Genomic DNA, 144,179 nt, shown 5'->3' with positions numbered 1-144,179 from the left:
CAACCTAAAGGAGGATGCCATCTCCCCAAGGAAAACAGCTATCGTATAAACCGTAACTATGCAAAGCAAGGATGAGATAAATAAGTTACTAAGAGTGGGATTCATTTATCCCATAGACAAGCTGAATGGATATCACCCATTGTAATTGCTCCAAAGAAGAATGGAAAATTGAGGTTCTACATAGATTACAAAAAATTGAGTGCAACTAATCCATTTCTCTTACCCTTCACAAATTTATTCCTAGATGTTGTAGCAAAACATGAGACATACACTTTCCTGCATGGGTTCAATGTGTGCAAACAAGTCCATTTGGCTCCAAAAGACTAGGAAATTATTACATTCATGAGACGGACTGGGAAGGAAGGAGGAAAGACAAGCGGAGCCTGGCAAGAAGAGCAAGGAGGGGCCAAGTGTATAAAACCCATAGACCACAGGACCCAACAAGTGCAAACCCTCTTTTGAAAAAGACAACCTTGAATGATTAGGAGAGCATGAGCCTTTTTTTTAACTATCCTTGCCTTATCCGAACATAACTGCAGCCACCAAAACAATAGCCACTTCCAGAAAGGCAAGCATATTTTTAGAGGAAGTGAGTGCAAAAGGAGCACTAGAAGCATAAGTGTTTAATTGAAGGCCAAAGGAAATTCAGAGACTCAGGAAGGAGGTGCAAGAAAAGAAGCAAAAAGCATCACTATTGAACTTCTGAAAGCCAAAATCTAACTAAAAAATAAACTCCATGGAAACCAAACAACAACCTATCTAAGAAGGTTGTAGCATTTAAGGAACAAGCCAATAACAAGCAGGAGCAGGATGCAAGGATAATGGGGGCTAAGCTAGAAGAAACCATAACCATATCTCAGAAAGCCCAAAGAAAAGCTAACAGATTGCTAGAACAGCACCTGTAGATCATCAAAGACGTGAGGGAGAATGCAGATAAAGATAAAGTCAAGCTTGTCAAGGCAGAGGCAAGGTTAGAAATATATGAATCAGGAACTACTCCAGAGGTGTATGAGTTAGACACAAAGATAATGGATGAATGGGAGGAGTGTGCCATGGCCAAGGTACAAACTGTCTGGAAGAATCACTTGGAGAAGCTAACAAATGTCATGAATGCCCCATCGCCTTCTTTCAAAGACATAGTCGTATTCCAAAAAGATGACACAAGGCTCAACGGGCAGAAAAGAGAAATTTAATCAATTGGCTCCGGGAAGGATAGGTGCACTCATGGTATCATAGCAAACCCATGGTCATTATGTTAGTTCTTGAAAAAAGAATGGTGAGGCGAAGAATATTAGTTACTTATTTATCTTTAAGGAAACATGGCTAGAAGACCAAGTTGCATCCGCACTGTTGTACAAATCTTAGAACATCAAGCTAAGTTATTTGGGGATAATGGGTGGGTTGGGTGGACCAGCATATGGGAAGACCAATACCATCTCTATGTTGTTAAGATTTCCATAGGGATTTAGATATGCTTGTAGAGAAATCTTCGAGCTTAGAACCCATTATTCCTGAGAAGATTAGGAAATTGCAAGATTTCAAGGATTTTTGAAGAAACTCGGGAAGGGAATTCTTATATATAAATAAGTTTTCTAAACTTTTTTGAGTAACTCCCAACGTAGTAAGGTGACCAAACACATTCTACCAATCTGCAAATGCATCAAGCTTGTAAGCAAGAAGTAAAGACTAGTAACCACACGGTTACAAGAATGTGTTAGACATGCTCAGAGGATGATAGACAAGACAAGAAAACACAATACAATACATTACAATATATGGGTAGTAAGAGCATTCCATCCTTTCATTCCATAAGTGTTATACATAGTACCATACATTACAAGACTCACACACTATCTTTCTTCACTACTCTCCCACTGTCCATCATGGGTATTATCTGTTAGCATCAAGACACTTCCAAGAGCCGATGACTCATCCAATTGAGATTCCTCCCCATGATGAGCTACTGGCTTGACACTTTTTAGTGTGGTGAACCTCAAGGGTGGTTCACCCACCAACATGACTACAATTACATATCAAGCTTGGCTTTGCCAAACTGTCCCCCACATGCTAATGGGCCCAATAAAATCTATCCCCCATTTTCCAAATAGTTTTTTCATAATTATGAGGGTTATAGGCATTCTATCTCTCTCTTAAGGCACATTAAAGCATTAGAATTCATCACACCTCTTTACAAATTCCATAGAGTCTCCAAACATAGTCAGCCCACCACCACCATTAACTAGCTTGTGAAATCTTGCAAGGAGTCACATCTCCAACAAAGTGTCCTCCTACAATTTCACAATGTGGTTTCTCTAGAATAGAGAGAAAAGCATCCTCTCTTACACAATGGCATAGCATATTATCCTTCCCCACTTTATACAATTATTATGCTATATTGATTGATGGGGTGCTGCCAACTTAATAAGTCATCTTGTCATATCCTTGTCGGGACTTATTTTTTGAAAATCTATAAGTGAGATTCTTTGAAATTCCTTCTTCCATTTGGGAACTAAATCTAGCTTAAATAAAGCTGCATCCGGTAATTCATCATTAACACTTATGGCAAGTTCTCCACTGGGAATCCTTGACATATGATTTGTTAATACATGTTGTTTTTCCTTCCTGATGTGAGACCCCTACCCCCTATCCTATCAAAATAACTATAGCGAAAGACTAAGCTAAGAGTAGAGAGACTCACTTGGGGCCTCTATACATCAATATCCTATTTCTTGACAAATTCTCACAAATAAGAGGCGACCGGTGGCTTCACTGGCTCCACCAACATCTTATAACTCGAATTAGAAGACAGATAGTTCTACCTTATTTCACTAAGATTTCTGTAATCTAATTCTAAATTCCCTATTTTTTCTTAATTTCTCTAAGTTTACAAACAAGTCCGGTCTCTAGTTTAAGAAAGCACCCATAACTCAGGTCTACGCTACCTCTCGCTTTCTAGTGGTTTAATCCATTTTAACTTTGATCAGCTCCAAAGGCTCAACATATTATCCATTGTGAGAGAAATTCAAGAACTTAAGTATTATTATCACTTTAAGGCTAGCATATGGAGAGAAGAGAAAAACTTCTAGAGAGGAAATCATTCAAGAGTTGATTTCTACAAATAATCTCTTAAACATACTTAAAGACCTTTCACGAGACCTCCTTTATATTTACAAGACTAGACCCCCATAGACTTTTAGTATTTCAAAATTTATTACCAACCCTTTCATTTAAAGGCTGTTTTGAAAATTTCAATGCTCAACAAAGTTACAGACCATTCTAGGAAAATCTCAAAAGAAGACAGTAGACATTTCATACATGTGATAAAAACTCATGGAAAATCATTTACGAGACATTTTAATCACCATTTTGATAATATTTTAGCACTATTTTTCCTTGTAAATCTGACAAAAGTTATATGCAGACATTCTTCACAATAAGACATGCATGACCAATAAGTTAATATTTTTTAATGAGACATTAGGGAAAAAGGGAGCTCATTTTGGGGCCTTTTACGGTTTGGAAAAATAAGCTCTCAACCAATGAACAGAGGGCCAACGTAACATTGGAAATTCATAAAAATAAGAGAAAATAGATAAAAGAAACAATATTTTATGTAGGTACAAGCGTGCTACATTAATGTGGAGATTGGTTTTTTATTCTCACAAGATCTTTGGACATGAAGATAGAATCTAGTCTGACATTTTCTCTGACAAGGGCCTTCCTGCTTCCACCTTCCTTTGAACTTTGAAATGTTGTGCTGCCTTTCCTTCGAAAGGTCTACCATTCTACACCACTGCCTCATTGTGCAACAGCCTCTTCTTTTCCAAAACTGCTCCTCTCTTGATCCTGTTTGGCTTAGAGTAAGATGTTTCTTGTCAACTATCTGTCTGCCCACTTTCTCTTTCTTGAAACTTCACTTTGTTATCTTATTTATATTACTTTGCTGTGGTTACAGATTCACAACGTATCCATGGTGAATAAAACTATGGCCGTTCTTGTGGAAGACGCTCTGTGGATGATAATGCTATGAAGGCATAATTATACCACACATCCTTACCCCGTCGACCTGCTTCTTCTATTTCTTCGGTAGAGAATTCAAGTACAGTCAAAACGGAAGGAACTTGGGAAAGGTTTACTATTTCGAAAGGAGCATGGGTGCTCATGCAACCTAGTAAAAGAAAGAGACCCCAGACAAAAAACATTTTCTTGGCATCATGGAAGGGAAGAGTACGAGATTTTAAAATCACCAGAGGGAAGATATCGGTGAAAGAAGTTTTGATTCAGCATGTGTACATGCATAAAGAACTTGTCTTGCGAGACTATCCAAATGATCTTCCGCAACACAGGCCTAATTGTATATTTTTCTATTGTGGTTTTGTTCTTTATGAGGTGTATGGATTTTTAAGACAAAGCTTTCTTTCTTTGCTTATTGACATTCTTGTGTTATTTTATTTCAGATTTATACACTTCATCGTATGAGACATGGCAAAACATCGATTATATTCTGGGATTTATAGATGTTTTCCATGGATCGATAGGAGAACAACAATACCAAGGTCGATGTGCAACAGAGCTAGCTCAATCCGGTATATTTTTTACTGATCATTTTTATCAGTTGTTGCTGGACAATGCAAACACACATGGTGTGTTAAGAAAACAAGACCTTCCGGCATTGAATTCAGTGGATTGGCCTCTCCCACATTTTAGTGTTACAGAGGCATATAGGGCCAAGCTTTTCAAAGAAGTACAGAAAGCTCTGAGGCCCAATATTGCCATAAGGATAATAAAAATTTCTTTATGCATGCCTCTTACAGTTTTTGTAGACTTGTTTAATACCTTTCCAGTGAAGGTTTCAAAAACAATGTTCACAGTTAAAGCAACAAGTCTGGCATGCATGCCACAATTTTTGGATAAAGTTTGGGATAAGAAGACATGTAGTTCAATGTTTTGTGAGGTTGTCCAACCTTCTATGCAACTGAAGTACATGGTTGCATCACAAAATTTCATTTTTTTCTTTTATTATAAGCGCAGTCGAATGCTAGGTACAAAACTAGTCCCAATGGATCAAGATGAAGATTCTTTTGATGCGCAGAAAATAAACTTCTTGATATTGATGTTGTTAAGAATGGTGATGTGCTAGTCAATATCTCATTAAGACAATGTTGCTCCCTAGCTCAATTGCGCAATGACATTCTATTTGAGACAGAAGGTTCTATTTCAAAGGACTTTTTATTTATCTACAACAATAAGAAGGTATACCATGTGACTTATCCTAGTCTCATTAAGCACTGCTATTAGTTTACTTTACCCTATTGTTTCATATTGCTTTTTTGCAGGTGCTCAAAAGAAGAGAGAGTTCAATAAAATGCAAAGACATTGAAAATTTAAAAATTGAGATAACACAGACTCCATAAACAAAGGTATTATATTCAATAATGTAAAATTCTGTACAGAAGTGTTTAATTATATATGTAGAACATATTCTTGACAATAATTTTCTATTTATCTACAGGCTGATCTAGAGGCTGCTCTACATGGTCCAAGCTCACCGTATCATCTTTATTTGGAGAATCTATTTTCTATTGCTCCATCCTGTCGTGTACAGTCTCTTGGTGCTACTCCATTGTCTCCTCTACTGCCCCTGGAGCATCTATTTGCTATTGCTCCATCATCTCCTCAATAACATCAGCAGCAGCACGTCCTTGTTCTTGTGGCTTCTCCTCATCAGCACTAGGTCCTTGTTCCTGTGGCACCACATCTGCATCATCTGTGTCATCAAGGGGAGCTCTCACCCAACTCGACAGTAGCTGGTACAATAGGTTTGGGGGAGGCATACTTCAAAAACTTCCAAATTATATCAGCTCTGAAACTATACACAGTTCGAGTTGAAGCTATCTTCTCTCATCTGCAATGAGATATGATGATTTAGAACACTTTGTACCAATATCAAATTTTTTGAAGCTAAATGAAAATTATTTTTTCTTACAAGCTCTGGCTGTCTTATCTCAAAATAGCTTGAAAGTATATATTTGGCACTAATCAGCACTCTCCAGCCACCACAGCTACTTGAATCATCTTGTTGTGGTGTCTGGATAGTTGGAAAGATATGTTAGAAACTGTTGATATCTGAAAAAAATAAAATTATTCAATAAGTTCAAAGGCATAGCATGAAATAGACATCAGTAGAGGGAACAACTTTCTACCTCTAAATCTATTGGCTCTATTGAATCCAAAAGATTGACATTAGGAGGACAGTGATCCAATGCATCTAGAAGTCTTCTAATACAACTGCAATACATATAATTCAGTTAGTGTGCATTAAATCCAAATAATGAAGTTTAAAGTTAAAAATAGCACACAAACCACTTACAATTTCACCTCTCTGTGTGTGTTTCTAAGAGAGTTGAATAAAAAGCATTGCTTCTGCTGGATGTCAATAGAAGCAAAGCTCCAGTGGTCACTGCATAAGGAAAAAAGCATTAAGAAATCAAAGGCTACAAGAGTACTCAATCTTGAAGAAAAATCCCAAAAGAAGTAGCCACCCACATACTCGTTATGGTATGGAAGTAGCAAAATATCAACATGATCAAAATCACAGTGTCTGAATCAATTGGAAATATCCATGGGAGTTTCCTTTGGATCTCTTAACTTGAAGGAAATTGCAGGATCAATAATATGAACTGTATGCTGTACAGCATGGTTCAGCCAGCTTCTCATCATGCTACATTGGACAAAACAATAATTAGGGTAAGGTGTAAGGGAGGAGGTACAATAAGGATTGTTTTGCAAACAAATGTAAAATAAAAGACACTTACTAGAGTATTGCAAGAATGATAGTATCTGAGCAATACCCATTCTTATGAGCCAATGCTGCCAAGCATGCTTTTGTCAAGTCAAAATTATTCTCTGAAAAATCATCTTCAATATGGACAACTATGTTAGGGCCCAGCTCCTGCAACCTTCTCTGTATCTGCAGCTCCATCTGTATAGTCTCCACATCTATAGCAAATTTGGATTCTTCTATTTGCTGCTTCAGTGACTCCTCATAAGCAGCTTTCCCTCTTGGTGCTCTTTGAGTGGGTCACTTTAACAACCTTCACCTTGTCTGCCTTCAATTTCCTTGTAGGTGGAATTAATAATATGTCTCTCATTTTTATGTCCTGCCATTCCACAGGATGGACCAGCTTGTCATACCTCCATCTCACTCTGGACAATGTGTTGAAGTCCTTGGCCCCATCAGAGTTACCCTGTGAGCATGGGCTGCTACAAGCATTGCATCTTCAAAGTACTTCTCCAAGTAATCCTCTGCCATTTCCTGTAAGGAAAGAATGGCAATCCTGTTCCACCTGAAACCAAGGTGCCAGCTATCACAAATTTCTCTCACTAGCCTCTGAAAAGGTGCCTTGGGGATTGCAAAGCCTATAGCTTTTTGTTGTTTCCTGATCTCCTTTAGCACACCTGCAGAATGTTTTAACCTCTTGGACTTTTGCTGCAGCATGCTCATTGGCTTCCCCTTCCTGCCATGTGCAACTCTTCCCTTTGGAGGCACACTAGATTCCTTGATATCAGCCCCACAGCTGCTACTACTGCAAGCCCTAGCCCCTTGCCTGACCTCCTTGCAGTTGCCTTGGTTCTTGCCATCACTCTGAAAAGCTACATACAAAGTAATGGAAAAAGATTACAACCATGGAGAACATGGAATGATAAAAGAAGATAATAACAAATTGGATAAAGCAAAATTGAACAATTTATAACAAAACGCGATTATGATAATTTGAAATTTCTAACAACTCATCATCGCGTTTTTCTGCAAATACTTGAAACAACATGCTATTGCATTCCTACAGTGAATTCTCTGTCTTTTCAACTATAAACAATATGTATTGAGTTTATGCAAGGAGTATGCAGCCTTGAATAGCCTAGAAGGTTACAAAATCACAATGAAAGAGGTGGATGAAGAAGCATTTTCAAATTTGCAACAAAATGCGATTTGGGCTGTTTGAGATTTCTAAAGCCCTCTCCTCGCGTTTTACTGCAAATTCTTGAGGCAGCATACTTGAGCAAGCCTTTAGTCATTTCAGTGTGTATACAGCTTGGTGCAACATGGATTGAGCCTATAGAAAGCAAGAAGTGATCAAGCTCTCACTCAACAAGCCCAAATAAAAAGTCTTCCTGCTTCTACATGCAGTGGAAAAAATCTAAGAAATGCATATAATATTTATCATAATATCTAACCTACATCACATCAATCAGTACCTTACCCTAATATACTATTAAACAAGAAGAGAAGGAAATAGATTGTCTTACTGACCTGGAAGCTATCTGCAGGTGTGCTGTGCTGATGATGAGTATCCTGTGCTCTGGGGATGAACCTCTGCTGCTGCTGGTCTGGATGCTGAGTGATGGTGTAGAGTAGGGAGGTAGAGATGCAAGAGAACTGAGTTAGGAGAGTAGATTATTGCAAAATACAAATAAAGGAGCTATTAAATACCACACGTGTGAAATATAGTCGTTTTTTAACACGTGTGGGTCCCACCCAGATCTTTTGGAATTTGAAAGTTGACACGTGTGAAAGTCACTTTTTGCCTTGGAAATTGTGCCAATCATGATTTCATAATTAGATCCATTAACACTCTTCCCTCCCCATCTTCCATCCCTGCCAGCACCCTCCCATCATCCTTTTCCTTCCCACTCTGATCACTTCCTACCCAACACACTCCATCAACTCTGCAACCTGTCTGAAGACTACTACCACTGCCAGATCTCCAGGTCACCTGTGCTGCAGCTCAAGTTTGGAAGAGAGCAAGAGAATCACCAGGGCAACTCCAACAATATGGAAGAGGAAAAGAAAGGTCAGAGATCTATACCCTTTCCAATGTTTTCTCATATATATTTCTTCCATCTATAGAATTCTTGAATCTCAGTGCCTAGGAATCTGGTAGATCACCCTAGGATTTAATTAGAGATGGATATGAATAGGACTTAGAATTTTGCAACAAAATGCGAGGAGAGTGCTTTACATTTTCCAAATGCTCCAAATCGCGTTTTTCTACAAATTCTGATATTAGTTTCAATTTTTATTTCTTCCTCTTTGTTTTGCTCTCTTTTGCCCTGGGGAATTCCTCCTAGTGCCATTTACTGTCCTGAACATTGTGAGATGTCCCTAGCATTTGATTGGAGATGGATGTCAATAGAAATGTAGAATTTGCAATAAAATGCGAGGAGAGTACTTGACATTTTTCAAATGGTTCTGCATCGCGTTTTGTTGCAAATTCTTGTGTCCCTTTTGGTTTTCACTGTTTCCTCATTGTTTTGCTTTCTATGTCCCTGGGGATTTCTTTCTTGATGATGAGAAAAGTTTTTGCTTTGGAACAGTTGATTCTCAGGCCCCTCCTTTCAAGAGGAAGCTGGACTTTTCTGCTGCTATACTCAGACCACAGCAATCACCAGGTGATTCATGTGTGCTCATGAAGAGAGTTGTTTGGTGATATCCTATACATTATCTGATTGCATATGTCAACATATAGAATTCATGTTATATAAATTTTTGTTTAGGCAAAAGCAAGAGACTAGAGCAGAAAGGTGAGTCTTCCCTTTCAAAACAAAGGGAACCAGAAGAGGACAAATCTCCAGATTTGCTCCTATTTGACTTTCTTCACAAGTGCAAGGCTCAGAGGAACTTCCACATATACCACAGTATTTTCAACAGGGAGTTCACTATGAGCTCTGTTTTGGAGCATCACAGAGATTTTCTTTCAGACCATTGGGATACCTTCAAACAACTGAGACAGAGGCAGGAAGGATTGTGGAAGGTGAAAAGGTTTTTGTGCATTTAAATCATATTGTCTCCATTGACAGGCTGAGGTACCATGTGAATAGAAGGTTTGACAGCTTGCCTGAGGAATATAAATTCAGCTGTAACTTGCACACCAGAAAGTGTAGAGTGCTTGAGGAAAACATGGCATTCCTTATGTACATTGTCTTCCAACAGCAATCTCTAGAAGAGCAAGGGCAGGAGGCTGAAGAAGAAGATATATCTGTAGCGGAGGTAAAAGAGGATATTCCTGTGGCAACAGATATGGCAGAGTAGGAAGAAGATATCAACCTCGAGGATGAGGGGCTGCAAGTGGCTGCTCTTGACCTTGTTCAACTGAGGACTGAAACTCTTAGGGCAGCACAGCCAGTTGAAGATTTTGATGTTCAGAGCAGCAACTATGCAGTGCCCATGCTTCCAGGTGTCTTGATTGGTGGTAAAGATTATGTTTTCCTCCATGATATAGAGTGTATGTTCAATTTGAGGGAGGACTATGCCATTTCCCTTATTGCCCAGGCTTCAAGGCTTGACAAGGAGGTTGGCATAGAGGATGACCATTCACTCTAGCTTTGGAAACAACTTTTGATCCTGCAGAGGCCCTTACTATTTGTTTCAAAGAGGCTAAAAATTTCCAAGAGCCAGATAAAGCTGCCTTCCAGCTCACCCGGGAAGCTATGAATCTCTCAGCACTTCATAAGGAAAAGCTTAAAGAAGAGGCTGGACTGGAGGGGAGAGGAATAAATCTTTGGAAAGATGAACTTCTTGTTGCTGATGAAAATAAGGAGGTATGATATTATTACTTCACATCAAATACTTTATCTTGTGTTTAAATGTTTTGTAGTTATGTATTATTGTCTCACTCCAATCTTTTGATACATGGCAGCTACAAATTGAGGATGACACATTCCTCCAGAGAACAAGTGGAAGCAGGCCAGCTGGGTTTGGCAAAATGTCAAGCCTAGCTCATTATATTCATGATCTAGGTAGTGTTAAGATCTTGATTTACCATAGGCAGTTGAGCAACAATGGCGAAGCCATTGTTTACTTCTTTAAATGTTTGTCTAGGGTTTTAGGTGGACAAGATCTTCCATGGCAAAAGGAAAAGATCATTTTAATAGAGAGGTTGTCCGCCATAGATATATTTGGGGATTATGTGAATAAGCAGGCCTCTAGGGCCTCTTACTTTTTGTCTTACACTTCTTATGCATTAGCATGTGGTGTTAAGGAGCCCAAATGTCTAGAGGGCTATGGAAAACACAAGCTCATAAGGTTTCGAGAGCCACCCATGATTGCATCAGGCCACACAATCCAAGAAGAAGAACACGTGGAGATAGCTGAAGATAAGGATACCCCTCTCAGACAAGTAACAGAGGCAAGCATTGATAAACAAAAAGTCGACATCAAGCCAACAACAAGGAAGAAAAAGAACCATCAACATGACTTGTGAAACATGAGGAAAATGAATTTCAAAATGTGGAATTGTAACTATCAATAACTAGGTAGTAAAGCATCTATATATATATATATCTATATATATATATATATCACTGTCTATCTATGTCATTATCTCTCTCTCTGTCTATCTCAAGTATTATATTATTGTTTGAAGTTAAGAAAAATAGTATTCATTATTTTGTGTTTCGAAGGAGATTGAAGATGGTGGTTAGGAGCTATACATACTTGAGTTCGAACCAAGTTCGTCGGTTTTGAATTTTGGATGCAACACGCATGACTTGCCGTAAAATTAGTCACACAGACAAGGGCTTGCATTTGAAAACAAAATGTTACTAATCTTACAGATTACTTTAACATAGGTGGAATTGAAACATTTGGAAGGGTTGAAAATGAGGAGCATAGAGAACTCCATGGCGGAATCCACTTGGATTCCGCCATGCTACAGTTCTTCAAGAACTAATCAATGAACATCAAAATGCTCATACACATAGAGATATGGCGCAAGGCCCTTTTTCATTTAATTTAAATGAGCTACGTATGGATGATAATTCTCATTCTATAACGTGTGTTGTTGGTGATGTGAAAGATATTAAATTTGAATGCCACTCTATAAGGTGGGCGTTTTCTTTGCCTCGAAATGTTAAGCACCCAGCAAATATGGTGGTATATTCTGGAGATTGTACTCTTCACTCATTAGGAGCCCTTTCGTTAGATATCCATAACACCGCTACGGGCGTTACCACAGGAGGGGACGGCCTCTGGCTCACCACCCAGCCACAGAGGAAGAATGAGGATTGCCCCTCATCCCCCAGGCTATATAGTGTGTGGCCTGTCGTCCACACTAGCCTAGCTGCCCATGACTCCGCATGGCATCCTCTCCCACTAAACCCCGGACATGGCCATCCGGTCTGCCGTCGGTCATCACAGGCATTACAGCCTACGTGACATTACCCCCCCTTAAGAAGAGTTTTCGTCCTCGAAAACAAACTAGGGAAACCTTTTGGAAATTGCACTACGGCATTCCTAGGTAGCTACCTCCTCATCCCTATCTGTCCATTTAACAAGTACCTCCTGGTACACTTTATGTCGAGTTTGTCTGTCTCACGATACTCTAGAATCTTTTCAGGTTCATGTGGTATCTTTGGTAGCTCTATCAAGTCCACCAAAATCTCTGGAGAAACTGCGTTCTCTAACCCGTGAACTGATTTCTTCAGTTTACTGACATGGAAGACAGGATGGACTTGAGAACTCTCCGGTAACTCAAGTTTATATGCTACGTCCCCAATCTTCTTAAGGATTTTAAAAGGACCACAATATCTCGGAGAAAGTTTATCACACTCTCCCGTTTTCATGGATTCTGACTGCGCAGGAACCTTGAGGAATACAGTCACCTTCTGCAAAGGTCACCTTTCTACGTCCTTTATCCGCATAAGTTTTAGCGCGATCCTGAGCGCTACGAATGCTCTCACGTGCGGCTCTGAGCATATCATTCATATCTTCAAGGAAATCCTTGACAGATTGAATCTTCTCCTTTTCTAGGCCTACAGCCATTGGAGATCTCACCTGGAATCCATACATTAACATGAATGGTGTAAATCCAGTCACTGAATGTTTGGAGCTGTTATAGGCAAACTCCAATAAGGGCAAGTACTCTTCCCAATTAGATTGCTTCTTACTAACATAAGAATGCAACATATCCTCTAGAATTTAGTTCTCTTTCAGTTTGACCATCAGACACTCCGGATGATCTGCCGTGCTCATACTCAGAGTAGTATCCAACTTTTTGAAGACTTCCCTCCAAAAATGACTGTTGAACTTTCTATCTCTATCCGACACTATATCTGCGGGCAGGCCATATAGCTTGTAGAGATGTTCAATAAAGAGTTTTGCCAACTCTGGCGTTTTAACAGTTTTCTTCGTGGCAATAAACTTTGCCATTTTAGTTAACCTATCTACCACCCACACCGAGTCATTCCCTCAACTCGTCTTGGGTAAACCGGTAATGAAATCCATGAAAATGCTTTCCCATTTCCCTTGAGGAATCTCTAGCGGATGGAGTAGTCCTCCAACCTTAAGACGCTCATGTTTATTGACCTGGCACTTATTGCATTTCAGCACATAAGTCTGGACGTCCTTAAACAAACTAGGCCAATAAAACTGTCTTTTTACTAGTGCATAGGTCTTCTGAATCTCAGGATGACCCGCACTTGGACTATCATGACTTCCTTTAAGAATTTGGGCCCGAAAGTCACCAATAGTTGGTACACATATTCTACCCTTGTAGAGTAAGTACCCATCGTCAATGGAGTAATTAGCATATTTCTCCCCCCCGACGAAGTTTATCACTCCCCTTTGAAGCCGTGACAGTCAAAGGTGATGAAGGGCCTACGTCAGAGCTCTCCGGCTCCAAACTATACCTAGAAGACACGGCTAGTCTCTCCGGACTAACTCTCACTTCCCTTCCCATTGCACCTTCGGCTAGTCTCTCTGTACTAGCAATCCGTGCCAACGAGGGAGGTGGTCACGTCTGTGAAGAAGTGCGTACGCGTACTGCGTACGCGTACAACGCGCTAGACCTCTGTAAAAGATGGATCGTGCTCACATAAACCACATAGGGACTCCAAGAAATCATTCTTGAAGACTGTGAAACTAAGTTCATTAATCTGTGGCATGCGACTAAGTGCATCTGCCACCACGTTATACTTACCTTTCTGGTAACGTATCTAAAGGTCAAACTCCTGTAGAATCTCCACCCACCGAGCTTTTCTACCCTTCAGTTCATTTTGACTTGAAAGCCATTTCAGACTTTCATGGTCCGTTCGGACCTCAAAAGTAGAACCATATAAATAGTGTCTCCACTTTTTCAGTGCATGAACTATCGCTTGTAACTCTCGCTCGTAAGCCGAGTAGTTACGCTGCGCATGATCTAACTTTTTACTCTCAAATGCAATTGGGCATCCCCTTTGCATAAGTACGGCCCCAATGGCCTCATTAGTAGCGTCTGTTTCCAAAACAAACGGCTCATTTGGATCGACAATAGTCAAAACAGGTGCAGCTGCTACGGTCACCTTGAGCTTATCAAAGCTTTTCTGTTGGGCGTCCCCCCAACTAATGTTTTTAGTTTTTGACCATAACTGGTCAGTCAACGGGATTGCGATCTTCGCGTAGTCCTTTACATACTGTCGGTAGAACCCCAACATGCCAAGAAAAATCTGCAGTCCCTCGAGATTCTTCGGCGCTGGCCATTTAAGAATAGCCTCTACTTTTTCTGGCTCCATCCGCGTACCATCGGCAGATATAATATGGCCAAGGTAGTGAATTTTTGTTTCAAAAAATTCACATTTGCTCTTCTTTGCAAGTAGTTTGTGCTCTCGCAACAACTCGAACACTAGACGCAAATGCTCTATGTGTTCTTTTTGTGTCTTACTGTACACATGAAGAATATCATCTAGGAAAACTACTACGAATTTTCCCAGATATGGACGTAAAATACTATCCATCAGTGTCATAAATGTCGCTGGAGCATTGGTTAGCCCAAATGGCTCTGATACCAGTGTTAGATATTCGTAACGCCGCTACGGGCGTTACCACAGGAGGGGACAACCTCTGGCTCACCACCCAGCCATAGAGGAAGAATGAGGATTGCCCCTCATCCCCCAGGCTATATAGTGTGTGGCCTGTCGTCCACACTAGCCTGGCCGCCCATGACTCCACATGGGCATCCTCTCCCACTGAACCCCGGACATGGCCATCCGGTCTGCTGCGGTCACAGGCACTACAGTCTACGTGACACCTTTGTTATAAGTGCCATTTTTGTGGTGCAATAATTTGGAAGTGTGAGGCATCAAGAAAGCTTGGAGAATATGTGGGCAAACACTGTTGTGTAAGTGGGAAGGTCTCTTTACTACCATTGGAAAATCCACCTCCTGCATTGGTGGAGTTGTTATGTGGTAATGATAATGCAAGGAAGGAATACAAAAAAAATATACGCTCTTATAATAATTCCTTGGCATTCGTTTCACTAGGTGCTCACTTGGATAGTCAGTTCACTAGAGGGAGAGGAGTATTCAATTTTCAAATCCATGGTACCACCTATCATCGTGTTGGTTCTGTCATACCTGATGAAACACAAGATGCAGCTCCTCGATTTGCTCAACTTTATGTGTATGATACAAAGAATGAATTAGAGAATAGATTTCATGGGATGCCCTCTTTAAATCATAACATTCTTGAAAGGTTGCAAAAAATGATTTGTGGACATAATCCGTACCGCCCGTGCACTTCGTTCAATGAGAGAAATGTTGCTGTCAAGTCCACATGAAGATTTGAGAATGGTCATCACTGAAGCGCGATCAACCTCAAGGCAATACTTGGTCCCTACATAAAGTGAGGTAGAAGCTATCATGCCGGGTCAAGGAGATGATTTTCATGTGGGGTATAGAGACATTCAAATAATGTCATGCACAGGTGCTATAAAAAAAATACTTGCATCGCTCATATATGCCTCTGTTATATGTTCTTCTATTTCCTTGAGGAGAGGATGCTTAGCATTGTTGAAATTCCACTCAATGGTAGGAATAGAGAAAGCTCAAATGAGGAGACAAAGACCGTAACTCAACGACAATATTATGCATATAGACTATAGATTAGGGAAGATACAAATGCATGCCTTCTACACGGTGGTGGTCGTCTTTTACAGTACATTGTTAATGCATATAGTAGCATGGAAGAATCTAGATTAGTATGGATACGCAATAACCAGAAAGCATTGCATGCTAAAGTATACCAGGGTCTTGCAGATATGGTAAATTTAAGCGATGGAGTCAATAGAGTCTCTGTGCAGGTATTGCTAGTGTAAGGTAGTACTGCCATCACAAAGGACTCGATAGAGGTACTATAGAGTTGCAAGACAGAAATGGGGTTATTGATGAGGTTAGTCAATATCTGGATGCATGGTATGTTTTTGCTTCAGAGGCATGCTAGCGCATATATCAATATGATTTGTACAATAAAAATCTTGATATACAAAGGTTACATGTTCATCTCCCGATGCACAATAATGTGCTTTTCAATGACCAGGATGACTTGCATGATGTGATTAGTTGTGATAGAAACCAAAGAACATCTCTCACCAAATGGTTCAAAGCTATATAATCAATTGTATGCAGATGCAAATAGCTTACTATATGTTGATTTCCCTTGCAAGTGGGTGTGGAATTTGGCTCTTCACTCATGGACTAAAATAAAAAGGGAAAATATGATCAGACGTATGTATAATGTTAGTCTAAGTGCAGGTGAGCAATATTACTTACGCATGCTACTCACAGTGTGCAAAGGGTGTAAATCTTTTGAGGATTTGTGAACAGTGAATGGACATTTATATCCATGTTTTAAGGCTGCATGTGAAGCCAGAGGGATGCTGGAGAGTGAAGAGGAGTGGCATATATGTCTCCAAGAAGCTGCAATTTAGAATACAGGATTCCAGCTGTGTCAATTGTTTGTCATTATAATGGTTTTTGTGAGCCTATATACCTTGACAGCTTTGGGACAATTTCTCCGCTGAACTTAGAAGATTTTTTCCATTCCTTGTAGGAGAGAGGGTGTTTCAATTTGGTGTTTGTCATTCTATAGCAAAGAATCAGGCTTTGTTGCGCATGCAAGATCTCTTACAACAGTATGGAAAGAGGTTAGCTGATTTTGAAGGGTTGCCTATTCTAGATAGATCAAGTGTTGCCACTGTCACAACAATGGTCTGTTGATGGAAGAGATGATGTTTGATTTTATTCAGCAGGCTGATTTGTCTATTTCCATGGAAAGAAATCGTAATAGTTATTAAGCAAGAGCATTTGATACTATCCTTAGAGCTATTTCTTTGAACCAGGGTGGTGTTTTTTTCCTTGATAGACCACGTGAATCAGGCAAAACCTATCTTTACAATGCCTTGCTATCTCGATTGTGTGGAGAGAAACAAGTTGCCTTAGCATATACATCGTCTGGAATAGCTGCATTGTTACTCTTAAATGGTCGTACAACTCACTCACATTTCAAAATCCCATTGGTGCTCAATTCTTCTAGCACATGTGGAATCAAAGCTAATAGCCCATTGGCTGAGGTGTTGAAGCTTGCAAGTTTAATCATTTGGGACAAGGCACCAATGATGCATCGGTACGCATATGAAGCACTGGACAGGACATTGAAAGACATTATGCAAAGTGATACAGTGTTTGGTGGAAAAGTTATGCTCTTTGGTGGTGTGACTTTAGGCAAATCTTACTAGTTGTGCCCAAGGGATCGCGCAAGGATATTGTTGATGCAACATTATGCCGGTCACATAATTGGAGATATGTGAATGTTTTAAAGCCACCCAAAACATGTGGGTTAGACATAGTGCTTATAATGGTATAGAAAATGAATTTGACAAATGGACATCACAAATTGGAGATGGCATTATAGGTCAGCCAAACAATGAAGGCAGAGTGGTAATTCCACCACAAATGTTGATCCATGGCAACTCTGTTTTGAGTTTGGTGGAATGGGTATACAAAGATCTTCAAAGAGTGGAGGATTATGCATGCTTCTTCAAAGACCGTGCTATTCTTGAACCACGAAATCTAGAGGTTGATGAGATTAATGAACTAGCCTTGAGTTCATTGCTCGGTCTTAAAAGAGAATACCTCAGTGCAGATTCTATTGTTTCTTGCAAGAATGATGCAATATTGTATCCAATTGAGTACTTGAATAGTTTGAACTTAGGTGGTGGTTACCCTCCTCACCGCTTACTTCTAAAGATTAATGCCCCTATCATGCTGCTCTGCAATTTGGACCCTCAACGAGGACTTTGTAATAGTACCAAATTGATATGCAAGTAATTTAACTTAAAGGTGATAGAAGCAGAAATCATTATAGGTACAAACATTGGAGACAAAGTCTTTATTCCCAAGATAACATTTATGCCTACTATGCTTCAATTGCCTTTTGACATGAGAAGGAGACAATTTCCTGTCAGGTTAGCTTTTGGTATGTCAATAAATAAGTCTCAAGGACAAACATTGAGTGTATTGGGACTTTATTTGGCCACACAAGTATTCACACATGGACAACCGTACATTGCTATGTCACGTGTTAGATCATCCGATGCAGTGAAAGTGTGTGTAAAGCATATTGTGGAATATGAAAGCGGCATAGAAAGTTCAAATGAAGTCTTCACAACCAATGTTGTTGTCTACAAGGAGGTTTTGCAAATGGCATGCCGAAGAATGTAAATATAAATGGTAGCTTACAAATGTTAGAGACTACATTTATACATATCTTTGTACAATGAAGTAAGCATTTGAATGGAGAATGTTTGCAAAGATGTGACATGTGCAATCTTTGTTTACTTCTGGATTGCTTTTATATACAGTGCCATTATATTATTCCTTGCTTGGCTCAAGCTACTGAAAACACACACACACACACACACATATAGAGAGAGAGAGAGAGTGTGTGTGTGTGTGTATGTGTTATATTTAATATCAGGGGTATATTGCTTAGGATGGATGTGGCAAGGAGATCATTTTCGTTCGTTTATGGTGATGAACAAGATATTGAAGGTAATGTTTTTAGACAGTTACTGTATTATAGGTATTATTGTTTTCCAAGATCTATTTAATATTCATGGGTGAATTATAGACCCTTCATTTTGGGAAGGACAAGCAACAGCATCTCTAGTTATCGAACTATTTAAAGAGCACTGGTGTTTTACGGTATATATAGAAACTTCTTTTTTATATAGCTTTTGTGTTTTATTTGATTAATTTATATTTTTATTGAAACATTCTTTTTGCAACAGGGAATATCTTTATTTTTTAGAACCCAAATTATTGTTAGGTTTGTATGGTCGAGACACTTATAACAAGAGCTGTGGACTCCTTGGAATTATAATCTAAGATTGTGGAAGATTGCAGATCAACTTACATGTAATGTTTGTGGACTATGAAAAGCCTGATAAGTTAGATTTTCAGTGCATAGACACTAGACAATATAGAATTTTTCGATTTGTTGTTTACAAGCCTATTTAAACGCCATTCGCCTCAAATATTGATCTACCAAATGAGTTTTGTAAGGTTTTATCCTTATCCTTCTTTTTTTCGACGAGAATTATATCTTCAATGCTAATGTTTTTATCTTGCATATATTTTTCCAGATGGAGGCGAGGAGTATAGGCTACCAAGGAGAGATAATCCAGTTGTCCGAAGATTGTTTTAAAGCCATGTTCATATGTGTTAAGATTGTCATTATTTTATTGGATTGTAATGCTAGATGTATATTTATATACCAAGTTTGGTGCTTTAGGAGCTTCTATATGGATATATATGACAAGCATGATATGTTTATATATAAGGTTGGCAAGTTGAGGACCATGAAGTCAACTCATAAATATGTGTGTGTGTGTGTGTGTGTGTGTGTGTGTGTGTGTGTGTGTGTGTGTGAACAATATCTATGGATATTATGGGTGCACGTGCATACACACACATATTTACATGTGTGTATGTGACATGCACACATGCATTCATAGGCGCACACACACATACACATATCGTCCAATTGTAGCATGTATAGTTTCAACAGATTACACGTACACATACACATACGTACATGTACATACATAAATCTTTATGTGTGTTTGTGTGTAATTCGATGTGCCTAGCTTCTATTTTCGTTAGGCCCTATTCGAAAAAGGAAAGGAAGGGTGACTTTACACATATTTCTTTTGGCTGTAACTACATGCAAAATGTTTCCTTGAAAAAGTTATCTTTTTTAATGGTGTGTCTAGCTCCTGCCCATCAGAGACGGGTCACGACACTAGTGTATCGTAATCGAAGACAAGTGTGTCTTACGATGGGAGGTGCTTGGTACCTACACTTCACCACCAAAGAGGGAGATTCTATAAGGGCGCCTAAAGCTGGAGCATTGATTTTTTGAAGGATAGTGTGGTGCATGGACATTCTGGAGCTGCAAGGCGGCGGCGCCTTCACCGTCTCGGATTTGCTGGCGGACTTCCCTCATCATTGGCTTTTCCCGCTGGAGGCCGGGCGGCCTGTCCGGCCCCTCTCGCCCACCTGCACTCTGCGGGCTGGCAAGCTGGCGCCCCTCCGCCCACCTCAAGCGCTTAGAAGGGCTCTGGGGTCGCCCACTTCCTCTTCTTCGTATACCGTCCGCCCGTACACCGTGAGTCTCTTGGCCGCACACGCGCCTTCTATTGTCCGCCCGACCTCCTCCGTCGTGAGAATTCAAAACATTGAAACCTTACTACCCTTTGAAATACTCGTATGTCAATGACTAAGGCCTTTATTCAAATCCTACCAACTCACCATTTAATTGCAGTTGAAACCATATGATAGATTGCCATTCAATTTTCGCTTTATAGATAATTTTGTATAGCCGAATTTGGATTAATTGAAAAGGTTTAAAGATTCAACCACCACATTAACCAACTCATTATCCAAATGCATTAATTGAAAATATTTAAAATCCAACCAACTCATTAAACTAAGGAATGAGAAAAAACTTTGTAGTGAGAATTTTTCAAGGGTGACCATATTAATATTATTTGAAGCTGATTTTTTTTTTAGCACAAGTATTTGTCTCCTCAGTTTTCATGGTGTGTTACACAATTTATGGAAGTTGGGCATTATAGAGAATAACCTCAGTAGGAAGAATATTTAGTTGCTAAGGTTTGAGTCCTTTGGTCTTTTCAACAATATTTCATGAAAATATATGATGTGCATGTTGGTATGTTGATATAATAGGTATGAGAATGCTTGGTTTACTTATCTTGATTTGTTTGATAGTGTGGATATTACGCATGACTACCTCCAGTTTATGCGCTTCATGAAGGCCATGGAGCCAATGTGGCAAATGAGAGTTGTTAGGGATGGGTGTGATAGTTATGCCAGGGCTATACATTATGCGCTTCGGTGAGAAGCCAAGTCCATAAAGAGAAAGAAGCAGTGCGGGAAGCATAGGGCAAGAGCAGAGGTGATGCATGACAAGAGAGAGGTCTTTTGGTGTCCTAGCTGACCAAGACACAGATGAGGAGTTAGACATACTTTTGGATGATGCAGTGTCAGAAGAGTCTCCGGAGGTTATGACCATCAGTCTTCATAGGTTGATGTTATTTATATGCATTTGGGCAGGATTATGTGTGACGAAAGTATGGTAGAACATATGCAAAGTGTTGGTGATGATGTGAGTGATGTTGAGCTTGATGCAATTTTGGATGATGCTCTGATGGATTTTGCATGTGTTGATATGGATGCCAAGCAGGTCTATTCTTCTTGTGTATGCTAGGAAGGTGATCTTAATGATGCTCATGAGGTGTTAGGTCTTGATGAGATAGAGAAAGATATGTATGTGGGGTCTCATATGCATGGAAATGAGCTAGAGGTTTACGAAGAATTGATGGATATTCTGGATGATGCATTGGAGGGGTTTGTGAGCCCTAGTCTTTACACTATGTGCTTACAAAGTGCTGAGTATGCAGTGGTGAAGGGTGCACTTAAAGAGCTTGTGGAGAATGATGTACAAGATAACATTATTTTTGGCTTCTTAGATGATGCACCATCGATGATTATGGTTGGTATCTCGGACATGCAGGGTAGTCAAGAAGGTGATGAAAGCTATATTGATGTAGACATGATGCATGAAATAGCCATGAACATGCCATTTGATCCAGGAGGGGTGGAGTATGTGGATGTGATGCATGGCTTGCACCCTCGTTTTTCGTTTGATCCAGGTGGAGGATCACACTGATGTGGTGGCTGTACGAATAAGCTAGTAGGAGCTTGAGCTAGGTGCAGTGTTTGGATAAGGTTTTACCAGAATAAATGGTTGAGCATGAATGCTCTAACCAAGAGGGGGTTGGGCAAACTATGATAGGTTTTTTTCGGTATGGGTAGATGACATCAGTAGATGGACACATGTTCGACTCAGACGGACACCAAGGGGTGGCATGCACGTGTTGTGTGCTTGTGTGATGCAAAGGACATGTGGAAATGTCGACGAGACTCCAGCGAAGATGTCCGAGTGCTTTTGTATGTGAATAACACCATGAGAGCCCAAGCCTAAGGGGCTATTTTCATCAAAGCATGCAATAACATGGTTTTTGTTTTTGGAAAAGATACACGCCTCAAAAATCCATGCAAAGGTGGAGATGAAGAGAGACCAAGGGCTTGTTCTCCTCGTAATAAGCACATGGCAAACAGGACTAGCAAGAAAAAGGGAGCAGTACTAAACTATTTTCAAGGGGATGGTGAAACCTTGTGAAGATTGCAGCACAGCCGACATTAAAGCCGGGAGCCGGAGAAAGAGAGGTGACGATACTATAGTCCTCTAGTCGTCTAGAGGGTGACAGAGGCGGTAGTTAGGTGAGGCTCCCAATGTTGTGCAAGAGACAGAAGCAGAAGGGAAAGTCAACCCAGCATGGGAAAATTCTTATTGAAGGGAATGGCATAAAGCCGTAAATCAGTGAAGGGCACAAGGATTTGGAGGCCTGCAAGAGTGTGTGAGTGATTAGTCATCCATTTTGATCCTGGAATATGTATCTATCCTTGGTCTTAGAGCTTTGGATCCGTATCATCTACACAGAAGGTTTCCCTTTGGAAATCAAAGCCTCCTTCTGCACTTCTTATGAGTGGTTTCTCCTAATCAAGCTACCAACTTCTTTCACTCGAGTCACAATACCATGGGAGTTACCCAAAGGAATCATTGATGCTGAGCTAGTGCAGGATGAAGACCTAGACCTTAACTAACTTGCTCATGTGTCCTGAATAACCCAGGGTTTGATAATGTGCTCATATGTGTTTTGATAATACTGGTGTGGTCTTATTGTGAGTGATGGTGCCTTGTACTTGTGGTTTGATCAGGGTTTATGAGGTGTGTTTTGCTAGTGTTGTGTGCTAGCATATATTGTCCTCCCTAGGATGTGTGTGTTTGGTATTTTTCTTAGCTTTGCATGTGAAGATGATGTGAGATGGACTGGATTATGTGTTTATGGGATTCAGGTTGGGTGCATATGACATGGGTTTGGACACAGTGACTCAATTATATGTGTTTTGCTAGTCTCGTGGGTTTAGGGTGTAGCCTGCTCCTCACACGATGGTGTGTTGGGACGGGCTATAAAGGCAGACTCCCCCGACCCATCAACGTAAATGAGCTATAAACAACTTTTAGCCATTCCAAGCTTCTATTTAGTACATAAGTGGCACATAATTGCCTCCAACCAAAAAACATGACGCAAATCGTGGCCTTTAATCATGCAACGTGCTATCCCTATGAGAGATCTATTCTTCCTCTTAACCACAACATTTTGTTGAGGTGTGTAAGGCATCATGCATTGAAGTTTTATGGCTCTTTCAGCCATATATCCATTAAACTCCTTTGACATATACTACCAAAGGAGTGTATAAGTTGGCACCCTTCGTACAAATCAATAGATGGATTTTAGAGGAATAATTATTCTTTTCACAGAAAGTTCCACTAATGCATATGCCTGTGTATGCCTGCCATCCCACATGGCTTGTTCTATTGTGGGAGTTCCAAAGAGATGGATGCCACATTTATATATGAACTAGTATCACCATCCAAAGTACCTATACTATCCTACACTAACAAAATATGGCATGCCTCAATGCAAATAATAACATTTCAAAGCCCTTTGGCTACTAATACATGACACATCATATAGGACCACAATGGATATTTCGTCCCGTCAACCTTATCTTAGCAAAAAGCCTCCCAAATACATCACTGCCTACCTTCAACCTACAAATAATGAATCTTTGATACAAAATGAAAATATCCCAACCTGTAGGTACTGTCATGCCCACTGAATGCAATTGATATGGCCTACTAGTAGACCACTTATGATGAAGAAACTTCAAAAGTATATGAATCATAGTTAATATAGTAAACAACACACTATAGGGTATACCTTCTCCACCCAAGAGGATAGCTCAAACTGAGACAATTAGAAAAGTAGCTCGAGGAGGTTATGAGATGAGCACTTGAGGGCTAAGAAAACCTGCTCTGATACTGATTGTTGGAGTGGAGACAAATATAGTAACAGACACATAGATGCAACAAGCAAGCAGAGATAGAGAGAAGCACAACACTCAAAGTAAATTGATGCCATCAAAAGTATATGAATCATAGTTAATATAGTAAACAACACACTATAGGGTATACCTTCTCCACCCAAGAGGATAGCTCAAACTGAGACAATTAGAAGAGTAGCTTGAGGAGGTTATGAGATGAGCACTTGAGGGCTAAGAGAACCTGCTCTGATACCGATTGTTGGAGTGGAGACAAATATAATAACAGACACATAGATGCAACAAGCAAGCAGAGATAGAGAGAAGCACAACACTCAAAAGTAAATTGATGCCAAGTACAAGTGAAGTGACATAATAAGGTCACCTACACAGACTCATAAGAGTGTGTACATACGCTAAGGGGAAAAAACTTCCTAAGGAGAGGAAAAGTACCTCAACACATTATTAACCTGTGTCCACGTATCACTACCATATAAATGGCTAAAACTTTTTTTTTCTTGAATGCATTTATGTAGGCTAGAAGTCAGCAATCATCTCTCCATCACATTGCTTGATACTCGTGAGGTTTATCCAAGCCTCTCTCTAATCCCCACATGTTTGCACTCCCTCCTAACATGGTGAACGAATGCATGAACATCCTCAAACCCATGCCTACAAAAAACTCGTGGGTCCTCCATTAGTACAAGCCTACCTGGTGTGAAAAACTCAAACTAAACAATGCTTCAAAGACCTCCTCGTGTGGGGGCACCAAAACAATGATGTGTCGAGAGAGTTTGCCTCTATAGTTAACCCATTCCTAGGGTTAACAAGAACTACCATCATTATCTTACATCAAGGAGTAAAGGTAGATACACCAAAGGGTCATACATTCAAGATATGAAGGAATGTTGCCCAAAGCTACAACTTGGAGGACAGGCACCTTTAATGGTGTGACAGAGTATTTATGGCGATTCTCGTTTCAAGAGCATGTGGTAGCAAGTTATGTTGAAGTCCTAAGTGATGTAATTCATGGATATATTATGAGAGTAGTCATTGTAATAGCATTAGGTCTCTTATGAGCCTAAAGTGTCCAGATGTCCACAGTTTAAGTGAGTGTGAACACTTATGGCCATGTATATAAGTGAATTTCTCTCATAATACAATATACTCTCCCATTGTGCATTTGAGTCTTGCTCTTGCTAATCCTCTTGCTAATCTCTCTCCCTAATTCATGCTAGTGAGTGTGTATGAGTGATGTGAGGTGAGAGGAGGGACGAGTACCCGTAGTGCAACGTGGTGATGTGACAACGCTCGGCAGGAGGCGCGGTGGAATTGCTTCTCAAGGAGTTGTAGAGCTTGGAGACCTTAAGGGTTATGAGCTTGGATTGCCATTGGAAAGATCATCACGATAGTTGTAGTTCACCAGGTAATCTCTTGTTAGATGTGTTTCAAGGAGGGTTAGGGTGAGTGATGTGATGTGAGGTGAGAGGAGGGACGAGTACCCGTAGTGCAACGTGGCGGTGTGACAACGCTCACACAGGAGGCACGATGGAATTGCTTCTCAAGGAGTTATAGAGATTGGAGACCTTAAGGGTTACGAGCTCGGCCATTGGAAAGATCCTCACTCACGACAGTTGTGGTTCACTAGGTAATCTCTTGTTAGATGTGTTTCAAGGAGGGTTAGGATGAGCCATAACATTTTTGGCGCCACTCTGCTGGGGAGCCATCCCTTGGCTTTTTCCATATCATTTTTCCTCTAATCTATGCATTATCCATTTTCCATTGTCTTTATTAATGGTTTCTCATTAAAAAAAGATGTGGATTTGATGGTGATTTGTGTGTGATTTGGTGTAGAATAGCCCTCTTTTTTGTTTTCGTAAAGAATGCTTTTTGCTTAATTTTTAGCTTAATTTGTTGTTTTGTTGTTAATGTGGTTTTTAATGTTTTTAGGGCTTTCACATAGTTTGTATTAGTCTTATTTTACATCTATTGTATCAAACAATGCATTATAATACATATTTTAGTGAATGATAACTCTCTTTACACTAAAATCATTAATTTTGGCTTAATTGGTGTGTTTTTTGTTGAAATTGTTTACATTAGAGTGTTAGTAAGCATAAGGAGTAGTTTAATCCTTTAAAAGTTTTCTCAAAACCATCAAAGAACCCTTGAATTCGACTAATTTCTCTTAATAGACTGGTTTTTATCATTAAGGGTGATTGATCTTGTTCAAGAGGTAAAAAATTTACAAAATGTGTTAATTGGGATCTAAATTGATCATGTAAGTGGTTGAAATTAGTGTTTTTGAGTAGTTTGAGAGCATCTACATGCTTCAAAACACCTAATTACATCAATTTCTTCATCAATTGGAGGAATTTGACTCTCTTTTGCTTAATTTTGCCTTAAAAGAAGAGACCAAAATTAAGAGTCTAATTAATCTCCTATTTTAAATTAATTTACACATTTGTTAATGCACATTGTTTAGCATTCCCTTGCTCTATAAAAGGATGTGCTCAATTGTGTGAATTAATTAGAGATGAGTAGTTAATTAGAGTCCTTGATCAGTGTAAAAGAGAGAAAGATTAGTGAAAAGATTAATCTTTGATTAATTCTTAATCACTTTTTTACATAACTCATTAAGACTAATGAGCATTCAATGAGTAGATGCCTATGGGTTGTCAAATTATCCATTTTGGAGATCATTTATGAAGAGTGTAAGGGGGTGTCATAAAAAGGTTGACTTTTTTTATTCCCACTTACCTTTTCGAAAAAATGCCCAAACAAGGAAATTTGTATTTCCCACTAGACATTTTATGCATTAGTATTTCGGTATATACTTTATGCATTATTATTTGTGCATACAGTTTATGCAGCATGCCAATAGTATTATGATGTTATAGTCAACGAGTATTTTGATACGCACTCAATCCCTTGGACTGTTATATGCTAAGGGAGGTGATATTCAACTACATGAAACTACATACTTTTAGTGATTCCGATTGGGCTAGATGTTACGACACACGAGTGTCCACCAGTGGGTTTTGTGGTGCCAAAGAGTACAAGAAAGAGGTAGGGAGTGAGAATGAGTAGCCAAGAAAGTGCAAAGCCTAGCATAAAACCACATGAGCAAAGTGATTTATCCCACATTGATGTACAAGCCCAAGGGTGTACCTCCTCATATAAAAGAGAACCAACTTTTAGTGATTCCAATTGGGCTAGATGTTACGACACACGAGTGTCCACCAGTGGGTTTTGTGGTGCCAAAGAGTACAAGAAAGAGGTAGGGAGTGAGAATGAGTAGCCAAGAAAGTGCAAAGCCTAGCATAAAACCACATGAGCAAAGTGATTTATCCCACATTGATGTACAAGCCCAAGGGTGTACCTCCTCATATAAAAGAGAACCAGTTCAAGCAATGAATATATCACTTGCACTTATCTCAAGTCTCTATCAGTATCCAAGCTAATCCATATTGATGTCTAATTATACTTGAGTGTATTTTAACTAACACACACTCATTACAAGTTTTCTTCATTTCTATCCACCTTAGATTAGTGATGTGATTAGTGTAAAATTAGTTTCTCAACATGGTATCAGAGCTTAGGTCTAGTTCTCCTAGTTTAATTCATTTCATTAGCATTTGATTAAGCCTAGGTCTAGGAGAGTTTAATAGGGCTAAAGCAAAGTTTATTTTCACGGTCGCTACATGGCAGCCCACAATAGCTCACATTAAGATAGAGAAGCAAGGGAGGAGGTTATCTCCATCCACAGAAAAGAAAACTGTCATTTGCCATTATCTCCTTTTGAAGCAAGAAGCTAAAGCCTATAGAAGCTTTGATACTAAGAAAATATGCGAGCAGGGCACAAGAGGGAAAATCCACTCCAATCGTAAAGAGAAGACTAAAGTAGGTAGCACAGAGCTGTTAAGAAGCTTGGAGCAAGCAAGAGCAGAGACAAGGTAGTTGTAAAAAAACAACTCCAACAGAGCTATCGCTTATAGCAGCAGGCAGCCCCACGAGCATTACAAGCACGGGACGAAGCGCAGCCCTGCCATTGTGTTAGGAAAAATTATCAAAGTAACCAGGTTTCGTGTCATTACAAAAGTGGCCAGCTGAAGAGGCCAACATTAGACGTAGCAGTCTCGCGAGCTCACGAGGACACAAAGAAGAAGCAGCAGCAGAAATCACCATATCGCCAATGCACAGAGGCCGCCATCACATGAAGATAAGGTTTCTTCTCTCTTAAAAATTTAGTGAAGCGATGGATGTTTCCTCATTATTCTCACACCTTTTACAACTAGGCATCCCAGTCACATCTCTATATGAATGGTTCTTTAGATTCACCTTGATGGTACTATTGTTTCATTAGAGGTAGATGCCATCTCTTTCCCAATCATGAATTAACATCATTTGGTGCATCAAATAATACGCATCCAAAAATCACATCATAATTGGTGGACCTTTCAAAGTCAAGAATAGCAAATGTATGCTCAAGCCTCATAGGCTAAGCCACACGACTTTTGTTCTACCTTCTTCAAAAATCCTATGGGTGTTCCTAAGTTGCTATCAAGGCTAATTGAAGGTTTGAGAGGCTTTCTTCCTCATATTTACCACATGTCTTTGGTGGCTATGCTCACTCGTGCTCCATCATCTAGGATCACAGTTGTGGTCATATCATCCAAATTTGATTAGAATGGTGGCATTTATGTTGCCACCTTCAAAATTACTTACCCATTACGCTAGTAGTCACGTCTTTGTACATCTTTAGTGGGTTTTTCTCATTTTCTTGGTCGTCAGTCTCATCTAAGTCCCCTAACTGCTTGGGTTGATTTTTCATCCTTAATGGATCTCATCCCAAGCTTCTAGTTTACCATCCTTAAAGGACCTAACTGTTTGAGTTGATTTTTTAATCCTTAATGGACCTCATCCTAGGCTTCTAGTTTACCATCCTTAAAGGACCTAACTGTTTGAGTTGATTTTTTATCCTTAATGGACCTCATCCTAGGCTTCTAGTTTCTTTTTTAAGTATTAAGCCATTGTGATAGTCACAGAGGGGTAGAGAGGATTGCTTTCAAGGCTCCCGTTTCTTTTTGAATCTCTAGCCTTATCAAAGGCACACTGGCTATGGTCATTAACTCATCATCTGAGTTAATGTATAAAGGCATGGTCTACAGTGAGCCTCTTTTTGATTGCTAACACCCACCCATTCCAACTCACTTCCTTTGATGTTTTTCCTAGTACTAATTCCTCAAGTGCAAGCTACCTCTCGTGGATCTCTCGTTCCTGCAGGATGTGGTCATGTAGGACTCTTAGGTTTTCCATGTCTTCACGGGCTTCTTCTTTAGTTCTAAGCTCTTTTAGTGCTTCCAATTGTTATCTTAAGTGGTCTTTTGTGTTAAAAACATGGATCAAGCTCTCCTATTAACAAGATGATTATCTAATTAGACACTAATCCTACTCTAATGATAACACTAATCTAAAATAATTTAACAAAATTAACATGACTAATCTAAGGGGGTAAAAATGAAGCAAACTCATCACATATATGTTTGTGTGCTAATTTGAAATGAACTCAAGTTAATTAGGTTATTGTTAGAATTTGTGCATCTCAGTGTTTTGGGATCTCGACTTTTTATCTGGGCACATATGTATTTTCTCATATTTGTCTAGTCATGGGTATTTTTGCTACAAGTGGCCAGCTCCTCAAGGGCAGTCATCCAGCTTCTCTTCTCACTATATAAAGGGCTCTTCCCTTCATCACTTGTAACTCAATCCAATCATTCACAGGCACTTGTTCTCTCCACCATCTTCTGGCCGGTATTGCCACTATAAAAGCCTCATGCTACATAATAAGATGTTCATTGTCTGATCTCTCTCTGTCTCTCTCTCTCTCTCCCCCTATGTTTTGCTTCCTCCTTGTGCAACTTTATCATGGTATTAGTTGTTTAGGTATTGGCTTCCACACAGCCCCTCCTACAAGAAAGTTTGCATTTTTTCATGGAGTAGATAGGTACCTGCATTTTCCATCTTGGTGTTGTGTTTTCTCTTAAGAAGGCTACATTTTCATCAAGGGAGTGTGTTTTCCTTTGTGGCTACATTTTCCATGCTTTGGTGGTTGCATCTTCTCCTTGGTGGCTATGTTTTTTTTTAGTAGTCGGCTGAATTTTTGCTTGGTAGGCAAGTGGCTGAATTTTCGCCTTGGTAGGCGCCTAAATTTTTGCTTTGTAGGTGACAAAATTTTTACTTGGTAGGCGACTGAATTTTTTCTTGGTACCTAGTTTTTCTTCTCCTATACTTCTTTCTCTCTCAATGATTGGTTGATGGTGATGTGTGGGCTATGTTTTCAGCCCTAGACAGCAATTGGTGGTCCTCTTCCTCGTATGTGGAGTGCTATAGACTTGTGGGATCTTAAGCCTACCTCTTCTTTGATGGTTCTACCTACTTCATGGATGTTTTCTGACAAGTTTTGGTGGAATATTTGCTACTATTTAGCCCCTTTCTCTCTCATTTCTAAGAGGGGGCCGCTTGATCCTCGTACCTCGTTCTATATTAGAGAAGTGTTAGAGATTGGTGGTGGAGTGCTGAGATCATCAATGGCACAAAGGCTTTTGCAGAGGTAAGCTATTGCCATGAATATGGGTTCTCTCTTGGAGGAGGCATCTATCCTTGTTTCTCAAGAGAGTAGGTAAGGTTCCCTCCTAGTGGTGGACAGGATTAGGCACTTGCTATAGTGAAATAAAAAGGCTAGTGTCATTGTTACTCTTATGGAAAGCAGGTTCATTTAGCCAAGGATAGCAAGACCAGAGGTATAGCCCAAGCCAGGACCAAGTTTTCAAAGATGGGCAATGATCATATATAGGATGATGACTCTGATACTTCTAGTGTCCCTAAGGCTACACAAGCCAGGGAAGACCTAGATGATCAGCTTTTATAGTTGTATAGATAGTTTGCCCCAAGTACTTCTACCTAGAGGAGGCTCGTGGGGGTAAGCGAGGGGGCTGTTAGTAGCTCCATTTCTATTGCATGGGAACTATGAGTCAGAGTTCCAGGCATGAAAAATATCTGGCGAGACAAGTTCATTTTTTGGAGCTATAGACTAGATGTGTTCCATGTCTATTGCTTGGTGTAGTAAGATTATAGACTAGATGAGTTCCAAGTTCATTGTTCAAGGTTTTCTAGGACGTGAAGTGTTCACAATCCACTATTGAGGTGATTGGAGCTCACTGCACACTAGTGTGGGAATTCAGAGCCAAGCATATTTCCTTGCTTTTCAAGGTGGAATTTTGTTTTGAAGAGACAGGTTGGCAGGTGCATCTTCAGTGGTGTATTCAGTATCTAGCCACCAACTATTGGTGCATGCAGCATAATCTCTAGACAAAGGACTTAGTTGCTTTGAGCTGTATTGGAAGAGCCAGTAGCCCTTCGGCACCCTGCACCTTCCCAGTGGTGCAAGAACAAAGAACAAAAAGAGCGCCCAGAGTGAACTGCCCGAACGGCTGCAGCCTTTTGATTGCAATGGGGGGGGTGAGTGGGGGGCATGGGGAGTGAGAGCAAGGGAGGTCAGGTGAGTGGACGGTGAGGAAGAGGGGGGGTGGTACCCCCACATTTTCTTTCTACTACTATAGGCCGACTGGCTACTACTGCAAATGCTTGGACTGTTGTGAACCTACTCCAGCTCAGCTTAATCTACCACAGAAAGCTTTGCTATACAGCTTGCTTATACCAACAATAAAAACACTTTGTGATGTGCTTAAGTAGCTAGAGCCGTTTGAATACCTTTCATTACTGAGTTGCATAAGAGGCTTAAAGACTACCATGTTTTCTTGCTACTTTAGGCCGAGTGCAAATGCTTGGACTATTATGAACCTACTAAAGCTCAGCTTAATCTACCACACAAAAAGCTTTGCTGCACAACTTTCTCCTCTCTCTCTCTCTCTTAAACCTTTTTAAAGGTAGAGAACAAGGAGCAAAGAAGAGAAGAAGATAATCCTTGCTCTCTACCTTTGTAAAGGTAGAGAACAAGGAGAAAAGAATAGAAGAAGATAATTCTAAACACTTGTTAATGAGCTCAACCTAAGCTAGGAGAGCTAGACCTATGCTATGATACCATGTTAAGCACGTCTTGAGCTCTCCTACTAATAAGATGATTGCCTAATCAAACATTAATACTAGACCTATGCTATGATACCATGTTAAGCACGTCTTGAGCTCTCCTACCATGTTAAGCATGTCTTGAGCTCTCCTACTAATAAGATGACTGCCTAATCAAAAATTACACTAATTTAAACTAATTTAACATAATTAATGTGACTAATCTAAGGTGGGTAGAAATGAAGGAAACTCATCATGAGTGTGTGTGTGTGTGTGTGTGCGCGCGCGTGTCGCGGCGCTAGTTTGAAATGAACTCAAGTTAATTAGGTCACAAGATTGAGACCTGAGTACTCATAAAGAAACTTGAGATGTAATTCATTGCTCACATTGCTTGAAATGAGCCCCCCTTTTATATGAGGTTACAAGATTGAGACCTGAGTACTCATAAAGAAACTTGAGGTGTAATTCATTGCTCACATTGCTTGAAATGAGCCCCCCTTTTATATGAGGTGAGCACAACTTGGCTTTTCTTGCTCATGTTGGGATTTGTTCTTGCTTGCCATGTGGCAACATGCTAGGTGCTTGACTCTCACTCCCTACCAAGCGTGATCCATGGCACCATATTTCTCAACATTTAGACAGTAACCCGCCTAGTCTAGCCATTATGTTCAATGTTCTCTTTTTTTTTGCTTTTTTTAAAAGCCCGTTTACAACATCATTTGTATGCTTGGCCAATCCCCTATCTCTCAAACAAGGGTAGGTTAGGGTCCACCTCCATGAATTTCTTCTTATAGATACTAGGACATGTGAACGTCCTCTAAGAAATATTTTTTTAAAATGTGCACATGAATACTAGTGGTTTCCTAGATAGTAAATAAGGTCTCAAAACTTGTTTTTAATCACAGACAAATCATATGTTTTTTAATTTTCTTTTTTAATGTCAAAATACCTTTTTCAATTTTATGTGCTTGGTCTATCCCCTATCTCTCAAAACAAGGGTCCGTTTGCATGAATTTCTTCTTAGATTCTAGGGCATGTGAATGCCCTGCCCTATAAGAAATATTTTTCCAAAACGTATGCATGCCAATGGTTTCGGAGATGGTAGAGAAGGTCTCAAAACATGTTTTCTATCACCACAATCAAATCATGCATTTCTGTCAAAATACCTTTTTCAATTTTTTGCTGCCGTTTTTTTAATGTGTTAGTGTGCTTCGACTTTGCTCCCTTGACCCTATCAAAATCCTTATATTTGGTAGCTCAAATTGTAGTCTAAAAGTGGTCCACAAGCTTATTTTGGTTAATTTTAACACATTTTTTTAGCCTCGATTTTTGGGTCACTTTTGCGATAGTTAATCAGAGGCCAAAATGATGGAAATTAACTTGGTCCGCTCAAGGAAAGATTTAAAGAGCCCGAAAGGATCTTGAAGATGAGCACTGGGAGGCATGTGTAGTAGGAATGGGCAAGGCCTTTTACATAAATAATCTCAAATGGTGCTAGCTGGTGATATATGCAAGTCACTTGGTGGTTGAGCATATTGAGAAATAATCTGATCTACATCCACCTCTCAAATAAAGAAACTACATTTAGATTTTTCTTTTCTTCCACCTCATCTATATCCATCCTTCCCAACCAAGGTTTTGCATGTAAATCTCTAGACGCGAAAACTTTGAATTATTTGTAGACCCCAACAAACCATTCCGCTAACATGTAATCATCTCGCCTAAAATTAATCTCTTAAAAATTACTAATTTTTCTAAGTTATGTAATACATTCCTCAATAGTCTCCGACTTGTTCTACATATTGTTTTGAAGTTTTTGTAGTAGCTACATTGATATTTTATTTATCCAAAAATGCCTTGACATTACGTTGGTATAATATGATATCCTTGAACTCAACCCTCTAACACAATCAAACCTTTGTTTGGTGTCAAGGAGAGGCAATCCCTCAACCAACAACAAATCCATGACAAAACCCGGACATTCTAAAAATAAAACCCAAAGAACAACACAATATCGATTGTAAAGTTTTGTGGCAAAAAACCAACACGAGATGATTAACATACTAATCAAACATCACAAACATCAAACAAAGATAAATCAATCAACAGATAATAATCAAGAATAAATCATTCTATGCATGAATGAATATCTTCATATCTCTATATTGATCCCCTTTTACATTTTGTACTTATAAGAATATAACCATGTGATACAAAGCAACATTGTTTATTCAACTATAATGATTGTGATATCTAGAACTACAATTGAATATTGAGACTAAGGTAAAAACTAAAATGCATGCTAAGGGTTGTATCCTAGGCTAACAGTTTATAGAGATGACACTACCAAGCCCTTCTTCATAAAGTTCATAATTTAGCATTGCAAGTTAACACCCTAGATTTTACTAGCATGTAGTCTCCATCTCAATCACTAGCTCTAGATCAACCAAAAAAGGACCTGAGCATATGTGTTCTCCTCCATCACCACATGTTGCTAAGGTCATTAGCTCCTCCACATCAAGGGGAGAAAAAAAAAGCATAATAGTTACTGTTTCACTTCTACATGCTTTATTTTATTGTTTCCTATACATATACATTGTATTATACACATGGGTTGTCATTGTAGTCCACCCTTGGACTCTTCTCACATGATTAAAAAAACACCAACAAAACACTCCCACATGTTTCAAATTGCCAACCCCTTAGTAGTACATTCTAGTCACTAGATGATGGCCCTATTGTTGAGATGTTGAACACACAGTACCGATATATGTCATCAATTCCTTGCCCTACAAATTGGTAAACATTGAGGAAGTTATAGCTCATTTTATGTTAAGGTCAAGTATACTTGATTCTGTGCCTTACACAAACCAAGAGTAATAGGTTTCTCACCATTTTCTTGAAGCTAGACATACAAAGAAATACTTAACACCTTACTTACCTATGAGTTTAGGTAAGTGTAAGCATATTTGGAATTTGCATGGGCCTAAACTTGATGAATAGAATAGTGAAGAGCCTAGTCACACTTCATGTTTGTGGACCCCATGGTGAATCATGAGTCTCGATTTTTGTACATCACTTCACATGGAGTAGTAGACATTGTCGCAAAATGCCATGGCTTGTTGAAAGACCTACAGTAGGAACCTTCTATGGAGGCTCTCTTGTTCATGAATAGATAAACACGACTACTAGATTCTTAACAATTAATCTACGATCATGTAATAATAGTATATGTCGACACTTAACTCTTCTTGGTTACTTGTTTTCCGACAAGGCTTGTTTGATTAAGTTTGTCGCTTAAAAGCTCCCACACAAGCTATCAGTGCACTCATGTCTACCTTGAAACTTTACATGCACACCATTCACTTGATCTTGTAATACCCTTGGTGAATTTGCTCCATTCTTACCATTGAAGATATTTTTTGTTACCTATATAAAAGAGAGGAGCTTCTAGCTTTTATGTTACATTGCCATTGTCTATGCTTGTGGGATTTTTTACACGTTTTCAACATTGGTGTTTTATTAACCCTACATTGACTATATTGCACAATAACCAGTCACATATGACTGGGTGTTGAGGTTTATCTAGAACAAAACATGGCGTGGTTTCGACGATAAGTGGTTTCAACGGTAATGTCAGTGAAGGCTTTTATGGCTAGTTTTGTTGAAAATTAGCCCCTCCTCAATAATCTCTCGATAGTTTTGCATCTGAAATAAAATACTTTGATTCTTTAACTACTGAGCTTGGTAGCCTGTAATTCTTTCCACTTAGACTTAACAAATTGCAAACATTGCCCACTGCCTTGCCAAAATGACGTTTCAAAGCATCTTCTACCAAGAGCACCTTATATATCTAAGAAACCACACAAGCCAAAATTATATACAATTACAAGGATTTAGTTTACCTATAATTTGGACCCAGAAGCAGGAGTAGGATCCTGCTTGAATGTGGGAGCCAGTGATATGTCAGCATCCAGTTTACAAAAAATAATCAACAGATTCTTTTTATTTTAAAAAAAAACATTGGCAGCACATTATGCACACATTACAGCCAACACCAAATTGAGTACTAGCTTGTCTTGGACAAGGCCACTTCCAGCTCTTCCCTGGCCTTCTGCAACGCCTCTGTGAGCTTTTCTGGTAGCTTTCCACCAGCCTGAGCGAAATTTGGCCTTCCACCACCGCCACCCCCACAGATGCGAGCAATCATGCCAATGAACTTTCCCGCATTGAGCCCATGTTGAACTACTTCAGGACTAAAGGCTGCCACTAAGCTTACTTTCCCATCACCCAGAGAACAGCCGAGAACAACAGCACTCGTATCACCCAGCATTTTACTTATGTGCTCTGCAGCAGTTTTTAAAGAGTCCGCGTCAGCCGTGTCCAGGGCTCCCGCTACCAACCTGCAAATCAGCACACGTTTACTACCATCTGGATGACCAAATGGGCTTCTATATCAAGCAAGCATCTGCTGAATCACCTGTATGGTCCAACAAGCACAGGTGAGCTTGCAAGCACCTCCGCCTTCATCATTGCGACTTTAGCTTGCAAGTCAGCGGCTTCATTTCGTGCAACCTTTATCTCGTCAAGTAGGATTGACACCCTTGTTGGTAGATCTTCTGCTTTAACCTGCCAAACACATGGATTCATAACAGATTTTTAAAACTTACCCTCCTCTCCCACGCAGCCCTGCTCCCCACCTTCACCTTCGCCTTCGCATCCCCCCTCACTTTGGCTGCATGTTTCCGCCTCCCTCCTTGGGCGTTTGTGTGTGCATGTGGACACACTCTCTTAAGAGGTATTGACATAAGTGATGTTATTACTAATAATATTATGCATGATGTTAATAGGGCTCTACAATGAGTGAAAATGCAAAATCATTAATTAAATTTGAGAAAAGGTCTTAAAGAGTTATTTCCTAAGGTTGGAAGCGTTGGCTTTTTATGCAAAACTCTAATACTCTAAACCTTATATTAAACTTATTTAACATCTGGAAATAAAACCAAAAAGTTGTCATTTTAAAGGATGGTGAGATGATAGGACGCACCCCTTGGAAGGTGGAAGAATTAATATGTAGCGGGTCAATCAATTGAATTGGAGCACATTGAAGTGGCGTAGCATTCAACGACAAGGTGGTAATATAGAGGATGGGGAAGAAAGAAAAGAAGCCGAAGGATCCGTCAAACCCGCCACCCAATCATCAGGACCAAATATACAATACGCGAGGGGCATTCATCGGACTGCAACTAAAGAAGAACAGTGCGCCGTACCATGTGGAGCGAAGCTGAAAGGGGTGAGACCGGGAAGGAACATGGGGTTTGGCTCTCCTTCAGCGGGTTGTTGAGGGGGCCAAGCGGGCATACAACTACGGCGAGGGATTCGTGGCAGGTCCCAAGGCCAAGCTGCACCACTTCCCGGGTGGCGACAACATCGACCCCTTGAGGACAGCAGTCAGGCCGCTCGAGTATGAAGTCCGAATGAGCGTGGCCCTCATTGCCACAAACCAACCGGTGATACAGGTTCAAACAACACAATGAAAATGAATCTCCGTCCCAACTCTGAGCACCTCAAAAAGGTGCAGGCTTTTTGGTTCAGGCGGCAGCATGATCAGGTCTACCAGCGCAAACTGGCGCAGAGTCGGGCCAAAAAGAAAGAGAAATAAGGATCATCAAAGCATAAATGATGATGATAATGATGACGATCATGATGACGATGGTCAGGAAGACCTTATAATTAGATTCTTGGATAATTTAATGCAGTTACGCAGGGAAATAATTCATCTGCGACCCCTATGCGACCCCTAACCTTAACCCTAGTGATGCAAACAATCAACAACGTCCTCCTAACCTTGGCCCTTACGATGCAGACAATCAACAACCTCCTAAAATCCAACCCCCGCCATCGATGACTCTAGTGCCACTTCTACTAATCAACCTGATTACGTTGGTCTGCCTCACCATGCATTTGGCGTCATCGCCCACGGTGGCAACATTATCAGCCAAGAATACCCCCCCCCCCCCCCCCCCCCCCCCCCCCCCCCAATTCAACCTCACTGGTGTTTATGTTTCTCCTTGCTTCTTTAACCACTTATCAACGCGTAGAGAGAAGTATGTAACAGAGTACGAGAAGAGCCTAGAAAAATATCATTAGAGGTGGATTTGGAGGAGTTGTTGGACACGGCTTTGCCACCGCTAACTGGTTCCACCGCCACCCCAGAGCCGCCCATCTTCAGGATTCAAGATTTGGAGTTTGGACTTGGAACTTGGACTTGGGATTTGGACTTGGATTTGGATTTGGATCTAGACTTGGATTTGGATTTTGGATCTGGTACCAGCCCGATGAGAGATACTTGTGGGTCATCCCTGTAGTGTGCTCAGCATCAGAGATCTTGTGTCTCAACATCGACGTCGACTTGGATGTCCTACATCGGCATATCTGTTTGTTTTGTTTTCATTGATTGTCTTGATCTTGGCCAACGTGCCCGTGGATTGTTCTTGAATAAATTCCTAAAAGGGGGCGGGACCTGTTCCCCACTCAGTGTGGTGTACTGTGCAAGATCCCTATACCCTTCTCTCTCTCTCTCTCTCTCTCTCTCTCTCTCTCTCTCTCTAGATGTTATCCATTAGGAGTTCCTGGTACCGTACTTTTCCTCATAGTTGTTTCAGTTTCAGTTAGTTGTTTAGTTGTTTTTAGCTTTCCTTACACAGACATTGTATCAGATCCACCAATTGTTGTAACCTTTTTGGTCTCATAGGTCATTTTGGCCTTTTGAAGACGTTAATATATCATTTCATTTTATTTCATTTTCTCTACCTCTTGGACACGTGGTTGAATCTGTCACGGCACGCTCCATTGGGCTTGCAATGGTATCAGAGCAAGATTTCTCTTGAAGAAACTTTCTTCGGGTGACAATGCCATGTCGAGAGCAAAGGGGGACCAAGGGCCTAATGAAGGGAGCAACTATGAGGCCAATCCAAGACTTCAACAAGATGGGAACCAAGGCCCATAGTCTTTCTCATGAGACAGCAACCATGACATCGATAGAATACCTAGATTTTCAACAGCTTAGAGAGTTTCTCCAAGATGAAGAATTCCTAGCTTGGAGAGCCAAGAAGGAACAAGACCAAAGAAGGGCTCGAATGTTTGAAGATTTCATCAAGGATTGAGCCACCGAAGCCGAAGGAGTTGAAGCTGCTAAAGCCTATCTTCGAGCCAAAGGAGTCACCATTGCAAAAGAATCTAGAGCTACCCAATCTATTTCTCGTGGAGGAAACAGGGAGGCTATCCCTAGGCCATGCTCTCAGATGCAACTTCTTCGGGACAAATAAAGGAATGGAAGGCAAAGGAGCCTTCATCAACCGGCAAGATGGACTTCAAACCGGGAGAGAAGAACGTCAAGTTTGATGCTTTTCATGGAAAGCGGGATACACAAAAAGCATTATCTTTTGTTAAACAGTTTGATGCCGCTTTTGGAGGAGACAACTATTCCGAAACGTCAAAGCTTCAAATGGTTCATATGCATTTGAAGGATACCGCCTTGAATTGGTGGCTTAAAGTGGTACAAGAAGGGACCGAGCCGAAGACATGGCCCAACTTCAAGACTATGTTCAACAAGAAGTTCCTACCCGCAAACCTCGAAGCAAATGTGCATAAGGAATGGGATGAGGTAAAACAAAAAGTTGGTGAGAATGTGGCATCTTACCTTAACAATTTTTCAGCAATTTCTTTCAAGTTTACTTCATGTACTCCCATTCCAACACTAATGGAGATGCATAAGTTTGTGAATGGATTGCAACCTAAGCTTATGCAAGCAATTTATGTGGCTAGACCGAAAACGTTGGAAGAAGCCCAACACAAGGCTTTACAAGCCGAGGCCTTGTACATGCCTTGGATGGACGGCAAGACAAAGAATGAAAACCAAGATCCACCTCAAAGGAAGGAGTTTAAAGACTAATCCCCATCAAGAGCCAAGTCTCAAGAGAAGCGGAGTGAGGGCAAACCTCCACTCATTTGAAGAAGATTGTCCCTCAAGCAACATGAGGAATACGCCAACGAAGGGAAGTGTTTCCAATGTGGAAACAAGGGACATATAGCTGCAAATTGTCCTAAACAAGCTAAAGCAAGAAGCCAGACAGATCGGAAGATCATCAGATTGACATTCTGCCAAGAAGTTTATCAAGAGGAGATTGCATTGGAGCAATCTTGTACCATGAGGACCATGTTGTGGCCTATGAAAGTCTTAGATGAAGATTTCTAGGATTGTATTGGAACAGATTTTAGAATAGAAATTTTGTGACTTTTCTTATCATCAAGAAAGATTCTTTTATGAAGTAAACCCGTTCATGTGAAATAAATGATTTGAGACCAAAAGTGGACAAAGAAAATCCATGCTCCACCTTACATAGGGCAAAGAAGCATACTGACAACTTAAGCTTTGGAAAGCTACTTTTATTGGCCTTGTATGAGAAAGAACATTGAGTTACATGTTCGAGAATGTTTGGTTTGTCAGAAAGTCAAGTTTGATCAACAAACACCAACAGGATTATTGCACTCATTGAATGTTCTATGGGAGAGTATTGTTATGGATTTTATCTTTGGATTGCCAAAGTCAGAGAATGATGATATTTGGACCTTTTTCAGGATAACAAGAAGATCAACCATGTATGTCATCGGTTGGACCTTGCATATTCATTGGAGGACTCATGATGCCTTCCATGACAGTCTATATGAAACCATGTATAGGTTACCCCCAAAGGAGCCTGTTTTGGAGAATCCACCACGGGTGGAAGAGACAGAACAGATTGTGTTCTATCCTATGAAGAGGAAAGACAGTGGTCAGAAAATCCTCTTGGAAATGGATGTGAAATGAATGCCAGAGAAGTACTTCAAGGACTATCCAGATATACTACGAGCTTATGAGGAAGTGGTTGGTCCAGATATATTCGAAGTACGGATATGGACGTCTTGCGATCAAGACAGAATCAAGAGGGAGGGAAGGTGCCTCTAGCCCCCTTCATTGTATATATATTGGACTAGAATTGATCATTATTATGCTTATATAATGATTATTTGGACATGCTTGGCAACAATGCCCGATAGTCCAAGGAGCGAGATTTGTATATGGGGGAGGCAACGATGCCAGATGACCCATTGGACGGCAACAATGCCAGAACGAGATTTGTATATAGAAGGCAACAATGCCAAATGACCCATTGGACGGCAACGATGCCAAATATCTTAGACTTCATAGTCGGGCGGTCATTGCCACCTGATGGCCTAGATGACTGTATTGGATTTCATAGTCAGGCAGTCAATGCGACTAGATGGCCCAGACGACTATTGATGAACTCTTGGGCAATCTTGACCAAATGGCCTTGAGCGAACTCTCGAGCGGTCTTAATGACCAGATGGCCTTGAGAGATAGTCTGTACGGTGTCCCTTGGGATCCAGATAGCTCAGCACTGTTTCAAGATTAAACCAGACACGACAATCCATGAGCAAGAGCATCATTGCTTGTGCATTGCATATGGATGTATGTTTGAATTTCTTTGACTTTGTGTGTTGTTTTTCATGTGTAGACAATGCTTGGATTTATGGCATGTGATAGTCCATTGGACTTCAGACTACCTAGCCAATACCTGGACTACCCGATAGACGTGAATGATGCATACTTGTTTGTTGAATAGTTTTTTTGCAGAGGATAAGTATGCATTTATTATATCTAACACATGTGACAAGCCCTGAAGAAGTACCATCCAGAATAAAGACATTGGTCAGATAAGGCATAGCCAGATGAGCAAATAACACCACAGATATGGGGAAAGACCAGATGCACAAGCTCATCCGACAGGGCTAGTACTGGGAAACATTTGAAACATGGATGTACTTGATACACTTGGAACACTTGCATGATGGAACATATGGATGTGCTTGGAACACTTGCAGTCCGCAGTTGAGGACAGTTGCGATATAAGAGGGAGGGATGTAACTATTCGACCCTCCTAGCTCTTTTTCACATAATGGAACTTATGCCTGGACACATGGACAAATTGATGAAAGCATGGAAACAAGGTTCATGAAGTTAGCACAGTAAAAAGCACCAGGTTTGGTCAGAAGAAAGGAAAAGCAAAAAAGTCAAACTGAGTTGACCGCGAGCCAAGGGCACCATTGGAAAGAGGAGACTGAGCCAAACCAAAAAGCTAAAGGCCACTTTTCCAAAAAGCAAGGCCCTAAAGCTAGAAAAGCATAAATCAAGAACTTTGGCAAAAGATGAGTACTAAATATTATTATTAAAATATAAAAACAAAAAGACAAAAGCAAAGCTTGGTTAGAGCTTTTTGGCAAAAAGCGGACCTCCCTCAAGTATAAAAGAAGCATGAAACTCTCCTCTCCTCATTCATTGAAGCTTGGAGATTATCCTCACCTTCATCAACATCATCATCAAGCTTGTGGAGAGCAAGGAGACCCTCATCTTCATCTACTCCGTCCTCTCCCAGCTCAGCCATCCGCCACCACCTAGCTCAATCGGTCGCCGCCGCCCCAGATATGCCACCGCCTGGATCTGCCGCCTCCACCGCCTAGTTCTGCCTCCACCGCTGCCGCCCACCTTTGGGATTCGAGATTTAGAGTTTGGACTTGGACTTGGGATTTGGACTTGGAACTTGGACTTGGAACTTGGACTTGGGATTTGGATCTAGACTTGGATTTGGATTTTGGATCTAGTACTAGCCCGGTGAGAGATACTTGTGGGTCATCCCTGTGGTGTGCTCGGCATCAGAAATCTTGTGCCTTGACATCGACATCAACTTGGATATCCTACATCGGCATATCTGTTTGTTATGTATTCATTGATTGTATTGATCCTAGCCAACGTGCTCATGGATTGTTCATGAATAAATTCCTAAGAGGGAGCAGGACCTGTTCCCCACTCAATGTGGTGTACTGTACAAGATCCCTATACGCTTCTTTCTCTCCCCCCTCTCTCTCTCTCTCTATCTTTTCCTCTTGAACACGTCGTTGAATCTGTCACGGCACGCCCCGTTGGGCTTACAATTTAAGTCATTAATTTTAAAAAATACCTATGGTTTTAGTTTTGTGTTTGTCTTCTTGAGTTAAGAGTAATCATATTTTTCAAAGAGTAGAGGCATTAAGTTTTAAGTTTGTTTTATTAGTGAATCGTTTAAATACTCAATATAATAATAATTAATGATAATAACCTATAAAACAATGAATCTTATTAAAAAAATAATTATTCTGCAAATAATGTTAATAATATTATGTTCCGCGTTTCAGGTCGCCCCCCACCCTTCTCTGTTGTGCCTGCCTATAGGTGCTACCCACTTCCTTGTCTGCCCTCCTTCGCTCTGCTCTACCCTCCTCCCAACACCTCCTTTGCCTCTCCTCCACTCCCCAGTGTCCTCTTCCGCCGCCAGCCTACAAGAGGCCTACAAATCGGAACATAAAATATGCATATTTTAGATCACTTAACTAATTCAAACAAAGGACAATACTTGCAACATTAAAACTGAAAATAATAACGAACACTTGACACCATCACTCGGGCGGCGCATATTTTAGATCACTTAACTAATTCAAACAAAGGACAATACTTGCAACATTAAAACTGAAAATAATAACGAACACTTGACACCATCACTCGGGCGGCTGCCGCCGCCCCCCCCCCCCCCCTCCAATACGGTTTGTATTTCGTGGAGTATTTATATGTACAAGTGTTCATGGGCCCTAGGCCACATTTCTCCATATCAAGGAGCGAGTACAACTAGTAAACAATAAGATTTTGTCGGTGAAGAATCAGTTGTTGAAGTAGACCAAGTCACAAGTAATCTCCCACCTTCACTTGGTGAACACTTGCCCTCACTCGTCTTCCAAGACCGTGCACCAACATGCATGCCCGTACTAATGCCTGGCAAGGTGAAACACCGCGGAGGGAGTAATACCTGGTGCTCCCAAATCAGCTTTGCTGCCAGTTTTCCTCATACCCCAAATGACCTTTATTGGCTCCTCAAACTGTGAGGACGCGGTCAGGGTAATGATGGGAAAACGTTACCATCCCCGTGGCCTTACTGACGAATATTCCAATTCAATCCTCAGGAGAGAAGCTCATCCCCTTTTTTATGCTTTCCCAAACTATAGGTAGGTCCAAGGGTTGTAGGTACAGCTGGGTACAGGGCAACAGCTAGCACAACTCTGTAGGCGGGTTCTGGTAATAGTAGATGCTGGACAACAGCTGGTACAATTGCATGTACAATCGAGTACTCCAACAGCAGGTACAATTGGGTGCAAGACAACAAGTACAATCAAATACAAACACTTCAGGCTGGTACAGCAGATGCACTTGGGTACAAGATAGCAAGAACAGAGGCAAGGACAATTGCAAGTTCCAAGGCAGGTACTGGCTGCAGGTACAAAGGCGGGTACTGGCTACTGGACAGAGGCGGGTTCATGCTGCAGGACAGAAGCGGATACTTTCCATCTACCACCCTCCCACCAACTATCCACGTGTGGGGGAAGAAGAATTTCTTCATGCAATACTAATTATAAATATTATTAATAATGTTGGACACCCACATTAGAGCAAATGTCCAACCAATGTTTAAATGTGTGTGAACACCCAAGCTTATAAACATTAAGGTTGACATTACTTAAGGGATTTACATTTGAAAAGGCCAAAAAGGGTAATACTTACCACCAACTTGTCAGCAGACAGCACACCCACGGTACACTGGGAGCGTCACGGTCCAATGTACAAGCACGACATAGCATGCAAACACACGAAAGCAGGTCATGCGAAAACAAGTTTATGCATGCAAACATAAATGCATGTGCACACGTAATGGACGAAATCTCCCTTTCATAAAACTTATACAAAGATTTCTTGTCGGACACAAAACTAGCGCGGCAGAAATGTGAAGTCCTGGTTTTCCTATGGAGTGACAGTCCCATAGGCAAAACACAATTCCTCGCATGAGCCTTCCTATGGAGTGACAATCCCATATACAAGGTCGGCACAAATATCAGTCCTACCATGAAGTGACAGTCCCATGGATAGGACGTAATCCTGGTCATACATGGGTGGCAGCAGACAGGCTCCCGTCCATATGGCACAATATTGGTCACACACAGGTGGCACAAAACTAGTTCTCGTCCATTGACACCAAATGACTAACCCTTTCACATGGAGCACTGGCCTGGCCACATGTGAACATGGTACAAATCTGGCCACTCTATGGAGTGACAGTCCCATAGAACTAGCTCCACAAATGGAGATGGACCAAATGGTGACATCCCCACCGGCTTCTAAACAGTTAACCTCAACTGAAAAGCCTCAAGATATGCCTGCAAAAGCTGCGGGTAGTCAACGAAGTAATCCTCATCTACCCAAAATACAATCTGCTCTGGCTGGAGAATCTCCTCAAGCTCGTCAATCTCGGGCGGATCTTCTGTGACAAGCTCTTCCTAATCTGGCCCCACACACTTTTGCAAAAGACTCACGTGAAAAGCATTGTGAATCTTTCAATGGCTGGTATCCTTTCAATCACTTCAAGGGTCCCTAAAATCGAGTAGAAAGCTTTGGATATGATCCCTCTCGTCCTGACCTCTTCCAAAGCCTAGCTTTCTCGAATTTCAACAATACCCAATCACCCTCCTTGACTTGCATGTCCCTTCTATGCTTATCGGCAACCCTCTTATGCTTGTCTTGTGATCTTGCAATGGTTGTCCGCACCTGAGCAAAGGCTACATCCAAGTCACGCACATACTCATCGGCTACGAAAATCTCACCCTTTGTACGAAGGATGGGTGGCAAGATCACTCTGCCATAAATAATCTCAAACGAGGCCTTTCCCGTGGAGGCATGTACTGTGTTATTGTAGGCAAATTCTACAAGTGGAAGATACTTCTCCCAGGCACTCTTTTGATCTGCCACATAACACTTCAACAAATCCAACACAGCAGAATTTGCAGCCTCACTTTGACCATTGGTTTGGGGGTGATAAGCAGATGAGAACTCAAGCTTAGTGTCCATGTTATCAAAGAAATCTCTCCAAAAGAGGCTCGTAGTCCTGGGATCTCTATCCCCAACAATGGACTTAGGCATACCATGATGCTTGAATATATGAGTAAGGAAAAGCTTCACATATGATTAACTTTAATGTTTTTCTTGACGGGCAAGAAGTGAGCTTGCTTGCTAAACCTGTCAACTATGGTCCAAATAGCATCATTTCCTTGTTGGGATCTAGGCAAATCCATAATGAAGTCCATAGTAATGCTTTCCCATGAGTGCGAGAGAATAGACAACGGCTGAAGTAAACTTGGAGGCTTTTGCCTATCAAATTTCACCTTTTGAAAGGTAATACATGTGCGTACATAAGCCTCAAGTCTTTACGCATGATGGGCCAAAAGAAATATCTTTCTATCATGTGTGTCGTAGGTAAAATACCTCTATGACCAGCATAAGGTGGAGCATGACATTCCTCCAAAACCTTTGATCACATAAGAGGCATGTAACCTTCTTTGATCACATAAGAGGCATGTGAGTGACCAGCCATCAAATCAGTCCATATATGGAAAAAATCAGCATCCAAATGATACAAATCACGCATGGCAGATAAGTCCCCACGAGAGCCCACTGAAACTGTACCCACGTATGGCCTCCTGGTGTCACAAAACGAGGGCGTGGTTATACAAAATTTAATACTGAAATCACAAGATTTATCCTCCTTTGATCACTGCCATATCCCACATACATAGCCATAACAATTGATTATACAATGTGGAAGTACTGAAAAGAAATGTTACTGCACTAGGGAACAGAAGATGGGCTAGTTGCCCCCCCCCCCCCCCCCCCCCCCCCCCCCCCCTCTTAGGATACGTATTGCCTTAAGGGAGTAAGAATTTTACAAGTACATAAAACGGGTGGATTGGCCCAGCCATACACCACCGTTTCTTCCAAAATGATTGAATATGAAAACAACAATTGATTATACAATGTGGAAGTACTAAAAAGAAATGATACTACACTAGGGACCAGAAGATGGGCTGGTCCTCACGCCCCCACCCCCCCTCCTCGAAGGATATGTATTGCCTTAAGGATGTAAGAATTTTACAAGTACATAAAACGGGTGGATTAGCCCAGCTATACACCACCGTTTCTTCCAAAATGATTGAATATGAAAACAACTTACAAACGCTATACTTGCCGACAAGTAGCCCAACAACAAGTTAGAAATATGGTGCCCAGCACCCTTCACCGAGATTGCCCAGCAATCCCGGTTTCTTCAAATGTAGCTTAACTTCAATAAAATCAACCACCTAATGGCTGAAAATCAGCCTTAGGAGAGTGCCCAACACTTCCCAAGGGTTCTCCCGCATAGAACTTGTAGCAACCGGATCCAAGATGATTCTTCCACAGCTTCAATCTTGGGAATAGTCTTCTACTTCTTCTTCTAGCTTGAATGGAGAGTTTCAATTCTAAAAATTAGCATTCAGCTAGCTTCTAAGTGTTTTGGGGAAATAAAAACACTATGGTATGACTGGAAAAATACCCTAGAATAAGTGCATTAGATAGAGCAATAAACAAAGACCAAGAAGTATCCTTGAATGAGGCTGGAAATCTGAATTTATAGAGTTATATTCAGCCTAGAAGGAGGCGCCTAGACGAAGAGAAGGAGTGGAGGTTATTGCTCATGAAACGATGTGGTAGGGAGGGGTTTGTGTAAGACTTTTGGATCAAAGAATGGCTATTAGCAGAGAAAATGAAATATAGATGCTCACGGAGATCGGCTCGCTGAAGCTCTCGCCGTCACCCCCCTGCTCGCGCTGCTCGCCCCTCGCCTCCCCTTACTCGTGCCTTGTCCCCCGCCTACCAGCGCATTTGCGCCCCCCCCCCCCCTCTTCTCGCCATCGCGCCCCCCCCTTCTCCTCACTTTCTCTCCCTCTCTCGCGCTGAAGCGCCCCCCTCCCCCCCCCCCCTTCAGTTCGCCTTCGCTCCCCCCCCTTCTGTTCGCCTTCGCTCCCCCCCACTTCACTTCGCCTGCGCTCCCCCCCCCCACTTCATTTCGCCTTCCCTCCCTTCAGTTCGCCTTCGCTCCCGCTTCATTGCGCCTACGCTCCCCCCCCTTCAGTTCGCCTTCGCTCCCCCCCACTTCATTGCGCCTACGCTCCCCCCCCTTCAGTTCGCCTTCACGCCCCCTCCCCTCGTCAACGCCCCGTCCCCCCCCCCTCCGCCAGCCCTCTCTCCCCCCCCACCGCCTCTCCTTTCGCGTTGCCCCCACCCCCCCCCCCCCCCCCCGTTTCTTCGTCGCCTTATCCCCCCCCCCCCGCTCTTCTTTTTTTTTTCTTTCTTTCTTTTTTTTTTCTTTTTTCCTTTTTTTTTAAAAAAAATCCTCCCGCTTTCCCTCTCCGCCCTTCGCGTGCAGCTCGGTTCTTGCAGGTATCGCATTCGCTCCGCCTTCGCCACAGCTTCAGACTCTGATGGAGGCTCCTCCCGCCCCACCTCAGAGGGACTCTTCTGCAGCCCCCTCGACCGCCCCTGAGGATACCCCCATCAGGCTTTCTCTTTCGCCAGAAGAGGAAGCGAGCCTCGCCGCAGAGGTGGAACGCCTCCAGGCACATTCCACCATCTGCCGTATAGTCGGCACTCGCCCCAGCAGAGGGGAGATCCGGGATCTTCTTCAGGCCCGCCTTCTTGCAAATGTGGGCAAGATCCTGGATGTACAGCTATTGGGCCGTGGACATTACCAGATCGAGTTCGAGGCCGCCCAGAGTGTTGCCAAGGTCCTTGCCATGAGTCCCCTTGACATCAGGGGTGCTCGGGCTTTCTTCAGACCTTGGCAGCATGGATTTGACCCAGCAGCGGGGCGGAACAGGGAAAGCGCCTTTTTCATGTTACAGTTTGCTTCCCTGGACTCCGCCGGGAGTATCTTCCACTCCTCCCCAGGCTCGGAGCATTGGTGGGCTCGGTACTAGAGGCTGGCCCCTCAGCTGCTTCAGTGGTGGCCAGAGCAGCTGGGCTACCTTCGGTCAGAGTGTTGGTGTCTGACATCTCCTCCCTTCCTAAGGTCATTCAGCTACCTAGGATAGGGGGGGGATGGATAGATCAGAGAGTGGAGTTCTCGGGGCACCCGAATCAGTGCTTCATTTGCAGACAGGTCGGCCATCTGGCCAAGGCCTGCCCTCTCGCAGGAGACCCCGACCCTCACCACAGCAGGCTACTGATGGCCCGCCCACAGATTCGGCTCGGCAGGCTGCCTCCGGGACACCTGCTCAGGCCACAGAGGCCTCGGAGTGGCAGCCTGGACAGGGGCGCCGCCGAGAGGGAGACAGCCACAGCAGCACGTCCAGAGACCGCTGCAGCAGCAGCCACAGTCTCAGCCTCACTGGGTTCCCGTGAGGAACAGCTTTTCTCCCCTCCAGGAGGAGACCCCCGCGGCGACGACTGAGGACCAGGAGATGCCAGCACCCCCTCCTTCACCCCCCCCACCCCCGTCCCCCCCCACCGCCTCGCTTCCACCATCGCCTCCTCCCGCCTCCGCTCCGGTTTCGGCAGCGGCTCCCTCTCCACCCCCCTCGCCTCCCCCTCCTCCCCCTCCGCCCGCCTCACCTTCCCGGGAGGCCCTGGCAGTTCCCTGGCGTTCACCTGCAGTCCGGAGAGGGCTGAGCACTGACCTCGCTCGAGCATCACAGAGGAGACCTATGCCGATTAGGGCTTCACGGATTTCATCTATCCGCAGTCGGCTGAGTCGCCTTGGCATTAGACAGCGCTCGGAGGCTTTTGATTATACCTTCACACGGCTTTTTGGAGCAGAGGGCCCCCATGAGCCAGCACCCATCCGAGTTCATGTAGTGATACCTCCGGCCCGCGGGGAGGAGGCACTAGACTCAGCAGTGGCCTTCTCGTTCCCTCTATGTGGCCCTTGCGACCGGGAGTGGACTCTAGAGCTCGCTCTCAGCACTTTGAAGACTCAGGCAGTTGAGTTTTCTCATCACATGAGCGATCTGGAGGTGACAGATGTGATAGGCCGACTTTGGGAGTTGGCTCATTTTTTCTTGGATCCCGGGAGTGTGGATACCTCAGGGATCCGGCATTTGGTCGTTCGCATAGTGGCAGACTTAGCACGCGACCCTGGATATGTGTGTATACACGAGGTTACTTTGTCAGAGCAGGAGGCAGTCGCCATGGGCCACAGCCACTGGCGCCTGATCCGGGATTCTTGCAGCACACCGGGTGGGCAGATTCGCAGCCGCTCGGATGGGGACTACTTTCCATCCAAGCCGCTTGCGAAGGCCCGCCGTACGGCTGAGACAGCATCCACCTCAGCAGGGCATCCATGAGGATCATCTCATGGAATGTACAGGGCCTTGGCGGAGCACATTTTATACGCTATCGTGGTTGCTTGAGGCAGGAGCTTCAGAGATGCCTGGTTGGTGGCAGCATTGATATTTTGATGATGCAGGAGCACCACTTGGGTGAGAGCAGGATCCGGAGATATGGTTCGGTGATGCCTGGTAGATGGGACACTTTTTGGTCTGCAGGGTTTGGTCCTTTGGGTGGACAGGGAGGAGTATGCATGGTCATTGCAGATGTATGGCGGCAGGCCATTGTGGATCGAGGGATCATTCTGCCTGGTAGAGCACAGTATGTCATTCTGAGGATGCATGATGAGCTATTGGGCGTGCTCAACGTCTATGCGCCCAATCATGCTAGTGCCAGAGCAGAGTTCTGGACCCAGGTTACGGATGCATTGCCAGAGGCCGCACATTGGTGTGTCGGGGGAGACTTCAACATGCTTGAGGACCCGGCAGATAGGGTGGGAGGCAGTCATGTTACAGTGCACGGCACGGAGCTTGCAGCTTGGGACCGGTTGTGCATGTCACTGAGGATCACTGATGCATGGCAGCATGGGGCTTTCTCCCGGTCTCAGGACAGTCTTAGTTTCTCCCGGTCGGATCGCCAGCAGGGAGGGACTAATCTATCACGGATTGATCGCTTTTATGTGGGCGACTGGTTAGGGGAGCGAGGGGGCTCCGTCGGCATTCTCGCTGGCACATCATTTTCAGATCATGCGCCAGTTATCTTGACATTGGAGGAGAGGACACGGGAGCCCAGCTTGCAGTTGAGGATCCCAGAGAGGGTACTTACAGATCCCAGTCTCGCTGAGGACATTGAGAGGATCTGGCATGATAGTCAGTGCTTTGACCAGGATGCAGCGGGCCAGTGTGCCCAGGGACTCATCGATCTTAGCTCTTTTTTGCATGCTGCAGCTTTGACACGGTTAGGAGAGATTCGCGAGCGGAAGCATCGGCTGAGACGCAGCCTTGCTTCGCTACAGCGCCTTCAGGAGCAACAGCCAGCATGTGAGTGGGTGGCGTCCCAGCTGAGCCAGGCACGCCAGGAGGTTCGAGAGATAGAGGAGCAGAGACATGAGTTTTACTATCGTCGTCAGGCCTCTCAATGGACGCAGCTTGGCGATAGAGTGACTGGAGAGTTTTTTGAGATCACTGGGCCCCGTCATGCGCGAGCAGGAGTCCGCCAGCTTAGTAAACCGGATGGATCGGTAGCTACTGAGCTCGGGGAGATCAGAGCCATTGCCACTGCATTCTATAGAGACCTGCTTTCGGCGGAACCTGCCACTGAGGATCGAGATGTTTGCAGACAGACTGTGTGGGCCCATGTGCAGAGGAGGGTCACAGACCGTATGCGTACAGTTCTAGGTGCGCCTCTGTCAGAGATTGAGCTTGCCGAGGCCTTGAGGGTCCTGCCGCGACATAGTTGCCCAGGGGAGGACGGACTGACGCCGGCCTTTTTTATGCGCTATTGGGACCTTTTGGGGCCAGGCCTCCGCAGGGGCTTTCAGCATGTTTTGGACACTGGGGTGATGCCGCAGAGCTTTTCAGAGGGCTTGATCTATCTTATCCCCAAGGGGGAGGGAGTATCAGATGATATTAGGCATTGGAGGCCTATTACGATCCTCAACACTGTCTACAAGGTCTTAGCAAAGGCCTTGAGTTTGAGGATCCAGCCGTTACTGGGGGAGTTGATTCACGCTACTCATACAGGATTTGTCAAGGAGCGCAGTATCCTTGACAACATCTTTACTTTCTGGGAGGCGACGGCCCGAGCTAGATTTCTTGGCGAGGACTTGGTCGTGATGCTTCTCGATTTTGAGAAGGCATACGATAGAGTTGATTGGGGTTTCTTAGAGGGCACTATGCTTCGCCTGGGCTTTGAGCCAGGATGGATCAGAGGGGTGGCGGCTCTGTATTCCACAGCTCGCAGCCAGGTGTTGATTGCATGAGGACAGAGGCCGAGTTTTGAGCTGACCAGATCAGTCCGTCAGGGGTGTCCCCTCGCCCCTTTTCTTTTTCTCTTCTTTGCAAAGGCTATGAGCATGTATTTGACAGCAGAGGAGGTCGGTTTGAGAGGACTTCAGCTCCCAGTCCGGGGGGAGGACCTGCTTGATGCTGAGTTTGCAGACGACACGGGCTTATTTTTGCATGGCCAAGAGGCCAATCTTCTTCGGGCAGAGCAGTCGCTCCAGGTTTCTAGTGCAGCTTCGGGAGCATTGATCAATTGGCCCAAGACATTGGCCTTTTGGATCAGTAGTGCTCCCACTCCGGCATGGAGCCCGGACCCCGGTTTTAGATGGATTCCTCCAGGCACAGCAGTGCGGTATTTGGGATGTCAGATTGGCCTAGATTTGTCACCTGAGCAGCAGATTGCCCCGCTTCGGAAGAAGCTTTTGTATTGGAGTATAGCTCGACTATCCTTGGCTGGGAGGGTGGTGGTGGCAAATCAGGTGCTGTTAGCGACCATGTGGCACATTACGTCTTGCTGGATCTTCTCGAGCTCTTGCATCAGCCAGGTACAGAGGCTAATCAGGAACTTTCTGTGGTCTGTGCGGGACGGTCAGCCAGCTCGGGCAAAGGTTGCATGGGCAGTTATTACACTTCCGCTGGCTCAGGGAGGTTTGGGCATTATAGATCCAGTCGATCAGAGTAGAGCTTTATTCGGGAAGCTTATCGTTCGGGGGTTGCTTCCAGGCGCTAAGCCTTGGAAAGAGCTCCTCTTTCAGAGCGGCTGCAGGCTCGGGCGCCCCCAGCAGGGGGCACTTGGGCACCAGAGATTCGCTGGATCTTTATAGAGATGAGGAGGACAGGCCTCAGTAGAGGATGGGAGGACAGATTTGCTTTGAGTATCCTGAGAGCTTGGGAGCTGCTGAGACCGGGGCGCTCTCAGCGACCTCCTTCTTGTGTTGAGGAGCGGGCCAGACAGCCGCTCATCTGGAGCCCAGCGGTTCGCACAGAGCAAGGTCATATGCTGGGTTCTCGGCCTCGGCTAGCCTGGGGGCCTTTAGCGGCAGGCCCAGCTCGTAGTTTTGGAGACTGGCAGGCCTTCTGCAGTCTACCAGAGGAGATCCAGGTGGAGAGGCTGAGTCACTTTAGAGGGGGGTTGATTATGAGGGATGATATTCAGGAGGCACTCACAGAGGAGTGGTTCACGCCTCTCGAGCCAGTGGCCCCACGGTGGATGGGAGCCTTTACACAGTTGGAGATCCTGATTGCTGTCAGAGCTTGCACTGAGGATGGCAGTTGCCTTTACTATGAGATTCAGGATGAGGGCAGACTCCAGAGAGTGGAGGTGGAGTCGCCTTTGGTTGCAGAGTGCACCTTGCAGAGGATTCGGGTAGTGGCCGCCGCTTCTCGGAAGTGGCATATTGATCCCGACCCTGCAGATGTGCTCCCGGATTGGCACATATGGGCATATGCAGCGCGCCCCTTGGCTCGGCTACAGTGGGACCCCGGGGAGTACGACTGGCATGATCCTTATGCATCCCTTGAGGCCACAGAGATCACCTTTTTTCAGTATATTGTTCGGCTGGGGCGACATATTTTGACGGCGAGGAGGACGGTCTCTCCAGCGGCAGCGGGGCATTGGCGACAACAGGGACTCTCACAGGAGTTCCTGGAGGATTTTTGGGCTAGGCACTGGGCTAGTCGACAGGCCCGCAGGATCTCGACTTTTCAGTGGGTGGCTGGTCGCCCCACAGGGGCTCAGCAGTTGGTACTTGGCTTGTTTACAGCGGTCTTCCGGCGGCCTGCGTCCGATGCGGCCACCCTATGGAGACACACAGACATTGCCTTTGGGATTGCCCTCAAGCGCAGCAGATTTGGTTGCAAATGCTGCGTATTCTGGCCCCCCTCTCTCCAGAGGGTATGTTTACGTGGGGTGCCGCTGCTTGGTCGACTTTGTCAGGGCCTGCTATGGGCTATGAGATGGAGCAGGGCAGTCAGGCCATCAGATTTATTAGGGGCCAGCCTCGCCTGGTTCCGGCACCGGATTTCTCGTCCACCAGCTGGACACAGGAGAGGGATTTACGATGGGAGCTCCTCAGCAGTCTTACCATCTGGTTGACCTGGAGGGCCCGGTGCTTTACGGCCTTTGAGGGGAGATTAGAGCCACCAGCAGAGACTGTACGGGGGATTTGGCAGGAGTTGATCCACACCCTGCGAGGACAGTACGACCGCATCCCGGGGAGACTCGGATGAGGCGATCTTACGGCGCCAGGCCTTTCACACCACTTGGCGCTGTGGCCCTTTCTACACCTTACCCACGGGATCCCCCCGTTGGCACTACAGGCCACCTGTTTGGCTCTTTCCCCCCCCCTATTGTATGATTTAGCCTCTCAGTTCTTTGTACTGATGCTTGTATTTTGCAGCACCTAGGGAGAGTCTCCCGGGCTGCCATGCTATATTCACTGCTCTGTCTCTCTTATGAGCAGGCGAGATCTTTTGTAGCCCTACGGGCGTTTTTATATAACTAATGAAAGGATCTTTTCTCGGAAAAAAAAAAAAAGAATGGCTATTAGCAAAGTAGCAACTCGTGTAGCTAATAGAGGAGAAAGTTTACTTTTTATCTTTTTGTTTTGAGTTAACTAGCTTGCATGACTCTTTTGGAGAAAAGTGAGCTTGCATGCTTTACTTTTAAGATAAGTAAAAGCATTGCATAATGCATGCATGTAGCTGAAAAAGCTTGCATGTCGCATGCATGGGGGTTGCTGGCCATGCATGTCGCATGTATGGGGATTTCTGGCCATGCATGTCGCATGCATGGGGGTTTCTAACTATGCATGTCGCATGCATGGAGGTTTCTCATCATGGAGAAAAAGTTTATCAACAACACTTAGCTAGACTGTCATGCATGCATAGAGATAGAAAACCCGCATAAGAGTGGGCTGCCTTCAAAATGTCAATTATTCCTGTACAAATCCATCAATATAAGTTAATTGAAGACAGGTTATGCAACATGCTAACCCATGGGTGCAATCAAGGCGTCCCCAGATCCATGAGCTTCTCATGCAATAAAATACAAGCATTGTCCAGGCAAACAAAACAATACACACAAATAAAAATAAGCCATGCACACAAATGTGAGCATTTAAACATATATTTTGGAAGAAACCTCATCTATTTATATGTACTTGATATTTACAAGGGCTATGGTATTTGGCTCTCCAAGATCCATCAAATATCCATGGCATTATATATTGCATTTGGTTCTCCAAGATCCATCAAATGCTTAACATGCTTCTATGCAGCCAGGATCTCGTAGATACAGCTAGCATACACATACGTGGGAAACTTAACCATAAACATTCCATGGCTACATGTAGTGTCCAACACCCATGTCCATGGATAATAGAGAATTTACAATATGAATCCCGAGAAATTAGGGAGTAGTTGCACCTGGACAAGGCATCTGCCACTACATTATTCTTTCCTAGAATATGTACAATCTGAAAATGGAAAATGGAAAGAAAGTTTGCCATTCTCATTTGCTTCTCCGAGAGCTTTGTTTGAGATAGAAAGTAACTTCAATTCAGCCCTCATTGCATTGGGCTCATCCTCATGCATAGGCTCTTTCCCACGAGATGGCTGTCCCATCAAAGCACTGTCATAAACTCTCTCAAGAGGCTTGTGCCTTCCATACAATGCATCGGAATCGCGAGAGGCACTTGATTGACCTCTCGAATTTGGCACTTCCAAAGGGTTGCCTTGGCTGTCCATTGAGTCCAGTGTCTGTGTTTGCTTCCTATCTCAAAACACCGTGTCTCCTCTTGAGAAAGAGAGACGACCGGGCTCTGATACCAATGTGACATTCTTTCCAAGAATATGTACAATCTGAAAATGGAAAATGGAAAGAAAGTTTGCCATTCTCATTTGCTTCTCCGAGAGCTTTGTTTGAGATAGAGAGTAACTTCAATTCAGCTCTCATTGCATTGGCCTCATCCTCATGCATAGGCTCTTTCCCACGGGATGGCTGTCCCATCAAAGCGCTGTCATAAACTCTCTCAAGAGGCTTGTGCCTTCCATGCAATGCATCGTAATCGCGAGAGGCACTTGATTGACCTCTCGAATTTGGCACTTCCAAAGGGTTGCCTTGGCTGTCCATTGAGTCAAGTGTCTGTGTTTGCTTCCTATCTCAAAACACACTGTCTCCTCTTGAGAAAGAGAGACGACCGGGCTCTGATACCAATGTGACCGCTCCCTACAGGAGGCCTACAAATCGGAAGATAAAATGCACATATTTTAGATCACTTAACTAATTCAAACAATGGACAATACTTGCAACATTAAAATTGAAAATGATAACGAACACTTGACACCATCACTAGGGCCAAAAAGGGCCTCCATATCAAGAAGTGAGTATAACTAGTAAACAATAAGATTTTGTCGCTAAAGAATCAGTTGTCGGAGTAGACCAAGTCACAGGTAATCTCCCACCTTCACTGGGTGAACACCTTGGGTGAACACCTTCCCTCACTGGTCTTCCGCGACCATGCACCAACAGGCATGCCCGTACTAACTCCTGGCAAGGTGAAACACCGCCGAGGGAGTAATACCTGGTACTCCCGAATCACCTTTGCTCCTAGCTTTCCTCATACCCCAAATGAGCTTCACTGGCTCCTCAAACTATGAGAGCGCGGTCAGGGTAATCATGGAAAAAAGTCACCGTCCCGATGGCCTTACTAACAAATATTCCAATTCAATCCTCAGGAGAGAAGCTCGTCCCCTTTTTAATGCACTTCCAAACTGTAGGTGGGTCCAAGGGTTGCAGGTACATCTGGGTACAGGGCAGCAGCTGGCACAACTCTGTAAGTGGGTTCTGGCAATAGTATATGCTGGACAGCAGCTGGTACAACTGCAAGTACAATCAGGTACTCCAGCAGTAGGTACAGTCGGGTGCAGGACAACAAGTACAATGGGGTACAGTCAATTCAGGCTGGTACAGCAGATGCAATCGGGTACAAGACAGCAAGAACAAAGGCAAGTACAATTGCAAGTTCCAAGGTGGGTACTGGCTGCACGTACAAAGGTGGGTACTAGCTGCAGGTCAGAGACGGGTGAAGGTTGCTAGACAGAGGCGGATACGGGTTGCAAGACAAAGGCGGGTACTTTCCATCTACCACCCGACCACCAACCATCAGAAGAAGAATTTCTTCATGCAATACTAATTATAAATATTATTAATAATGTTGGGCGCCCACATTAGAGCAAATGTCCAGTCAATGTTTAAATGTGTGTGAACACCCAACCTTATAAACATTAAGGTTGACATTACTTAAGGGATTTCACATTTGAAAAGGCCAAAAAAGGTAAATACTTACCACCTGTTAACACGCCACACCAACTCGTCAACAGACAGCACACCCACGGTACACTGGGTACGTCCCCATCCAGTGTACTGACACAACATAGCAAGCAAACACACGAAAGCAAGTTTATGCATGCAAACATAAATGCATGTGCACACGTAATGGACGAAATCTCCCTTTCATGAAACTTGTACAAAGATTTCTTGTCAGACACAAACTGGCGCGACAGAAATGTGAAGTCCTGGTTTTCCTATGGAGTGACACTCCCATAGGCAAAACACAAGTCCTCACATGAGCCTTCCTATGGAGTGACAATCCCATAGACAAGGTCGGCACAAATATCAGTCCTACCATGGAGTGACAGTCCCATGGATAAGACGCAATCCTAGTCATACACGAGTGGCAGCAAACAGGCTCCCGTCCATATGGCACAATACTGGTCACACACGGGTGGCACAAAACTGGTTCCCGTCCATGTGACACCAAATGATTGACCCTTTCACATGGGGCACTAGCCTGGCCACATGTGAACATGGTATAAAGTTGGCCGCTCTATGGAGTGACAATCCCATAGAAGTGGCTCCAGAAATGGAGATGGACCAAATGGTAACAGATGGCTTGGTCGACATCCCGGATGGGGCTTTAGCTCTCTATGGCATCATTCCACGAGGTCAACCTGTACACCTTTCACTTCAGCTTTGCCATTGAGAGGGGGGGTCTAATCACCTTAGTAAGCGCCGAGGAACATCCAAACCACCTCCAAAATCCTCATGTGCCAAGGAAAGGTCTTTGAGAGCCTGCAACCTCTTCCCATAACCATGTGAGCATCTCTTGGAACGTCAGTTGTCTCGTTGGGCCATTTGTATTCGGCCTCAACCCCCCTCCTCAAGGACTCACCAGAGTGTGGCGGGAGCGGGGGTTGATTCTACGGCACTATCATCCCTGGCCACATGCAGTAGGTTTTTCTCTCTTGGAGAGGACAATGCGGGTCTCTTGAACATTTATGCCATTAATGAGGCGCGAGACATGGATGAATTTAGGATATAGGTACGACAAGACTTTCCCCACGGAGATCGCTAATGCATTTTTTTTTACATGGGAAGGAGGGTTTATTGGGACTTCAACATGATAGAGGCTTTGGAGGATCATTGCGGTGGCAGCACCGACATTACTGTATCAAGGATTGAGGGCAACACCTGGGGAGGAGCTGCTCTTTGTATTGAGGGAATAGGAAGCGTAGGCACTTGCCACCATAGTTCATATCATACGTTTCATACTGCCATTCTTCAAGGAGAATGATAGGTATGAAAAGGTATGATTCAGCCCCTGGTGGAGTTTCATACGTGGCCTTAAATTTGGGGCCATATATGCCTGTGGGAGTTTGGACTTAATGACACTTAGCCATTCACATTGGAGTCTTGGACAATTTCAAAATTGACACTTGATAGTAGTCTAGACAATGGACTTTGACATTTGTAGATAAATTAAGGCTGAAAACTTGAAACTTGAAAGTAGAAGCCTGGGCCCTTGGTGGCTGGCCCTGGAGGTTGGTAACTTGGTCCTAAACGTTGAAGATAAAAAACTTCGAACTTTGAAAGTTGATACTAACACGAGAGGAAAACCAAAAGACAAAATTCACATAACTTCAAACTTCAAAGGTTGAAAGACTCAAGCCTCAAGCAGAAAATTCAATGACTAAAGATGCATCATGCCATGACTCCTCTGCTTCCTCATTATCATCTTCTTCCTCCACATAAGAGAGATATTAAGCATCCTCATCATCATCTACCTTGCTCTACAGTGGCAACTCCCATTTCTGCCTCCCAATCCCTCATCCTCCTCGGGCTCTTGAATTTCTTGCAAGGCAATCAGCCTTTCATCTTTCTCTTTATTGATCATGTCCAAAGTCACCTCCATCTTCTCATACCCTCTAGCCTTGATTTTAGATATGAGTCGAAGATTTGTGTGTATATCGACCATTGTCTCGGTGTTGGTGGCCTTCAACCTGTTCCTTCTTTTTGTATGAATGAGACAGAAAGTGCTCCAATTTCTCTCACATGAAGAAATTACTCCCTTGAGAAGCTATACTCCCTCGAGAAAGCACACGAATTGCAATCTGGTGCAATTTGGGAGTACTTGCACCAAATGCCTCCCACCACTTGACTGTCTGATGCATTCTCTTGAGACAGAAAGTGCTCCAATTTCTCTCACATGAAGAAGTTACTCCCTTGAGAAGCTATACTCCCTTGAGAAAGCACACGAATTGCAATCTGGTGCAATTCTCTTGAGACAGAAAGTGCTCCAATTTCTCTCACATGAAGAAGTTACTCCCTTGAGAAGCTATACTCCCTTGAGAAAGCACACGAATTGCAATCTGGTGCAATTTGGGAGTACTTGCACCAAATGCCTCCCACCACTTGACTGTCTGATGCATTCTCTTCTCATCTTTTGCAAGTGCACGAGAGGAGGAACCCCCCTCTGATCTATACACATCCAACTCATCTGTTAGCACTCCTTGCTCATCCACATTATATCCACAATAGTGCCCTATGAGGATCATCCATCCATTATGAACCTCTCCATCTAACTCTTGCCCGCTTCCTCTCCAAGTAGGATGCAATACAAAACCTGCACCATGCAAGGGAAAGTGCATCATGTCCCACCGTTCAACACACAAATCCTTTATTTCTCCAAGCTTGGCAACATCAACATCATCCATATTTTGTATCTTCTCTACCATGCGATCTGTGAACTCATAAATTAGCCCCATTGTTGCTCCCTACCTGTCAGCCAAGCGAAGAATCTCTAAGATTAGGGCAAAAAGCGTCACAATCAACTTGGTTTCTCCAAGATAGAAGCATCCTGGATAGCATCTTCACCTTTTAAGAGGCAACTGCCTCAATCCAAATGAGGCACGCAAACATAGAGGTCCTCCTTGACTTCAAGAAGGCCTATGACCACGTTGATTAGACTTTCATGGAGGGCACTATGCTGCCAATGGGCTTCTTGGCCTCCTAGCTTTCAAGAGTTTCAGCCCTTTACTCATCGGCGCACACAGCTAGGTCCTCATTAAAGGCGCTCATGGCAAGCGCTTTTCCATTTCCCTCTCAATGCACCAGGGCTGCAACCCCGGCTCCTTTTCCCTTCCTCTTCGATGAAGAGGAAGGAAAAAGGCGGTGAGCAACTTCTTGTGAGCACAGGATACCGACCTCTAGGACCTCAACCTTCCTATCTAGCTCTTGGACGTAGAGTTTGCAAATGATACTACTTTTCACCGGTCTTTGTATTTTGACATCCAAGGAACTAGGAACAAAGGAGAATGATCAAGGTTTATATTCCATTGCAGGGAATTGAGTATTCTAGATCTCGATGGTTGTTGTATCCAAAACTGAGATTGAACAACACTAAATCTTTTGTATAAGAGTCATGGGACTAGCCATCTCATAGAGGCATTGTTTATAGTGAAGGAAATCAAAGCTGAGTACATGGATATGAATATTGTTAGTCTATCATAGTCAGACACTGACATGGGTAGTTGGACTACAGCAAGAACTGGTGTAAAAACAAAGAAATTGGTGTCAAAACCAAAGAATTGTTTGTGCATTCATTTGGTCATTTTATTTATGCTTGTGAGCATATTTGTGTATGTGTACCAAGGATCAAGGACGCCTGGTTAAACTCAAGAACGAGCATGTGTGCATGTGTTTGTGGCTTTTGGCATGTAACGGGTCCGTGTTGATCTTGACAGGAAGAGAATCATACTAGGAAACTCCTGCCAAAGGGCAACTCTAGAGGTGCAAGGGGTAGGAGTATCTACCAAAGAGATCAAACCCAAGGTCACTTTATGTGAAGGGTGAAAACCGTGAGGGAAAGATGCTCCCCGAAACCAAGCACAAGAGAAGAGGAGGAAATTTCACATGAAGAATCGTGTCTCAAGAACCATTGGCATTGATGACATGGTGATGCTGATGTGGCACTGCCATGTGGAGAGATAGCAATGAAGGGTCACCTTATAGGCTTGGAATGATGCAACTAGCTTTTGGAAAGCAAAAGAGTAAAAGCTTTCTAAAAACTAAAAAAAGAAGAGCTTTTACTATCAAAAAGATGCTTTTTGGGCTATAAGTGCTTTTGGGCAAGAACTATAAATTCAGCTACTCTCTCATTGTTGAGACATGTAAAAGACAAGAGAGCTCTCTAGCTCTAGGAAGTTGTAGTCAGTCCTCCAAGGGGTTTTATCTAATATAACTCGAAAGGGAAGGGGCTCGGCCCAATGTTATTCCAACTCCTAGTGTGGTGTCTTCTCTATCTACTCTCTCTCTCTCTCTCTTGTTTATTTTCAGATTTTCTCAAGGTTTTACTGGTAAATTTGTTGTTTTCTTGAAGATAAGCTAAGTACACGTGCCACAGCCCTTACGAAGGCCTGTTACAGTTGCCTACCTCTTTGTTGTTGATGGCATGCATACAAGTCATCAAGTAACCTCCTCAGCCATATGCACTCAACCGTGGCTATGAAGACTGCTCTCTACTCAGCTTCACATGAAGAAGTCGCCTCTGTAGGTTGCTTTTTGCTAAGCCATGGTATGGAAGAATTTCCCGACAAAAAGCAAAAGCCACTGGTCGACTGTCATGTATCCTAGTCGCCAGCCTAGTCTGAATCACTGTAACCGCATAGCTGAAAGTCACCCCCTTGGCATAGAACAATCCTTAAGTTTGTGTGCCCTGGGGGCATCGAAAGATACGCTTGACAGCTTGCCAATGTTGTCCCTGAGCTGTGCATAAATTTGCGTAACGAGAAAACACCATAAGCAATGTCTGGCCGTGTCATACACAAGTAGATGAGGCATCCCACAACCTGTCTATACAAGGTAGCATCAAAAGGCTCACCTGCATCAAGTTACTAAGCTTTATACCTGTCTCAACTGGTGTGGCAATCCTTCATGCAACACCTTTTCAAAAGCCCACGAACATACTTTGATTGAGACATAACTAAGCCACCATCCTGCTGTAAAACTATATGCCCAAATAGAAATGTAAATGGCCAAGATCTGAGATCTCGAATGTCTAATGTAATTCAGCTTTAAAAGATGTAATTTTCAGCTCACTATTCCCTACCAAGATCATGTCATCCACATATAGGAAGACTATCACAATATCTAAACCATCTCACTGCACCTATAGAGTACTCTCAGTATTTTGGAATCCCTAACTGGCCAAGTGTACGAAAATCTTCTCACACCAGGCTCCAGAAGCTTGTTTGTGACCATAGAGTGCCTTCTTCTCAAAAGGCATACTTTGATTTCATGCCCTGCAATCACAAAGCCAAGAGGTTGCTGTGCATACACCTCTTCCATAAGATCCCCATTCAGAAATGTAGGCTTTATGTCCAATTGATGCATACTCAACCCATGGTGAGCTGCCAATGCAGTGACTGTCCTAATGGTCATCTTTGAAGTTGGGGCAAAGGCTTCATCATAGTCTCTATCCATTTCACTTGGGAATAGCCTCTTGCAACTTGCTTTGTACCTGTCGATGGATCCATCCGGTTGGCGTTTAACCTTGTACACCCACTTCGTAGCAATCACATTATTGCCAGAAGGCAAGTCAACTAATTCCCATGTGTTGTTTCTTTGTATGGAACTATACTCATCACACATTGCTCATTGTCATGAGCCTGCTCATATGAGGACGATTCCTCTAAATCAAACATGCTACCCATGCAAGCATAATCCACGTCATGCCTGCTAGACTCACCCTCTTGCTGCCCTTGTCCTGCTCCGAAATGGAGCACCAAGCTTGTTCTCGAGTCTCTTCAAGGGTATGGATCAGCCATCTTGGGACTGTTCTATTCTAGCCTCTTCTATGGCTGTCCATTCAACCCTTACAGCTTCATCAACATCTATATGATCATAGCGCTCATTTGCGGACTGATTTCCAAGCTCATCCCGAGGAGTGTGCTGTCCCAAACCCTGCTATTCTGAAATTTCAGAATGTGGGAATGTCACTTGATGATGAAACAAGTCATCCAGGTCATCAAAAACTTGATTATGTGTAGAGGCAACTGGCTGAGCCAGATTTTCAGCAAATATGGCATCCCTGCTGGTAATAATTTTGTAAGTAGAGAGGTCCTAAAGTCCATAACCTTTACTCTCATGACTGTAACCCACAAAAATACATTTCAAAGCTTTATCATTCAGCTTGGTCCTTTTCCCCTGGAGTACATGAGCATATACCAAGCTACCAAACGCACGGAAGTAATCAACTTTGGGCTTGCACTCATGCCAAGCCTCGACCGGTGTGATGGTCTTCAAAGACTTCATGGGGCCTCTGGTAATTACATGAGTTGTGCATAGAATGGCTTCAAGCCAGATGTCACGTGCCATGGCTAATCTCCAGCATGAACATCAAATCCCAGTTAGGACAGCATTTAGAGCATTAGCAGTAGCATCATCAGTATCAACATCAGCATCAGCATCATTATCATCATCATCATCATCACCATCAGCATAAGCATCAAGGGAAGGGAAGGGAAGGGAACCTTGTCGGCAGCCAGCAGATCCAGTTGGGCCAGCAGAACCCTATGTAGCACGCAGCCAGGTGCTAGACAATGGCCAGCACGAGTGGGCAAGACAATTAAGCAAGCACAGCATTTTAATGAATATTTGTCCAAGCAGCAGGCCAACAGTACCTACAGCTGGCCGACCAGCACTTCTGAGCATATATATAAGCATGAAGTCGTTATTCAGTCAATCAATTCAGTCATTCAGCATATTCAAAGTGAAAGCAATCATCAAGCATGTAGAACGGGCCAAAGGTCACCCCTAGGGGCTGACCAAGGGCCTACATCATGTACAAGCATTCAGTAACCTTCTTGTACCATATTAAATACAGAAACCCTGACACCAACTCTCTCTCTCTTCTTCTCTCTCCTCTGTCTTAATCATGTTTAAATCAACATCTTGTTAGGCTTAGGGTTGTGGATCAGTACATCAAGGCCTCCGCACATGCAACATTGGTATTAGAGCATTCAAGCTCAGCCACTAAGCATAAGTCCCAAGGAGGTGCACAAATCCATCAGAAGAATGCAGCAGGGTAACAGATGGAGTGGTCTGCAACAATAGGCGAAGCTAGAGGAAAGCATTCCCCGAGGGTATGTACTCAGAACCAGTACATTCAAAGGCCTAGCAACAGGCATGACAAATTCCGACAGGTGACCCGCCACTATGTTAAGGAAAAGGGATAGTGGGCATGGAAACATCAGTGGAACAGTTGCTCAGTTCTTCAGCAAGACTTGGAAGTGGAGATCACAAGTGGAAGGTGTTCAAAGTAGAAAGTCAAAAGTCAATAGTCCAAGTAGAAAGGATGAGAGTGTCCACCCTGTCATCAATTTTAGCAGGAAGGGATGTCACGTGCACGCTCGTGCCATGGCTAATCTCCAGCATGAACATCATAATCCCTTATTAATATAGGAGTTAGGATAGCATTTAGAGCATCACCATCACCATCACCATCACCATAAGCATCATGGGAAGGCATGGGAACCCTGTCGACAGCCAGTAGATCCCAGTTGAGCCAACATAACCCTATGTAGCAGGCAGCCAGGCACTAGACAATGGCTAGCACGTGTAGGCAAGACAATTAAGCAAGCACAGCCTTTAATATAGCATTTGAATGAATATTTGTCCAAGCAACAAGCCGACAACACTACAACTGGCCAACCAGCACTTCCAAGCATATATATAAGCATGAAGTCATTATTCAATCAATCAACTCTCATGTACAAGCATTCAATAACCTTTTTGTACCATATTAAATACAAAAACCCTAACACCAACTATCTCTCTCTTCTTCTTCTCTCTCCTCTGTCTTAATCATGTTTAAATCATTATCTTGTTCTTAATCAAGCTTAGGGTTGTGGATCAGTACAGGAAAAAGCTTCGGTGCATGCAACACCAAAACTTGTATGGCAACACTTTAGCCTTTATCATGTATCTTGCCATTTCCATCAAAGATCTATTCTTTCTCTCTGCTACACCATTTTGTTGTGGTATATATGGCATTGTGCATTGATGCTTAATTCCCTTCCTCTACAAATATGCCTTGAAAGCAATTGACATGTATTCACCTCCTCTATCTGTATGTAGAGTGTGAATTTCACACCCTGCAACATTTTCAGCCATTACCTGGAAGTGCTGAAAATGCATGAACACCTCAGACTTTTCTTTCATCAGATATACCCATGTGAATCTTGAGTAGTCATCTATGAATGTGACAAAATACATGTGTCCTCCCATGGATGGTGTCCTCATTGGACCACAAACATCACTATGAATGAGCTGTAATTTTCATTCACCTCTCACCACATCATCTGGAGGGAAGGGCTTTCGATGCATTTTTCCCATCTTGCAAGCCTCACATACATGATCTGTTGGTATCTCAACATGAGGCATACATTCTACCATGTTATGCTTCTGTAGAAGTATCAAACTCCCAAAGTTTACATGCCACAATCCAGCTGCCTGCAAAGAGGGAGTATCATGTGCAGCTGAATATGCATTGTGTGCCTGCAATTCATAGGTATCCAACCTGTATAGTCCATTGCATAATGTGCCAATCAAGACAATCTGAAACCCATTAGAAGGGTCTTCGATGAGACACTTCTCACCTTTGAATTCCGCATGCAAGCCCTGCATAGCAATAGAAGACACTAACACCAAGTTCTTCTTTATGCCTGGTACATAAAGAACATCCTTCATTTTGACTTTGTTTGCCATTAGCAAGTACCAAAGGCACCTTGCCTATGCCTTTAACGTGGTATGAAGAGTGGTCTGCACACAAGACAGTCCTCCCATCATCCGCATCCTGCAAAGAGCTGAATACATCATGCCTAGACGCGTGATGTCTAGTAGCTCCGTTGTCAATGTACCAAATTGGTTGGCTCTTATCACATGCAATAAGAGACATCTCATCACTGACCACTTCCAAGGTCAAGAACACCCAATCATTTTCCACAAGGTTGGCTGAATTCTCCTTTTTATCACTAGAAGAATCCACCACATTGCCCAAATCATTACTTGCATCCTTCTTCTTGTCCTTTTCATGAACAATCCCCTTCTTGCACTCATTGATGTAGTGCCCTTGCTTATGGCAAAAATGGCATTTACCCTTCTTCTCGCTCTTGGATGCATCACCTTTGGAAGTGTTATCACCATTGGTGACTGTGCCCGGAGTCCACTTAGCTTTGCCTATATCTCTCGCAACAAATGCATGTTCTCCGCCACAAGAACTAGAGAGATTTGCTCTCGTTTTCTCTTCATAGGAGTAATCGCACGAGTTCATCAAAAAGAAATGGGTTCGCAAAAAGATAAAACCAAACATTAGCATTGGTTCGTGTGTGGATCTGTGAGCCCCCCACCCCCCCCCCCCCCCCCCCCCCACACAGCCCTCTCCCCTCTCTTTCAGTTTCCACTTGAGAGGCCCTCCATCCCCCGTAGTGTCCCCCTCTCCCCCCTGATGTCTGCTCCATCTGCGCCCTCCGCCCTACTCGCTTCCTAACATACTCTGGCCCCACCACTTCATCGCCCTGATCCCCACCTGTGCCACCCACCCGCTCTCTCTCCCCTCCTTCTGCCCCTCCCATGTCTCCCTTTCTTGCTTCCCTCCTCCGTAGCCTCTCCACTGACCTCCGGCTTCTTCACCACTGCCTCCTTCCGATAGCGTTCTCAATTCTTGGGCATTCTCCATTCGGCAAGTCTCAGCCTATTCTGGTCTTCACCCTCAAGAAGACTCCATGGCAGCCGCTCCGTCATCCCTGACCGAAGCCGCCGTTGCTTGCTTATCTTTCTCTAAAGCGGACATTCAGCTCCTCACTATGGCTATTGCATCAGTAGAGGCCTCCACTCTGGTATGCAAGATTGTCGGTAGCCGCCCTGCGCACGAACAACTCAGAGATCTTCTGCAAGCTAGTCTCCTTGGTGGGCCGGCAAAGATCATAGACATTCATCCTCTCAGGCGTGGCTACTACTAGGTTGAGTTCGACTCGCCAATCGCGTCAAATCGAGTCATGCAACTGAGCCCCGTTGCACTACGTACGGCCCAAGCCTTCTTTGCATAGTGGCAGCACGGCTTCGACCCTGCGTCCGACCCACTGGCTAGCGTGTCAGGCTTCCTAGTTACAGTCTACTTCCCAAGTCTCAAGAAGGAATACCTTCCTCTTCTCCCGGTGATTGGTGGAGCCATTGGGAGAGTGATGGAATCCCCCCCCACTGCCACCTAATCCCTCACACGGGCGGCCGAGATTCCATCCCTTCACATCTATATTGCCTCCCCAAAGACAGTGCCTCATGTCATATCTATTCCATGCCTTCGGAGCGACCCCATCATCTAGCGAGTGGAGTACTCACGCCTTCCTGGCCAGTGTTTCATTTGCAAGCAAATAGGCCACCTTGCCAGAGCTTGCCCTGGGCGCCAGTCTAGGAGACCACCTCCATCCCCCCCCCCCCAACCCGTTGGCGAAGGGCCCCCTCCAGTCACTGCGAGGGTCCCTCCGGCCCCCTCTGTTTGGCGGATGTTACCCCACCAAGACTTCTCTGGTTCTCAGTTTTCAATGAGGCGAGCTGGCCCCACTGAACCCCCGACGAGCCCCTCCCAACTCTCCGATGGATCTCTCCCAGCCGCTCCCATCCCCCTCTTCTCTGCCTCCCTACCCCCACCGCCACCCCCCCCTCCCTCCTCCTCCCCATCATCCATCCTCGCCTCCGACTATTCCCGCAACAGTCCCCCCAGCCCTGCCCTCTTCCTCTAAGCCCCCCTCCCTCAACCTCTCCAGAGCACTCACGCTGCCCCCTTGAGTCACCCGACCCGGATGATTCATCGATTCTCGGAACCGGTAGAGATGACCATCGCCGCTTCCCCGGTGAGGGCTCTCCCGCCAGAGTCCCCGAGTAGGCCCCCCAGGATCTTATGTCTACCTGTGGTTTCTTCCAATGTCTTCCGGTGGAAGGAGATGCTCTTTTTGAGGAGACAGTGACTCCTATTCGAATATGTGTGGTGTTTCATCACTCTAGACCTTCTACGCCAGAAAGTGGAGCAATGATCTTCTCCTTCCCCTTGAGTGCGGCCCCGGGGACAGAGTGGGATTCTTAGCCGGTGGCTACCGCCATTCAGGGGCAGGCAGTAAAGCTCTCACCATCTTCATGATCTTCGCATCACCGCGTTCTCACCACCTCTGGCCCCTGGCTAGGATGGGGCTGGGAGGCTCAGGCCATAGAGATCAGGACAGGGAGGTGGTATCCTCCAGCCTAGAGGTGCTGCTTTTTGTGTTCATATCTCAGTTGCAGTACGCCTCCCCCCCTCTTAAGATACCTCCATTGAGATCAATGGAGTTCAAAGTATGCCTACTCTCGCGCTCGGATAGAGTGGCGACACATGGAGGACAGGATCCACGCCCACTTGGCACATCTTCACCCCAAGACTGATTGCAATTATTCCCCATCCAAACCCACACCCAAGACTCTTCGAGTGGACGGCAGTTCCGATAGTCCTGCCTCCCAAAGAGGTTGATATGCGGACACGAGATAGTCTCATGGAACATTTAGGGTTTAGGGGGGACCTCAGTGCTTTTAGAGGCGAGGTGTCCTCAGAGGAGAGCTTCATAGAGCTACACTTGGGGGACCCATCAACATTCTTTTCCTCCAGAAGCACCACCTTTCTGTGAGGCGTACCCGTCGCTGCGGGAAGATTTTACCAGTCAGGCACCACACTTTTTGATCTCCTTTTTTCAGTCCCTCGAGGGCGCAGGGAGGAGTTTGTATTTCTCTCAGCAAAAGCAGCTATTGCTGACAGTGATGACAAGCTCAGATGTCATAGTCCATGGGCGAGCACAATGGGTTACCATTATGATTGGAGAGGACTGCGTGGGCTTCCTCAATGTTTATGCCCCAAACACCGCAGCAGGTAGAGCCATCTTCTGGAGCACAGTCTGTCGGGCCCTTCCTCAGGCTAACTTTTGGTGCATGGGGGGAGACTTTAACATGATCGAGTCAAGAGACAAGAGAGGACAGGCTTGGAGGAGGCACGGCTACAGTCTCAAGCGCAAAGTACTCTGCAGGGAGGCACTTAGGGGACAAGACCCTTGGCATCATCCAGAGTTTGGGCGTAGTCCCGCGAGCATGTGCTTCTTGCGGTCCGATAGAAGCAACGGCCCCCACCTCTCTCCACTTGACAAGTTCTATGTGGATGAGTGGGCTTACAGTCGCACGGGGGCATGATTGACATCTTAGCGGGCACCACTTTTTCAAATCACACTCCGGCTGTTCTAGCCTTAGAGGACCCCTAGAGGCAGGACAAGCATGCGAGCACTAGGATTCTGGACAGCCTCATACAGGACCCCAAGATCTACAGTAAGGATTTGATTTTATCTCAAGCTCTGCCAACGAGCACCTTGGATGTGGGCCTTGGTGGGATTAGCAAATTTTTGCAGGAGGCAGAACTGAGCAGATTGGAGGGATTTCAAGAGCAAGAGAGAAGCCTGAGGAGGGGTCTTGCCACTCTTCAACGGCTTCATGAGAGTTCCCCCGATAGTCCGTGGTTTGAGAGTCAGCTTGCTACCGCCCGTACAGAGATCAAATCCATGGAGGAGAGGAGGATGGAGAACAGGTACCACGCCAGAGCTTCCTTTTGGACCCAGGCCGGAGATAGAGTCACGGGGGACTTCTTTGAGATTACAGGCCCCCATAGCCAGAGAGATCGTATTCGCAAGCTGCGAGGCCCAGATGGAGTTATTGTTTTTGAACACCCCCCCCTCCCCCCCAATTAGAGCCATCCACACAGATTTTTTCTGATCCCTCCTCACACAAGAGCCCCATTATCCCCAATAGGTGATGGACGCACGCGAGAGGGTCTGGTGGCACACAAGAGAGGTGGTTCATCCCGCTCTACGGTCCTTATTGACTCTCTTCACAACATAGGAGTGGCGGAGGTATTGACGGCTCTCCCTAGGGGAAAATGCTCAGGGGCAAACGGGCTTCCAGTTTCTTTCTTTCTTCACCACAAGGAGTCAGGACTGGGACCTCATGGAAGGCAGCCTTTGAGTAGCCTTATGATCACAGGTGCCATGCTAGAGAGGCTTTTAGAGGGTTTGATACACTTGATTCCTAAGGAGAGTGGTGACAGATTGGAGATCCGGCAGTGGAGACCCATCACCCTTCTTGGGACCGCCTACAAGATCTTGGCCAAGGCCATCAGCCGGAGACTTTAGCCTTTCCTCCCTGACTTGATCCATGACACTCAGATAGGATTTGTTAAGGATCGGAGCATTCTCGACAGCATCTTCACTTTTTGGGAGGCGACAGCTTCGGCCAGGCTACGGCGGCAGCAGCTCCGAGCTTGGGATCACCTCAAGCAAGCCCTTAGGCAGTTAGCTCCGGTGGCCACAGAGTCTTCGGCAACCCCTAGAACCCCCTGATCCATTTACCCAGTGGCCATATGTTGGGGGCCCGACCTCATATATCATGGGGAGCATTGAGCATAGGAGCCGCCAGGTCCCTTGGCGATTGGCTTGCACACAAGAAGCTGCCCCCGGACGCTGAGGAGAGAGGCCTGGCAACGATCGTGGGTAAAGACAAGTTCAGCCTCGACGTCAACTCTGCTATTCCTCAAGAGTGGCTGACACCTATCCCAGACCCGGCCCCCCCATAGTGGCTAGGCGTGTTTACTAGGCATGATATTCTCTTGACAGTCCATGGCACGGATGAGGGTTGTGGTTTGCCCACTTTTTCTATTGGTCCGCATGGCAAATTAGAGAGAGCAGAGCCCTCTTTGGAGGATTTCAATTGCTGCACCTTACAGAGGGTGAGGGTGATCGGAATTCAGGCACATGAGTGGCACATAGACACCCCATCGGCCAAGGTGGCTAGGGAGAGACTCTGGCAGTTAGCCTTGTACCTGTTTATGCTTCCATCACTGTTGTGTTTAACTTTGTACACCCACTTGCATCCAATGGCTTTCTTGCCTTCAGGTAATCGCACTAAATCCCAAGTCTCATTTCCATTTAGTGCATCCATCTCCTCATCCATAGCTTTCTCCCAACACACATTTCCAACAGCCTCATCAATGCATGCGGGCTCAACAACCTGCACAACCTTTGCCATATATACATAGTGATGTGCCACATAACCATCATAAGTAAATCTCTGCACAGGGTTCTTCACTCTCCCTGATCTTCGCAGCTTTTCATTCATGGCTTCCATAGCCTTCTTTACACCAGGTGTTCTCATAGCTGGGATCCCAAGCTCCTCATCAAGGCTCATATCTGAGCCACTAGACTCTCCATGAACATGAGAATGCCTTGCAGAAATGTCAGGCATACCAAGGGGCTCAACCACTTTCTCTTTTCCTTTACGTGATGTAGTACTCACATTTGCAGGGCTGGTATTATGACGCAGCCTGCCACTCCATGGTCTATCAACAGACCCACTAGATGAGGACTCTCCTGGTCCACTCAAAGACTGTGATTGCTGACCTGCATTCTGTGCAACCACACTTCCACTCACATCAGCCCCGACAGCTTCTTTTTCAGCAACATACCAGCTGCTCATCTCATCAAAAACAACATCCCTGCTTACCCTCAACTCACATGTAGCAGGGTTATAACACCTGTATCCCTTTTGCTCAAGGGAATATCCAATAAACACGCATTTTTCAGCTTTCGGATCCAGCTTAGTTCTCAGCTCATCTGGCACATGCACATATGCAATGCATCCAAAGACTTTCAGATGAGACAAATCTGGTTTTCTGCCAGTAAACCTCTCCTCTGGAGTTACATCATGTATGGCTGCAGTTGGAGTCCTGTTCATGATGTATACTGCTGTAGAAACAGCCTCAGCCCAATAGCAATGCGGCATATTCTTCTCTTCCATCAATGCTCGCGCAATCTCAGCAATGTGCCTGTTTTTCCGCTCAGCAACTCCATTTTGCTGCGGAGTGTATCTGCATGTGAACTGTCTCCGAATACCATTCTTCTTCAAAAATTCAGAGAACTCATTGGAGAAGTACTCTCCCCCTCCATCTGACCTTAGGCACTTTACATATTTCCTTGTTTGCTTTTCAACCAAAACTCTGAAATTCTGAAAGTGAGTGAACACCTCACTCTTCTCCTTCATGAAATATACCCACACTTTCCTTGTGTGGTCATCAATGAAAGTCACATAATACCTGCAGCCTCCCATAGATATGGTCTTCGTAGGACCCCATACATCTGAATGCACAACGTCTAGTGCATTTCTGCTCACATATCTGTTACGTGGAAACACATGCTTTGTTTGCTTCCCAAATTGGCATGCTTCACATATTTTCTGCATACCTTCCACTTTAAATTTTGGCAGCCCTGTCACAATTCCTTTTGTCTGCATAGACTTCAATCTCTGCACATTTACATGTCCCATTCTTTTATGCCAAATGTCTGTGTCTGCAACAATTCCTGAACCATTTGCAAACATCGCAGCACTCATTTCAGGCATGTCTACATTCAACGTAAACATTCTGCCCATTCTGTTGCCTTTTGCAACCAACCTACACTTGTCTTTGAAATCTTCAACATAACACCCATCAGGGTTAAACCTAACCTGCAAACCCTGCTCAATCATCTCGCCAACTGAAACCAGATTCTTTGTTATGTTCGGTACATGAAGTACATCTGCAAGGTACTTCACTTTGCCATCCTGCATAGACAATGGCACATCTCCAACGTGGGCAATTGGATGAGCAGTGTCATCCCCTGTTTCCACAAAACCTGGTCTTTCCGGGTTTTTCATCTCCTTGAACCACTCCCCATGACTCGTCATGTGGTTCGAAGCGCCTGAATCCACATACCATACATTATCTTTTTGTGCTGCATCAACATTTTCAGACATGGCATTCACGACATGCTGCATAACAAACAACCTTTCATTATCCTCATTATTTCTGCTTGAGGATGCATAGTTGTTTTGCTGCACTTTCCCATTTTGCATGTCAGCCTGCTTCTTATAACATTTTGCCTGCACATGTCCAGGCTTACCACAATAATAGCATTCACGTGCATCATTATATTGCCTTTGCCAATGTCCACGGCCTCTTTGACTCCCCCTGCCTCTGAATTTGCCTCTTCCACCTGCGTGTGGTTGTTGTTGTTGATTCTGGGACTGTTGTTGTTGCTGCTGTTGCTGGCCATAATTCTGATTACCTGTTCGGCCACCTCCTTGACCGCGTCCACGGCCTCCTCTACCTCGTCCTCTTCCTGAACTCATGTAGAAGGCCTATTGCTCTGAACTGTTTTTGCTTTGTGAGGACTGTTGGTCTTCACCCAAGCTCTTCTCTTCGATAATCAGCATAGACACCAAATCTGTAAAGTTGGGAATGTTTTCCCGAGTCTAAATGGACATCTTGAACGCCTTGTATTGTGGCCCGAGACCACGTAGACACACTTCCACCTTGTCATCATCATCTACTGACACACCAATAGATGCAAGGGATTCCACAATACCCTTTATCTTCAGCGCATAGTCATTCACAGACATGCTCTTTTTCTCCACAGGCATTCTTCAACTGTATCTTACGTGCCTTGGTATTTTTTTCATAGAGCTTTACCAAGGTGTCCCACGCCTCCTTAGGGGACTTGGCATCCTGAATGTGTCCAATCATGGTGTCCTGTATACTAATGGATAGCCAATACATAACCTTCCTGGCTCCTTGGTTCCAGTCTTTAAACTCTTTCACATCTGCAGCAGTCGGATTTATATCCGGTATCTCCGGTGCCTCTTCATGCTCACCCTCTATGTAGTCCCAATAGCCTTTTCCCATCAGGAAATTCGTCAACCTGAACCTCCAAGCATGGAAGTTATTCTTATCAAGCTTCTCAGCCACAATCTGAGTTATCCCATCATTTGACATCTTGCCAAACACACAATTTTACCAGAAACTGCACTCTGGTTTTTCTGCACAACCTGCTGTATTTTCTGCACAGCGGTACTGTAGTACTCTCAAATGTCACAACCAGTGACTTCAATGTGCATGCATACACCCAATGGCATTTATAGACCTCTTTGCAGCACCCACAGTGTCTGCACAGTCAATCTGTCTTCCTGCAGTTCTTAAAACAGGATTCTGCAGAGAATCGATGACTTACCCGCAGTGCTCGAAATCACCTGCTTTCTGAAAAACGGAGGTCCAGACGCGCCCGAAACGCGTTTTCGGCCCGAAAATATCAGTCCGATAGGACTATATAGTTGCCCTATAGCTTTACTCCCGCGAAGAAAGCTCCTCAATCAGAGACCGTTTGCCGGTGCCTCCCGTAGAGCTCCCGACAAGGGTGTAGTCACCAACACAATAGGGAAGAGTACTTGAAGCTCTTACCCTCGTACCGCTTCCTGTGGTTCTCTTGCTTGCAGCTCAGCCCTTAGCACGAACCAGGCTCTGATACCATGAAAAGATGCAGGGGGGAAGAGAGCTTGAGCTCTTGCAAGCACACACACACACTCACAAAACCCTAATAGAGAACACACAAGGTGAGAGGCTGAAAATCTTCTTCTTCTCTACTCAACACTCAACACACCATGTCGGCCAGCCACAGGACTGCAAATGGGATAGTCGGCCAGCCACTAAGTGCTCCTGCCAACCTCTGGCATCCCTCCACACCACTGGAAAAAATGGGAAAAATAGGGAAAAATGCGGGGAGTGAGGAAAAATGATAAAACACCTTATACAGGGCGGGCACACCCACAACAGAGGCCCTGGTGTATAAATGTAGACAGGAGATGACTTCTAACACCCCCTCTCAGCTCCTGGCTGTGAAACCAACCCAAGGGAGCTGGAGTGCCGCCTGAGCGTAGCCTGAGGTAGAGACTTCGTGAAGAGGTCCGCCGCATTGTCCTCCGTCGAACAATAAAGTAGCAAGATGTCACCAGCCAAGATCTTCTCACGTACAAAGTGATACTGTATCTCTATATGCTTGGTCCGGGCATGGAAGACCGGGTTCCGAGCAATAGCTATACAACTCTGGTTATCGCACTGGATGACCGTGGGCTCCTTCTGTGGAAACCCAATCTCGCCTAGCAGCCTCCGTAGCCACACAACCTCACAAGCAGCAGCACAAGCAGCCCGGTACTCTGCCTCTGTCAAAGAAAGGGCAATAGTTGGCTGCCTCTTGTTGCTCCAAGAAATTGCTCTTGAGACGAGGGTAAAACTGTATCCTAAAGTAGATCTCCTCGTGTCTGGATCTCCTCCCCAATCTGAGTCAATCCAACCTTGGAGCCTGACTCCATCCCCTCCTGTGTAAAAGAGTCCCAGATCCTTCGTACTCTGTCGATACCGCAAGATCCGCAATCCTGCGTCCCAATGAGTCTTCAATGGCGTCTGCATAAAAGAGCTCAACAGCCCTATGGAGAAGCTCAAGTCCAATCTAGTGTTCAGCAACCAGATCAATGAACCAACCAACTTCCGGTGCTGCGAGGCATCAACTGGCTCACAAGGATCAGTAACTGTTAACTTTGTGTTCGGGTCTATCGGCGAAGTAATAGGCTTGCAGTTCTCCATCCCAAAGGCCTCAAGCAGCTCATGAACATACCGCTGCTGAGAGACGAAAAACCCCCTCTGGGTCTGCCAGATCTCCAATCCCAAAAAGAAGTGGAGTAAGCCTAAATCGGTCATCTCAAACTCCTTTGACAAGGCAGCCTTCGTCACTCTAATGTGTTCCACATGACCGCCGGTGAGGATGAGATCATCCACATAAAGGATGATAAGCATGACCATGCCGCATTCCCGAAAGAGATACAGGTTCGGATCTGCAACCGATCTCTGAAATCCAGTCCGAATAAAGAAGGAATCAATCTTCTGATTCCAAGCCCTGGGAGCCTGCTTAAGACCATACAAGGCCTTACGTAACCTGTAAACCATCCCTTCAGATCCTGGAACAATAAAGCCTGGAGGCTGCTCAACATACACCTCCTCTTGCAGGTCACCATTAAGGAACGCAGATTTTACATCCATTTGATACACGGGCCACCTCTGAGAAGAAGCAAGGGAAAGAACGGTTCGAATCGTGGACATCCGCACTGTCGGTGCAAAGGTTAGTCGATGCCTGGCCGCTGAGCATAACATTTGGCCACAAGTCTGGCTTTGTGTTTGTCCACCGACCCATCAGACGCATATTTGGTCTTAAAGACCCATTTGACACCAATGAGTGACTGACCGTTTCGACGGCCTCGGTACCAACTCCCAAGTGTGGTTCTTCTCGATGGCATCAAGTTCCACCTGCATGGCTTTCCTCCAAGTATCCTGTGAAAGGGCTTCCTTTACGGAAGTGGGCTCTTTGTCCCGCATGATAGGAGACATCAAAGCATAGTTCACCTGAAGAAGCTCCGCTGTGTTGCTTTTATCTCGGACTCTATGTGATCTTCGAGGGCCGTCCTCTGTGGTCCACTCGGAGGGTAGCTCCGTGACACCTGACTCCCGAAGGGTGTCTAACAACCACCTAGGTACTCGAACAGATCGTGGAGCCTCCTGAGGTCGCGGGGGCTCTACTCCAGCTGCGGGCTCAACCTCCTGTAGTGACTGAGGATGATCAACTGGAATGATGGTCTGGGAATCATCATCAGACTTCTCTGGATCTCCAAGAAGTAGCGGCTCCTCGACAGTGGATACAGGAACATGCTCGTCAAAGACCACATCCCGGCTGACAACAATCTCGTTCCTATCTGAATCATACAACCCGTATCCCTTGGAAAGAGAGTTATACCCCACAAATACAAGCTTGCGGGACTTGGAGTCAAGCTTCCCCCTCTGCTTCTTCGGAATATGTACATACGCGTCACTCCCAAAGACACGGAAGTGCGAGACATCAAGTTTCCTGCCGAAGTATGCCTCAAATGGAGTCATATGGGGTACTAAAGTCGTCGGAGATCGGTTGAGGGTATGGACAGCCGTTGCCACAGCCTCTCCCCAAAGTGGACGAGGAAGATCACGATGCTCCAGCATGGTCCTCGCCATCTCCACCACAGTCCTGTTCTTGCGTTTAAGAACTCCATTCTCCGAAGGCGATCCTGTATTGGCCAGTTCCCTTTTGATGCCATGGTCTGCACAAAATCTGAGAAATACAGTCGAGGAGAATTCACCTCCTTTATCAGCCCTAAGAGTCTTGACCTGAAATCCAGACTCTTTCTCCACCATCACGTGCCAATCCTTGAACCGAGCAAAAGCCTGGTCCTTCTGGGAAAGAAAGTAGACCCACGTGAATCTGGTACAATCATCAACAAGCAGCATAAAGTAGAGAGATCCTCCCAGAGATGGTGTCTGCTGAGGTCCACACAAGTCAGTGTGAATCAACTCCAATGGTTTCGAAGCCCGTCTGGAAGCCTGCTTCGGAAAGGATTCCCTGTGCTGCTTACCACGTATGCAAGAACTGCAACGCCCTTGCCTACTACCAACATCTGGCAAGCCAACCACCATCTGGTCTCGGAAAGCTCGCCTCAATGCATCCACATTTAAGTGGCCAAAACGAAAGTGCCACAAATCACCGACCTGAGAACCTGTCAACGAGGAGAGTGCAGAGAGCTTGTAGATACCATTCTCCACACCGCCTTCCCAAACAACCTGGCCAGTCTCACGGTCCCGTAGAGCAACTGAATGCTCCTCAAATTCCACCCGAAAGCCAGTCTTGCATACTTCATGCACTGACAGAAGATGAAAACCCAGAGCAGGGACATAAAGAACACGGGAAGCATGCTTGCCCCCCTTGCCGTCGGGAATAATCTCCATCCGGCCCTCACTATGTAAGTGGAGTTATCGCCAATAAAGATGCGACCTGACTGCCGTTTCAGATCCAGAAAGAAGTCACGGGATGGAGTCATGTGCCTGGAAGCACCACTGTCAAGAAGCCATTCCCGGGTATCCTTCGCGGTGAAGCCAACTGCCTCCTCGCTCGAAGATGATGAAGCATCGGAGTCCACCATCTCTAAGTGCACAAATGCCGGATTCTTTGCAGCTGAGGCTGAGGAATCAGCACTCTTCCCTGTCCGCTTAGGGCACTTCCTCCAATAGTGGCCTTTCTCGCCACAATCATTACAGGATCTTTCGGCCTTCAGCTTCTCTCGTTCTAAATCAGGCTTCTTCTCAGAAGACTTCTCCGGTAAAGCCTTCCCTTTGCCCATGTGAGCAGTCGGCCAGCACTGAAGGGCCTCCACGACTGCATGAGCAGTCGGCCAGCAAATGAAAAGGTCCACGACTCCATACATCCAGTCAGCCAGCAATACAGAAGCCCACGACTGATGTTTGGGTAGTCAGCCAGCCACAGGACTGCAGATGGGACAGTCAGCCAGCCACTAAGTGCTCCTGCCAACCTCTGGCATCCCTCCACACCACTGGAAAAAATGGGAAAAATAGGAAAAAATACGGGGAGCGAGGAAAAATGATAAAACACCTTATACAGGGCGGGTACACCCACAACAGAGGCCCTGGTGTATAAATGTAGATAGGAGATGACTTCTAACAGGTGGAAGGCTAGCCCTTCAGGTCTCACACCTTCGTATTTCGACAATACCAGTCCCAGTCCCATCTACTCGTCAGTGGAAGACCGGGCTCATGCCAGAGAGACGGGAGATTTGCAATAGCATTGCAACCTGGCACATATGGAGAGCTAGATGTAGCAAAGCCATCGAGGGTACCCATACTCCGCCTACGGAGTCCGGCAAAGCCGTCAGTGGAGACCGGGCTCATGCCAGGTTGCAATAGCATTGCAACCTAGCACATATGGAGAGCTAGATGCAGCAAAGCCAAAGCCATCGAGGGTACCCATACTCCGCCTGCGGAGTCCATCAAGAGAATTTGGCTCGACATCATCCATACCCTCCGCAGTCAGTGGGGGAAGTTGCAGGATGGCTCTAATCACATGTGGAAGCGGCGGGAAGCTTTCTTAAGGCTTTGGCGGCATGGCCCTTTCCTCATCGATAGAGGTGGTGATCCCACTTGGCATTGCAGACCACCTATGTGGCTATTCCCCCCCCTCCCCTTGTATGACATAGCCTTCTCCTCATAGTGCCGCCAGCCAGAGGGGAAGTGCATCTTTCTCCACCCTTTTGATTATTTGATCCCCGCCTACGAGTTTGTATCTAGCCCTTCATGGTTGTACTTAGCCCTTCATGGCTGTTTTTCATTAACTAATTGAAGGATCTTTTTCCCGGAAAAAAAAAGAATTGGGTTTGCACCACCCCTCATCATGAGAATGAGAGAAGTAATGAACCCAAGATACGATGGAGGCAATGAATTGAGTGTGCTTTGAACCAGCTGCTTGTCAAGGATGACCTCATCTATGATTAACAGCTATTCCCGCAAATCTTTGACTTTTGTGAGGTGCTCTATCATAGAGTCCCCCTCTTGCATCTCTAGAATATCCACTTGCCTCTTGAGATAGGCAAACCTAGCCTCATTTCGAGTTTGATACATACGGTCCAGTTATCCCAAGCATTCTTAGTTGTCTTACATGACGGTATATGTGGAATCACTGACCTTTATATTGACAAGGGAATCAATGACCTTGCTTTCGCATCACGAGAGTCCCACCTCCTTTGTTCCTGCGTAGTAGGAGGAGGGTCTGCAACATATACATCAACACCTGCAACCCTTTGTGCAACATTTCTAGGAGGTCTAGCTAGCTGAAGTGTTGGTTCCTGCCCCTAGCCTCTGCTTCACCACCCACCACCAGTCACTGTAGCAGCACCCTTTTCCGCCACTGCAACGCTCAGCTCAGCCCGTGCAGCGCTCAATTCCACCACCAGCAGCTCGTGCAGCACCACCTGCCACCCATTGCCACCGCGTTTGTAGCACCCGTTATCTGATGTGCTGACGTTTTGCGCTGCTGCCACCTTTGCTCATGCTTTGCTGCACCTACACCTGCAGCACCTGTTGCCTATTGTGTTTGCTTCGCTGCCTTGCAGCACCAAAAACAGCACCACATACTGCGTAAACAACGCCTACTGCCTGTGCAGCGCTTTGCAGCACCTGTGCCTGCTTGCTTCACCACTTTGCTGCACCTGTTGTGCTACCTGCTGCATGTCGATTCAGCACCTGCTCTGCAACGGTTTGCAGGGCCACGTGTGACCCTTTTTGCAGGCCCAACTCAGCGCCTGCTTTGTGAGCTTTGTGATACCTCAACAGCACAGTCAGGTGCTCAATAGCCACACGCTACAAAGTGTCAACTTGCTACAACAGCACCAGGTCGACCAGGTGAAAGAAAGCTTCACAATAGTCAGGGTCGCCAACCAGCTCTGATACCAAGTGTTGAAGTGTTGGAACAATAGATTATGGAAGCAATGGAAACCTTCAGCTGCAGCAACAGCTATCGCATATGCACAAAGTAGTACAACAACAAGAGAGAAAAGATGGTGGTGGAAGCTCTAACGTAATAGTGTGTGAGAATCTGATAACAACAAAAGTAAAAGGTGCCCCCCTACATCTAATGACCAAGGGATCCAAGTAAAAAGTGCCATGGTCACCATAAAGTATACATGTGACACTAAGGTATTAAAAAACCCAAATAAATTAAGTGCCTAGTGCCTAGCACTAATAAACTCCTAACTTTTACATACCTGTCAACTACAAAATGTGTATATGTCCTACACAACCCCTCCACAAATCCAGCACAGAGCAGAACCCTCCTAGGCAAGCTGATTATCCGTGGTCCCAACCAAGGAAGGATTTTGTTCTCTCCACGCACCCCATCTTGTGGTGGTCCATGGCCTCCAAGCATCCAATGGATCTTCACAGCCTCTACCTACAAGCTTAGCACCTCCTTTGAGGATAAATATGCAGCTAGCCTCTTTCGAGCCTGGAGACACTTCACCGTGCCCTCTTCTAGTCTGCCTCGGAATGCGGTGAGAGGAACGCCTTCGACAACCTCTCATGTGGAACACACACAGTCACCCTCTTGGATCTAGGCTCCACCTTGCCTAGGGCCGCATCAGTTCCAGCCCAGCTCAAACTGTGGATTCTTGGCTCCGATTCCCAACTCCTCCCCCAACCCCCCCTTTTTCTCCTAGAGGCTTGCTGGCCTCAGAAGAGGGACCCATCTCAGCCTCAACGTCGACGCTGCCATTCCCCCTAATTGGTGCACTCCCATGGATAATCTTCGTGACTTTGTATAGGTAGCTTCCTTCTCCCGGAACAACATTCCTTGGCAATCTTCTACGTTCAGGAGGATTCACAAGCCCCTCCCCCATCCCCCCCCCCAAACACCACCTGCCTTCGTGGTGGGAAACCAAGGTACCTTGCACAAAGCTCACAGAGCACTACCCCTCACGTCCCCACGCATTTCACCACCCGTAGAGGCTTTTTTCCACCCGTAGGCGATGCCGCCGAGGGAGCACCGTGTGGGGTTTGAACCTACGAGCTCCTGGTCTAAGACAAACACTTCACCCACCTCATCAGCAGGTCAGCACATTCTCTTGCAAGAGCTAAAACCAATAAAATCAAAATATTTATTATTTTTATACTTGAGCATGTAGAGACCATTATACACATAGATTACCACAAAACATAATGATTCATGAATTTGAAAGCTTGAAACATAGAAACTGATGCAAAGTCTCAAAAGTCAATAGTGAAGTTTGACAAACATACACTAAAAACTAATTTCTAATAATCCAGATCCCAAAAACATAATACTTCAAAGTTTGATCTTCAAACTTCAAATCCCAAAAATATATTAAAGCTTAAGAATATGGTCACTCGTGGCAGCTGTATAATACATGAGGAAACCAATCAAGCATATGTTTTGAAGAGAGCCAAAGGGGGAGCAAGTAAGGTGCAAGGAAAGAGCAGGGAGGGAGCAAAGGATGAGCAGCGGGCTGCGAAAGAGCTCGAAAATAGGCAAGAAGAGAGCGAACTAAACAAGCTTAAAAATTTGACTTCTTAAATTTTGGACGAAACCAAAGGTTTCGCCAACCTCGTTGTGTTGGCTCCCATCGCGGGACGACCTACCCTATGTAGCCAATGCAACACCCCTGTGGAGATGCAGTGACATTGCCTTTGGGACTGCCCAAAGGCTCAGCAGGTCTGGTGGAGGATCCTTAGGCTCTTCACAGGCCATCACCCTCAATTTTATCACTTGGGGCGGGATTGCTTTGGCTCCAGAGGAGGACACAGCTCTACAGCACAAGGAGGACGGCACTGGCCTTGCCCTACAGCTCACACACTTTCGTATCTCTACCATTCCTGCGTCAGCATCGGCAGTCCCTGCTATCCAGTGGACCGCCTGGTCTAGGACATGCCAGAGATGGGAGATCATCAACAGCATCACCTCTTGGCATATCTGGCAGGCTAGATGCAGAGGGGCCATTGATGGCACCGCCACTCACTCCCCCAGCAGAGACAATCTGCTTTATTTGATTAGACATCATCCACACCTTGCAGGGATGCTGGAGAGCCTTACTGGCAATTGCAGCATCACTGCACTGCCTTCCTACACATTTGGAGTCTGGACTGCTTCCTCACTCGAGGGGTCGACAAATCGATATGGTATTATAGGCCCCAATGTGGCTTTTCCCTCGCCCTCACCTAATGTAGCCTCCCTCCAAGAGCATCCATCCAGAGAGGACTTTCCCTCTTTACTTTACGTCTTACCCTTTTGAAGGATATACACATCAGACAGGGTTGTTCTTTGAGCAGATGTTTCTCTTTTATAACTATGAAGGATCTTTTCTTGATAAAAAATAAAGCTTTTGGTGGGCAGGTGTGCGTGTGAGTGGCCTTTACATACACATGCCTACATCAACACATACATCCGAGCTCTCAGCCCTATGATAGGAAATTCCAAGAAGGATGTCCATGTCTTCAGTGTAACTTAACCAACATGAACTCCAGTCACCCCCATGAAATGTAAAGAACACCTCTTTAGAAACCAGTTCATACCCCTCATGAAAGCTAAATTTCAAACAATTTGTATGACACAATGAGTAACTTGAATCTGTCAAGGTCCTGAGGAAAGTGTATTCGAGCTGTTGACTAGCAAAACCTGCAGAATGACCAGGCAGACCCACTGACATGTCACTGCATTCTCCAATCATTAATCAGATGCCATTGCATTCTCCAATCATAAATCAGAAGGTGTTGCATTCTCCAATCATTAATCAGATGTTCTTTTCAACCTTGGAATTTGTGCACCTGATGTTTACAGAACCAATCAATTTTCACGGGCCCTACTGTTCAGAATCCCAGGCTTTACTATTGCCCCAGGTCCCCAGGACCTCCATCAAAAAAAGACTCGTGGTTACCCTTTTCTGGGAAAAGGTGCTCCCAAAGCACTATGACATATTCATAAAACTGCCACCAATTGTCTTCTCAGCCTCTTGTGAGGCCCTCTATATAACCACGACAGGTTCCTAATGTGTTGCTTAAGAATCCTTCAGTACTCTAAGATTCAAGTATCAGTCTAAATGTTTACAAGTGCTTATAAAGAAGAAAGTACCTTCCAACCAGACCATGCATGATGTGGCATGACATAGGGCTGACAGGACCCCTACCTTTAGAAAGGAAGATAACTGCTTGACAACACCATCTCTTGCAATAGCATACTCCACAAAAGCAGGACCTGCAACCGCTTCAATGCGTCGAATACCTGACGCTATTCCCTGCTCAGAGATTACCTTAAAACCCTGAATTTCCGAGGTGTTAGTGACATGGGTCCCCCCACACAGTTCTAATGAAATGCCAGGTACCTCAACAACTCTGACCTGTACAAGAATGCAACAACCTGTCAATGCCACCATGTAAAAATACACTGAAATCTGTGCAATTAAAAGAAAATCAAAGTATGTGTGTGTCATAATGCCAGTTACTTCATACAAATTTGCACACCTCTTCTCCATATTTCTCCCCAAACATTGCAATGGCTCCAGCTTTTTTCGCGTCAGCTAGGGCCATGACCCTGGTTTCCAGAGGCACTGCCATACCAATCCAGTCATTGATGAAGCCCTCTACCCTGATGATTTCATCATCACTCATAGGCCTGGAAAGGTTGAAATCAAAGCGCAACCTATCAAACGCTACTAAGGAGCCTGCTTGAGAGGTATCACTTCCGACAATCTTCTTTAAAGCTGACTGCAGCAGATGTGTGGCAGTGTGGTGTGCCTGCATCAGGACCGTTTTGAAAGTCAAATCCCTCATATCTCGTACACAAGGCATCTGGAGAGGTAATGTTCCTCCATCTTGACCTCTATAGCAGGCCGGGGGGGCCGCGGGGGGGGGGGGGGGGGGGGAGAAGAGAGAGAGAGAGAGAGAGAGAGAGATTGTTTTTGAGGCTGCATACAGCCTATTGGGACCCAATCAAAAGTGATACAAATGTTTTTCAGAGCGAGAAAGGTGATGACAAGCACTAAAAGTAAAAATCAAAGTGAGATGGCTAGGTAATGATGCCTTGCAGGTTTCTCCACAACAGAGCACCTCCTTGATGAAGCCAGCGATGGCAAGAGTCTTTCCCTCTTGTGAGAAAAAGGGAAGAATTTCATCTCTGTGCTCAAAGATATGCGAATAGTGTGCACAAAGAGAGAGAGAGAGAGAGAGAGGACCTGGACACGGCGTCTCAGTCTCATGTTGACTTTTGCATCCACACTTGCCCCGACCTGGATGTTCCCTTCTTGCACAATGCCCTTGTGGAGAAACAAACCTCCACCAATCTTTTGTACATCTGATACATCGATTGTGCCCGCCCCTTGGACAATCAGTAGTCCATGATCACCAATTTGGCCACCAGATTCTGCATAAAAAGGTGTCTTATCCAAGATAATCTCGACTTCATCTCCTTCAAATGCCTGCGTAACAGGCAACCCCTTACACAGAAGTGCAACTACAGAAGCCAAGCTTTGAAGGCCACCATAGCCCAAAAAATTGGTCGGTGGCACCTTGGCAGAAATGTCCGCCATAGCACCATCTGCATAGAGCCTCACAGTATTGTGGGCAGCCTGAGACTGCCGCCTCTGGACTTCCATCTCAGCTTCAAACCCTTCCAAGTCTACCAAAATCCCCCGCTCCATGGCCACTTCTTCTGTGATCTCAACTGGAAACCCATACGTATCATACAGTGTAAAAACATCTTTCCCCGAAAGCATCCGTTTGGTATCAGCGTTGCCATCAGCTTGTGTTAACGCTTCTTGTAGCAGCTGTTCCAGAAGCTTCTCACCTCTCTCCAGAGTTTGCACAAAACGTATCTCCTCTCTGCGCAGCTCCTCGTAAATACGGCCGGCATTCTGCTGCACGTCTGCATCCACACTCCCACTCATTTTCACTACTATTTCTGCAACCGTGGGCAGGAAAGCCCCTTCAATGTCACCTTGCCCATCTCCCTTAATTCCAAGAAGCCTCCCCATGCGCACCACTCTTCTAATAAGGCGTCGGACTACATACCCTCTGCCTATATTAGATGGGGTAACTCCATCCGAGATAAGGTAAACTACTGCCCGAGTGTGATCTCCTATCACCTGCCACAGACTTTTAAACCATTTATGAGATAACAGAAGGTGAATACTGGAATATTTATGTTACTGGGTGAAAAAATGGGAGCTGAATCACCTTCAAAAATGTTTTAGTTTTCTCTGATCCATCTGTGTATTTCAAACCCGCCAGATTTGCTGCACATTCCATGATGGGATAGATTAAATCCGTTTCATAGTTATTGGGGACCTGCATTGCAATATCAGTCCAATAAGTTAAATGCAACACACAATGAAGTCTCGTGGGTATTTATTTACACTGCTGGGCATCCCAACCCATCCCACCGGTAAATGTCAATTTCCCTAATTACAACAGCAGTGTAATACAGAGGCGGCCCACATTGCCCCGGAGCAGCAAAGCTGCTGGGATAGAACTGCCCCCTCAAAACGAATTGTACAGCAAAAAAGTTTCACCTTCTGAAGGATTTGTGCTAAGCGCTCCAGACCTAGTCCTGTATCAATATTCTTATTTTTTAATGGTTCTAAACTCCCATCCTCTTTTCGGTTGTATTGCATGAAAACCAGGTTATAGAACTCTATGAACCTTGAATCATCTCCTAAGTCCTGCAATCAAAAAGGAATACACCAAAATGTAGAACCACAACACTGTTGTGATTAATTATTTGGATCAATAATCTTAATTGAGCACCAAATGACACCTACTCAACACACACCAACAATCCATGTTTTTTCAGATAAGATCTTAAAATACCGCATTAGCAGCTCCCTTCTCGGGCTGAAAATCGTAGTAGATCTCAGAGCAAGGCCCACATGGGCCAGTGGGACCACTAGACCAAAAGTTGTCTTCCTCGCCCATGCGTTTGATCCTGTCCTCTTGCACACCTACCTGCCATATAGGAAACCTTGCTTCAGAGCATCCTCTATGTTGTAGATGGCAAAAGATTGTGGAAAGGAAAATATAAAATCAATAATCTTAATTAGTATGACTTCCAGTCAGAATTTCAGCAACTGCAGACCAAACTCTCTCTCTTTGACTCATTAGTTTAGGCCAACAGCAATGTATGGGGAAACTTTTTGGGCAGTAAGACCTCACACCTTTAGTATGGAGCCAGGAAGAGAGATTACAAGTCTCGACACTCTCAAAAATCTACTCAATAAACCCTCACATCATTCAGGCACACTTTGCGTGACACACACACAGCTCTCATTTCATTGGTCATACACATTTTGAGGGTCAAACGCTTGGAAGACATCCAAAAGAGCAGAGAGCAGAAAACACCTGCTACCATAGCTTACTTTCAAATCATCTATAGACCTGGCCTCACAGGGAGTGAAGTATTGTTAATATGCAAGGTGGACAGTTTCACCTGAGCTCTCTCTCGATGAACTGCCAACACTAGACTGTAATGAAGTATCCCATACATGAAGAGAGGTAGATGAGACTGCAAGTTATGGATATGCCTAATATGTGACATGCACGAGAGAGATGCAGGACCACCCCCAGTATACTACGAGAAACCATGGAGATTTGCTTATTCTCTTAGAGACGTGATCCTCTCCACCAAGACATTGAATGAGGATCAAGGATGTGTGACCCCTGTTACGTCCACAGGCTAATCAGGGTTAGGTTAACCCAGGATCAAGAGATAACCCCACATGGGGAGGCTATAGTTATAGTCAATAATAGGGTTACTAGCTATTATTAGACCCAAGATAAAGCTATTGGCCAGAGGTCTATATAAGCAAAGCCCTAGGCTGAGTTGCGAGATACCATCCTCAAGTCTGACTCATAGCGCTGGCCCATCGGTACTGTTCGGCACGAGGACACCCTCAGGGTGTGGCTAGGTGGTGTAGGATGCCTAGTCTAGAGCAGGGCCCAAGATGTGGCTGTGGCCTCCAGCTCGTGGGTGAGATGTGCAAGGAACTGGTTAAGTGAGAAAAAGCACGAGATGTGCAAGCTGGACAGCAGGTCGTTGTGGCCATTTGGCTCTAGGCAAGGCTCTAGGCAATCCCCGTTTATGGTCGTACAAGCCAAAGGGTGAGGGTACAGCCCTTAGGCTGGCTATGTACAGTCCTGTGGCAGCCCTGAAGTAAGGTGCCCACAAGCTGATCCATATCTGCAGGAGGCGGCCAGAAGTGGGGCAGCTGGTTGATCTTTATCGGTGACCAAGAAAGGGGTGTATGGGCAGCCAGAAGACGACCAGAAGCATGGTGAGAGCGATCAGCTATGGGACACAGATGGTCAGTCAGACAAGGCTTGATGCACAAGAAAAAGCACACCAGAAAGCTAGCCAGAAAAGGCTGAGTGCACGCTAGAAAACGTGGACTAAATCACATGTATAAACCAACAGAAAGGGGGCGCATGAATGTGTGAACCTGCCAGAAATAGAGTGCGTGTGTTGATATCAGGGGCAGCCAGATTTTTTTGGGCAAAAAGCGTACTTCAGAAGCCACTACGCACACCTGAGGGAGATATAAGACTCAAGGCTGAATGCTGAAGAGGACTTGGACTGAAGCACAATGGAGTGCTTTGCTGGAAATATGGATGCACAAGTCTTAGGACTCAAGCACACATGTTTCTTCTCTTGTCACTGCTGAAAATATGAGAGAATGACATGATTTATACAAGGGACTAAAGGCGTCTTACATATGAGAACCTTGATGCTGGTCGGTTTTCAGATCATGCTGTCGGCCTGTTTATACTGCTCACGATTGCTGAAAATAGCCTTTTATGTCATCCTGTGGCAGCCCTGAAGTAAGGTGCCCGCAAGCTGGTCCATATCTGCAGAAGGCGGCCAGAAGTGGGGCAGCCGGTTATCTTTATTGGCAACCAAGAAAGGGGCGTATGGGTGGCCAGAAGACTCACAGGAGCGGCCAGAAGACGACCAGAAGCATGGTGAGAGCTATCAGCTATGGGACACAGATGGTCAGTCAGACAAGGCTTGGTGTGCAAGAAAAAGCACACCAGAAAGCCGGCCAGAAAAGGCTGAGAGCACACACTAGAAAACGTGGACTAAATCACGTGTATAAACCAACAGAAAGGGGGCGCATGAATGTGTGAACCCACCAGAAATAGACTGCATGTGTTGATATCAGGGGCAGCCAGATTTTTTTGGGCAAAAAGCGTACTTCAGAAGCCACTATGCACACCCAGATCTGCTGAGGGAGATGCAAGACTCAAGGCTGAATGCTGAAGAAAACTTGGACTGAAGCACAATAGAGTGCTTTGCTGGAAATATGTATGCACAAGTCTTAGGACTCAAGTACACGTGTTTCTTCTCTTGTCACTGACAAAAATATGAGAGAATGACATGATTTATACAAGGGACTAAAGGCATCTTACATATGAGAACCTTGATGCTGGTCAGTTTTCAGATCATGCTGTTGGCCTGTTTATACTGCTCACGATTGCTGAGAATAGACTTTTATGTCATCCCATGGAAGCCCTGAAGTAAGGTGCCCACAAGCTGGTCCATATCTGCAGAAGGCGGCCAGAAGTGGGGCAGCCAGTTGATCTTTATCGGCGACCAAGAAAGGGGTGTATGGGCGGCCAGAAGACGACCAGAAGCATGGTGAGAGCTATCAGCTATGGGACGCAGATGGTCAGCCAGACAAGGCTTGGTGTGCAAGAAAAAGCACACCAGAAAGCCAGCCAGAAAAGGCTGAGAGCACACGCTAGAAAACGTGGACTAAATCACGTGTATAAACCAACAGAAAGGGGGCGCATGAATGTGTGAACCCACCAGAAATAGACTGCATGTGTTGATATCAGGGGCAGCCAGATTTTTTTGGGCAAAAAGCATACTTCAGAAGCCACTATGCACACCCAGATCTGCTGAGGGAGATGCACGACTCAAGGCTGAATGCTGAAGAAAACTTGGACTGAAGCACAATGGAGTGCTTTGCTGGAAATATGTATGCACAAGTCTTAGGACTCAAGCACACATGTTTCTTCTCTTGTCACTGCTGAAAATATGAGAGAATGACATGATTTATACAAGGGACTAAAGGCGTCTTACATATGAGAACCTTGATGCTGGTTGGTTTTCAGATCATGCTGTCGGCCTGTTTGTACTGCTCACAATTGCTGAAAATAGCCTTCTATGTCATCGGCAATCGCTTCACACACACGTGCGTGCTGGGCTGGATATGATGCTGGCCAATAGGCCTTACGCTGGCCGACGCTTGGCCATGCGTCGGCACTTGGTGGCCCTTGGTTGGCCCCCTTTGGTGGCCCTTGGGCTGCCCATGTGCAAGGCACTTAGGATGGCCATAAGGCTAGCCTATGTCTATGCCTTACATGCTTACTAAATGCATCTAAATGCTAGGATAACCTAGATGCACTGTTCTCCAAGTGGTTAAGGGACAGAAACTGTCACCTAAGGCTTGGAAAGACATGCGTAGCTCATGCCTAACGTGTCCCCGGGCTAGGGCTCACAATGGGGTCACAGCATACGACAAATAATCCCTAAAAAAAGGTTCTAATTCTATACAAACGTAGCACTAATGATAAGCCAATGTGCCACATAGCACCTCAGTGCATGGGCATTCCCTCCTACTTAGCTTGGCGGCAGTTGCATGGCTTCCAAGTAGTCCGCCAATATCTATGGGTACTCTTGGAAAAACTCCTCATCGAGCCAAAGGTTTCGTAAGTGCCTCGGTCCTTGAACTTGGTGTAGAACTGTCTAAGTCTTCGACCAAAAACATGCTTCCACTTGTGGAGAATAACCTGCTCAAGCTTGATTAGTTTTGCCTCGTAGACCACTTCAAGTGGCTGCTCATCCCAAACCTCTTGCAAAGATGGTCCAACATAAGGCTTCAACCATGAGACGTGGAAGACATCATGCATAGTCCAACTGTCATGTAGTTGCAACTTCATGGAGACATCATTGAGCTTCTTCACAATAGAAAATGGACCAAAGCTTTGGAAAGAAAGCTTGGGACAATGCTTGCCCACTTGCTTCAATCGTTGCTTCATGATTCGGAGAAATACCCGATCTCCCTCCTCGTAGTTGACATCTCATCTAGACTTGTTGGCTTGCCTGGTGTAGGCGTCTTGTGCTTTGGCTAGGTGCCCCTTCAAAAACTCAATAATCTTTGAGAATGTTTATGTAGTCTCGTTGACCTCCAATGGAGGTGACACCATCCTCGTAAGAAGAGAAACAAACAACCAAGTGCTGCCTCATATGGAGTCCGGCAAATACTGGATGAATGAGTGTCGTTCAGGATAGCATGCACCAATGGAAGATATTGTTTACATTTTGACTAATTGTCATGGCAATATGCTTTGAGAACATCAAAGGCCAACTGATTCTAAATTTATGTCTGACCATCTGTCTGTGGATGAATGCACTAGACAACTATAGCTTAGTCCTAAAGTTATCAAATAATGCTCTCCTGAAATGTGAAGTGAACTTGGGATCTTTGTCTAATATGATTGTCCGTGTGGTAAACCACAAACAGGGTACCAAAGTAAGATAAAGAGGCGAGCAATATCTTATGTTGCGGTCATCTGCTCACAAGAAATGAGCATGCAAAACTTACCGAGCTGGTCAACAATGGTCATAAACTATGTATTCCTAGTTCCCATAGCTGCTCGAAGAGGGCCGACCTACAAGTCCATGCTGATATCTTGAAAAGCTCCCTCGGGAATAGGCAAAGACTGAAGCACTTCGAGTGCTGAACCATCACTTTCTGGTGGATCTGGCATGTCTGGTCATACTGGTAGATATCCCTTCTCATTTTTTGCCAATAGAATGATCGCTCTAACTTCTCCAAGTAACTGTTGATACCATGATGACCCCCAACAAGACAATCATGAGCATCATGAAGAGGTGTTTGTCTTTTCTCCCTTAGTACATAGCTGGTTTTTGTAGAACAACCAACCACCTTGAACTGTAAAGCGGCCCGGTTTTGAACTTAGGGGCAAATTATACTAAGTCCCGAATTCCGAAGAATCTGCCCATTGTGCCTGCATACTATCCAATCTTTGCCTTGAATCCCCAGCACAATGGACTCATGCAAGGTCTGAATGGTAGTCTTTCCATAAGAGCATCAGCATCAACGGGGTTATTTTTGCCCGGGACATACTATATCATGCCTCCAAACTGTTAGAAAAGTTGACTGCACCTGGCTTGCTTGTCACTCAATTGGGCACTAGGCATGTAGCCATTTAAGTGCCTAGTGATCAGTCTTCACTGTGAATTCCGTCCCATAAAGGAAAGGTTTCCAACGCTCATGTGTCACCCTTAATAGCTCCTTGTCATCTACCGAATAGTTCTTTTCGGCAACATTCAACTTCCGGCTGTAATAGGCCACTAATTTGCGATCTTGCGATAAAACAGCTCCAATGGCAAGATTATTAGCATAAGTAATAACCTCAAACGGGTTATGCCATGATGCCAGCAAGATTTTGAGGCCACCTTATGTTGGGAATTGGAGCTAATGTGTAGGCATGTATGAACACCCTCTTAAGGTGTGAACAGTGTTGTGTTTGTGTGTGTGTGAACCCACTGTTAGAGGGATTAAATAAATATCTAGATACTATACATGTCTGACATAAGCAATGATGCCATACAAATGAGGCCCCTAAGGCTATAAAAGCATTGATGATTCGGTTCTATCAGAGAACCCTTTCGAGCGTTTATCATAGCACCCACCCATTGGCGACGAGCCCCCTCCAGTCACGGAGTGGGTCCCTTCGGCCCCTCCGGTTTGGTGGCCGATTCCCCGTTGTGATTCCTCCCCCAGCTCTCAGTGCCCAGTGAGGCTAGTAGCCCCCAGCGAGCCTCTCCTAGCAGCCTTCCCTCCGGTGGATCACTCCTAGCCACGCCCCTCTTCGGCCTCTCTGCCCCCCATCCCCCCCACCCCCTCCGTCTCCTCCTCCATCCTCGCCCCCAACTCTTCCCGCAGCAATTTCTTCTGCCTCGTCCACCTCATCAAAACCCGCCCTCCCCCCTCCCTCCGCCTCTCCAAACCACTCCTGTTGACCCCTAGCAACCCCTGACCCGAAACGGAGACAGCCGGCAAGTTCTGTTCGTCACTTGATTCACCATTTTTCTGAGCAGGTAGAGATGACCATGCTACTTCCCTGGTGAGGGCTCTCCCGCTTGAGTCCCCAAGTGGGCCCCCCAGGATCTTGGGGCAGCCTGTGGATTATACTGTGGATTATAGTATCTTCTGATGTCTTCCGATGGAAGGGACATATATGTTTGAGGAGACAATAGCGCCTTTTCGGATATGTGTGGTTTTTCACCACTCCAGACCCTCTACGCCACAGAACGGTGCAATGATCTTCTCTTTCCCTTTGAGTGCAGCCCTTGGATGGAGTGGGACTCGGAGTCGGTGGCTGCCGCCATCCAGGGATAGGCAGATGAGCTCTCCCACCATCTTCACGACCTTCGCATCACCGACATACTCACCCATCTATGGCCATTGGCTAGCATGGAGCTTGGAGGCTCGAGCCATAGAGACCAGGACGGGGAGATGGTGGCCTCCAACCTGGAGGTGCTGCTTTCTGTGTTCATGCATATTTCAGTCACAATTCCTCTCCCCCCTTCTTACAGGTACCTCCATTGTGATCAATGGAGTTCAGAGTATGCATACTCTCGTCGCGCTCAGACAGAGTGACGTCACATGGAGGACAAGATCCACGCCCACTTGGCACGCCTTCGTCCAAAGACGGATTGTGATTATTCCCCGTCTAAACACTCACCCAAGACTCTTCGAGTGGAGGGCAGTTCCACCTCCCACAGAGATTAATATGCAGATAGTCTCATGGAACATTCAGGGTTTAGGAGGGCCTCAGTGCTTTCAGAGACGAGGCGTCTTCAGAGGAGAGCTTCAAAGAGCTACAGTTGGGGGACCTATCGACATTCTTTTCCTCCAAGAGCGTCACCTTTCCGAGTGGCACATCCGCCGATGCACGAAGATTTTACCAAGGAGGAGTCACTTTCTGGTTTCCATCCTTCGGCCCGTCAGGGACACAGGGAGGAGTTTGTATTTATCTCAGTGAGTAGCTTTTGCCGGCAGGCTCAAGAGTCATAGTTCTTGGGCGAGCACATTGGGTTACCATTTTGATTGGAGAGGATTACGTTGGCTTCCTCAATGTTTATGCCCCGAACGCCGCTGCAAGTAGAGCCATCTTCTGAAGCACAGTCCGGCAAGCCCTTCCCCAAGCTAACTTTTGGTGCATGGCTGGAGAATTTAACATGATAGAGGCAGCAAAGGACAGACTTGGATGAGACACAGCCACAGTCTCGAGAGTAGTACTCTGCCTAGGAGGAGACGATACTGGCACTTAGGGGACACGACCTTTGGCATTCTCCAAAGTTTGGGCGCACCCCTGGGAGCCTTAGCTTCTCGCGATCGGATAGGAGCAGCACCGGCCCCAACCTCTCTAGACTAGACAGGTTTTATGTTATGAGTGGGCTTGCGGCCGTGGAGGGATATCATGGCAGCCACTACTTTTTCAGATCACACTCCGGTTATTCTGTCCTTACGGGACCCCTGGAGGTAAGACAAGCATGCAAGCTCTAGGATTTCGGACAACCTCATTTAGGACCCCAAGATCTGTAGCAAGATAGAACAAATATGGCGGGATTGGACGTTATCTCAGGCTCTGCTGCGTGAACATTGGATGTGGGCTTGGGGGGAGATCAGCAATTTCTTACAGGAGGCAGCCCATAGCAAATTGGAGGGATTTCGGGAGAAGGAAACCAGTGGCTTCAGGAGAGTTCCCCACATAGCCCATGGATTGAGAGTCAACTAGCTGCCGCCCACACAGAGATTAGATCCATAGAGGAGAGGAGAGGAGGGTGGAGTACATTGGATGTGGGCCTGGGCGAGATCAGCAGTTTCTTACAGGAGGCAGCCTAGAGCAGATTGGAGGGATTTCAGGAGCAAGAAACCAACGGCTTCAGGAGAGTTCCCCACATAGCCCGTGCATTGAGAGTTAGCTAGCTGACGCCCGCACGGATATTAGATCCATAGAGGAGAGGAGGGTGGAGTACATGTACCATGCTAGAGCTTCCTTCTAGACCCAAACTAGCGACAGAGTCGGGGGATTTCTTTGATATAGCCGGCCCCCACATAAGGCGAGACGGCATTCGGAGGTTGCGTGGCCAAGATGGCGCTATTGTTTCTGATCTCCCCCATGTGAGAGCCATCACAACGGATTTTTTCCAATCTCCTCACTGGTGCCCCATTATCCCCAGAGGTGATGGACGCGCACGAGAGGGTTTGGCGGCACACCAGTTCCCCCTTCTCTTCAGTCCTTCTTATTAACTCCATTTACTATTGAGGAGCTGGCGGAGGCATTGACGGCACTTCCCAGGGGAAAATGCCTCGGGGTGGATGGGCTTCCAGTCTTTTTCTTTCTTCGTCACTGGGACCTCATGGAAAGCGCTCTTTGAGCTGCCTTCAATGAGATTATGCTTACAAGTGTCATGCCAGAGAGGCTCTTAGAGCGTTTGATACACTTGATTCCTGAGGAGGGTGGTGACAAATTGGAGATCCGACACTCTTATAGGAACCGCCTATAAGATCTTGGCCAAGGCCATCAGCACGAGACTTCAGCCTTTCCTCCCTTACTTGATTCATGACACTCAGACGGGCTTTGTTCACGATCGGAGCATTCTGGACAACATCTTCACCTTTTGGGAGGCGACATCTTCAGCTAGGATGCGGCAGCAGGACCTCAAAGTGCTACTCCTAGACTTTGAGAAAGCTTATGATAGGGTGGATTGGAGCTTTCTGGAGGGCACGATGAGCCAGATGGGATTTTCCCCATGGAGTCAATTCGTGGGGTTTTAGGACTTTACTCGGCCTCGCACAGCCAGGTTCTCATTCAGTCTTTCAAGGAGCCCGTGGGCGACAGATTCCCCCTTTCCCACTCAGCACGATAGGGCTTTCCTCTAGCACCTTACCTCTTCCTATTCGTCGCCGAGGCCATCAGCAATTTTCTCTCAACCCAGGAGACCGGGCTTCAAGGATTGCATCTCCCCCTCTGCACTTAGGAGGAGCTACTTGACTCGGAGTTTGCAAATAACACAGCAACTTACCTTACAGCAGATGTGGGGAATCTCGAGAGATTCTGGGAGGCGATCGAGATCTTTTGTCGCGCATCAGGAGCACAGATCAACTAGCACAAGTTGTGTGGTTTTTGGGCAGGCTCTTCACCCACCCCGACTCGGCGCCTAGTTGAGGCTTTCCAATGGATCCCGAGGGGCACTCCACTTCGCTATCTTGGATGCCAAGTGGGCATTGATATCTCTCCTAAGCAACAGCTCGCCCCTCTTCTTCTCAGTATTCGGAAGAAGCTTTTATGCTAGAGTTCTGCAAGGCTCTCCCTAGCAAAGGTAGAGTGGTGGTGGCGAACCAAGTTCTTCTTGCCACCATGTGGTAATCACTTTGTGCTGGACCTTCTCTTGAGCATGTATTGGCCAGGGCTAAGGTGGTTTCAGAATGCACAGCGGAAATGAAAGACAACTGCTGTAGAGAGCAAAACACATAATAGAGAGAAAGAGAGAGAAGCTGTATAAACTCTGCTATATACAGTAGATCCGATACACAATACAAAAGGTGTGGGGTAGGGCCATCTATATATATGGCCCTAGGCTGCTGGTCGGCCCTAGGCTGCTGGTCGGCCGGCCCAAAACAAGCCGACAGTAGCCCCAACTGCTCACAACTAGGAAAACAGTAGTCGGCCAGAAAGAACATAGTCGGCCAGCACACATATTAGTCGGCCAGATCTGTAAACAGCCAACAACGTACTATTGCTCCACGACCAAAAATAAAAGAGGAAAATACGAGGAAAAATAGGGGAAAAATGGAGATACACCTAATGGGCAAGCACACCCACAACAGAGGCCCTAGTGTGTAATGTACAGACATGCGATGACTGCTAACACCCCCTCTCAGCTCCTGGATGTGGAACCAACCCTAGTGAGTTGGAGTGCTACCGGAGCATAGCCTGAGGTAGAGACTTCGTGAAGACGTCCGCCGCATTGTCCTCCATCAAACAATAAACAAGCAAGACGTCACCAGCCAAAATCTTATCACGAACAAAGTGATATTGTATCTCTATGTGCTTGGTCCAGGCATGAAAGACCGGGTTCCAAGCAATAGCGATACAGCTCTGGTTATCGCATTGGATGACCATGGGCTCCTTCTCTGGAAACCCAATCTCGCGCCAAGCAACCTCCGCAGCCACGCAACCTCGCAAGCAGCACCATAAGCAGCCATGTACTCTGCCTCTGTAGACGACAAGGCAATAGTTGGCTGCCTCTTGCTGCTCCATGAAATAGCTCCTGAGCCGAGGGTAAAACCATAGCCTGATGTAGATCTCCTCGTGTCTGGATCTCCTCCCCAATCTAAGTCACTCGAGCCTTCGAGTCGGACTCCATCCGTCGTTCCCCCTCTAGTGTCATAGAAGAGTCCAAGATCCTTCTTACCCTGTAGATACCGCAAGATCTGCAATCCTACGTCCCAATGAGTCTTCAAAGGCGTCTGCATGAATGAGCTCAACAGCCCCACAGGAAAGCTCAAGTCCAATCTGGTGTTCAACAACCAAATCAATGAACCAACAAGCTTCCGATACAGAGAGGCATCAACCTATTCACAAGGATCATTCAATGCAAGCTTCGTGTTCGGGTCCATCGGTAAAGTAACAGGCTTGCAATTCGCCATCCCAAAGGCCTCAAGCAACTCATGAACATACCGCTGCTGAGAGACAAAGAACCCCCTCTGGGTCTGCCAAATCTCCAATCCCAAAAAGAAATGGAGTAAGCCTAAGTCGGTCATCTCAAACTCCCTTGACAAGGCAGCCTTCGTCACTGCTATGCGCTCCACATGACCGCCAGTGAGAATGAGATCATCCACATAAAGGATAATCAACGTGACCAAACCGCGTTCCTAAAGAGAGGATCTGCAACTAATCTCTAAAATCTCCGTGGAAAGAAGGAATCAATCTTTTGATTCCAAGCCCTGGGAGCCTGCTTAAGACCATACAACGCCTTCCGCAACCTGTAAACCATCCCCTTTGATCCTGGAACCTCAAAGCTTGGAGGCTACTCAACATACACCTCCTCCTGCAATTCACCATTAAGGAACGCGGATTTTACATCCATCTGATATACAAGCCACCGCTGAGAAGAGGCAAGGGCAAAAACGGTCTGAATTGTGGTCATCCTCGCTGTCGGTGCAAAGGTATCCTCATAGTTGATGCTAGGCCGCTAAGCATAACCCTTAGCCACAAGTCTGGCCTTGTGCTTGTCCACTAACCCATCAAACGTATACTTGGTCTTAAAGACCCACTTGACACCAATGACTGACCATTTTGACGGCCTCGGAACCAACTCCCAAGTTTTTGTCAGAATACACAGCCGAGATGATGACCAGATCTGGGAACACGAGAGCAAAATGCATGCACCAAAAAAACAGCACAAGAGAGAGAGATGTAGGCATGTAACTCTACTCTGATATACACAAGAAGATCCCGAATATGATACACTGAGTGGTATGGGGGTGGGGGCCTATTTATATGCCCCCACAAGTGCAGTCGGCCTGCTGAAAAAGGCTCCACGACTGCATCTGCAGTCGACCAGTAGCCTGGGCCTGAAGTAGATCTCCTCGTGTCCGGATCTCCTCCCCAAACCGAGTCACTCCAACCGTGGAGTCGGACTCCATCCAACAATCCCCCTCCTGTGTACAAGAGTCCCTGATCCTTCGCATGCCGCAGAAACCACAGGAAACGCAATCCTGCCTCCCAAAGAGTCATCCGCAACCATGAGCTCAACCGCCTCATCAAGAAGCTCCCGTCCAATCTGGTGTCCATCAATCAGATCAATGAACCATACAGCTTCTGAGTCACAGAGACATCACACTGCTCACAAGGATCAACACCTGTTACGGTGCACAAACTGAATGATGGGAGAAGAAGATTAGGGTTAGAGTAATTCGTGTGGGAGACATACACAGAGAAGCAAGGGAGAGAGAGAGAGTTGTGGGGATAAGTCAACTCATGATGATATGAGTGTGTGACTCCCCTATCACACATGTATATTGCACTAGTACACATAGTGCACTTAGTACATTAAAAGTACTAAGTGTACTATGTACTATAACTTATGGGCTTGTACACACTATAAGGGTGGGCATAGTGCCTTTACCCCAACAACCTCCCACTTAAAGGCAAAGTGCCCTTAAGTAAAGGAAAAGAAAAAAAAATCAGCATGTACATGATAATATACAAGGCTATATCAAGGCTGAAACTGGCCTCATCCAATGCCCATCAAGTGTCTGCAATGAGCAAACCGCTCCGGAGGCAAACTCTTTGTCAACAGATCAGCCGGGTTGTCATCCGTATGAATCTTAACAAGCTGAATTTGCTTGTTCTCTATCACCTCTCTGATGAAGTGATACTTCACATCCACATGCTTCGTCTTTGCATGAAAGACAGGGTTCTTTGCCAACTGGATGGCACTCTGACTGTCACAATGCAACAATGGAATATCCCCTGTATATCCCAAATCAACCACTAACGGAGATAGCCATAATGCCTCCTTGCAAGCCTCTGTAGCTGCAATATACTCGGCCTCTGTAGTAGATAAGGCAGTGCACTTCTGCATCCTGGATATCCATGACACAGCACCTCCTGTGAATGTAAACACATAACCGGTAGTAGACTTCCGGTTATTTGGATGACCGGCATAATCCGAATCCGTGTAACCATGCACTAATGCATCCTGTTTGCCAAAACAAATGCACATATCTTGTGTGCCCTTCAGGTATCTCATGACACCTTTCACTGCTTCCCAATGCTTCTTGCCAGGGTTGGCCATGTATCTAGAAACCACTCCCACTGCAAAAGCAATGTCCGGCCTAGTAGCAACCATGGCATACATGAGACTGCCACAAGCTGAAGCATACAGAATCTTGGCCATATCAGCCCTGCCACTATCTGACTGTGAGCTGTCCATAGCACTGAGTTTCACATATGGAGGCAAAGGAGTACTAGTCTTCTTCCCCCCGTCCATATTGAACCTCTGCAAAACTTTGCCAATGTATTCCTTCTGAGACAAATACAACACATGCTGATTTCTGTCCCGAAGTATCCGCATACCCGAAATGTGATTTGCATCACCCAAATCCTTCATATCAAAGGTTTCATGCAGCCTCTTCTTCAAGGCATCCATCTCTTTACGAGATTTCCCGGCAATCAACATATCATCAACATACAAGATGAGGATCAATAGACTGCCATCCAAAGCTTTCTTGGTGTACAAGCAGTGATCTATGTCACTTCTCCTGAATTTCTGAGATTTCATGAATGTATCAAATTTATGATACCATTCCCTTGGTGCCTGTTTGAGCCCCATAAAGACTCTTTTTCAGCTTGCATACAAGCTTCTCCTTTCCACTTACTGCATAACCCTCTGGCTATTGCATATATATCTCCTCATGGAGATCACCGTGAAGAAAAGCAGTCTTCACATCCATCTGAATCAAGTCCAGATCATCATGCGCAACCAAAGCTAACACAGCTCTAAGTGTGGTCATTTTGACCACTGGAGAGAAGATCTCCTCAAAGTCCACACCATATTCCTGCTTGAAGCCCTTAGCCACTAACCTGGCTTTGTATCTTGGCTTTGCATCTGGTGCAACTTTGAGCCTGTATACCCACTTGCATGGCAAAACCTTCTTGCCTGCAGGCAAATGCACCAATTTCCATGTTCCATTTTTGTGCAGAGAATCCATCTCTGACTTCATGGCACGCTCCCAAAGAGCCTTGTCTGCCCTCTGTAAAGCCTCCTTATAACATGAGGGCTCCCCACAGTTAGTGAGCATCAAGTAGTCAACCCCTGGAACAAACCTATCAGGGGCTCTGGAGGGTCTAGTGGACCTCCGTACCCAATGACCATCATTTGCAGGTTGATGTCCAGCCTGCATATCACCCATTGGTGGCTCCTGTTCCATGCCATAAGACTGAAATATCATGCCCGGTATCTCCTCCAACTGTGGTATATCCATAGGGATATTTTCTGCCATCTCTGGCTGTCCATTTGGACCATTTTCAGCACCATTTAAGGGCTGGTTTTCCTGCTGTAATGGCTGATTTACAGCCCTTGGTTGTTGTCCATGATGTCCATCATCATCAAAGATGACTCTCCTAGGCTCCTGTTGCCTTGCAGGCTCCTTATACATGCATGTTTCATCAAAAATGACATCATTGCTGCGTATAATCTTTCTATTCACGGGATCCCAAAGTCTATACCCCATTTCACCTCTGTCACCATATCCTAGGAATATGCATTTATGAGACTTAGGATCAAGTTTGGTGCGCATTTCCCTGCGTATGTGCACGTACGCAACGCAACCAAACACTTTGTATGACGGAGGCTTCCCTGTCCATACTTCTTCTGGCACTTTCCCACCAAGCCTCGTGTTAGGTGACCTGTTTATAAGGTGAACAGCTGTCATAACAGCTTCAGCCCAAAAACCATGAGGTAACGCAGCATGTGACAACATAGAACGGACCTTCTCCTGTATGGTCCTGTTCATCCTCTCTGCTGTCCCGTTTTGTGGAGGATCATAAGGAGTAGAGAGCTCCCTCTTGATGCCTTTAGCATCACAAAAGTCCTGAAACTATTTGGACATATACTCTCCACCATTGTCGGAACGCAAAGCCTTCAGTGTTTTGCCAGTTTGATTCTCAACATGAGCAACAAACTTCTGAAACACTGAGAATGTATCACTCTTCAAACGAAGAGGATAAACCCACACCTTGCGTGTGGCATTATCAATAAAAGACACAAAATATTTTGCCCCTCCCAAAGAAAGCTGAGGCATCTCACATACATCTGTATGCACAAGCTCTAACTGAGCATCTTTCTGTCCAAGAGCTTTCTTGTGGGGGCACTGTAGTTGCCTACCATATATACAATGCTCACAAAACTGAAAACTTGAAAACTTTAGAGAAGGCAAGTAACCCAAACGAGACAATTGCTCCATTCCTTTGACACTCATGTGTCCCAACCGGCTATGCCACATAGAGATTTCCGGCAGCTCGGTTGCATTTACAGTAGCATGGTGACAAACACCTGCATGCATGAAATAAAGAGTGTCCACCTTAGAGCCTCTGGCAACAACCAGTGAGCCCTTACTAATTTTCCACTTTCCACGACCAAATGTGGTAACATAATCAGCATCATCAAGCTGTCCAGTAGAAAGCAGATTCTTCTTAATCTCAGGCACATGCCTCTGACATCATGGAGCATAAGCTGTGAGCCATCTGAAAACACAAGCCTCACATCACCTCTGCCAAGAATCTTGCATGCATGGTTATCACCCAAATAAACCACTCCTTCATTGCCAGCAGTATACCTGACAAACAAGTCTCTGCAACCTGTGACATGAAAGGAGGCACCTGAATCAATGATCCATGAGTGCATACCATGACCACCTGTAAGAAGTGAATGGGCATCAAGTGAAGACGTAAATAGGACCTCATCCTCACTGCCACCTGCATGTGACACATTGATTTCTTCAATCTTGACTCCACTTTTGCCCTGTGGCTTCATCTTTCTCTTTGTCTTTGCCTTTTCCCTTTTCCTTTTGATCATTTTTCCATTTGTAGCATTGCTTTTTAATGTGTCCCTTCTTGCCACAATAATGGCATTCCAAATCCTTTTTGGAGCGAGACTTGCTCCTTCCCCGTTCTTGGCTTTTTCCCCTTTGCTGGGATCTCCCACGTGCATTCATTGCATTGGACTTTCCAACAGAGTTGTTTTTCCTGTTCATCTCTTCTTGAAGAAGAGCACCCTCAACATCTGCATATGATAGCATAGCATGCGAATTGCTAGTGGTTGTCCTGAATGTGTCCCAACTCTCTGGCAAAGTGCATAACAGAAAAGTGGCTTTGAACTCATCGTCCATTGCCAACTTTTGATTAATGACCTGGCTGACAATACCATTAAACTCATTTAGATGGGCTGTCATAGACGCCCCTTCCTTCATCTGAAGACCTATGAGTTTCTTCAACCAATACACTTTGCTTGAGGCACTTTGTTGGGCATACAAGTCCTGCAATCTCTGCCACATTCCCCAAGCTGTCTTCTCTTCACGAATGCTAAAAAGTAATGAGTCTGACACAGAAAACATGATAGTAGATCTTGCCGGCTCATCCATATCTTCCCACTCTTCAGCAGTAAGAGAAGCGGGCATTACACCCCTTTCTTTAATAGGCTTGTGCTGCTTTTTCTGGAGCAACACATTATAGCACTGGGTTTGCCAAATATCATAGTTATGTGAGCCTTCAAGCTTCTTGATGTGAAGCAATGAAGAGCTCTCACCTGTGGTTGCCATAGCAATATGCAACCTGTCAATGCCCGACTCCCTGCAAGTGTGCAAACACTGCACCAAAAGCACACAAAGTGCTCACAATTGTTCTCCCAAGCACAAAACACACACACACACATATAAAGCGCTCGCTCGCTGAAGCTCCCGCCCCCCCCCCTGCTCTGCGCACCTTCGACCCCCCCCCCTCCTCGCGCCCCTTCTCTCCTCTGCCCCCCGTTTGTCCCCTCTGCTCGCCACTGCGCCCCCCCCCCTTCCTCGCTGCTGCGCCGCCCCCCCCTCCTTCAGCGCTTCTGCGCCTCCACCCCCCCTCTTCGCCAGGTCGCCCCCCTCCCCGCTGCCGCCTTTCGCCCTCCCTCCCTGCTGCCGCCATTCCGCCCCCCCCCCCCCCCCCCCCCCCCCCCCCGCCTCTTCGCTTCTTCATTCTCGCCGCCTTTCAGCAGCGCCCCCCCCCCTTCCCTCTCGCGTTGTCGCCGCCTTCCCCCCCTCTGGGCCTCTCCTCCGATTTCCGCCCCCCCTTCCCTCCTCTGTCGTGCTGCTTCTTCCCTTAGGGGTTTTTTGTTTTCTTTCCTTATCGTCTCCCGTCCTTCCGCCTCTTGGTGTGTAGCCCGCTTCTTGCAGGGGTTTTCCGCTTTCGCCTCGCCTTCGCTTGAGCTTCAGACTCTGATGGAGACTCCTCCCGCCTCGCCTCAGAGGGACTCTTCTGCAGCCCCCTCGCCCGCCCCCGAGGTCATCCCCATCAGGCTTTCTCTTTCGCCGGAAGAGGAAGCGAGCCTCACCACAGAGGTGGAGCGCCTTCAGGCTCACTCCACCATCTGCCGTATAGTCGGCACTCGCCCCAGCAGAGGGGAGATCAGGGATCTTCTTCAGGCCCGCCTTCTTGCAGATGTGGGCAAGATCCTGGATGTACAGCTCTTGGGCCGGGGACATTATCAGATCGAGTTCGAGGCCGCCCAGAGCGTTGCCAAGGTCCTTGCCATGAGTCCTCTGGATATCAGGGGTGCTCGGGCTTTCTTCAGGCCTTGGCAGCATGGATTTGACCCAGCAGCGGCGGAGCAGGGAGAGCGCCTCTTCCATATTACAGTTTGTTTCCCTGGTCTCCGCCGGGAGTATCTTCCGCTCCTCCCCAGGCTCGGAGCTTTGGTGGGCTCGGTTCTTGAGACGGGCCCCTCAGCAGCTTCAGTGGTGGCCAGAGCAGCTGGGTTACCTTCGGTCAGAGTGTTGGTATCTGACATCTCCTCCCTTCCTAAGGTCATTCAGCTACCTAGGATAGGGGGGGGGTGGATAGATCAGAGAGTGGAGTTCTCGGGGCTCCCGAACCAGTGCTTCATTTGTAGGCAGGTCGGCCATTTGGCCAAGGCCTGCCCTCGCAGGAGACCTCGGCCCTCACCACAGCAGCAGGCCACGGATGGCCCGCCCGCAGATTCGGCCCGGCAGGCTGCCTCAGGGACACCTGCTCAGGCCACAGAGACCTCGGAGTGGCAGCCAGGACAGGGGCGCCGTCGAGGGAGACAGCCTCAGCAGCGCGCCCAGGTACCGCTGCAGCAGCAGCCACAGCCTCAGCCTCACTGGGTTCCCGTGAGGAACAGATTTGCTCCCCTTCAGGAGGAGACCCCTGCAGCGACCGAGGACCAGGAGATGTCAGCTCCCCCTCCTTCACCTCCCCCACACCCACCCCCTCCCACCGCCTCGCGTCCACCATCGCCTCCTCCCGCCCCCGCTCCGGTCTCGGCAGCGGCTCCCTCTCCTCCTCCCTCGCCTCCCCCTCCTCCCCCTCCGCCCGCCTCGCCTTCCCGGGAGGTCCTGGCAGTTCCCTGGCGCTCACCTGCAGTCCGGAGGGCGCTGAGCACTGACCTCGCTCGAGCATCACAGAGGAGACCTATGCCGATTAGGGCTTCACGGATTTCATCTATCCGCAGTCGGCTGAGTCGCCTCGGCATTCGTCAGCGCTCGGAGGCGTTTGATTATACCTTTACACGGCTTTTTGGAGCCGAGGGCCCCCATGAGCCAGCACCCATCCGAGTGCATGTAGTGATACCTCCGGCCCGCGGGGAGGAGGCACTAGACTCAGCGGTGGCCTTCTCATTCCCTCTTTGTGGACCTTGTGACCGGGAGTGGACTCTAGAGCTCGCTCTCAGCACATTGAAGACTCAGGCAGTTGAGTTTTCTCATCACATGAGCGATTTGGAGGTTACAGATGTGATAGGCCGACTTTGGGAGTTGGCTCATTTTTTCTTGGATCCCGGGAGTGTGGATACATCCGGGATTCGGCATTTGGTCGTGCGCATAGTTGCAGATTTGGCACGCGACCCAGGATATGTGAGTATACACGAGGTTACTATGTCAGAGCAGGAGGCAGTCGCCATGGGTCACAGCCATTGGCGCCTGATCCGGGATTCTTGCAGTACACCGGGTGGGCAGACTCGCAGCCGTTCGGATGGGGACTACTCTCCATCCAAGCCGCTTGCGAAGGCTCGCCGCACGGCTGAGACAGCATCCACCTCAGTAGGACATCCATGAGGATCATCTCATGGAATGTTCAGGGCCTTGGCGGAGCACACTTTATACGTTATCGAGGCTGCTTGAGGCAGGAGCTACAGAGATGCCTGGTTGGTGGCAGCATAGACATTCTGATGATGCAGGAGCACCACTTGGGTGAGAGCAGGATCCGGAGATATGGTTCGGTGATGCCTGGTAGATGGGACACTTTCTGGTCTGCAGGGTTTGGTCCTTTGGGTGGACACGGAGGAGTATGCATGGTTATTGCAGATGCATGGCGGCAGGCCATTGTGGATCGAGGGATCATTGTGCCTGGCAGAGCACAGTATGTCATTTTGAGGATGCATGATGAGCTATTGGGTGTGCTCAACATCTATGCGCCCAATCATGCTAGTGCCAGAGCAGAGTTTTGGACTCAGGTTACAGATGCATTGCCAGAGGCCGCACATTGGTGTGTTGGGGGAGACTTCAACATGCTTGAGGACCCGGCAGATAGGGTGGGAGGCAGTCATGTTACAGTGCACGGCACGGAGCTTGCAGCTTGGGACCGGTTTTGCATGTCACTGAGGATCACTGATGCATGGCAGCATGGGGCTTTCTCCCGGTCTCAGGACAGTCTTAGTTTCTCTCGGTCGGATCGCCGACAGGGAGGGACTAATCTATCTCGGATTGATCGCTTTTATGTGGGCGATTGGTTGGGGGAGCGAGGGGGCTCCGTCGGCATTCTTGCTGGCACCTCATTTTCAGATCATGCGCCAGTTATATTGACTTTGGAGGAGGGGACTCGGGAGCCCAGCTTGCAGTTGAGGATCCCAGAGCGGGTACTTGCAGACCCCAGTCTCGCTGAGGACATTGAGAGGATCTGGCAGGATAGTCAGTGCTCTGACCAGGATGCAGCGGGCCAGTGTGCCCAGGGACTCATTGATCTTAGCTCTTTTCTGCACGCTGCAGCTTTGACACGACTGGGAGAGATTCGAGAGCGGGAGCAACGGCTGAGACGTAGCCTTGCTTCGCTACAGCGACTTCAGGAGCAGCAGCCAGCATGTGAGTGGGTGGCGTCCCAGCTGAGCCAGGCCCGCCAGGAGGTTAGAGAGGCAGAGGAGCAGCGACATGAGTTTTACTATCGTCGTCAGGCCTCTCAGTGGACGCAGCTTGGTGATAGAGTGACTGGGGAGTTTTTTGAGATCACTGGACCCCGTCATGCGCGAGCAGGGGTTCGCCAGCTTGGTAGACCGGATGGATCGATAGCTACTGAGCTCGGGGAGATCAGAGACATTGCCACAGCTTTTTATAGTGACTTGCTTTCAGCGGAGCCAGCCACTGAGGATCGGGATGTATGCAGACAGACTGTGTGGGCCCATGTGCAGAGGAGGGTCACAGACCATATGCGCACAGTTTTAGGTGCGCCTCTGTCAGAGACTGAGCTTGCCGAGGCCTTGAGGGTCCTGCCGCGACATAGTTGCCCAGGGGAGGACGGACTGACGCCGGCCTTCTTTATGCGCTACTGGGACCTTTTGGGGCCAGGCCTCCGCAGGGGCTTTCAGCATGTTTTGGACACTGGGATGATGCCGCAGAGCTTTTCAGAGGGCTTGATCTATCTTATCCCCAAGGGGGAGGGAGTATCAGATGATATTCGGCATTGGAGGCCTATTACGATCCTCAATACTGTCTACAAGGTCTTGGCAAAGGCCTTGAGTTTGAGGATCCAGCCCTTCCTGGGGGAGTTGATTCATGCTACTCAGACCGGATTTGTCAAGGAGCGCAGTATCCTTGACAACATCTTTACTTTCTGGGAGGCGACGGCCCGAGCCAGGTTTCTTGGTGAGGACTTGGTCGTGATGCTTCTCGATTTTGAGAAGGCATACGATAGAGTCGATTGGGGATTCTTAGAGGGCACTATGCTACGCCTGGGCTTTGAGCCAGGATGGATCAGAGGGGTGGCAGCTTTGTATTCCACAGCTCGCAGCCAGGTGCTGATTGCAGGAGGTCGGGGGCCGAGTTTTGAGCTGACCAGATCAGTCCGTCAGGGGTGTCCTCTCGCTCCTTTCCTTTTTCTCTTCTTTGCGGAGGCTATGAGTATGTATTTGTCGGCAGAGGAGGTTGGTTTGAGAGGACTTCAGCTCCCAGTCCGGGGGAGGATTTGCTTGATGCTGAGTTTGCAGACGACACGGGCTTATTTTTGCATGGCCAGGAGGCCAATCTTATTCGGGCAGAGCAGTCGCTCCAGGTTTTTAGTGCAGCTTCGGGACCATTGATCAATTGGCGCAAGACAGTGGCCTTTTGGATCAGTAGTGCTCCCACTCCGGCATGGAGTCCGGACCCCGGTTTTAGATGGATTCCTCCCGGCACAGCAGTGCGGTATTTGGGATGCCAGATCGGCCTCGATTTGTCACCTGAGCAGCAGATTGCCCCGCTTCTTCTGAGCATTCGGAAGAAGCTATTGTATTGGAGTACAGCTCGACTATCCTTGGCTGGTAGGGTGGTGGTGGCAAATCAGGTGCTGTTAGCGACTATGTGGTACATTACGTCTTGCTGGATTTTCTCGAGCTCTTGCATCAGCCAGGTACAGAGGCTGATCAGGAACTTTCTGTGGTCTGGGCGGGACGGTCAGCCAGCTCGGGCAAAGGTTGCATGGGCAGTTATTACACTTCCGCTGGCTCAGGGCGGTTTGGGCATTATAGATCCAGTCGATCAGAGTAGAGCCTTATTGGGGAAGCTTATTGTTCGGGGGTTGCTTCCAGGCGCTGAGCCTTGGAAAGAGCTCCTCTTGCAGCGACTGCAGGCCCGGGCGCCTCCTGCAGGGGGTACTTGGGCACCAGAGATTCGCTGGATCTTCATAGAGATGAGGAGGACAGGCCTCAGTAGAGGATGGGGAGGACAGATTTGCTTTGAGTATCCTGCGAGCTTGGGAGCTGTTGAGACCGGGGCTCTCTCAGCGGCCTCCTTCTTGTGTTGAGGAGCGGGCCAGGCAGCCGCTCATCTGGAGCCCAGCGGTTCGTACAGAGCAGGGTCATATGCTGGGTTCTCTCGGCCTCGTCTAGCCTGGGGACCTTTAGCGGCAGGCCCGGCTCGTAGTTTTGGAGACTGGCAGGCTTTCTGCAGTCTACCAGAGGAGACCCAGGTGGAGAGGCTGAGTCACTTCAGAGGGGGATTGATTATGAGGGATGATATTCAGGAGGCACTTTCAGAGGAGTGGTTCACACCTCTCGAGCCAGTGGCCCCACGGTGGATGGGAGCCTTTACACAGTTGGAGATCCTGATTGCTGTCAGAGCTAGCACTGAGGATGGCAGATGCCTCTATTATGAGATTCAGGATGAGGGCAGACTCCAGAGAGTGGAGGTGGAGTCGCCTTTGGTTGCAGAGTGCACCTTTCAGAGGATTCGGGTAGTGGCTGCCGCTTCTCGGAAGTGGCATATTGACCCCGACCCTGCGGACGTGCTCCCGGATTGGCGCATCTGGGCATATGCAGCGCGCCCCTTGGCCCGGCTGCAGTGGGACCCCGGAGAGTACGAGTGGCATGATCCTTATGCATCCCTTGAGGCCACAGAGATCACATTTTTCCAGTATACTGTTAGGCTGGGACGGCATATCTTGACGGCGAGGAGGACGGTGTCTCCAGCGGCAGCGGGGCATTGGCGATTGCAGGGACTATCACAGGAGTTCCTGGAGGATTTCTGGGCTCGGCTCTGGGCTAGTCGACAGGCCCGCAGGATCTCGGCTTTTCAGTGGCTGGTCGCCCACAGGGGCTCAGCAGTTGGCACTTGGCTTGTTTACAGCGGTCTTCCGGCGGCCTGCGTCCGATGCGGCCACCCTATGGAGACACAGAGACATTGCCTGTGGGACTGCCCTCAGGCACAGCAGATTTGGCTGCGGATGCTGCGTATTCTGGCCCCCCTCTCTCCAGAGGGTATGTTTACGTGGGGTGCCGCTGCTTGGTCGACTTCGTCAGGGCCTGCTATGGGCTATGAGATGGAGCAGGGCAGTCAGGCCATCAGATTTATTAGGGGCCAGCCTCGCCTGGTTCCGGCACCGGATTTCTCGTCCGCCAGCTGGACACAGGAGAGGGATTTACGATGGGAGCTCCTCAGCAGCCTCACCATCTGGTTCACCTGGAGGGCCCGGTGCTTCACGGCCTTTGAGGGGAGATTGGAGCCACCAGCAGAGACTGTTCGGGGGATTTGGCAGGAGTTGATCCACACCCTGCGAGGACAGTACGACCGCATCCGGGGAGACTCGGATGAGGCGATCTTACGGCGCCAGGCCTTTCATACCACTTGGCGCTGCGGCCCGTTCTATACCCTACACACGGGATCCCCCCGTTGGCACTACAGGCCACCTGTTTGGCTCTTTCCCCCCCCCATTGTATGATTTAGCCGCTCAGTCCTTTAGGCTGATGCTTGTATTTTGCAGCACCTAGGGAGAGTCTCCCGGGCTGCCATGATGTATTCACTGCTCTTCTCTCTGGTAGGAGCAGGAGAGATCTCTTTTGTAGCCCTCCGGGCGTTTTTTACATAACTAATGAAAGGATCTTTTCTCGAAAAAAAAAAAAATTGTTCTCCCAAGCTTTATCTCCCACTGCGGAAGCACAAATGCAACTTTTCTCCCACTTTATGTGATGAAATCACCAAAATCTGGTTGCTACAGATTTAGGACAGCACCTTAAATGTGCTCTGTTCCCCTTCTAAAGTACTGTACAGCAGTACTAAGTGCTCACCAATGATGTACCAAACCTGTACCGGCAAGTACAGCAGCTGTAAATGAACCTTTTTCCCACTCAAATCAATGTGCAGCCATGGCAAAACTTGTACAAAGCTGTACCAAATCTGTACCAGCGGGTACAATAGCAATAAATGCTCTCCTGGCTGTATAAATGAGTGAAAATCAGACTTTTACAGTCCCGAACACTGCATACAACAGTCCCGAACAGAAATTGGGCAAAAGCCCCTTGACTGCAAGCTGATTTTTGAGGATTCAAGGCATAAATGTCTTGCATGCTGCTTTGCCAAGCTCAACAAGCATACGAACTTGAAAAGCCCCTTGATTTAAGATCAATTTCTGATCATACATGGTACATTGACGCACATGAAGGCATCCAGAGTGTTCACGATGCTTCCCCTTGGCCACATATACATCCAAATAATGAAAGCCCCTTGATTTATAGGCACATTGAGTGCTTGTAAGGCATCAACACATTATCCACAGCATCAACTGCGAGTGCCTGCATGCAAATCAACCCAATCGGCACAAAAGCCCCTTGATTTGCACTGCAATTTGCTGCAATTTTGCCCGAATGTGCGATTTCTTACATCATACAGCATGTATGACTGCTTAATTGCACAATTACATCAAAAGCCTCAAATTTCGACATCCAATTTCCTGCAAATTGATCCTGATTGTGACCAATGTCACCCAATTTTGCCAATTTTGCTCAGAAATTGAGCAATTCCGCACCTGTACCTGCTCAATTGATTGAATTGATAAGAAATTCCCAAAATTGAAGGCAAATACCTCTTAATTTTGAATTTTTCTGAGATTTGTAGGCTGAATTTCTGTTGATGTTGTTGCACAAATCTGATGCAGAAAAGGGGGGGGGGGGGGGGGGCGCTTCTGGCTGATGTTGATGTTGATGCTCCTGCTGCCAGTTCGAACGAATGGGTGGTTACACTGCTACAGATTGTGGATCCATGCGCCAGGGTGTTGGCTCTTCTCTACTGCTGCGTATTGGGCTGGAAGTCGTAGATTGCAGGACTTGATTGGCTGCGCACCAGGTTGCGTTGGAGTCAACTTGTAAGCGCACACACGATTTCCAGCTACCGGAGACGTGGACAACGATGACTTTATGCTTGTTGACGCTGCCTCCGACCGGTGGCCAGCGCTACACGGGACGAGTCGTGTTTTGTTGACGCCGCCTCCGCCCGGTAGTTTTTGAACGCCCAACGCTCGCCTTCGCTTGTGTTCGCTCCACGCTCGACACCTGGTTGCTGTAGGTGCCTGGCTGCGCCGGATAGCTATGCAGCGTGGCTGCTGCCTGTTGGGCAGCGTAGACTGCCTGCTGGTCGCTTCTGGCCTCTTCACACACAGGCTGCGCCCAACAGGAGAAGAACCAGCACTCACAGGCGACCAACTCCCTGCTATGATGTAACACGCAGATCCATACAGCACACGCAGGTTCTCTGCAGCAACGAAACCCTAGAAAAATAACTAGCTCTGATACCAGTTGAATGGGAGAGATTTAGATTAGGGTTAGAGTAATCCGTGTGGGAGACATACACAGACAAGCAAGGGAGAGAGAGAGTTGTGGGGATAAGTCAACTCATGATGATATGAGTGTGTGACTCCCCTATCACACATGTATATTGCACTAGTACACATAGTGCACTTAGTACATTAAAAGTACTAAGTGTACTATGTACTATAACTTATGGGCTTGTACACACTATAAGGGTGGGCATAGTGCCTTTACCCCAACACAAACAAGTCCTGGAAACCTGATGAAGACCACGAAAGGCCTTCTGAAACTTGTCAACCACCCCCTCTGAATCCGGAACCACAAAGCCTGGAGAAACCACCTCCTTCTGCAAGTAAGCACCTGCCACCTGCCTGGCTTTCCGAAAGGTCCCCGTGGAAAGAACATCCTCATCTACTGGAGGTTCTTTGTCCCGAATACTACGAGACATCAGAGCATAAGTGACCTGTTCAGCTTCCTCTGACTGACGAACACAAGAACTACCAACATCAGTACTAGAAAGTTCCTGCCAACTGCTGCCATCTACTGGCAAGCTATCCACCATCTAGTCCCGGAAAGCCCGCACCTGCAGCGTATCCACACTTAAGTGGCCATTACCAGACTGCCACTCATCACAAACCTGAGGACCTGGGAGAGAGAGTGCTGAAAGCCTGTAAACTCCATTCTCCACTCCGCCTTCCCAAACCACTTGGCCTGTTGCTTTGTCCCAGAGAGCAACAAAATGCTCATCAAACTCCACCCGTACGCCAGTCTTGCACACCTGATGCACTGACAACAGATGAAAACCAAGTGCCGGAACATACAACACCTGGGAGGAATGCTTCCCCCCTCTGCCATCGGGAACTATCTCCATCCTGCCCTCACTGTGAACTGGGATAGTGGATGTATCACCAGTAAGAATGTGACCAGAAAGCCTGCAGAGATCCTGTAAACCGGAAAGGGAAGGAGTCATGTGCCTGGAAGCACCACTATCGAGAATCCACTCCCGAGTATCCGTTGCGGAGAGTCCTCCAATCTCCTCCCTGCCTGAAGAAAATGAAACATCAGTGTCCATCACCTCCAGGTGCACAAAAGCCGGAGTCTTCATGATTGCTGCTGAGGAGTCTTCACCCTTCTTGGTCTTCCGCTTGGGACACTGCCTCCAATAGTGGCCCTTCTCGCCACAATCATTACAGGTCCTCTCTGCCTTCAGTTTATCGCGGTCAGCGTCGGACTTCTTCTCAGAAGACTTCTCCGATGAAGCCTTCCCTTTGCCCGAGTTACGGCCTTTCGACCGTTGGCCAGTTAAGGCCTCTGAACCTCCACCCTGAGGAGGGTTCGTGAATCGTTCCTCCTGGTCCAGGAGCATGGGCACATGCTCCTCCCACGTGATGGTGCTGAGCCTGCCACTGGTAATCAAAGACGAGTAAAATGCTGAGTACGAAGAGGGCAAGTGTGACAGCAACGTGATGGCCATGTCCTCTGACGATATCTCTTTCCCAGCCTGAAGAACTTCCTCCTGAAGAGCCTGCAGCTTGTTAATATGCTCCCGCATCGTCGACGACTTTGCAGGGTTCATAACCCGCATCTGTACTTCCAAGGAAATCCTCTTCATGGGCGATACCCTGTTGTAAAGAGAGGCCAAATGCTGCCATATACCTCTGGCCAGCATCATGTGCTTTACATGATTGATTACCTGCGGTGTGCAGTTGAGGAAAATAAACAAACGGACCCTGGCGTTGACACGATCCCACATCTATGTCTGGGCCTCCCGGTCCTTTCGGGTTGACGGTAACTCCCCTTCCTCTACTTCCGGCCGTGGAACACCAACAACGACGAAATCAGCGAGGTCGTAAGACTCCAGAACAGATTCCATCATAACCTTCCATATGCCGTAGTTGCTCCCGTCCAACTGACGGTCCACCGGGAACGTGGGAGTGTCAGGATCTTCACATGTCTCTCGGCCATCTCAAACAGATCTGCCATTGCGGGGATGTACTCTGAAAAGGGTGGGTGGGTGGGAACAAAGAAGAACTAAAACCTGCAAGCGGCTGTCCAGCAAATCAGCCCGCCGTCCTCTTGCTTCTCCTCTTCCCGAACAGTCCAAAACAGTCCACCAATCAGCTTCAAAACAGTTGCTCACACAAATCCCAAGACCTATCTAGAGCCTAGGACTCCGATACCATGTCAGAATACGCAGCGGAGATGATGACCAGATCTGGGAACACAAGAGCAAAACGCATGCAGAAAAAAAACAGCACAAGAGAGATGTCGGCGTGTAACTCTACTCTGATATACACAAGAAGATCCCGAATATGATACACTGAGTGGTATGGGGGTGGGGGCCTATTTATATGCCCCCACAAGTGCAGTCGGCCTGCTGAAAAAGGCTCCACGACTGCATCTGCAGTCGGCCAGCAGCATGCAGCCAGTCGACCAGCTCTGAGGGTCCACGACTGCATCAGATACAGTTGGCCAGCTCCAATACACACATCTGATGTAGTCGGCCAGCAAATGGATCCTCCTGCCAACTCAGGGCTGCCTCCCAAGCCACAGAAAAATGGGAAAAAATAGGGAAAAAATGCGGGGAGTGAGGAAAAATGATAAAACACCTGATAAGGGCGGGCATACCCACAACAAAGGCCCTGGTGTATAAAACTAGAAAGGAGATGACTTCTAACAGTTTTATTCTTCTCTATGGCATCCAGTTCTACTTGCATGGCTTTCCTCCAAGTCTCCTGAGAAAGAGCTTCCTTATGGAAGTGGGCTCTTTGTCCTGAGACATCAAAGCATGGTTTACTTGTAAAAGCTCCATTGATTGGCTTTTGTTACGAACTCTATGCGATCTTCGAGGTCCGTCCTCTGTGGTCCACTCGGAGGGAAGCTTCGTAACACCAGACTCCCGAAGGGTGTCTAACAACCACCTTGGTACTCGAATAGAACACGAAGCCTCCTACTGCTGCTCGGGCTCATCTCCAGAGCCTCGGGCTCAACCTCTACAACTGACTGAGGCTATCTAGCTAGAACAATAGATTGGGAATCATCCTCACACTCGTCTGGGTCTCCAAGAAGTGGCAGCTCATCAACAATGGAAGCTAGAACATGCTCATCAAAAACAACATCTCTGCTAACAACAACCTTGTTCCGCTCCGGGTCATACAACTTGTAGCCTTTGGAAAGAGAGTTATAACCCACAAATACAAGCTTCTGGGACTTTGAGTCAAGCTTCCCCCTCTGCTTCTTTGGAATGTGAACATAGGCATCACTTCCAAACACACGGAAATGGGAGACATCTGGTTTCCTGCCAAAATAAGCCTCAAATGCAGTCATCTTTGGTGCTGAAGTCGTCGGAGATCGGTTGAGGATATGGACAACCATAGCCACAGCCTCTCCCCAAAGTGGACGAGGAAGATCACGATGCTCCAGCATCGTTCTCGCCATCTCCACCACACTCCGGTTCTTTCACTCAACCACTCCATTCTCTGAATGTAGAACCTGTATTGGCTAGCTCCCGCTTGATGCCATGTTCCGCACAAACACATTAGAAGAGAACTCGCCTCCTTTGTCAACCCAAAGAGTCTTTATCTGCAATCCAGACTCCACCATAACATGCCACTCCTTGAACTGAGCAAAAGCTTGGACCTTCAGAGAAAGGAAATAAACCCATGTGAATCTGCTACAATCATCAAGCAGCAGCATAAAGTACAAAGAACCTCCAAAGGATGCATAGGTCCACATAAGTCAGTGTATACCAACTCCAAAGGTTTCGAAGCCCACCTAGAAGCCTGCTTCGAAAAAGACTCCATGTGCTGCTTACCACGAATGCAAGAATTACAGCGTCCCTACCTGCTGCCAACATCTAGCAAGCCATCCACCAACTGGTCCCGGAAAGCCCGCCGCAGTGCATCCACATTAAAGTGGCCAAAACAGAAGTGCCACAAGCCACCGATCTGAGTGCCTATCAGAGAAGAGAGTGCTGAGAGTTTGTAGATACCATTCTCCACTCCGCCTTCCCATACAACCTGGCCTGTTTCTCTGTCCCGTAAAGCAACAGAATGCTCCTCAAACTCCACCCGGAAGCTAGTCTTTCAAACCTCATGCACTGACAATAGATAAAAACCATGTGTGGGGACGTGAAGAACACGAGAGGAATGCTTCCCCCCCCCCCCCCCCCCCCCCCCCCCCCCCCCACGCTATCGGGAATGATCTCCATCCTACTCTCATTGTGAATCAATATAGTGGAATTGTCACCAATGAAAATGCAACATGATTGCCGTTTAAGATCCTGTAAAAACTCTTGGGAAGGAGTCATGTGCCTGGAAGCACCACTATTGAGAATCCACTCCCGAGTATCCCTGGCGGTGAAACCAACTGCCTCCCCGCTCGAAGAAGATGAAGCATCTGTGTCCAAAATCTCCGAGTGCACAAAGGCTTAGGACATTTTCGCCAATAGTAGCCTTTCTCACCACAATCATTACAGGTCCGCTCGGCCTTCAGTTTATCACGGTCTGAGTCGCGCTTCTTCTCAGAAGACTTCTCCGATGAAGACTTCCCTTTGCCCTTATTGTTGTTGTTGTAACGGCCTTTTGACCGCCGGCCAGTCAAGGCCTCAGAACCTCCACCCTATGGAGGGTTCATAAAACGCTCTTCCTAGTCCAAGACCATAGGACCAAGCTCCTCCCATGTGATGGTGCTGAGCCTGCCACTGGTGATCAAAGAAAAGTAAAATGCTGAGTATTGAGAGGGCAAATGAGACAACAAAGTGATGGCCATGTTCTCTGAAGATATCTCCTTCCCAACCTAAAGAACCTCCTGCCGAAGAGCTTGCAACTTGTTGATGTGCTCCCGCATCGTCGAAGACTTTGCAAGATTCATCACCCACATCTGCACTTCCAAGGAGATCCGCTTCATGGGTGATACCCTGTTATACAAAGAAGCCAAATGCTACCAAATCCCTCTGGCCAGCATCATATGTTTTATATGATTAATCACCTGTGGTGTGCAATTAAGGAAGATGAAAGAACGCACATAGGCATTGAGACGATCCCACAACTGTGCCTGAGCTTCCCGTTCTTTCTGAGTAGAGGGCAAAAGCTCCCCGTCTTCCAACTCCGGCCGTGGAACACCAACCACAATGAAATCAGCCAAGTCATAAGACTCCAAGACAGACTCCATCATTACCTTCCATATGCCGTAGTTCCCGTCCAAATGTCGATCCATCAGGAATGTGGGTAGAGTAGTGATCTTCACGTGCTTCTCAACCATCTCAAGCAAGTCTGCCATCTCAAAGGTTCACAAGGTCTTGTGAAGGGAGGGTGGGTAGGAAAAAAAATGAAGAAGACACTGCAAATAGTATGCAAGGTGGCTGTCCAACACTGATGGCCGCCTTCTACCCGATCTCCAGGTCCTGAACAGCCCAAGCAATCTCCAATCAACACCACAAATCAACAAACCCTCAAGCTCCCGCTGTCTCCAAGCTTCAAGCCACCTGGGGCTTTGATACCATGTCAGAATGCACAGCGGACATGAAAGACAACTACTATAGAGAGCAAACGCAAAATAGAGAGAGAGAGAGAGAGAGAGAGAGAGAGAGAGAGAGAGAGAGAGAAGCTGTATAAACTCTGCTATATACAGTAGATCTGATACACAATACAAAAGGCGTGGGAGGCAGGGCCATCTATATATATGGCCCTAGGCTGCTGGTCGGCCAGCCCAAAACAGGCCGACAGCAGCCCCAACTGCTCACGACCAGGAAAATAGTAGTCGGCCAAAAAAAACACAGTCGGCCAGCACACATATCAGTCGGCCAGATCTATAAACAGCCGACAGCATACTACTACCCCACGACCAAAAATAAAAGGGAAAAATACAAGGAAAAATAGGGAAAAATGGAGAAACACCTAATGGGCAGGCACACCCACAACAGAGGCCCTAGTGTGTAATGTACAGACAAGAGATGATTGCTAACAGATGGTATAGAGAGTGATCATTCAGCCCCACGACATAGAAGAGGGCTAGGCATCATCGGCCCTGCTATTCAGCAGCCGTGCCTTGTTGGGCAAGCTGATTGTTAGAAGACTCCTTCGTGGTGGTGAGCCTTGGAAGGACTTCCTCTTGGCCCGGATTTCAGCCCGCACCCCAAGTCTAGGGGGCCCTTGGCCGCAAAGTACCAAATGGATCTTCACAAAGATGTTGGCCCGCAGTTTCAGTCCAGCTTTTGAGGACAGATTTGCAGCCAATATACTTCGAGCTCGATATCACCTCAGGCCGGCCCTTAGGCAGATAGTTCTGGTAGCCTCAAAGGAGCGCCTTCGACAACCATTGGTCTGGAACCCCTTGATCCGTTTACCCAGTGGCCACATGTTCGGGACCCGACCTCATGTATCATGAGGCGCGTTGAGCATATGACCTGCCAGGTCCCTTGGAGATTGGATCGCACACAAGCATTTACCCCCAGAGGTGCAGGAGAGAGGCTTGATAGGGATCCGGGGTAGAGACAGGCTCAGCATCGACATCAACTCAGCTATTCCTCAGAAGTGGCTGATTCCTATCCCAGGCCCGACTCCCCCAGTGTGGCTAGGCATGTTTACCAGGCATAATATTCTTGTGGCAATTCACGAAGCGGATGAGGGCACTGGTCTGCTCACTTTTTCTATTGGATCCCATGGCAGATTAGAGAGATCCGAGCTCCCCTTGGAGGATTTCAGTGGCTGCACCTTACACAGGGTGAGGGTGATTGGATTTCAGGCACGGAAGTGACACATAGACCCACCACTGGCCAACTTGGCCAGGGAGAGATTCTAGTGGCTATGTTTATGGGAGTGCCGACCTCTCACGCGCCTACAGTGGGACCCACGTGAGTGCACTTGGATTGACCCTGGTGATTGGGAGGAGACTCTAAACCCCCTTCTTTACAAATACAGTGCAGCTAGGCTATAGGATCCAGATGCCAGAGATTGATGGCACCCCAACAGCAGCAGCACATTGGCACTCACAAGGCCTCTCAAAGCGCTTCCTCTCAAATTTTTGGAAGAGGCTTTGGGACAATTTTCGGCCTAGAAAGATCACCCTCTTTCTTTGGCTGATGGCACACAGGAGCTTGGCGGTCGGCACTTGGCTAGCAGTTGGAGGTTGGCCAGCAGCTCGCCCAAGGTGCGGCCACCCTCATGAGTCTCAGCAGCGACATTGTCTTTGGAATTGCCCAAAGGCTCAGCGGGTTTGGCGGTAGATTCTCTGCATCTTCACTATGGACAAGGCCTCGACCTGGATCATTACATGGGGCATTGTCGTTTGGGCCAGAGAGACTGAGGTGGTCAGGGCTTACGAAGAGGATGGTGGAGAGCTAGCCCTTCAAGTCTCTCACCACCGCATTTCGGCAGTACCAGTCACAACCCCACATATAGACCAGTGGCAACCAAGCTCATGCCAGAGATGGGAGATTTGCAGTAGCATTACAACCTAGCACATATGGCGAGCTTGATGCAACGAAGCGATTGAGGGTACCCACACTCTGCCAGCAGAGTCTATCAGGAGCATTTGGCTTGATATCATACATACCCTCCGCGGTCATTGGGGGAAGTTGCAGGGTGGATCTGACCGCATGATGCGGAAGCGGCGGGAAGCTTTCTTGAGACTCTGGCGGTCTGACCCTTTCCTCATTGATAGAGGTGGTGACCCCACTTGGCATTACAAACCACCTATGTGCTTCTTCTTCCCCTTCCACCCCCCCCCCCACATATGAGAATATGAGATAGCCTTCTCCTCATACAGCGGTCAGCCGGAGGAGAAGTGTCTCTTTCCCCTCCTTTGATTACTTGATCCCCGCCCTATACATGAGGCGAGTTTGTATCTCGCCCTTCGTGGTTATTTTTAGCCTTTTGTGGCTGTTCTTTTTCAACAAATAATTTTTCCCGGAAAAAAAAAAAGACCTAGCAACAAGCATGATCAATTCCAACAGGTGACCAAGGTTAAGGAAAAGCAAGCATGGGGACAGCAATTAAATAGATGCTCAATTCTTCTGCAAGACTTGGAAGTGGAGATCAGGGGTGAAGGTGTTCATACAAAAATATTAGTCAGTTAAAGTCAAAGTCAGTAGAAGGTCAAGTCAATAGCAGTCCAAGGAGGAAGGATGACAGAGTGACCACCCTGTCATCAAGTTTAATAGAAGGGAATGTCACGTGCACGCCTGTGCTATGGCTAATCTTCTGCATGAACAGTCTTAATCCCTGATTCATCAGCAATTAAGTCAGCATCAAAATCATCATCCTCATTGGTAGCCTCACATCATCAATAGCATCAGCATCAGATCATCATCTTCATCAATAGCATCACATCATCATCAACATCATTATCATCATCAGAACCAGCATCAACATCATTAGCTACAACATGGGAAGGCACAGGGGCCTCTCGGCTTGCAACCAGTACTCTATTGACTGAAAGCAGGACCCTGTACAGCAGGCGGCTAGGAGCTAGACAACAGGCAACAAGTGCGGGCAGGACCATAAGAATCAATGCAGCATTTATCAGTATTTATTCACGGTTTTGTCCATGCAACAAGCCGATAAAAATATCAATCAGTTAAAGTCAAAGTCAGTGCGGAAGGATGACAAAGTGTCCACCCCGTAGCATCAGCATCTTCATCAATAGCGTCACATCATCATCAACATCATTATCATCATCAGAACCAGCATCAGCATCATTAGCTACAGCATGGGAAGGCACAGGGGCCTGTCGGCTAGCAACCAATACTCTCTCGACTGACAATGGACCCTGTACAGCAAGCTAGGAGCTAGACAACAGGCAGCAGGTGTGGGCAGGACCATAAGAATCAGTGCAACATTTATCAGTATTTATTCAGGGTTTTGTCCATGCAACAAGCCGACAAAAATATCAATCAGTTAAAGTCAAAGTTAGTAGAAGGTCAAAGTCAGTAGCAGTCAAGGGAGGAAGGATAACAGAGTGTCCACCTCGTCATCAAGTTTAGCAGTAGGGAATGTCACGTGCACGCTCGTACATTGGCTAATCTTCTACATGAACAGCCTTAATCCCAAAGGCTTTGTTGCGTATTACAATGGTCAACCTATTGCATGCTACAACGCTCTTCTTCTCATTCATGTAGAGCTCACTGTCTCACAAAAGCTGCAAGACCTTCTCGAATGTCCACATTCCGCTCATGTTGTTCAACAGTGACAAAAAAGATAAGAATGTCATCCAACAATGAGCACCATGAACACCCGTGAAATCATCTTATTGAACATCACTAGTGCATTGGTGGGGTGAGTCCAAACGGCATCACCACAAACTCATAATGGCCACGCTCAATCCGAAAAGCCGTCTTTAGCATATCAGCCTCAAAGATTCAAACTTGATGGTAGCCAATCTTGAGATCTATCTTGGAAAAATACTTAGCATCATCGAGATGCTCCAAAGTGTACTCAATCAAGGGCATTGGGAACTTATTCTCGCAACTAGAGAAACTGGGACAACTATTCTAGCTCGCCCTCCAATGCCTTGGACAGGTGATAGGGAAACTTACTAGGAGGCTCTATCCCTGGGACCAACTCAATCCGATGCTCTCCAGGACGAATAAGTGGGACCTTGGAAGGAAGGTCATTCCCCAACATGAAGTCTTGAAACTTCCAACTCCTTAGTCAGATTGTTCATTTTGTTGTGCAAAGTTTACCATAGCTATCCTAGAGATTTTGTAGCTTGTTCTTCAACTCCACTTGTTTTTCTTCCTTAGCCTTCTAGTCGTGGGCATCTGGCCATTCCTGCTTCTACTACTTGATAGTTCTATGGAGTTTCTTTATTTTGACAGCATGAAGATACTGGTTCCTTTCCATAATAGTAATCTAACAAGCAGTGCTAGCTCGTTATCATACTCCTCTATGTTCTCTAAGTGTTGCCACTTTGGCAGGAGTGTATCTTCCTCTCCCAAGGTGATTTCATTTCTCTCATGATTTTGAGAGAGAGTTGCCTTGCTTTCTACTATAACTTGTTATATTGGTAAAGTGGTAGGTGATTGATCTCATGCATGCCTTTGTAACAAATTAGGCACTATGGTTAGTGTGGACATTGGTGTGGTGATCAATTTTGTTGGCAAGTTCTACACACTAATGTTGAAAGGGTAAATTAAGTCATTGATGACATACTGATGACTTATTGCAATCGCAAGCCAATGCTGTGGCTTCATTATCTACCATTAGTAGAATTTGCCTATAACTCAGCTTATCATCAAGAGTATAGGTATGCCCCCTTTCAAGGCTTTCTATGGTCAAGATTGTATAACACCATTAAATTGGTCTGATTTAATGAATAGAGTAGAAGTCTTTAAACAAATGTTGGATGACATGGATCAACAAATGAAAGCTGTCCAGAAGGAGATCAAAGCCACCCAAGATAGACTGCCAACGGTTGCTCTATAGGTGTTGTCTGAACAGCAGACTGTTGATTGCGGGCCTAGATCAACGCACACTTAGCTCCTTTTCTAATTGCTCATTGGGCTTGGACATGCGAAATGAGTGGAATTCTAGGAATGCTCCTATCCCAGCAAATTATGCAACGCTCAGGGAAACCATCAACAATAGTGAAGATGTCCTGCCCCCAATTAGAGATGGGTGCAAACTCCCAAAACAACTAGATAACATAGAATCATGCGCAACACACAGTGTGTGACGGTTGTTGATCATTTTAGCAAATTCATTATGCTTATTCCATGGAGGGCTAATGTAACCACGGAAGATGTTGCAAATCTGTTTATCCAGCATTGGTACCCTATAGGTCGCATACCTAGGAGCATTGTATTAGATCGTGATGCCAAGTTTACCAGTCATTTTTGGAGGGCACTGTTTGATAATTTTTGTACTAAGTTAAATTTTTGTCACAACCTGGACTGGGAGGTGAATTTGTCACAAAATCCATAGAAATATCTTGGAAGGGGCATCAGGAATGTGCAATGGTTGTAACAAACCTGCTTTCTTCCCATGCAACGCTTTCACCTTTTGACCAATAGGACAATGTTGCACATACATGAACACGTCCCACCTCATTCTGAGCTAGTAAAATTGCCTCTCGATTTTCTCCAACATTGAGTTCATGCCCCTATGGACACCAGTAATGGCGTCATGGGAGTCATGGAGAATTGTTGCTTGAAACTACTTCAAGACACAGAGTCAACTTTTGTAGAAAAGTCAATACCTCAATTGCATACGCATGAAGTGGCGATACTACGATGTGGACATGCCACGATGCATGTGTGCCCTCACCGCCATTGGTGCTACAATCCCACTCCTCGGGATAAAACGGCTGAGAAGCCTGAAAATATAACAAATGACCCTAAAATCTCGAGGTGTGGGCTGATAAACCACAAGGGAAATTTTTTCTTTCTTTCTTTATGTCTTGCTTGAATTTCTGATAACAATGTAGCATGCGGAAGCTTACATACGAGGATTATACTTTGATAAATACCTTTCAGCCCTTGGTTCTTGACGATAGCACAATGTAATGATAATGAGAGTGCAAAGAGAGACATTGCACACAGAGAGAGAGAGAGAGAGAGAGAGAGAGAGAGAGAGAGACTGACAAATACACAGGATTGGGTCCCAAATACCCTCTGAAGGGCCCCCACAACGTTGCGCATATTTGCTTTATTGAATGAGTAGAAAGGACTAACTTGGGCTGGAAATACCCAGACCGAATAGACCTTCTACTGAAATATCTTGGCTGCTTCAACCACCTTGCAAAGAGAAATCCCTTGGCTGTTTTGACCTGGAGACTCTAGCACTTGCAAAAGAATGAGATGAGAAAGCCTTAGGCTGCCTATTGTTTATTAAGGACTCCACACTGCTGGTCGGTTTGTAGAAGAGGCTGTTGGCCTGTAATTGCTGCTCCATAACTTAAATAACCACCAATGAAACAGGCGCCTTTTCACATGTGGCTCATGGGCTGGCCGTTGACAGGCCCCTGCTGCTGGCCAACGGGGTGTGTGTGTCCTACAGGCTGCCAACTTGCTGCCCAGCCCTCCTAAGAGCTGGTTGCTTGGGCATGGGAACCTCCATGGCCCCTAGGGTAGCCCCTAAGGGCTGCCCACCTTGGAGGCAAGGCCTTGAAGCCTTATGGGGTGGCCCATAGCCATAGGGCTGCACCTTTGCCTAGCTGCCCTCATATATGCAACAAGTCTCTGATTCCTAGAACTGGTGTCCCAAGCAAGCCCGGTACACCTCTACATCATTCCACAGGGTGACCTTGACTGTAGGACATGCACTACTTCCATGTGTGGGACATGCACACCTAACCATGACCATGTACCAAACTTGTACACCTGACCATGGACTCTAAAGTGGATCCCTGGCTGACTCGTCCTAGGCTAGGGCTCACAAGGGGCCAATTACCACTCTAAGTCCTGGACCTATTGTACAGATGTGGCCACGTGGCATCAAAGTGCGGGATGCACGTGACAATTATTGCCAACATCACTGCCTAGCATGGAAGGATAGATGTACCGAGGCGAAGGGCACCCAAATTTATGATACTCAGTGCATTTGTACATTCAGAGAGAGATTATGATTCAAGGACCTTCTAGATCAACCCAAGCAAAGCCCATTTTCTTCATGAGGGAGTGGGATCATGGGATCTTCTCTTCAATTGCCACTGGAGTCTCTTGGCATCACCGTTCCCCTAACTAGCTGCAATTACCTTAACACTCTGTGATAAGGATTTCCAACTTCTAGCAATGATTTTGTATTGATACTTTCATAATTAATAAAAGTCTCTTCTTGCCAATAAATAAATAAAGGTTTGACACTAGCCGCATTAGTCAACTCAGGTCAAAACACTTCAAAGATGTAGAAAACATAATATAAAACTGCTGAAGTATGGTCACAAGTATTGGTAAAACCCTAGTCAACACTGGTCAAACCCTAGACAATGCTGGTCAAAGCTGAGCAGACTAGTCAACTTTGGTTGACTCTAGTCAAACCTGTGCAAAACACCTCAAATCTGACCAAAATTGCTCCAATCTCGTCAACACAATCAAAGACTGGTCAAACGCTAACAAATGAGCCCCACAAAAATGATGTTCTAAGAGCAATTGCCAAGTTCCAACCCACACGTTTTTTAGAGCTCACAATTTTCATGTTACTTACTGGCTTTTGGTGACTACAATCGTCACAACCAAGAAAGCAAGTGGACAAAAATGGTATCATACGCTTAGGCTCCGGCTGTTGCACAAAAATCTGCTCTCTGTCTCTCTCCTTCAACTATGCCTTGCGTTTTCTGCTTCCCTAGATTCTCCTGGCTGTAGATACTTCAACAGTGGCTGCGTTTTCTTCATTAGCTGCGTTTTTTGATCTACAAGCCCTCCTACTGCTGTCGGCCAGCCCCCAGGCTGCGTTTTCTTCTAGAGAGGCAAGTGGAGGAGTTCTCGCTACAAATTCACTAAGGGCATCAATTTTGTGGCAAGTTCTTGAAGGATATTTTTTGCCTAACAAGTGGCACATCAGCTCTTCTCCCTCCAAGATCCCCTCCCCCTTCCGGTAGGAGGTTCCCGGGGGTGTGTTTTTGGGTTTCTTTTGCTGCAGTCCAGCCTGCATCTTCAGAGGGGGCTACTAGTCCCTAGTTGGATCCTGTGAAAAGGTGCTTGAGAGAGCACGTGGATTGCTTAGCATAGAGGTTGTTTGAGACATAGCTTCTTTGAAGCAGACATGGGTCCCCCCTGCACGAACAAGGAGGACAAGCTCAGTGGTTCAAACTATGATCACTGGAAGCTACAGATGAAGGTCTAGTTCACACACAAGGGACTTTGGGAGATTGTTCAAGGCCACGAACAAAAGCCCGGGCCCCGAATGCCCTACCAGCTCTAGGAAGTGGACTCAGGACCAAGAGGATGCCTTTCTCGCAGAACTTTCAGCTTGGGAGAATCAAGACTCAAAAGCTCACTCTGCACTTGTATGAACCATCTCACCAGAGGTCTCCCCTGCCGTGCAAACATTGGATTGTGCTGCTTCTGTTTGGAGAAAGCTAACAGATCTATATGCACGGGACTCTACAATGCAGTTTGTCAACCTATTGGGTCAACTCTTTCCCTGGAGTTTACAGCAGGGACTTCCATGCAGTCGTTTGTGATAAAGGTTGAGGTAATTCATGACCAATTAGTGGCAATGGGTACTGCCCTGACCTCTTCTCAGTTATCTGCTCTCCTCCTCATCAGGCTTCCTGCAGATTATGACATGGTTTCCCGAGCTTTGTGGGTTCAGATCACAACACGTTCCCTCGAGTTTGATGATCTATGTACTCTCCTCTTGGAAGAGGAATCCATCCTAGTTTCACAGGAGAAATTGAAAGTTTCATCGTCTATTGGACCTGATCAGGCACCCTCGACGGTGCAGAAGAAAGTTCGGAGTCGGTGTTACAAGTGTGGGAAGAAAGGCCACCTGTCAAAGGATTGTCAGTCAAAGGACAAAGGCAAAGCCAAGGACAAGGGCAAGTCTTCAAAGAAGGGCAAAAACAAGTCACATGACAGTGACACAGACTCATCTAGTGATAACCCCACCTCTCCCAAGGCCTTACAGACTGGAGAGAACATGACTGGTGTCCTGCTCTGATCCTAAGGGCATCCCCCCGCGTGCTGTCTTCCAGAAACGGCTTGTGGGCAGGAGAGGGGGCTTTCAAAAGCTCTCTTATATTAAATCTGGAGCATGGGACCCGTGTGTCGGAGTTCCAAGTATAAAGACAGGCAAGTTCACTTGAAGGTCCGGATGAGTTCCATGATCAACCAAGTTTCCTTCATGGTTCGGATGAGTTCCAGAACTATTGGTCAACAGAGACTATGGACAGGATGTGTTCCATGTTCATTTGTTCGAGGTTATTAGATGTGATGTGTTCCCAGTTCTACTTTGAGTTTGGAGCCAAGCAGATTTTCTTTTGCTCTTTATAGTGGCATTATGTTTTCTGAAGACAACAAGCTGACATGTGCATTTTCCGAGGTGTACTCAGTATTGGCCATGCTGAAGTGTCCATGGTCGCACCTTCGTCATCAATTTTCTTTTGACTTTTTTGCACACTTCAAGATGTAGAGGGGGTGTTAAAATATTGCATCTTCCTTAAATGCTGTCGTGGAGGTCATGTCGGCCTGTTTTCTACAGCCGACTTGCTTCATGCACAAGTATATAAGAGTTGCTCTCTTTTATTCATTCAATCATCTTACATTGCCCTATTTGCTGGCTCTTGTACTCTGTAACCTCAAGCTAATAAAGCTCTTGTTCTTGCTTGCAATCTTTCTCTCTCTCATGTTTATTTGCTTCCGCTTGTGCACATTCTTTCAGAATGCACATACATCCATAATAAAATGGCATGTCTACTACAATGTCATGCCAATGCACTAAAAGATTTAGAGCCAGATCATGTCACGTGCATCACATCAGTGAGTGCCACATGGACATTAATCTTGGCATCAGCCGCCATTTGGGCAAGATCATGGGTCACATTTAAGTTCATGGAGAAGGAGCTTGGGCAACAGCCAGGTGCCCATTTGGGTTCATGGAGAAGGAACCTAGGCAACAGCTAGGTGCCTAAGAACCAATCAATGTGGACAGCTTTTAAATACACTGTATCTAATCATGCACAGTTTGCATAGTTGGCCAGCCAGCCAAGCCTAACAACCGATCAGCCTTTAGCCACTATATAAGGGCAATCAAGGGTCATAGTAGAATTCAAACAGAGCAATTGTTCTAAGGTGCATCCTTCAAGGAGTAACCCAACATTTGGCTCAGAGAAGAAGGGAGCTCTCGTGAGCGTTTTCAGCTTGCATATGCATCAGTAGTCATGCACAATTAAGCACGAGCAGATCTCAGTTGAAATTTGTGAGCATCATTATACAAATTAATTCCAATATACAGTAATTTAGGACTATGGTCTTCTCTATTGTGTCTTGTTGGTTGATACGTGATTACCGTTAATCTTTTGTAATCAGCTTTAATTGGCGTTAATAGCTTCCGCACACATGTTACATTCGTATCAGAGCATCAAGACAGCCTAGCTACCGTTTGCAGTCTGTTGCATGTGTGTTTGCAGCCAAGCTTGCTTTCACATATGCATTTTTCAGCTTTAATTGGCATTAATAGCTTCCCCACGCATGTTACATTCGTATCAAAGCATCAAGACAGCCTAGCTAGCGTTTGCATAGTCTGTTGCATGTGTGTTTGCAGCCAAGCTTGCTTTCACATGTGCATTTTAGTTAAGGGTTTTGCTAGAAGTGCATGCAACAAATTAGGGTTTGCATTTAGGTTTGCATTTTTGTGCATGTGCATTAGAATTGGATTAGGTCAAAGCCTAGGTAGGCAAGCAAATTTGCTTCTTCTCCAAGAAGACAAATTTGCATTTTTTCTTCATGAAAGAAGTCCACTTCAGGTTGTGCTCCTGGAACACTTGGTATTTTGGGAGCAGCTATACAAGACATGGTGTTTTGGGAGCAGCTATACAAGACTTTCATCTCCTCTATGCAGGCAAGGAAGTACAATGATAGCGATTTGAAGAGTCAGGAGAACCAGTAGGCAACATCCAAGCACCAGATACAGCCTTGACAACCGCAAAGCCTAAACACGAAAGCAGAAAGTTCACCTAGGCTGAACCTTTCAAGGATTTTTCCCAAAAATATACGGAGGAGGATGAGATCAGCATGGCGACAGTTCCTCTGTCAGTTCCCGAAGACCTTCAGGAGAGTCTCTCCAAGTCCACTGAGCAGCAGGAGGAGGCGGCTATCACTGATGGTGGTTCATTCCCGAGGCAGTAAGTCCAGTATCATTTCTATTGGTGACCAAGCCCGTGTGTTTACACAAAGCCAAAGCCTACCATTGGACGAGACCCGAAGACCAGCAAAGGAGCATGGAGCAAGGGTGCATTATATGTGAAGAAAACAATATTTTTCCCAGCCCTAAAAAGGGATTTTTCTAGGTATTTTATGTTTTATTTGGGGTTTTTTGTCTTGGCTGCTGGCCTACACCTTTTAGGGTGACCGACCAACACCCCCCCTCAGTATATATAGCCTTGCCTATCTTTTATCATCAGGTGTACACCAACGTTTACTTCAGCACACCATCAGGCTTACCTCAGCGTTTATCATCTGAGCTTTACATCCTTTTCATCAGCGTTTTTCTTCTGCTGTCTTCAGCGTTTACCTCAGGCTGACATCAGCATTTTACAGCAGCCTCACGTCAGCCTTACATCAGGCTTTTATCGGCGCTTACATCAGGCTTACTTCTGCGCTGTTATCTGCATTTTACATCAGCATAGATCCGTGCCTACATCAGCACTTCATTTGCGTTTTACATCAGCAGACATCAGCGTTTTCATCAGGGCTTATATCAGCGTTTATATCAGCCTTACTTCAGCGCATACATCAGGGCTCACATCAGTGCTTACATCAGCATATCTTCTGCATTTCCCTTTGCTATACGTAGAGCATATCAGCGTTTTTGCCTCGGCTCTCACCATCGGGACATCAGCCCCCACTCTGCTACATCGGGATGGCAGCCCACTCTCTGCTTCAGGTGTGTCACCAAAGCTTGCACCACTCGGGATGGCAGCCATCTCTGCTTCAAGTACGCAGCACCCGTGTCACCAGAGCTTGCACCACTCCGGACGGCAGCCCTCTCTGCTCCTCACCACTTCAGCTACGCAGCACCCGTGTCATCAGAGCTTGCTCCCTTCAGGTCTTGCAGCACCCTTGTCATCAGAGCTCGCACCCTCACCACCACCACTCGAGACGGCAGCCCTCTCTGCTCTTCAGCTACCACCTCAGGTCCAGCAGCACCCTTGTCATCAGAGCCTGCATCACCTTATCTTTCGCTGCCACTATCACCTCGGAGTGCCTCTGCTTCCACCAACGCGAGCCTTCGACACCGACCACCACTTGGAGTGTTTTGCCTCACATCGACGCGAGCCTTCGTCACCAACCGTGCTTCAACTCCGACATCATCTCTGCTTCTGCAATGGTCTTTCTACTCAAAGTCACCTCACACCTCAGGGCTCTTGTACATATTTGCACACACCCTTATATATATATTCACTCACATATTTCATGCTGTGTGGTTTTGCTCTGATCTCTCGTCCATCTAGTCCTTTCGTCTTTTTGCCCTCACAATAAGCCCCAGTGTTCCAAGTTTACCACGAGGGGATGTCATGTGCATCATATTTGTGAATGCCACATGGACATTAATCTCAACATCACCCACCTTTTAAGAAAGATTAGGGACCGTGTTTGTGCTCATTGATAAGGATCTTGAGTAATCGGATGCTAGACAACCAAGCACCCAAGGACCAATCAGTGTGGACAGCTTTTAGATACATTGTATCTAGTAATGCACAGTTGCAACCAACCAACTTTTTGCTACTATATAAGGGCAATCAAGGATCATAGTAGGATTCATTCAAAGGCACTGTTCTAAGGCACATCCTAACCCGACATCTGGATCAGAGCAAAAGGGAGTTCTTGTGAACGTTCTCTCGTAGGACTTCACATCAAAGCTTACATATGCACCAGTAGTCATGTGCACTGTGCACGATTATGCTCAGGCAGATGGTAGTTGAGATCTGTAAACATCATTGCATATATTCATTGCAATATATAGTAGTTTAGGTCTCTATTGTGTCTTGCCAATCAATGTGTGATTAGCATTAATCTTTGTAATCAGCTTTGCTTAGGGTTAATCATCATTAGCTTTGGCACACATGTTACAAATCCTTTGCATTTTTTTCATTACAGCTAGATTATGTTAAGCCAAAAGCTGCACAAAGAAAAAGCATGCTAGAAATGAAGGCTTGCCTCATCGCGCCACATTGCCAAAGCCTCATCATCGTCATTGAAAACGCTCACCCATAAACGTTCGATTGGCAATTTGAATCTGCAAAGAAAAGAGAGAGCCTGATGCCATTAAGGCCCATACTTCTGCTTGCATTTCTGCTGGCTCCTCAAGAAGAAAAACAGAAAATCAAGCGCATAGCAATGCACTTACTCCTGAGTTGCCAGCTCCCATGCCCACTTGATTGCATCACGTTTGAAGTAGTCACCAAAGCTGAAGTTGCCAAGCATCTCAAAGAATGTGTGATGCCGTGCAGTCCGGCCCACATTTTCAATGTCGTTTGTCCTTATGCATTTTTGTGAGGTAGTGGCTCGTGGGACTTGCCGCGGAGCCTTTCATAATGGAAAAAAACAAGATTCTTACATCAGATAGGTTTCATTTCTATCCACACCAATCAAAGGTAAAAACTTGGGCTGGATACAGAACCATCCCTGCCCATCGACAGGGGCCATCATGACCACCCAACCTCAGAGATGGTGGTGGACAGACAATTTTGCCCATCCCAACTCCCTGCCCAATTATGTGCCAGAACAGTTTGGTATCCAGCCTTGCCAACTGAAGGTGTAAATGGCGAGTTTGTAAATTTATGCTGTAAATTAAAAGACCTCACTCGAGCACTTCAAACTTCATCACTTTTTCCCTTGCTCAAGAATAGCTTCGTAAGTCCAATACCTGGCCAAGGAATACGGGCTTGAACTGCAGCATGCCAGCTATGGTAAGGAGGACAGTAGGATCATCTGGAACAAGGGATGAGCTAGGCAGGACTTTATGCTGGCGAGCAGCATAAAACTCTAAAAACCGCTGCCGTATGGCATCACCAGTCAAAGACAGATCCGTCAGCGTCTTCTGCTCTGTTTGCTCTTCCTTGGTGGTTTCGACAACAGCTGTATGACTATGGAAACATCATATGATTGAAGAAAAGCAAAGCTCTCATCAACTCCAGCAAGAAAAGCACACACAAGACCCAGTCCAGTTCTCTCAACCGATACAATTCAGAAGATTTTTGATGTGTTATTGCATATCCTAGATACCTGATAGATTTCGTATCCAAGCTTTTGACCTTTTATGAGAATCAAAGGATGCTTTCGTGCAAGAGCTTCGAAAACCCACAAAAAAGGAGCTTGCTCCCAATGAGCTCGAACCTGCACAAGCAATGTCCTTACTAAGTAACACTTTTACATGTCCTCAATGCACCTCGAGGGCAGCTCGTACAAGAATTTATCACCATTACATGGTTTCCTAGGTTCAAGTAAGCACATACAACATAATAAGAGACCAGCTAAGCTAAGCTGTAACTATACAAGACTCTGAGAGTTTCCACTATTTACACCAAATTGAGTATATTCAAGGTCTTTTGAGGTCTTGAAGTGCTGTAAATGGCTAATATGCAAACCATGAAACAACCAGAGACATCCATATGAATATTACTCCATAAATGAAGGCTCTAAGCGCACTGTATGGAATGGGACATGAAATGTGCCAGATAGTTGAGCTGTCACCAAGCTCGTAGCGTAGGGAAGAACCAGATTCCAAACTGCTGATGTGTACCATCAACATACCAAGATCAAAGTCAATGATGCTGCAGCCTAAAATCAAGGCAAAAGGGTTACTGGACCTACTGGCCCAAATTCACGACAAAAGAGTTCGTGAACCCATTCAATTATTAACAAAGGTATATTCAGACCACTCCGATTGATATTTGGAGTGAGGTAACCATTCTGATGTTAGGGATTATAAGTAGTTTAACCTAGTTCCATCTATGTAGTTACCAAGGTAGTTGGGAAATCGTGAACCCCTTTGCCACCCTTTGGACTTGCAGTACCCAAGTAAGGTAGTTGGATGTTAATAATCCAGGATCGGTCCGATAGCCAGTTTCACTGCTATGTTTAAGGGTTATAGGGATAATGCCATCAGCATGGACGATGACAGCATCAATACAAATTGGATGCTCCCACAATCTATGACTTGCATGCGATCATGAATTTTGGACAATGCCCCATTTTCTCTTTATGATGTTATATTCCTTAATTGTTCTCTCTCTCTCTCTCTCTCTCTCTCTCTCTCTCTCTCTCTCTCTCTCTAGTTATTCATGGATAATATGTACTCATTTTCAGTCTCATAGACCCTTTGGGTCTTTCGTAGACGTTTAATACAATCCTTCTTTCTTTCCTCTCTCTCTCTTTAATACAATACCGTGTCATGGCTCTTTGTCTGTCTCTCTCTCTTTCCATTAGTTACACACACACACACACGTGTGGACCTTCGGCCAGCTCTGCATGACACTACCTATCTAATCTATTTCCATGATAAAGACCATATCAAAAGTAGTGCAGCAAACTCCATTGTTGGGGGATGAAAGATGGGCATTTACATACCTTTGAAGAGGCACGCAGAAGGCTTTGAAACCATGAAAGAACGCTTGTAAACATCAGACACTGCTATTGGAAGGGGCATTGAGGCAAGGTTTGTGACCACTCCTCCTGCTGCAGTCCTAAGGACTGCTTTCTGTCCCAACAACATAATACATGCAACAGTCAGCAGCCGGGAAATCAAATGTGTAACGAGAACAAGAAAAAAAGGCGATTTCAATCGCTTCACAATGTTAATATGTGCCCCCGAGAGGGCATCTTAATTAATCAGTGGACGTAAATTGAAGCCCTTTGCAATACCAAAAGCGATAAAAGTTCATCAACGCCATGTCATGGTGCCACGTCGGCTGCATCTAAGGTGGCATTATGCTCTCTAAGAGGTATTCTAAGTTTTTTTTTTTATCTTTTGTGCTCGTGTACGTGTGTGCTTTCATGCCGCCGTCAAACAGCCAGCAGGTTTTGAACCGAGCACCTCATGCTTGGGACTTCAACACCTTAAAAACAGCCAATGGAGACACAGCACCTCATGCTTGGGACTTCAACACCTTAAAAACAGCCAATGGAGACACAGCGTGGCATTCTAAGTTCTAGGTCACCACACTTGCTAACCAACGCTTTTCTAGAATGTTGTCAATGGCGTTGGAAAGGGTTGGCTAGAAAGTTGAGATGCAAACATCACAAAAATAAAAACATGCTCAGAACCTTGCCACTTCAAGTTTTGACAAGTATGGCCCAAACTTTATTAAAAATGGAAAGTCATACCCAACTTAAATCAACAAGCCATAAGTATAGCATGGGGAGGTCAAATGATTGCGTGTGGCCACGTCAATCCGCTGCTAACAATTGCCTAGCTTCTACCACCAAAGCGAAACTCCCATCGATTTCATCGATGGGGGCCAATAGGTAAGGAAGGAAAAAGTTTCTAGTCGCCGATACCAAATTCGCATCCAAAGGTAATCGCATATACGATTTGAAGGGGTTTGGGATGTCGAACCACATCTCCCAAAATTTATCAATATATATGGCAGAAAATGCTTTTCACATATCGACGTCAAAATGGGATCGGGTGTTCCGTGTCTTACTAGGATGCTCGGATAACTATAAATGACATACAGTTTTTGGTTCAATCTATCTGACCACCACCTTGCATCTCTTCACTCATGAAGACAAACATCCATTAAACCCCCAGATATAGGGACCAATGTGTGGTTGTTGTTTTTTCATAAAAATAAAACCTATTAAGTCTTAATAACATTTACAAGGTCCCACGACCTTTATTGGCCCAAAAAAACTGTATGTGCATGGCCAAAAAACAGTACATGTTCACAAAACTTTAAACTTAAAATTCTTGACAAAGGGCTTGTATTTCATTGCCCCAAAATGGGTTGCACCACATCAAAACTTGGTTCCATTGTCAAAGCGTCACCCATAACTAAGATAAGACTATAACAATCTTTGGTTGTTCCTCAATCGTGGCTCCAAGTGTGCTTGGTGACCTTTTTACAAAGGTCTTGTGCTTGATGAGCCTTTGATAAAGTTCTTTTGCACACAGTAATTATTTTGATATAACCATGCAAAGTTTCCTCTGTGCTCCCATGTAGCATCCCAACTACCAATGGGTCCTATGAGCACCATAATTAAAGAAGTGGGATTTCCATTAAGGAAGTAAGGCATCTCAAACTCAAACTCTACATCAAGTAATTGATCAGCTAGCATGACAATTAAATCTAGGTGCTTCACTAATGATCTATAGATAATTAAAGAAGTGGGATTTCCATTAAGGAAGTAAGGCGTCTGAAACTCAAACCCTACATCAAGTAATTGATCAGCTAGCATGACAATTAAATCTAGGTGCTTCACTAATGATCTATAGATAAATTTTGCATGTATCCAGTTCTTTAAATGCACAAGCTTCTATCCTTAACAGCTCAATACATGCAGTGTGTGCATGTCCTTCCTCTTCTCCTTCAATGACAATGTGATCAAATTGTGTAGCATTTCACTAGACTGATGATACAAAGCTTTGGGAGTGCTCAAGTTCTCCTTCTCCAAAGGCAAAATTAAACAAAAGTACATTTAATATTTAGACTACCGTGCACAACCTTGGCTATCCATGTCCACCCACGAGTGGGACCTTTTACACCCTTAAACTAGGTGAAAAATATGGTCTCGTGTGCAATTTGCAAAAGACACAAACAAGCTGATCGTTTATCCAAAAATTTAATACAATGTTTAACCCATAATCCATACTAGTCTCTTGTGCAATTTGCAAAAGACACAAACAAGCTGTTCATTTATCCAAAAACCTAACACAGTGTAATCCATAATGTAACATCAACCTAGTGGAAGGCTTTTAACTTATGGTTTAATTCACTTTGCCAAGACTATAGGAACCTCTTCACTTTGCTAAGCCTATAGGGCTTAATTCACTTTGCCAGGCCTATAGGGCTTAATTCACTTTGCCAAGCCTATAGAAACCTCTTCACTTTAGCAAGCCTATAGGAACCTCTTCACTTTGCCAAGCCTATAGGAACCTCTTTAGTCACATTGTTTTTGAGTGCCCAGTATCCCACTTGTGGTTAAGTCTCTAACTAAAACATGGTGCTACTTAGCTTTAGATGCAAATTCAACATTAAAGTAATTGTGTATAAAGGTAGCCAACTTGTGGGTAGATAAAACTATATTATCAAGCAAGTATTCTTGTTTTCATTCGTGCTGGTCCATCAAGCTACTACAAAGATAGGAGGGCTTCACAACTATCCACAAGAAGGGGAAATAACTTCTTTTTGTGAAGAAAATTTTGCCACAAATTTGGAGGGGTGGAGTCTAACAAATTTGGAGGGGTGGAGTCTAACAAATCCAATATACTGTGCCCTACATAGGATGACAAGTTAATCACAATCTTTTAAGCATTTGGCACGCACTGGTTTTGTTTTTAAAAAAAGGTGACTAAGAGTTGTGAAGAAAGAGGTTAGATTGAGACACACTAGGCTACATACACCAGTAATAATATTGAGCTTTATTACTTGAAAGAATGACATACTAGAAAGGAGTAGTGATCCTCTCTTGAAGCATCTCTCACATGCTAAAGTTGACAGCTCTTTGACCTAGTCAATAAGAACATGTGCAAAATCATGTTGGGTCTAGATTGTGAGTGCTTATAGAAATGATGTCCAAAAGAGAGTGCATATGCTAATTTAAAGGAAATCATAATGAATGGCTCAAAGAGAGTACACATGCTACTTACAAGGGAAATCATAATGAATGGCTCAAAGAGAGTACACATGCTACTTACAAGGGAAATCCTAATGAATGAATTTACTTACCAATAAAGATTTCTTGGTCACCGCATTTTTATATGAGCTATCCCATGAATGATTCTTCAAAGAGAGTGTGCATGCCACTTACAAGAAGAAGGGGAATCATATTTAATGCATTTACTAACCAAGAAAGATTTGTTATTCAACATAAGAAAGGACTATATGAGTTATTTCATAAATTGTAAGCAATTTTGAAGTTGAATAAGTGATTATATGAAGATATGAAATCATTGTAAAGGTTCCATTAAATGTTATAAGGGATCTCTTATCATCTGCACATGTTCCACACCTTGTATTTGTTTGTTGTTTAGGGTGAGCTAATGGTTATATTTTAGGGTGAGTTGATGGTTATTTTTTGTTGTTTAGGGTGAGTTGATGGTTATGAATACAAAGAAGGCTATAGGCATATGAGCAATTATGGTTGTACTTTAGATCTATAGGAATGATGCCATTAAGAATTCTTTTAAGGCTTTTCAAGGCAATAAGGTTAAAGTCCTTTCATATTTTAAAGGAATGATGCCCCATTAAGAATTCTTTCAAGGCTTTTCAAGGCAATAAGGTTAAAGTCATTTCATATTTTAAAATGTTTACCATTAACATTTCCTCATGACACTAGTCTTCTTTAAGAAGTCCTTCATCCAATGTGTTTAATGCTACGTCTTGCACGTTCCTATACCATGTCTCAACTTTGCCATTGATCTAGTGACAAGAATGAGGGCTAAAGAGGATGGAAATCTAAGAAGACCATGGATCTTCTTGGATCATGTTCATGCAATAGATGGATGGGTGGTTACACATATATAACTCCTTGAACAAACAAGATAATATATTCTCCTTCTTTTGTAATGTCTCTAAAACTCAATTTTAGGAAACCTTGACTGTTATAAGTATTTTTATGGTGTTGCAATACAAAGAAGGCTATAGGTATGGATCCAAAGAAATGATGCCATTATGAATTCTTACAAGGCTTTTCAAGGCAATGAGGTTAAAACCACTTCATTTTTAAAATGTTTATCATTAACATTTCCTCATGACACTAGTCTTCTTTGCATGTAAACAAGTATGTGTTTACCATTAACATTTCCTCATGATACTAGTCTTCTTTGTATATAAATAAACAAGTATGTGATTACAAGCTTTAAAGAGATTACAAGCTTTAAAGAGAAGCATTTAGCTTTGTGGTTAGCAACCATAGAAGAGGATATAGAGAATGATTTGAGTCATTTTTTACATATTCATGGATGGTGGTCAAATAGAAAGGTGGATGATTAGAACATTTTGTGTAAATATGGTTGGTTGAGCTTATGGAACTACATAATCAGCCATTGGGGAGATATGATGAAACTAGTAAGAATTTAAGCCATTAAGAATAGCAACATGAGTTGATATATTTGTGGAAATTTTTTATTATTCTTGATTTAATTTTGCAAGTTTGTGGTACATTGGAAGCATGGATCCCAAAAACAAACTTAACCAAGTCCAAGCATGGAAGATGGTTAGCCGATCAGGGGGTCGAACAAAAAACCATATTGTTTTGCATTCTCTAATCTATCTAGTGCCACCATGTAAATTGCATTCTCAGAGGGATTGTATATAACTGAGCAAGAAAATTTGTGCCCATGAGACAACAGAAGATGATGGAAAGAAAAACAATTGTGCCCATGGACCAAAATTATGGTTACACTTGTGGAGACAAGAAACCACATGTCTAACTAAAACAACGCCTACTATAGGAGGAAGACTATCCATAATGAAGTGTATGACACAGCATGGATGGGAAACATGTACAATTTCATCAAATAATTTAGTGGAGCGTCTTTGTTACAATGGAGAAAACAATTATGATTTTTATAGAGATCATGTTTAAGAGGAACAACAAATTCATGTTACATATGGAGAATTGAAAATATATTAAGACAAGTTCCTAGAGTTTGGTAAGGTAAACAAAGAAGCAAGAAAGTTGATTGTAGCTAGATTTGATATAGGGTTGCCCTTGGATGAGAAGAATGATTTTAAAAGATATAGATGGAGGGAGATCATAGATTATTGTAACTTTTAGTGCCAAAAAGTCTTGATACAAGTATACCATATTGCAAAGGCCCTTGAATTGAACAATAGTGGCATATGTATCAAAGTTATTGTGTAACATTGTGAATAACTATTTTTCCAACAATCACAAGAAGTTTGCAAAACAAAAATTTCTCATGCTACTACTAATATTCACAAATTTTTAGCCCATATTTCATTGTAGTTAGTAAGAATAAGACTATTCATATTGCTAATATCCACAGGTTTCTAGCCCATATTTCATTGTAGTTAGTAAGAATAAGACTATTCATATTGCTAATATCCACAGGTTTCTAGCCCATGATTCATTATCATTTTACAAGTCTATTCATTGTAATTGTTGAAAATCTTAAGTAGAAGAAAATGGGTGTCTAAAGATGAGTAAAAAGATAAAGAATTTGAATGGGGCTCTCTTATGCATAGTTATTGAAAACATGGTGTTTTGTTTGCTTGTTTGTGAATTCTAAGATTAAACAAAGCTCATACAAAGGATATATCATCTTTGAGAAAGGAATGTAATGCACAAAAAAAAAGAGAAAAGAAAGTTGGGTTTTATAGTTTAAGCTCTATTCATGAGCTTGTTCTTGGATGGCCAAAATAAATTTTCTATTTATGAGCTCATTCTTGGATGTGCAAACTAGTTTTTGTTCTTTCTCAAATACAGAATAATCATACACATGTTTATGAAGTGCATACAAGGACCCATTAATTTTTGTTATCATCGGTTACAGTTGGGTAATATATACAATGGCCTAATCATTAGAGGTCTTACAACATGGGAAGCAGTCACTCCCAATGCAATCTAGTTAGAAGACAACTTGATAATTGCAGGTAAAAAGGTGTCTTCGGAAACAAAATCCGTTAGTTCGCAAGTATCTGGGCACGAGCCAATGACAGTGAAACCTATTGCCAAGGAGCCCAAGATATCTGAAATGTCTGTGTGACCGACCTTACTAAGGCTCTCCAAGAATACTTTAGGGGTAATCGAGCTCCTCAGAATAGCCATATGTACCCAAGGAGAGAGCAACAATGGTGTTCGGTGTGCTTAGGACCACATAGCACGAGTGAATGTCCCACATTCAGGGTCAAATTCAATGGGAATTGCAATGCATGTGGTAAGTACGGCCATCAATCTAAGGATTGCCTAGTACTTAAGCGAATGATGGCAAATCAAGCACCACTAGCCTGGTCAAACACACCTCAAGTACCCGCGCTAATGCCTGCACAACCTGTCGAGCAACCGTCACAGCACATAGTTCCAAGGAATCCGAATGTAGTCCACTCTATGCCGTTACCACCGCCAGTGCTAGGACCACAACCTCCACATCCAAGGATTACCCCTGTAAACCAGATGGGTTGTGAGTCACATAGTGCATGTGGGGATTATGAAGAGGAGATAAACCCCACTGCTCCATACGGGATTGATACATTTGAAATGATTCCCCAGTACTACATGGAGGATCATTTCGGGCAAGTTAAGCCTGTATATCAAGTGGCTGCTCTTGCCACAAGAGGGCAAAACCTTAATACCATGGCAAGGAGACCACCTCTTTAATGCTACGAGTGTGGTGGACCGCATCGTGTAGCGGAGTGCCCTAATAGGCTACAGAAGATCGCTACTCATATGCAACCAAATCAAGGGAGCACATCGGGAATGCCGGTACTTACATGTAATCGTTGTGGTATAGATCATTTGATCGCTCAATGTCCACATAATCCTAATGCACCCAAGATTACGCCATTGAATTTGGTTGAGGTCGCCAACCAAGCACGAGGAACCACACCCGTTGTACCCGTGAATGTAGCTACACGGTCAATGCTTCAAAACCAAAACTACATTCTTGAAGAGAGGGATACTGCATCAATCGCTCAGGCAAAGAAAAAGAAAACACGACGAAAGAGATCGCTTAATGCCACGAGCTCCAAGCCCAGTTCAAAGACTAACATAGGGACAGGAGACGACCCCGTGTATATGAATGATCCTGAAGATGATTCTGATTCAATAGAAACCATGAGGACCAAAGCCACTACCTTAAGGGAGGAACCCACTCGGGAGCTCAATGAAGGAGAATCAAGGGAGTACATAAATAAGGGGAAACAGAAGGAAACTTCCTCGCCCCCACAACCAAGTCAGTTAATGCCCTCTCGACCACCCAAACTGACTGAGACTCCCCAAGACAAGCCACGTGGGCCAAAAACCCTCAAGAAAAAGATTGGTACTTACCCAAACCCAGTTGAGGAGATTGAACAAGTGCAACACTTAAGGGGTTTGGTGGAAGAAACACAAAGAGAACTAGAGCCAAACCCGAGAAAAATCAAAATTCCAGACACAGTGTTTCCTACGCAAGTTCAGCCTCACCGGAACCATAAACCGTTAGCTATACCGAGTATCATTCGGGAAGAAAGTGAGGATAGGACATCCGGAAGTGGGCAAACACCCTTCTTGCTGGAAAGAATGTTTAGTGAGGGAATGCCTGACCCCATCAAAGAGGAAGCGATTCCATCTTCACCAGTCCCTAGTCAAGGGGCGATGTCTCGAAAAGTACCGTTGAATGTGTCCAAGCTAATGGATTTCATGTCCTCTGAGATCAAAACCACGATCATATCCAAATTATACGGAGATCCTGAGCTATTCTTAGCTCTTCGGGCATTTCTCAATGGAGAATTAAAGGCGGGGCTACCACAATTTGCAAATATGGATAGACCCGACACGCTTCAAGATGAAGGGGAGCATTGGGATCTATAACCCAACCTAGATGAAGACTCGGTCGTTGAAATACCTGTGAACAAGTTGGGACAGTACTTTGAAGGTGACGAATCTAATGCAACCCTCCCCATTACTACCAAGGGATTAACTCTAAAGGGAATCCTTGATGGTGGTGCTGGCGTGAGCATTGTGACTAAAAACTATTGGGAATCTATGGGGAGACCTCACCTTGAAGTCACAAACATAGTGGTTAAGATGGCAAACGGAACCATAGCTAAACCTATTGGAATGTTAAGGGACCTTAAGATCAAGGTTCTGGGATACAAGGTAAGACATACCTTCATTGTAATGGATTTCTCCAAGCATCCTATGTCATATCAAATGATCTTAGGACGTCCTTTCATGAGGGAAGCACAAATGGTGCATGACTGGTCGAAAAACCATGTCTACCTACAATTCCAGGACTCTGTCATTCGAGTTGACCTTGAGAATGGTCGTGCACATCCTTTAGGAAGCAAGGTTATCATTGATAATCGATCGGATACCACAGTTCATTCTGCCCCATTAAGGTATTGCTATACATGCAAAAAAGAGACTGATGATGGGAAAGATTCTCCTTATATGGATGTCCTACCGGGTATGACTGAGTCGGATAACGTGGATTGGGTACACCTAGCGGCAACCATAGACACATGGGGAAATAGAGGCACAAGTTGGGTAACACCTGAGGGGCAAGATATGCCATCGTTAGTGCCAATAAACATGATAGGTGTTATGCACTTGACTCCTGATGGCGAGAACGTGGCAAACTCCACTAACACTGAAAGTAGCGAAGACTCTGACCAATGCAACTCTGAGTATGAATCTCAAGAAGAAACTGACCCTGAGCCTGATGGGGAAAATGAATCAAATATTCACCCAAATGTGGAAGCAAGGTGCTCAAGGCCTAGGACAGTGGCCTCCTGCAGTTCATCCGAAAGTGAAGATCGACCAAGTGAGTCCGAATCTGATAGAAACAAAAATCAAAAACTTGGTAAGAAGAAAACGAGACATAAGCGCCAACGCTATCGAGCTAATGTACGAACTGCAATAAATAAGGAGAGATCCACTGCAGAATGGCTTAGTTATGTAGGAGCCATTGATGCTCATCGGAAGTTAGCGGATAGTTGGGGACAATACCTCCAAAGTGTCATGTGGTGTATTCCGCAACCTCATGACGTCGCCCAATTAGAAATCGAAGAGAAGCCGAAACTAAGTCGTATTGCAAGAAGGCGACAAAACCAAGAGTTGGCTCAACAACAAAAAAGGAAGCGGAATTGAAAGAAAAAAGCCTGGCACAACAAGAACCAGTAGACTTACACCCCGCACCCGAGCATTTCAAATCATTCACCACAGGGGAACGTAAAGTAGTCTACACAAAAGCCCAACGAACGCCTACCAATGGAAGTAGCGGTGTCTACGATGGCCCTACGGCGGCGGTAGTTAAGGAGATAGACTTAGCAGATCCGGGTGAGGAGTCTAAACCAGTTTTAATTGCTCAAGACCTCACCAAGGCGGAAGAAGCTGCACTTACAAAGCTTCTTAAAGAATTCAAGGACATATTTGCTTGGACATATCATGATATGAAGGGTGTTCCACCCTCGGTGGTGCAACACATGATTCCAATGATTAGCACTGCTAAACCAGTCCAGCAACGTCCCTACCCAATGAATCCTAAGTATGCAAAGATTGTACAAGAGGAAATTGAAAAGCTGGTAAAATGTGGATTCATATACCCAATTGAGCACTCAGAATGGGTTTCTCTGATAGTCATCGTGCCAAAGAAGAATGGGAAACTCAGAGTGTGCGTTGATCTCAAAAAGGTTAATGCAGCCACCAGAAGGGATCATTACCCCTTGCCATATTCTGAACATGTGCTTGAAAGAGTGGCAGGCAAGGAGGCATATAGCTTTTTAGATGGGTACTCGGGTTACAAATCAGATCACAATTGCAGTCGAGGACCAAGCTAAAACAGCATTTATCACGGAGTTTGGAGTGTTTGCCTTTCGCGTCATGGCTTTTGGCTTGACCAATGCACCTGCAACATTCCAACGATTGATAAACACGGCCTTTAAGGAATATCTAAGGGACTTCTGTGAAGCTTTCTTAGATGATCTTTGTGTTCATTCCTCTTGGGATGAGCACTTGATGTGTTTACGAAAAATAT

The 144,179-nt window shown here is 45.5% G+C and overlaps 1 protein-coding gene across 1 annotated transcript; it reads right to left on the bottom strand.

The window, feature by feature from the left end:
• Positions 1-36,233: 36,233 nt before the first annotated feature.
• On the bottom strand, positions 36,234-134,209 carry EMB1030 (Alanyl-tRNA synthetase, class IIc). The gene is made up of 13 exons (XM_086803755.1): positions 133,886-134,209; positions 132,542-132,652; positions 132,183-132,394; positions 131,664-131,842; positions 131,474-131,552; positions 87,324-87,458; positions 87,026-87,175; positions 86,691-86,801; positions 85,691-86,599; positions 84,981-85,253; positions 84,647-84,856; positions 36,911-37,059; positions 36,234-36,833 (listed from the first exon to the last, which is right to left on the bottom strand). The coding sequence occupies exons 1-13, from the start codon at positions 134,028-134,030 to the stop codon at positions 36,500-36,502; spliced, it is 2,997 nt and encodes a 998-aa protein (XP_086659881.1). The 5' UTR covers positions 134,031-134,209; the 3' UTR covers positions 36,234-36,499.
• Between the last annotated feature and the right edge of the window lie 9,970 nt (positions 134,210-144,179).

The sequence above is a fragment of the Cibotium barometz genome, chromosome 10, assembly GCF_041138505.1.
Source record: "Cibotium barometz isolate CiBa-2024 chromosome 10, ASM4113850v1, whole genome shotgun sequence".
NCBI lineage: Eukaryota > Viridiplantae > Streptophyta > Polypodiopsida > Cyatheales > Cibotiaceae > Cibotium > Cibotium barometz.
This window is presented reverse-complemented; position numbering and strand designations above follow the sequence as displayed.

Coding starts and splice junctions, on each gene's coding strand:
- EMB1030 (XM_086803755.1), bottom strand. CDS start 134,030: ATGTTGTTGGGACAGAAAGCAGTCCTTAGGACTGCAGCAGGAGGAGTG. Junction 87,176..87,323: donor AGAAGGGAGCTGCTAATGCG/GTATTTTAAGAT, acceptor TTTTGATTGCAG/GACTTAGGAGATGATTCAAG. Junction 84,857..84,980: donor GGGAGAAATATGGAGAAGAG/GTGTGCAAATTT, acceptor ATTCTTGTACAG/GTCAGAGTTGTTGAGGTACC.